Source organism: Struthio camelus, chromosome 23 (genome assembly GCF_040807025.1).
Source record: "Struthio camelus isolate bStrCam1 chromosome 23, bStrCam1.hap1, whole genome shotgun sequence".
Lineage (NCBI taxonomy): Eukaryota > Metazoa > Chordata > Aves > Struthioniformes > Struthionidae > Struthio > Struthio camelus.
Genome location: NC_090964.1, coordinates 4,587,656 through 4,717,127, shown reverse-complemented (window position 1 = coordinate 4,717,127; position 129,472 = coordinate 4,587,656). Strand labels below are relative to the sequence as shown.

Genomic DNA, 129,472 nt, shown 5'->3' with positions numbered 1-129,472 from the left:
GAGACCTCCCCAGATGTGATGCATGGTGGGGACAGCTGGAGCAAGGAGGGCAGTGGTCTCCGTAGCCTTTAAATGATTTGGCCTGCAAACTCTGCCCTTTTTGCTCTGCATCAGGAGCATGTAGGAGCCTGAGCGGTCTCAGGAAAGCAGCTCCACCACGTGAATGGAGAAGGCCTCCAGAGACATAGCTGAACTGCAGGAAGAGTGCGAGCACCATGTGCTGGGCACAGTCTCTTCCCTTCTGCTCCCAGCGCACGGAGCAAGAGACACCGGTGCCAGGAACAACACTGGAAATCCCATGGCAACAGGGCAGGGAGACAAGTACGGGGAATGGCGTAACGCGGCTGGCGTGGGCTCTGCTTTCGGGAACAAAATGGAGCCTTTCCTATCCTGCTAGCCACTTTCCCCCTCCACCCAGCCCAGGTCCCCTGTCGCCCATGCACTGACCAGGACAGCACCCTCTGCCCACCACGGTGCTGCTACGGGGCAGCGGGAGAGCCCGCCAAGGCGGCTGCAACCTTGGAGCAGCCCATTGTCCGTGGGGACGGCTGGGAAATGGGTCTCTTCCTAGAGATATGGAAACTGAGTCACGGAGCGAGGTGCTGCTAGTGGAGGTCCTGGTACCAAATCCTTTGCAAATTTGGTCCTCTTTGCTCCCACCTCGCTTTGGTTTTCCCCATGCGTTTTCGGCTACAGAGCTGACTGCCAGGCACGCTCCATCCCCACCTTGACCCCTTGCGGATACTGGCTCTGGAGCTAAGAAGCAGCTTAATCAGAGCTGGCTCTGTCTCAGGACCAGAGCACGACACTGCTCCGGGAGAGGCTTCCCAGCTGCTATCCCTGAGGGGTGATGGAGCTGTGGATCCATGTATGTATGTCCAGCAGCTTTCAGGAAAAGCCAGCTCCTGGTGCACGCTGCAGGGAAAGCGTCACGTGGCTTAGGGATGAGCCATGTGTTGTGCATCCGGAGCCAAAAATTATGCATATGCCCACAGCTGTGCAACAGCAAGCAGAGAAAGCCCCAGAGTTCCCGTCAAGGCAGGCATCGTTTTCGATCCGATCCGGACCGCCAGGCGGGGTGGACGCCCACCCACGGAGGAGCAAAGCCGCGTGTGCAGACCCCCATGGCACCCGGCTTGCTGGAGCTGTGCCGCTAGGTCCCCTCGGCCACACCGGGCTGGGTGACGCGGAGCCTGTGTCGTTTGGGGTGTCGTTTGGGGACCCTGCGGGGTGGCACCCCTTCTCCTGGCTGACAGATCCCACCAGAGAACCACCCAGCTCCATGGCAGAGAGGAACTCAAAGGGGAAAGAAAGTAACTGGGCTGTGTTTCTTTATCAATTGACCACCAAAAAAAAAAAAAAAAGCTGGGAGGAACACTTCCCTCCAGGCATAAAAACATCGTTGTTGCCATTCAATCACCTCCTGCTACCAGCCTCGCTCCTACTCCTCCTTTCCTTTCCTTGTAGCAACCTCCATTTAAAGCAGCGCACCTAGGGAAAGGCGGCCGGCTTTGTTCTCGTCCTGCATTTCCTATCTGCTGCCGTAAACAGATGTTTCCTTCTTCCCTTCTGCTCGGGTGTTGCTGAAGCCTCGTGCAGCCCTCAGCTGGAACGGCTTTTCCCCTCTCTAAAGAAGCCGAGGTTAAACGTTTAGCTGAGGAAGCGCGCGGAGACGCCGTAGATCTCCTCGCGCCCCTGAAAAGAGCCTCTATGCCTTTGTCCGATTTTGTGAAAGCGGCTTTTTTCACTCCTTAACATCTGTGACTCGCAGTGGTTCTGCGGCCGCGGGAGGGAAACGGCGTTTCTTGGCTGGGTAAATTAGTCCTTTGTTGCTGCTCATCCCTTTCTTTGCCCTGGCTGGAACTGAAGAAAATCGACTCACTCTTCGCCATGCCCTTCCTGTTTACGGCTCCACAGGATTTCTTCACGCCGGAGCTGCGAGACGCTTGGACTGTAATTACATCTGGGCAGCGGCGAGCGCGGGGCTGCGGGACGAGGCGAGCGCATCGCTTGCCGGCAGAGCAGCTCGGGCTGCGAAGCCAAGGGCAGTCCCGCAGGCAGAGCTGAGCGGGTTCCCACCGAGTCCTTCCTCCCCGTGGCACAAAGTGCGGTGGTTTCTTATAATAGGAAAAACGGAGGTGTCTACCCGCTGCCCCGATGGCTTGGGCGAGGACATCCAGCAGCAGGGGCTGAGCAGCACGGGCCAAGGAGCCGGGGTGGGACGGTAGAGCCGTGGCAGGGACCGAGCATGCCAGGACCTGCGGCTTGCCTGGCTGTCTCTGCAGAGGGAATGCGTGACTGTGGCTGATGCCAAAAAAGCTTAAAGTGCCATTAGTCTGGAAAAATGCACTTGTGGTTCGGAGCCCCGCGGGGAGGGTAAGGCCAAGGGGTTTGCACTGCCGTGCCCTTGGCCTCAGCCGGGAAAGTGCAGGCAGCGTGCTTGGAGGGGGCTTCAAAGGAGTGTGGACTCAGCCCACCACCGCGGCCTGGGGAGGGGTCGGCCGAGACCTTCCCGCTGCTTTGAAATCACATTTGCAAAACCGTAGAAAGGGGGAAATAAACCCTTCATCTGCTGGGATGTGGGGAAAATGCAACAAGTCCTGGGCGGAATCCCCATTCTGCAGCTGCAAAGAAATCAGAACCACAGAATCACAGAACGGTTGAGGTTGGCAGGGACCTCTGGAGATCATCTAGTCCAACCCCACTGCTCCAGCAGAGTCCTCTAGAGCAAATTTCCCAGGATCACATCCAGACAGCTTTTGAATATCTCCAGGGAAGGAGACTCCACAACCTCCCTGGGCCACCTGTGCCAGTGCTCAGTCACCCTCACAGTCAAGAAGTTTTTCCTCACATTCAGACGTAACTTCCTGTGTTTCAGTTTCTGCCCATTGCCTCTCATCCTATTACTGGGCACCAGTCAGAAGAGACTGGCCCCATCCTCTCGACACCCTCCCTTCAGATACTTCTACACATTGATCAGATTCCCCCTCAGTCTTCTCTTCTCCAGGCTGAACAGGCCCAGCTCCCTCAGCTTTTCCTCATAGGAGAGATGCTCCAGTCTCTTCATCATCTTAGTAGCCCTTTGCTGGACTCTCTCCAGTAGCTCCATGTCTCTCTTGCACTGGGGAGCCCAGAACTGGACACAGTACTCCAGGTGGGGCCTCACCAGGGCTGAGGAGAGGGCAAGGATCACCTCCCTCGACCTGCTGGCAACACTCTGCCTAATGCAGCCCAGGATGCCATTGGCCTTCTTGGCCACAAGGGCACATTGCTAGCTCAGGGTCAACTTGTTGTCCACCAGGACTCCCAGGTCCTTCTCCACAGAGCTGCTTTCCAGCAGGTCAGCCCCCAACCTGACCTGGTACCTGGGGTTATTCCTCCCCTAAAAGGACAGCCAGGGCTGGGTCTCTAAGGATGCCCCAGGTAGGACCTGGAGGAAGAAACAGTGTCACCCCACAGTCACCCAGCAGGTTGTTCAGAGGCAGAAACGGCACCCATGTCTCAGGAGCCCTCTGTCTACCCCCTGCTATTCGACGTGCACCCACACCACCACGGGGATCAGCGAAGGAGCCGGGCACGGGCACTGCAAAGCAAGAAACACCTACCGCGGCAGGACGCGTGTAGGGTTTCTTCCTCCGCAAGCCCTGTCTTTAGCAAAGGCAAACACAGAATCAGGCTTTTCCCAGGGAGGCAGAAACACAGTAGGTGTTTTAAAATAAATTTCACAAGCAAAGTAAGTTACTGGAAAGGGTAACACACCCAAATAATGGGTTAGATTTGACGATGTTCACATCAAAGGCGCTGTAATTCAGGCTCCCTAGCAAATACGCGGAATGAGTCATGCAGGAATTGTGACATGCAGCGAAGCCGGGCACCAGGAGAGGAATCACAGGCTGGATCAGCAGCCGGCTTCATCGCCACCGGCGGGTCCGTGCCAACGGAAGGGCCTTCCCTTGGTCCCCCACCGTGGGTCCCAGAGCCGATAGCGGCCGCGGGGGATTCGGGTGGGGGCTGGCGGCGGTAAACGCTCGGGAGAGAAAATGCAACGTGCTGAGCGGAGGTTGGACTTCCCAGGAGCGACACGGCAATGCTGCTACGCGGCTTGGGTGCCCGCCGCGCCGGCGGAGGGGAGGCTCTGCTTACGGATGCATGGAAGAAGAGAAACGTAGCTGTGAAAATGCCCCACAAAATCATTTGTACTTTGGGTTTTGGTCCTTGCGTGAAACCCGGATGCCCAGCTCCGATGAGCTTTTTTTGAGTCATCGTTTCCATTTTAAAATCATTGCGGCTGGTCAGCGTGGCCCTATACTCCTATATTTGCAAAAGACTTTTTGACGGAGACACCCCCCACACTGAAATGCAGCTGGGAGACTGGACGGAAAGGATATTTCTGCTGATATGAAAAGAAGGGAGCAGATAGAAATATTGGGGCAGTAGGGGTTGTTTTTACTAAATGACCAGAATTTCCAGCAATACTGAAGTGCTGCTGCAGCCTGGAAGCCCTTCTCCTGCCGCTCGGGGAGGCCGGTGGCCTGTGCTGCTCGGGCACCGTCATTCCCCGCTTCCACATCCCAAACGCAATTACAGGCTTGGCTAATCAGCTCAGGAGCATCACTGGCCTTATGGCAATGAGCATCACGTGCTGGGGGAGGTTTCTGCCAGGAAATGAGATGTTCAGAGCATCTCCGATGCCTACGTGGGGCACGCAGAGGTTTTCTGCATTGCTCCTTGGAAATCGGGGGGAATGCAGGCGAGTTTTTGGCCTGGAAGAACCGCTGGTCCGTGGGGAGAGCGGGGATGCTTCCTCGGGGCAGCCTTACTTTGCTCCCTGCCTTCATCTCCCTGACCGAAATCAGCTCCTGAGGTGGAGCCTTCCCCAAAACTTGGGCCTGCAAGAAGGGAGGTGGCTCAGAGGCTGCTGCTGGCGCAGGCTCGGGAGCTGCATGGATGTGGGCGCCCGGGTTTCGTTGCGTCCCTTTCCTCGGACCAGTGTGCACGGGCTGGCGAGGAGGGAGGATGCAGCACCCAGCGCCGCATTGGCCTCTTTTCCCCAACGCAAAACAGAGCGGTGTGAGCCGGAGGCATTTTTTCTGTCCAGTTTGCACTGGTGTAAATGCCCGTGGGAAAGAGCAGAAATCCAGCCAGGAGGACGGTGCCTGCTCCTGAGCTTGCCTGCGATTCCCCAGACGCATTTCAGATTGGAGGCACTGAAGAGCTTAGGTCTGGGACCGCCTTGGGCAGCAAAGCAGCTCCTGCAGCCTTGATGCTCACCCCTTTCAACGCCTGCAAGTCTCTGCTCCCTTCTCGGTGCTGAGCCAGGCCGGATGTATTTAGCTCTTCTAATCTCTCCTCATCAATACACTCCCTCCAGCATCCTGATCGCTCTTTTCCATGCTTTTTTTTTTTCTTCTTCTGAACTCCTTCCAGCTTGTCAATACCTTTCCAGGGCTGCAGTTCCCAGCTAGGGCTGCAAATCCCTCGAGAGCCTCACCGGGAGCCGCCGGCCGGAGCAGCCCTCTCCTGCCGGAGGGGTCGGGCATGCGTGGATGCACGGATACTCGGGTGGGCGCCCGGCTCCGGGGCTGCGCGTGAGCAGAGCGGTGCGCACGCACGACGCCCGGCCGCCCATGCCAGGGGCTGGTGGCATCGGTCCTCACCTGCACCCAGAGATGCACCCACCTCGGGACCGGTGCTGCGCTGTCCATCCGTGGTTTTCGCTCCCTGCAAGGCCCGTACGAGAGAGACGGCAGCACTGATTGAGGTGGCCGCCTCTGTCCCGAGATGATCAGGACATCAGATACGTGGCCTGAGCAAAGCCCTCTTCGCCGCTCATTTTCCTGGAGTCATGCTGTTTCCCTTTCCTGTGAAAATGTCCTCTGGGTGAGTTTTAAAGACTTTTTATATTTTTCTTGTGTTTCCAAGTATTCGGCAGTCAACCGTCCTGGACAAGCCCGGGGAGCCGGCGAAGGAGAGGCCATCCAGCCCGCCGAGCCGAGGAGGACGCAGTTGTTTTAACTGCGTGAAAGGTGAGCGGTGGGAACATGCTTTCCCCCCTATTTTGGGAGAAACCACCTGTTTTTTTCCCTTTTTGCATCCATTTCTATCATTTGCATCCGTGGAGCTGCTGCCCGAAACGCCCATTGCAGCAGGCTTCGGTGCAGCCCGTCTCTTCGCGACGCCGGCGCCCGCTGCCTCCCGCGGACTGCGGGAAGACGTTTCCTAAATGCCGCCGGCATTGACTGCAACTTTGCTGTCTCCGGCTCGGCACTGGTTCGCAGCGTAATGGACACGTTTGTCTGGTTCGAACGTGCCTCGTTGTCTGATTTATGACAGCAAGTCAATATGTGCCACGTTTGAAAATACCACGTCGGGAAAATGTGCTTTTAGCTGCCTGGGGGAAGAAAAAGGAAAAAAAAAAAAAGTACAAGCACATCTAATAACGTTCGTTGTTCCCAGCCGTGTGTTTTACCCTCTCCGTGGGCTGCCGGATGGGGAATTTGCTGGGACGCCGCTGCGCGAGCGGCCCCGTTCCCGCGCCGCCGGCCACCGCTCCCCGGCTCGGAGAGGGGGACCCGTCCCGCTCCCTGGGAGTCTTTCAGCTTCCAGAAAGCAGAGCCACCTTGAATTCAACAACCCGAATATGAGAGCGTGCTACGGATTTTGACATTGTTCTCCCTTACTGGCGTGGTTTCGGAGCGATATTCACTGAAATCTGGCTTCCGTGGCGGTCGCCGGATCGCCGCGGGCCGAGGCCGGGGTGGACGCCAGCAGCGCCCCGCGTCGAGGGGCTGCTGCACGGACCTGCCTCCGCATCCTCTACCCCAGGCAAATGCGACGTTACCAGCTGCAAAGCGAGTCTCTGTCCTTGCTTCCTCCTCGAAGGTCCTGCTGACAGAAAACACCGAGCATATGGCACAAAGCCGCTGACCAAACGCCCTTTCCCTAGCAGGCAGGTTGTGAGAAGGTTTTAACAGAGGCCTTTTTTTTTTCTTTTTTGCCAGGGCTTTTGTTTAAAAAGCCCTCTTTGTTGGCGGACATAAAAATCTGTCTCGTTATAATGCCTTAAAACCCCGATCCAGTTTTATGCTTTGTCTGCAGATGCCGTTTCCCGCTTTCTTTTTTATTACCTTATTTATTTTTTTTCCTTTCGGCGACAAAAAGGCCCCCGGAAACAAAGCCGAACCCGAGCAAGCAGGCAAATAAAACCCTGCCCGGGGCACAACGGCATTGCCAAGAGCTGCCGAAGGTGCCAGGAAAGCCAGCGCCTCGGCGCCGCCGGCGCAGCATCATCGCTCCCCCGGGCGCCGTCGGAGATGAGCCGCCGTGCTGTCTCCGCGAGCAGACGCACGGACGCGCAGGTCCAAAGGGAAAAAATCCACCAAAGGTTGTTAGATGCAAAGAAACCGGCTAGGGGAAAGCCGCCAGCTGAAACAGGCCGGAAGCTGGGAGAGGAATCGGGGGAAAACGCCGATGCTGCCCCTTTCCCAGGGCTGCCGAGGCGCATCCGACCTGCGGCGGGGGGGGGGGCGGAGGACATCCGGGATGGAGCTGCCCAAAATCCCTTGACATTTCCGTATCGGAGGAGAAAAGTCGAAAAAGCCACTCGGGCCTGTTCTTGGCTGTCTCCTTCTCGCCATTCCCGACGCACGGTTTTTGAACTACTGCCCAGTGGAAAGAACCCCATTTTTTTCCAGATTCATGCCAAAACGATGCCAATATCAATACAAAAAGTGCCAAGATGCCAACCTGCAATTTTTCTGCCTGCAACCAACCAACATGCTGGTCCCTCTCTATTTTCTCTCTGTTTTCCAGCAAGGGAGGGAAGGACGGCAGGGCAGCATCCCCCCACGAAGGCAATAGCTGCCTTGGATGCGTATTCCAGAGCCGCTTTGGATTTAATTCCCACCACAATAATTACCCGGCAAATACATGTCCGCGGTATGTTTTTATTTCTCCTGACCGACTAATTCTGCAGGGAGCGATAACGTCTCCCGGCCCCTTAATCGCGCTTCGCAGCAGGCAGCGTTCTCCAAAGGCCATCAAATATATATCAGATAAAGGACAGTGAGTTTTTATGACCGCAAATACCGGGTAATAAACTGGAAGACGCAACCGCCCCCCCTCCCTCCCATCCCGTCCTGCCAGACCTGATGAGTTTAATTGAAAAACGCTTTAGTAACTCAGGTGTTTCTCCGTATTAGGGCTCAGCCTGTAACTCACTTCCGATCCGCCGGGCCGGGGCTGAGCCGCGTGTGCTCCCGGCAAGGGCCCGTCCTCGCCCTCGGAAGCGGGTGTTAAGCCCTGCTGCTGAGCGCCTCCGGCCCCACGGACATTTGGGGGGGTGGGAATTGCCCCTTTTGGCCTCTGTTGCCAGAGGCCCGGCTGCCCTCCATCCCTGCCCATCATCCTGCCTTCCCAGGAGCCGGCGGAGGGCTGCAAGGTGGCGGAAATCCCATTTTTGGGGCGCAAGAAGCAGAAAGTGGAGCTCGGCCGGGCTAAAAGTGCGAAGCGGGAGCCGGCGCCGGAGGGTTCCCGCGCCCCGGGGGGGCTGCAACGAAACCCGCCGCCTTTTCACCGGATGCTGCTCAAAGCATGGACATGTTCCTGCAAAACCATTGCTCTCTCAGCGCGTCCGCTCTTGTCCTGAAAATCCTGCCAAGCCCTGGGCGCACGAGGCCGAGCTGGGCTATATTTTCCCCACTTTTTGCCTTTCGGGTGCCTGGTCTGTCGCTCGTCTCCGCGGGGAAAGGTCTTTTGTGTTGGAGCTCGGGGAAGCGCTGCCTTCGGTCCGAACGGAGACGGACAAAAATTTGACGTGGCCGTGACGGCGGAGTAAAGGCAAGGCAGGGAATTAGCTGGCGGGAGGGAGGCTTTGCTCCGGCAGGGCAGCGGGAGGCTGTGCTGCAAAGCATAAATCCATCGGCGCAGCCTAGCAAACGCGTTTCTTCTTCTTCCCAGGCAGGAGGCGCGCGACTGGGCACGGCCTGGGGGCTCTGCCCCCGGTCTCACGGGCCCCAGCGGCCCATCTGGCTCCGCCGCTGGCGCCGAGGGGCCGCCGGAGCCACCGAGCCGGGTGCTGGCAGATGCGGGAGCATGGGGCCGGGGATGCTGACCCACTTCTTGCCTGGTCCACGGGGCCTGATTGGCCTCGCCGTTGCCATAGGAACGGGCATCCATCTCTGCATCCCTCCTCCCCGCCAAAAAAAAAATCACCCCCCCTCCGTTTTTGGTATCAGATAGCTCTTGTTTAATCAGGCTTTGCCAAACTACCTGTGATTACCCTAATTACCCTCTGCACAGGGCTGTAGGAAGAAGGGAACATTTCCTCCCCTTTGTGGGCACTGCCAGAAACCTGCTTTTTTGGCATGGTGAAAATCACCCGCCGGCGCCTGTCCCCGTCAGCCTCCGCGGAGACGAGAGTGGGGGACGCCGGGCTTGGCCGCGCATCTCCGGTCCTGTGTGACCCCGGCATGAAAAAGCGGCGTGGCGGCGGCGTTTCGGGGCAGGGAGAGCCCTTTTGGGGGGGCCTGTTTTCCAGCAGCTGCTGGGAGATGCAATGAGTTGGTGAGGACTCAGCTTTAGCTAGGCTAGAGGGGACGCATCCCTCTCCGCGCAGGGAGGCTTCCAGGAGAGTTGGTGGCTGAGTACTTAGGGTACAAGTGGCACAAGATGCTCTTCACACCAGTAAAAAGCATTGCTGGAAAAAAAAAAAGGGGGAGGGCGTTGTTGTCACTTTGGATGGCAAAATCGGACTCCTTCAAGCTGAAAAACCTCCGTTGGCCACTAAATGTTCCCACTTTCTGCAAAGGATATCCAGCCGGTGCTTCAGCGACTCAGCAACTGCATTTCACCGGTCTTTGGCTGCAATTCAACCTTTCCCTGGAAAAATACCCATTTTGAGCCAACCTGCCACCAGCCCGGGCACAGTCACCTTCGTATAAAGGAGGAGGTTAAAAAAGAAACCAAGGATCAGAGAAAGCCCTTGCCAGGCCGAGCTGCTGGAGCAGCATTTAGTAGCCCAGGGATGGGGTCCCGCAGGTGACCCGAAATATCCCCCACTGGACCTCGATGCGCCGCTGAGGTCCCCACCAAAGCGGAGGTCCCAACCCCGCTCGGCCGCTGGAGAATCCCCACCCCAGGCCCTTCCCTGTCCGTGGTCTGCGGAGCGACTCGAATCCCCGGCGTCTTTTGAATGAAAAAAATCATAAACAAAAGGAAGAGCTGGATTTGCCGGTAAGGCTTGGTGAGATTTTTATATTTGGATTAAAAAAAGAAAGAAAGGGGAAAAAAGAAAAAAAAAAAAAAAGAACGAGGTAATTAGATGGCATCTCCCCCTTCCTTCTTCCCTCTCTCCCTCCTTGGGAAAGGGCAGCAAAGGGGAGAAAAATGAAAGCTGAGTTCTCTTCTGGGAGCAGAAAGCAATGCCGTTCACTAAAAAAAAAATAAAATAAAATACAACAGAACAGCTCATTTTAACCAAAATGGCTTTGAATCCTTTGAACGAAAACACACTCAAAGACGGCAGCCTACCAAAAGGAGACGGTCGGCGCCAGCTTTGGGATCCCGCCGTTGGCTTCAAACCTGGTGCGCGATCCAATTAAAACTGCTACTTTAGCGAAGGGAAAAAAGGGTAAATGTTCCAGCCAAGAGGGGAAAGAAAAAAACCCTTCTCCCGAGCCGTGGCCGCGCTGCAGACAGCAAGGCGCGCCGGGCCGAAAACCGGCGCTCCAGCAGGCGAACGCGCCTCCCTTAAAAAAAAAAGTCCTTATAAGGTACAGAAAGACGGACAAGCCCCGTCCGAGAGCCCTTTTAGTTCGGGCGTGAGAGGCGGCAGCGTTTTCTTATGGGGGAAGAAAAAGAAAAGAAAAGAAAAGAAAAGAAAAGAAAAGAAAAGAAAAGAAAAGAAAAGAAAAGAAAAGAAAAGAAAAGAAAAGAAAAGAAAAGAAAAGAAAAGAAAAGAAAAGGCAAAAACCCCACCAATTTTGAATCCGTTCCACCGCGCGAAGACCAGAAATGCACAAACCCAGAAGAGCCACCGGATGAAACTCCTTTGACTTTTATAATTACAGAATAGAAAAGAAATCCTCGGTTCACGTTACAAATACGGTCTTATAAAAAAACACAAGCCGAACTGGACCGAAAAAAAAGAAAGAGAAAACCAAAAAAGGTGGCAGAGCACCAGTGCCTATGTCCTGTCGAGCTGGAAAAAGAGGGCGGGAGGTCTTTCTACCTAATTTTAAGCAGTGACTGATGCTGCCTGTTGTTCCTCTGCTCTTTCGAGACCGCACGCGGCCGCATCGGGACAGGCCCAACTTTTACATTTAAGCCTGGCTTTTAGCTGGGGGGCGGCGTTTGCAGGAGCATGGGAACCCCTCTTCCCGCGCTGCCCCATCTCGCTCCAGCTCCAGCCAGCGGCTGCCCTGGGGCCAGGAGGCCCCCCCCCAAAAAAAAAATTCCCAATAATAATAAATATAGCAGAAGGGCAGCCAAAAAGCCAGCGGGGCTGCAGCGAGGCTCGGGCTGCCCCCTCGGCTCGTCGGCGTCGTGCAGGGTGCGGGACGGGAGCCCAGCACCTCGGGACAGGCAACTTAGACTTAGAGGCTGCTCTGTGTCCTGCAAAGGGGTTTTTCTTGTCTTTCTTTTTTTTTTTTTGCTTGGGGAAAAGGACTCAAAATTATTGCCTGTGACGTTTGCCCCTTGTCTCGAGGCGTCCCTGGGACAGCGAGGCGGTGGGCACGTGGCAGCTGTGGCCCGGCTCGCTCCCGTGCGGACCCCCGCCGGCCCCAGCCCCAGCCCTAAACCGTGGCCGTCCTCACGCCTGGGCGGCCGCACTGGTTTTCTGCCCCGTGTCCCCACCCGCGTTAGCTCGGAGGAGGCGGCAGTTTTGCTGCCGGGTTTTATAGCCTTTGCACCATGCTAGAGCAACCCTGGAGTCTGGAGCGGATTTGGGCTCAAGCAGCTTTTTCTTTCTAAACGTTGCCCCATGGCTGCTTGGCAGGAATTTAAAAAAAAAGAAAGAAAAAAAAAATCACTGCTGGGGGCAACAGGACCCCAGGCCTGAAGAGCCACTTGGTGCATACTGGAAGCAACCCCCCCACGGCCCCCTCAAGCCGGCAGCAGAGGCTGCGTTTGGGGGCAGACCCACAGGATTGGGGTGGGGGGGAAAAGGAGCGAGAAAAAGAAGCGTAGGAGAGCGACCTGGAGCCTTGGGTTACATTTTGTTTGCACGCTGTTCCACGGCTTTTCAGTCCCATCCCTGAAAATGCGGCCTGGGGCAGGCGAGCCCGAGCCCGGCAGACGAGCCCGCGTCGCCCCAGGCGTTGCCGACGGTGGGAAATCACTTCTTCCCGTTTTTTTTTTTTTTTCCTTCTTTTTCTTTTTGTTTAGCAGCCGAAATGAAGGGCCAGATTCGGGGGCGATTTCAGAGAGGAGGGAATTCGTCGCTGCAAAAGGCCTGGGCCTCCTCCAGCCGGGCGCTACGGCGGCGAGGAGCCAGGCGGGTTGGAGCCACCGGGGCCGTTAGTGGGAAAGCCGGGGATTTTAAGTGGAAAACTGGGGATTTTAGCCAGAAAGCTTCACAGTCCCCATCGGATCCCTCCCCACCTTCCCGGTTGCTATTTGCTTCGAAAAGACCCGCAGAGAGGAGGTGGCGGGGACGGCGGCCACCGGCGATGCTGGACGAGCTCCCGGCTCGCTGCCGGCGCAGAGGCCCGGAGGTGTCCGTCCGTCCGTCCATCCGTCGGCAGCTCCCGGACGAGTCTCGGCGGCTTTTCGGGAGAGCTGGGACCGCTCGCGGACGGCAGGAGCCGCATCCAGCCCCGCGGGAACCGGGCTCGGAGCAGCCGAGCCGCGAGGCTCAGCCCGGCGTCGCAGAGCATCGTCCCGCCGGCGCCGGCTCCCGGACAAACTGCTACTCAGGCACTTCAAATAGAAACATTCGTTATATTAATTAAAACAGCCTCCGAGGGCTGCGTAGAAAGCAGCGTCAGTATTGCCAAATTCACGCGTTCAACGGGCGGGCGTCAGGGCCCCCTCCCCTCCTGCAGCCCCCGACACCGGCAGGACGCGGCTCCTCGGCGCTCTTTCGTCCTGACGGAGATTTCGAAATTGCTTTTTTAGGAACAAAAAGCTCTGATTTTGTTGTTGTTGTTTTTTCCGGCTCGTCCTGCCTCCCGAACCGGGCGCTTTGCGAAACTCTTGCAAACGTCGCAAGACGCAGGGGAAAGCGCCGGGGGCCGTCGCCGCGTTTCACCGCCCCGCGGGGCCGCGCCGCCGCGCACAGGCTCTTTCCGCCCGGCGTCTCCGCCTGCCGCTCGGCGCCCCAGAGGGACGCGCAAAGCAAAACCACGGGGCTGACGAGCGGAGGGGAACAAGCCCCCGCCATCCGACCTCCCCTCCCCGGGCGAGAGGCGCCCTCGCCCGGCCCCGCGGCCCCGCCGCCCGTGGGAAGCCGGCCCGGGAGCGGGAGCCGTGGCGGTCCATCGGCCGAGAGGGGTTTTTCCCCCCCCCGCCGCCCGCCTTGTGCCCGTCCCATCCGAGGGGCATGTTTCGGGCTCGGAGATGTCTCGTCGGTCCGGGACTGGGAGCTGCCGGTGATGTCTGGGAGCCGGCCAGGCGGTGGAGCCCTCGGACTTCCTTAGCTCGCCGCTCGGCTCGGTTTTTGGCGGGGAGGGATGCTGGGGGTGGGGGTGGGTTGGAGGGTGCGGGTCTTTCGCCGGTGCCCACGCTGCGTGACGGCCCGGCAAAAGCAGGGCAGGACCCGAAGACGGCCCCGGGCGCTCGCTCCGGGCAGTCCTCGGGCCGGGCCGCGGCGGCGGGCGCGGGACACTTCGCTCCGGGGGTCCTGGGGCCTCTCGCTCCAGCGCCGGGCCGGGCCAGGCCGTTCAGGGCACGAGGAGCTTACCCGGATCTGGGGGAGCAAAGCAGAGACACGGCGTTAGGGTGACCCCCCTCCCGCAACCCGGCACCCGCAGCATCCACCCCCCCACCCATCGCCCAGCCCGGGGTGACCGCGTGGCAGCTGCCGGTGGCTCTTGGCACTGCCACTGCCCCCTCGTTTTGCCACCCCAAAGGTAAGAAAGCAACCGAGGTCAAGCTCGAAGCCGCAACGGGTTGACACACATCCCCCCATCTCTGTTCTTTAAATAAAATCCGTTAAACAAAAAAACCCCACCCTTACTCAAAAGGCTTTGAATAACTGCTGCTGGCAGCGGTGCCAGCGGGGACCAGGCTCTCCCGGGCATCCTGTTTCACGCAAGGCAGCGAGGGTTTTCAAAAGGCCTAAGAGGGCCCAGGGAGCAGCCGAGCTCCTCACCGAGCACAGCCTATGGTCGCGTTGCCCCCCCTCCTGCCCCTGTCATTCCTGCCATGAATTTCGGCTTCTCAGCCTCAATCCTGCCTCGCGTTCAGCAGTGGGAATTTGCTCCCTCCATCGTGCTCATCTGCACCTGAGGGAGACCTGAGACAGCCCAGAGCCGCTGCAGGACCACTGGGAGCGATGGGCTCCAGCAGGACCCGCTGCCGATGGGCTTAGGCTGCCTGAGACAGCGGCGGGTGGGAGCAGGGAGAAGGGCTTTGGCACCAGCTTGTCAAGAGGGAAAACCCCCCGGGCGCGGGCTGGGAGGGGGCAGAAAGCTCAGACACAGGTTGGGAGCGCGGCGAGCCGGGGCGGCTGGGAGCCGGACGCGGCTGCCCTGGCGGTGCCCACGCGAGACCTACCCCAGGGCTAGCAAACCTACACAAACACTCCCTCGCCCCAAAACAGGTGCCCAGGAGATGCCCGAGCCCCCAGAGACCTCTCGCAGCTGGTGCTGAAGGATTAGCCCTGCACCTGCAGCTCCCTTCCCCGGCCCGAGTCAAAAATCTCTGCGGTGCTCTCGGAAAAAGGGAAAAGCTCTTTCCCGAGCGCCTTCCCGTCCCACCGGGCATAACCCCAACGCGATCCCCCCGCAAACCCCACTGGGCTGGTGTTCCTCCTTCCCCGGCGTAGCTGCCCGACGGCCCCTGCCCTCTCCATCCTCCCCCTGCTCGCACCGCGATCCCTGCTCCGCTCCGTGCCCCGCGCGGGGGTTTCCACCTCCCAAGAGCCGCCAGCGGAGGGGAGTTTCTCTGACACCCGCGAGCTCGTCTCTGCCCCAGCGCCCAGCGAGAGCAAAGCGATCTTCCCGAACGCGGTTGCTTCGCTGCAACCTCCTCTTTGCATATGTAATTGCCTGCTGTGCCCTTGCGTTTACACCCCAGACTTAAAATACAATTAATTTTTTGGCAGCCGGCAAGGCCCAAACAAAGCTCGTCCCTTTAGATTCTGCCGCCTTATCACCTTCTAGCGCTTATCGAGTTCGGCACGACGGCTGGGGGAGAGGGGGAAAAAAGTCCGTTGTGCTGATTGGCGGCGCTGCTGCTGCTTGCGCCCCCAAACCCTGGGGGGACCCTCGGACCGGTGGCTTTGGGGAGCCCCCACGTCCCCGAGCGCCGCCCCGCCGGCCGCGGACTCACGTGTAGAGCGGCTGTAGCTGCAAGTGCGACGTCTTCTGCGGAGCCTGGTAGCCGTAGGAGTCAAAGCCTCCGATGAAGTCGACTGGGGAGAGGGGGGAGAGCAGGGAGGTGAGACGCTCGCCCCGACGCCCCCCGACCCACCTCCCCGCCGCGGCAGAAGGGGCAAGTGCCCGTGCCACCAGCAGATAAACGGGAAAAAAAGGAGCCAGGCTGACTGCTATCGCGGAGAGCTTTCCAAGGAAAGCCCTTTCTGATGGGAGTCCCGTTTTTGCACACCGCGTGCACCAAAGGCAGCGGAGCCGTGCCCGGGCCCCTGTCGCGCCGGCGCCCTCCAAGCACGAGACTGGGATTGCGACTTTTTGGATGAGGTATAAACCAATTCTTCGATTTCGAGAGCTGGGAAGAGGGATTGGGACCCCGCGACGCTGGATGGGAACGACGGTGGCAACAGACTCCACGTCCGGGCAGGAGCCACCCCGGGAATTTCCCACGTGGGCTGCTCAGTGGCGGGGAGCATGGGGCGGTAACTCCTTCCGGGGACACGACGGAAAAATCATCTCCAGTTGTTCAATCCTATAGTTGCTTTTGGCTTTGCCACTTCCATTTTTGTCCCCTGAAATACAGGGCAGGAATCGCCTCCGGGCTCTTGATGCAACCCTGAGGCCGGCGCTGTGCCGCGGCGGGGAACAGCGCCCTGCACAGCCGCATTTCCGAGGCCTTACGGGAGCTGTAGCCTGACCGATCTTCCAGAAATAAATATATTAATCACCAAGAAGTGGCAATTTGTGCAAATTAACACACGATTGCCTGGGAAATTGGAACAAACTCAAGGTGGGGGCAGGGGGGAGCCCCGTCCTCCGAGCTTATTTGTCTTTCCGGCTTAACACGCAGCCTGCTCTCAGTTTTCACGGCATCCTTCCATTTCCAAATCTAATAAGATATTCCATTAAAAAGATGCATTTGAATCTCAGCTACGGCAGCATTAATATTAAAAGTGTATTGAATGCATGAGTTTGTTTAAACGGTGGGCGCCGCCTGGAATGCAAACGTGCTTCAGAGACGGCGGCAGATAAGCCGGGATTCGGGACGGCGCGTCGTCCCGAGGATGCTCTCCGCTCTAAGCCACCCTTGGAGACCGTCGGGCACGGGAGAGGGAGCAGCTCGCCGGCGCTCGTCGCGGCTGTAGCATCCCGGTGCCGCGCCGGCCACCCAAGCGCTCCCGCTAGGGCAAAAGGCGGGGGGACCGGTCGGAGCCCGGCACTGAGCATCCCTTGCCGCTGCTAATACATTGCCTGGCTGCAGGACATCACTCCCACCATTCGGCCGGCGGAGGCTGCCAGCTGGCTCGAATTAATTATCGGCAGATGAGCATTTAATGCGGCTGGCTGGCTATAGCTGCAACGGCCTGTTTAATTGTCGGCGGGGCGCTCCGCGCTTTTGCACGGGCGTCTGCAGCGATTACCGTCAAACGGGAACGCCCGGTGTCGGTCGCATAAACATTAACCCCCAACTCGGCTTAGATTTGCCCTTCTCCCCCCGCCAAGCGGGAGCAGCCTGGATGGGGTCTCTCCACCGCTGCCGGCCCCGCTGGAGGTTGGACGTCGGCCAAGAGGACACAACGTTTCCCATCCGCGATCCCCAAACAACCCCTTCCGGCTGCACCCCCGGCAGGTCCCCTCCATCCTTTCCAAGTGGCACGGCGCTGGGGCGTCCTCGCTCCGCAGCGACCCGCCGCGGCTTCTCCTCGGCCCGGAGCAGAGGAGCCTTTGCAGGTCTCCGGGTCTGATATTTTTGCCTTGAGGTTAGCGGGGTCTGAAGGACCTTACGGCGCGGGGCGACCCTGCCGAGCGCTGCTCCGAGGGCTGCCCTGGCGATGCTCCGTCCCTTAAGAGATGCTCCCGTATCCGGAAGGAAAACGCTTAAGCGAGCCGGTGAACGCCGCCGCGGACGAAGGTGGGCCGCAGCCGCTCTCCGCCAGCATGCCCGTTTTTGAGGGGCAAAACGCCAAATAAAAGGATGCCGTCGCCCGATGGGAGACCAGAGCGCGCTCACCCGTCCCTGGTCCAGGGCCGTCCCACCCGGGGTCCCCCCCGCCACCACCGCCGCCTCGTCCCTCCCGGCCCTACCGTCCTGCAGGACCCGTCTCGCCGGGGCAGGACCGAGGACGGGGAAGCGGCCGGCGCCGTTTTGCTCTCCCGCCCCGAAGCACTTACAGCTGTCTTCTTCCTCCAGAAACACTTTGCTGACGTAGCAGGCGTAGACGAAGCCGAAGAGCTGCGAAGACACGAGCTCAGCGCGGGCGGTGGGACGGCGAACCGGCCGGCCTTCCCGTCCCCCCCGGCCCCAAGCCGAGCCGATGGGGCTGCGGGACGCGCACCGCGAGCAGGAGCAGGAGCAGGAGGGCGAGCGCATCCCACCTCGGGCTGCCGGCGAGAGGGCAGAGCATCCCTTCCTAGCTACGTTTTCGCCCAGGCCCTAACGTCGCCCGCGAAAGGCGAAGGCGCTGGGAAAAGGGGAAATACCCCGGGAAAAGAATTAAAAAATAAATAAGTAAGTAAATCGGGACATTTTTCTTTTGGAAAAGAAGCCGTCCAAGAAGCGAGCCCGGATCAGCAAACCTCGGCAGCTTGGCGGGACGTTCCCGGCCGCCAAGCGCCCGGCGGGCCGACGTCCAGCGCTCGGGGGTTTTTCCCGAATCCCAGGCGGCCGAGCGGCGCCGCCCCCGCGCCCCGGGGACGCCCTGGCCTGGCGGCCCTTACCGCGAGGAATATCTGCGTGGCGCTGCTCACCACCTCGATGTACTGGTAGTCGAGCAGGCAGCCCGTGACGGTGATGACGTGGTGGTCCTCGGGCGCCGGCTTGGAGTTCAGCACCGGCGTCACCAGGCAGCCCGGCCCGTTCTCCATCCACCACGAGCGGTGCAGGGAGGTATTGAAGGTCATGACGAAGTCTCGGTCCTGCGGGAAGGGAGCGGAGGGAGAAGCCCACATCTCGGCGCCGGCGCTGCCTCACCTCCCGCCCCACGAAGCCAGCTGAGATACGGGGATGAGCAAGCCACAGGTTGGGACGCCCCGAGGATGCTCCGGGAGCAAAGTCCCCTCCGCCAAGCCGCGTTTGCGTGACCTCCACCCGCGGCACCGCCATCTCATCTCCGCCTCGGAGAGCCCGGCCCCGGCCCCGGCCCGCCGCACAACCCCGCCGCCTGCCCCTTCCTCCAGCCCACCCGCCGCTCGCCCCTTGGTTTTAACGGCGTCAACGACCTAACGCTGCCCGCCGACCCAACGGGGGCGTTTTCGGCGGGGGCGAGGCGACCGCAGCCCCCCCCGCCGGCACCCCGGGTGCCGCCCGCACCGCTCAGCCCCTCCGGCTTTCGCCGGCAGCTCTCGACGCCCGAAATTCAGGAGGCGACGCGCAAAAAGCCCCGATAAGGCACGGTGCCCGGGGGCCGCGGCCCGGCCCCGACTCGCACCCTGGCCCGAAGCCGGTGGCGGTGGCCCCGGGCTCTTCCCGAGTGGGAGCCCCCCGGTCTGGGTGAGGGGGAGAGGGGAGGACGGGGAGAGAGGGAGGGAGGGGGGGGACGGGGAGAGAGGGAAGGAGAGGGGAGGGAGAGGGGAGGGAGAGGGGAGGGAGAGGGGAGGGAGAGGGGAGGGAGAGGGGAGGGAGAGGGGAGGGAGAGGGGAGGGAGAGGGGAGGGAGAGGGGAGGGAGAGGGGAGGGAGAGGGGAGGGAGAGGGGAGGGAGAGGGGAGGGAGAGGGGAGGGAGAGGGGAGGGAGAGGGGAGGGAGAGGGGAGGGAGAGGGGAGGGAGAGGGGAGGGAGAGGGGAGGGAGAGGGGAGGGAGAGGGGAGGGAGAGGGGAGGGAGAGGGGAGGGAGAGGGGAGGGAGAGGGGAGGGAGAGGGGAGGGGGAAGGAGGGGGAAGGAGGGGGAAGGAGGGGGAAGGAGGGGGAAGGAGGGGGAAGGAGGGGGAAGGAGGGGGAAGGAGGGGGAAGGAGGGGGAAGGAGGGGGAAGGAGGGGGAAGGAGGGGGAAGGAGGGGGAAGGAGGGGGAAGGAGGGGGAAGGAGGGGGAAGGAGGGGGGAGAGGGAGGGAGGATGGAGGAGGGCAAGGAGGGGAGGGAGGGAGGGAAGGAGAGGGAGGATGGAGAAGAGGGAAGGAGAGGGAAGGAGAGGGAGGGCAGAGGAGAGGGAAGGAGAGGGAGGGCAGAGGAGAGGGAGGGAGAGGGAAGGAGGACAAGGAGGGGAGGGAGGGAGGGAAGGAGAGGGAGGGAGAGGGAGGACGGAGGAGAGGGAGGGAGGGAGAGGGAGGACGGAGGAGAGGGAGGGAGGGAGAGGGAGGACGGAGGAGAGGGAGGGAGGGAGAGGGAGGACGGAGGAGAGGGAAGGAGGGAGAGGGAGGACGGAGGAGAGGGAGGGAGAGGGAAGGAGGACGGAGGAGAGGGAGGGAGAGGGAAGGAGGACGGAGGAGAGGGAGGGAGAGGGAAGGAGGACGGAGGAGAGGGAGGGAGAGGGAAGGAGGACAGAGGAGAGGGAGGGAGAGGGAAGGAGGACGAGGAGGGGAGGGTGGGAGGGAAGGAGAGGGAAGGAGAGGGAGGACAGAGGAGAGGGAAGGAGGGAGAGGGAGGATGGAGGAGAGGGGAGGAGAGGGAGGATGGAGGAGAGGGGAGGAGAGGGGAGGATGGGGAAGGAGGGGAGGGAGAGGGAAGGAGGACGAGGAGGGGAGGTAGGGAGGGAGGGCAGGAGGGGGCCGCCTGGGGCCGGCAGCCCTGCTGGGGGCCGGGGCGCCGGGCGTTACCTGCGACAAGCGCCCGACCTCCAGGTAGAAGCAGATGACGAAGGCGTTCCAGCCGACCCAGAGCACCAGCCAGGCGGCGTACTGCCGGGAGAGCGCGCCGCTCAGCCCCGGCGCCCCTTCGGCCCCGCTCGCCAGCGGGCGCCCGGCCGGCCGCATGCTGCCCCGCGGCGGGCGCCCCCCGCCGCTACCTACCATGATGAGGTATTTGGACCGGTACTGGATGGTGCCGAAGATGCCCAGGATGACAGCCATGATGTGTACAAAATTGGCCAGGATGGGCGCCCACTGATAGCCCAGGAAATCAAAGATCTGCCTCTCCAGCGCCGCTACCTGCGAAAGAACAGAGGAGGGGAGGGAGCGGGGAACGGACGGGTCACCGGCTCCCGGGACGGCCGCGGCGCTAACGAGCAATCCCACGGACAATTAGTTACGGCAGACCCAAGCGCCCGCGCGGTTCACCGTCGCCCGGCGGCGGGCACACACATCACGCCAGCGAGACTCGGCGCCTGGAGGCGGGGAAGGGGGGAAGCGGGCAGCCGCGTTCCCCGGCCCCCGGGCCGGGATGGCGCTTTCGGCGCTGCCCGCGAGGCCGGATTCATCCCCGAGGTCAGTCCGTCCCGGGAAAACTTCCCCGCTCAGCAAGAGCCTGGGAACGCTCACTATTTCGCAAGACCTTTCTCTCCCCCTCGCAGCCTCTGAACCTCCCAAGGGTTTTTTCCGCCCTCCAGCTCGAGCCGAGACGCCCCCGATCCCCCGAGAAGATGCGACCAGCCTCTTTCTTTAGCATCTTTTCTTTTTTAATCGCCGTTCTCGCTTGCAGCCCACAAGGAAGGGCGCCACGCAGCTCTCAGGGCGGCGTGCCCCTTGGCGCACGCAACGCAACGCTAAAGCCGGCGTCTCTCGTATCTGCCTCGTATCCCGCCGCTTATTTAGGGCTATATCTGTTACTGGCCCCAGGTCTGTTATTCTTAATTATAGGCTTAGCTTAAGGAAAGGCGGGAGGAAAGGCGGGCAGCGAGCGCTAGAGGCTTCTCCCGCTTTTTAAGTGAAGAAAAAAGCAGCCCATCGCTCGAGACCGCGGCGGCTGCCGAGCGGTACCCAGGGCCGGGTTCCCGCGCCCCCGACGCCGCCTCGCCCCGCGGGATGCCGAGCGCCGGGGCCCGCTGCCGGCCTTGCCCACTATCCCGGCAAAAAAGCGGCCGAATCCTGCCTTGGGAAATAAATGAGGCGGCCAAAGTCCTTCGCTAAGGGTTTCGGCTGCGGCTCTGCCCCTGCCCGGGCTTTTCCCACGGTCTGGGGGAGCAGGGCTGAGCCAAAGGCGCAGCGGAGGACCCAGGCGTCCTGGCTCCCCGAGCCCTGCGGGGACACGTACCCCCTCCTGGGCACGACGGAGATTTTAATTAAGCCGGCTGCAACGATGAAGGGGGTGGCCGGGCCGCTCTTGTCCATCCCACCGGCTCCGCACGGGCCGTTCGCACCGCGGCCCCGTTCGCTCCGGCGCTATTGAAGCTCCCCGAGGCGAGCGCCTTGCAAAGCGGGCCGTAAATCTTTTCAATCGAGGCATGTAAATAATAAATGATACAAGGAGCGCAGGGCCGGGGCTTTTATAGTCGCCCATCGATCTGGGGGGCTGTCGACAGAGCCGCTGGCCGCTCGCTCGGGCTCCCGGCGCGCCTCCGGGCCGGAGCGGGGGAAGCGGCTCGGAGGGGTTCCCGCCGGAGCGGCGAGGCCGCGGGGAACAAAACGGGAAGAGCCTGAAGCGGAGCGCAGGGCTGCTGGGACGAAGCCGGGACGGGTCGGCGTCCCCTCTTCCCGCAGGAGGGTCCCCCGGCAGCTCCGAATCCCGGCCGTCCCCGCGCCCGCCGCATCCTCCTCCCTCCCCAAAGCTGAGCCAAACCCAGGCTCCCCGAAGCGCCGGCGTCAGGCTCCCTCGCTGGCGGCGGCGAGCTGCGTCCTCGCTCCCATCCTGCTTTTCCCGCCGCTCCGACGGTCCCGGATGCGCCGAGCCGGGCAGTCACGCGCCAGCTCGTTGCTAATTAAGATAATCCCGCGCCTCATCGATGCAACGACTTTTAGGGTTCCCCTCTTCATTAAACGCTCCAGCATTTTATCGACCGGCCCCGAAGGTCCCGCCGGCTGCAGCAAACGGCAGCAATTAGCCGCGAGCAGCCGCCGGCCCCGCCGCCTGCTAATTGAAACGCAACGATTTCATTTGAATCCCCGCGGCCGGGGATGGGGGGAGCGGTGGGCTTTCAAGAAGGGCTGGCTGACGCTGCGGCTCTGCGGACGCCGCCTCGGCCCGACGCCGGGGTGACGGGCGCCCTTCGTGCCGCGGGCAGCCCCGGGGATGCTCTCGGCGAGAGCCGCTCGCCCGGCTGCCGAGCGCGGCTCCCCCGGGGCCGCCCCGACGCTCCGTCCTCTCGCCTCCGCGAGGGTGACGCGCTTGCCGCCACGGATGCACAAATTAATTAGCGCTGCCCCCCAAAGCCTCCCTAATTAAGTGGCCGAGAGCGCCGCGAGCTCTCGCTCCAGCGCTGGGAAAACACCCGACGCCAAGGCACACCGCCCCCGCCAAGCCGGGGCGCCCCAAACGCTGCACCCGGCGGGCTCGCGTCCCCCCAGGGAGGCAGCGCCGCGGGGCACCCCGTCCCCACCGCGCTCCAACAGTGCCGCATCGCAGCGTTTCGAGCCTGCCCGGCTGCGTTTCCTCCCGGTCCCGGCGAGCCGGCTGAGAAAAGGGTCGTGATTTTTTTTTAAGGCATGCCGCTAGGTATTTATGCACCTTTTTTCCCCAAAAGAGTGAGCAAACCATGGCAGCGCACCCGCAGTGCCCCGAAACGCGGCTCGCCCTCGGCCGCGCGGACCTAAAAATCATCCTAAACGCAACTCTGATCTGTGGGTTGACGCCGCGGCCAGAGATTGGGACGGACGTGGTGACACCGGCCGGCCAAGACGCATCCCGGCGAGTGGTCCCTCTCCCCGTCCTCGACCTCTACCAGGAGCGAACAGACCTCCGGGTGCCCAAACCAGCTGCGTACCAAAACCACGGCGCAAGATCCCGCCCGGCACCCGGCCGCTGAGCGGGTCCATTCGGAGACCAGCAGCATCTTCCCACCGCTTCCCGCTCCCTAAACATCCCCAGGGCTTTAGCGCCCGGCATTTCCTTACCCCTCCGCGGGGACCGGACCGTTTTGCAAGGACGGGGGAATTAAAGCGGATGGAGGACGCGGAGCTCGGTAAAGAGCGGAGGGCGACAAAGCGAGCGCTGAAGAGAGACGAGCGAGCGGCCGAGACGCTGGACGTCCCTTTGCCTTCGCCGGCAGCTCAGATAAAAGGATGTGCGGCCCCGGCGACTGGAGCTGGACGGGGCTGGGGGTGACGCTGGCATCCTGCTCCGGCACAGGGTGGCGAGGAGCCGGCTCCCCCCCTCCCGCTCATCGCCCTGGCGTTTGGAGGGTCCTGGCTCCAGATGGGTTTTTTTTTTTTTCCCCTACATCTCTTGCCTCGACCCCAGGGAAAAAATAACCCAGGACCAGACTGTTTAGGAGGGAGAAGGTCTGGATGAGGCCCACGGCCCCCATCACCGTTCCTGCAGCCTGGAGCCCCCACGGTAAAGAGCGGAGGAAGGAGGGGGGAAAAAAATCCAAACCGCGGTATTTTTAACTGCAATCCGGAGCCAAAGGGGTCAAAACCCCGGTGCAATTTTTGGAGAGGCGTCAATGCGCAGCTCAGCTTTTGGGATTCACGGCCCCCCGACGGGCTGTTATCCTTCAGCCGGGCTCTTTCCTCCCGAAGGCCATATGCCGCGGCCTCGCCGGGGATTCGCTTTCATTTAGCCGTGTTTGAATGGATTTTGATTTTTTTTTTTTCCTCCCTCCTTCCCCGCTGTGAATTCCCTTCTGGCGCGGACAGACAAGCTGCAAACGTCTTTCCCCAAAAGTCCCCCCATGTCACTGGCTCCCCGGTGACATCCAGCACGACCCCATCCCGGGTTTCGTGCCTGGGGCCGGCCCCGCGGGAAAGGCTTTTTGCCAAATCCGTCTGGGGGACGTTTCCCACGCCGCCTGGCACGGAGATCGGGTCCCCGACAGCGGTTTTGAAGGCGTTTTCCTCGCTCAAGGATGTCTCAGGTGCCGGATACCCCGGAGCATCCAGGAGAGCGATGCTTCCAAGGTGGAAGCAGCAGCCGGCATCCCCGTGCCGAGCCCCGCGTCTCCGCTTCGGGGACACCGGCTGCTGTTTAAATGAACAGCAAGCGAGCGAATCGACCCTTCACAAGGTGCCAAAACCACCGCGAACCAGGGGGGCTCTGTTCAACGGCGCGGAAACTGGTTCCCAACCTACTTCTGAGTGGCAAAACCCTCAGCAAAACGCACAGGAAGAAACGCGAGGAACCGGCGCCTGGGTCCCACGTGGTGAGGAAGCGGCACGGCACGGCACGGGCAGGATGAGGCCCCGGCCAAGGAGCCACACAGCCCATCGCCCTTCCAGCACCCACCACCTTTGGGATGGGGGGTCGCTTCCCCAGCCCCCCCCCTTTTTTTTTTTTTTTTGTTTCCTCCTCCCTTCTCTTTTTCCTCCGTATTCATTTAATTTTCCCCGGGCGCCGCATCCGCCTGCGTTGCCACGGCAACCGGCAGCCCCGGCGAGGCGCGCCGCCGTCTAGACGCGGCACCCCGGGAGCCCGCGGGCGCCTTCCCCAGGCCGACGCGGAGCATCCATCCTTGCAGCGAGGCGCTTCCCAACGGACAGACCCTCCTCCCAAAGAGCGCTTGGCCGGGTGCTGCCAGGAAAGGGGACCATGGGCAGCCCCGGGTGCATCCAGCCGGAGCCGACCGGACCCCGTTTCCTCCACCAGCCCCTTCCAGCCTGCATCCATCCGGGACCGCGCGGGCAGGAGATGCGGAGACCTGCCGGCGCCGAGATGGATGCTCCTGCCATCCCGCCGGCAGCAACGGGCTTATTCCCCATTTGCACCTTGCTACGAGTAACCGGGTAGACGCAAACCCAGCAGCGCGGCCCCTCCAGGACGGGCGATAAAAACAGTTTTCCCCACAGGAAGCGACAGCGAAAAATCCTCGATGGGAATTTATCTGGGGAAAGCAGTGGCGAAGCAGCCCTGACAAAGCCGCCTTCCCCCCTGCACCCAAACCGCCAGCACCTGCTTTTCCACTAAGCGGCCTCCTAAAGGACCGGCTGGACCCTTTAGTTCCCAAAATACCTGGAAAACGTGAGACCTAAACCTTATAGGGATGAGCACGGTGCAAACCACCAGCAGGCTGGGGACCACCTTCCCCAAGGTGGGCACCGCAACCAGCACCCCCAAATCTGCCTGGATTTGCCTCGTGCGCTGCTCAGCACCGATTTTCAGGCAGGGCAGCTGAGAAATGCCCGTCGGCCCCCCAAAAGGATGCTCTGGCCACCAGGTCTCGCACGGGTGCAAACAGGGCCGTGAGGCTCTGCCAGCTCCGGCCATGGGACGGTGGCACCTCGAAGGGTGACCGCAGCGCGGGGGGGAAACTCTGCCCCGGGATGAATTTCAGCATTTTTCTTCCGGAGACCGCCAGAATTTCCATTTTTCCCTGCGAACGATTTGTTTGAACGTGCTGCACCGCCGCGTCGTGCCTCAGTTTCCCCACGCGGCGGGGGCGGCATCGCTCATGGCTCTCCCGGGAGCCATCGACAACACTTGGGCGAGGCCCAATCCTGCTCCTCGGGCAGGCGCAGGGGGGGAGACGGGGCGCCAGGAAGCTTTCAGCTTGGGGTAACCCATCTCTAAATGAAGAAACTTTGGGGGAAGAGGGAGGTGAAGGCCAGGGCTGCCCGCGGCTTTGCTCGAAACCGCTTGGTTTCGCGGCGTTTTGGGGGGGACGCTGGCTCCCGACAGCGCTATCGCCCGCAGAGCCGCCGTCCCCGGGGCGGGAAGCGGCTGGCAAAGCCCCGGGAGGTATCTGCTCGGCGCTTCGGGCTCCTCGTAAAAGGAGCCCTTTGGACAAGGATTAAGCCACAGGCAATTTCGATGCTAATTCTCCCGGTTAAGTCCTTTAGCCCGACATCTGCGAGAAGCAAGAGGTAATTTCCCCCGGATCGCGCCGAAGCGGCTCAAAGGCGCCGTTAACATAATCCGATAGAGGGGAGGAAGGGGGAAGCAGAAGAAGAAGAAGAAGAAAAAAAATCCAATTTACTGACTTATTTAGTGACACCTTTCGTAATCAATTCTCCCAGGAAAGAAATACTGATTAAAAACCAACCTTATCTCTATGGCAACCGGCAGTCTCTCCTCCCACGACCTGCCGGCTGCAAAGAAAATCAGGCGAGGAATCTGCCTAGTAACAACCGCGCTAATGAGACGGCGAACAAAAAAAAAAAACCAAAAATAAAAAAAAATAATAAAAACCCCCTAAACCTTCCCGGGGCGCCCAGGGAGCAGCCGGCGGCGGGGCCGAGCCCGGCCGGCTCCGCCGAGGCGCGTTTGGGCCACCGAGGGGCGGCCGGCGCTCCCGCATCCCTCCGCCGCGGCCGGGAAGGGAGATGCCGCAGGGGCCACGGCGCCCGGGGACGATGCCTGCGCGAGCGGTCGCGTTTTTCTTGCGCTCGGCCCGTTTTATTTATTATTATTATTTTTTTTTAAAGCGTGACAATCCGGGCTCACACGACTCCGCAACGCCGGCTTCAGAGATCAACCTGCCCGGCAGCAGCCCGCGAGAAAGAGGCACAAAAGGAACTGGTACAATAAACCGCAGCAGGTTTCCTTCTAACGGGGGCCGTCCCCGACCAGAAGAGCAGCTCAGCTGCTCCAAAAAGAGGGTGCCGGATACCACCCCCTCCCCCCCCGCCTCCATCCTCCGGGAAGGGGTTTCCACCCCCTGAGGATTGCATGACGCCGTGATGTTTCAACCCAGGGCACCCGAGGGTGAGCTTGGCCTCCCTGGGCTTTTCTTCGCACAAGGGTTTCAGCTTCACCAGGGTCGGGGGGGGGGGGGGGGAAAGAGGGTGCGTTTTGCCCTCCTGCACAGCTGGGAAAAGTGGGAAGAGCAAGTCCGGGCGTCTCGGCCGCAGAGGTTACCCACCTCCGAGGGGTTCGCCTCCCCTTCCCCATTTCTCACCCTCGCGCTGCCAGCCTGGAGCACAGAAGCCCTCGGCGTCCCATCTCCTCCTCCTCCTCCATAGTCACATCTACTCTTACTCAGGCTGATCCCAGGGGAATGAGCCTGGTCTTTCCGATTTCCACCCGGGATAGGTTTTAACCGCGTTGGTTCACAACCGCTGTCTAAGCCGGCCACAGTCCCAGCCGCCTTTGGGAAGGGGGTGAGCAGACCCACGCGCAATCAGGACTCCAACACACACCCTAGTTGGGCCGCCTGGCCCCCAAAACAGCCGCAGAGGGACCCCAGCTGCCTTGGGGAAATAATTTGGGAAGAAGCCTGCACAGGCACAGGCAGCCCCCAGCCCAGACACGCGCTGCCAGATGCATCCCTCACCCCAGGACCTGCAGGGTCTGGCTTCACGGAGAAGGAACTCAGGACACCCATGGGTGCTGGCCAGGGAGGCGATAAGGAGCTGAGCATCACCAGGACCGAGTCCCACCGGCTGATAGATCCCCCACAACAACCCCACTGATAACACCCGCATCCCGGCGATTCCCCAGCCGCCTCGGGCCCGGCTGCTCTCCTTCGTTTCTCAAATCTCTAATTCCACCCACTCGATACGCGGCGCGGCACTCGTTACGGGTTTCAGGCGCACGCGTTAAACCCAAGTGAGCGCCAGCCGCCCAGACGGACGGGCCCGGCCAGTAGATGCTGCACTGGCGGGTCAATAAATCATCGTACAGGCAGAACACGAAAGCGCGAGGTGGCAGGAAGCCGTCGGCACCCGGCTCGCTCGGGGCCCGTCGCGCCAGCCGGCGAGCAGCTTCGCTGCCGGGACCCCTCGCCCACCAGCCCCAGCACGGCGGAGGAAGGACCGTCAGGCTTCCCACATCACCCCACGATGCTTTTCGGGGTGCTTTAAGGAGAAAAGGGCCACATAGGACAGCATTAGCGGTAATTATTACTATTTAGTAACTTGGTAACGATCCCAGCTGGGACTTTCCCTTAAATCAGCCTCAGCCTTCTGGCCAAACTCCAGTCCAGGTAATTGCTTCCCGTCTCCATAAATCACCTTGGGCACCCTACTTTATTTTTCCTTCTCCTTTTTTCCCCCCTTTTCCCCGCTCTGGACCTCGGATTGCGCTTGCACGGCACTGCACACCCCACCATGGAGTCTCCCGGCCCCGGCAGTGCTGCCTTCCTCCCCGGCGGTGGCCGTGTTTCGCCAGCCACAGAGGAAAGCCTGCATTTAGGAAACCCATTTTGGGGGAGGAATTTTCCCCTAGAGAAGCAAAAGGCATCATCTCGTCCCATCCTGCCTGGGGGTCTGCCCGTTTCCCCGAACGCAGCCACACTGTGGCCCTTCTCCAGGGCCCGCGAGCAATTTTGGGCTGGAAGGAAGGATGCTTCCTCCACGGCGATGGAGGCAGGGCAGCAAGAAGAGCAGGAAGAGATAATTTCCACTCTGCCTTGGTTATTTCCCTCTAGGTGTCATCGCTTATTGAAAATCCGAGCAGCCAGCATCGCATCTTCGGCTGAGCGAGTCGGCTCCCGCTGCACCTTCCCTTAGAGGGACCTGCAGGGCTCAGCGATGCCTCCTCAAATAACCTCCCTTCCCACGCCCGGCGGTAAAAAAATGGCTTATTAATGGGATTTGAAAGCCTCTTCACCGGCAATGAGGCTTCATCTCCAGCCTGGGCTGGGAAAGAGCCCTCCTCTATCCCACGGGGCTGGTGCACGCCAGGGCAAGGAGGCTTCAGCCTTCCCGCGCCCTCCAGGGCGACAGAGAAACAAAACCATTAGAGCTAGATATGCACTGAAAGTGGAAACGCAAAGGGACGCGGGAGCGCTGTTCCTGTAAAACTCGCGACCTTAGTGTTCGTAGCCGTCGTTCGCAAAGTCGCAACTGCCGTTAAACACAGCGCCGCCCTTGCCATTCATCACGGAGCCGATTTAATAAGGCGCATTAGCGGAGCGCGCCGTGACCACCGGCACGTTATTAAATGCCGCGATTAGCAGCTGCGGCGGATGGGAGCTCATTAGAGACTTCTTAAACATCCATAAAAATTGCTTTTATTAATCAGTTATTTCTCCTTTCATACCCACCGCGTTAGGCTGGCACAATACTTCGCGAGCGGGAATCGGCCCTGACCCCTCCCAGTGACATGGGCAACCAGCGAGATTGGGTTTTATTTTACTTTTTTTTGTTTCTCTGATTTTGATGCAGCTCTTTGCTCCGTGGCCCAGCAGGGTGGTGGATGCAGAGCTTGGAGGCCAGGAGCTGTGCAAACATCAGCCAGCCCCAAAGGGGAGATGCATTGTCACTGGAGGGGGACAGCATGGGACCCCCCCGAGCCCATAGGTCCCATCCCAAGCAGAGACGGGGGACACGACGGCAACAGCAGCAGCACCCCAGGTTGCCGGAGAGGCAGAGGCTGGACGCCGGCAGCTCCGCAGCATCCGCGTTGCGAGCAAAAAGGTCAAAGCTGCTGCAACGTGCGTTGGGGTTTGCACGCTGAAATTGGGGCCGGGGTTTGAGCCATCCCGGCGGCTGCACGAGGCTAAGGGAAGGGGTTGCTTTTGCTCCTCTCGCCCCGCCGCTGGGCTGACAGCCTGGCTGCACTGTCCCCCAATTTCTGACCCCGCAGCATGCTCATCCCCAATGCAACGACCCTTTTCAGCCCATCCAGAAGAAGATTTTTCAAATAAAAATCCAGAGCAGGGGGGAAAAAGCCTGAGCACCAGCTCATCTTGCAGCCCCAAACATGAGGCCAACGCTCCCAATGTCCAGAGGCGCCCGGGCGGATGGAGACCGGGGCTGCTCCCGCGCGCCGGCCTTGCCCCGCGTCCCTCTCCGCAGCCCGACGGACCGCCACGACAGCGGTGCTAATTGCGGCCGAGGCGACGAGCCATGTATAATTCACAGCGCTGGCGAGCCCCGGCCTTAGGGGCTTGTTTGGCTTTGTCTGCTCGAGCGCTGCCTCCCCGGGGAGGCGGGGGGATGCCCCCACCGACCTTCCCTTTTGTCCGGGTGCTCAAATTAAAAATAATTGGCGCCCGGAGCTGGCGCGGGCTGTCGCGAGGCAGGACGCGGCGCAGCAGAGCGCGAGGACCCTGAGCGGTGATGGGAACCGGGCGGTGGGGAAGAAAACGCCCCCGGGAACCTATCCAAAGACCCAGGCGCAGAGGAGACGGTCGGGGTGGGGGTTTCCCCCAAATGCAATCCCCTCTTTCGTCCCCCTCCTGGAGGCAGGCAGGAGGCGCTGCGGGTGCTCCCAGCACGGGAGCCTTTCTGGAGCCGCTCCAGCGCCAGCCCGCACCGGGGCACCCCAAAGCCGCCCGAGCCTCGGCGCTGTGCACCCCAACCCCACGGTTCGACGTTACCAGCACCAGCCTTTCCGATATCGCTACCGGCACCGTTGCCGTCACCAAACCGGCTCGGCCCCTATCCCGGCGCAGCAGCACCGCTCCAGCACCCGCCGTGCAGGAGATGGGGAGAAAAAGCCTCCAACAGCGCAGGGCTAAATCCAGCCTGGGTATAAGGAGCAGCAGCTCCGCTCTGCCCTCACTGGGGGGATTTGTCTCGAAATCCCGAGGGAAGGAGGCCTGGGAAGGCCAGCAAGCCCCAGGGATGCTGGTGATGAGGGCCACCGCGAGGGCCCTTCTCCATCGCTCTCCAACAGCCATCACCGCACAGCCTCAGAGAATAAATAAAGAGCTAAATAGCCCTTTAGCAACTCATTGGTATTTATTGAGCAGGTCGTAACAATAACGAGCCGCTGCAGCCAAATCAAATCCTTGCTTGCGGTCAAAGTGGGAGACGCACCGTGAATTACCAGGGGACAGCGCCGGTCCTGCGCGGGCTGAGCTGTCCCTCCGGACCCCCGTCCTCCTCCGACCGCCCCACACGACTTCTCCCCGCGCACCTCTGGGCGGAACAGGAACGAGGTCCTGCGAGACCCCCTAGGAGAAAGGCTCGAGGAAAAGGGACGTGACTGAGGCTGAGAGAAGCGGTGGCAGGAGCCCAAGCCCAGAGTGCTGCCCCCAGCACGGGCCGCCCGGCTCTGCGGCGGGAGGAAGACCCGAGGAAGAGGAAGGCTCTGCTGCACACTTGGGTTTGCAGCCAGTTCTCCTGGGCCAGCAGGGACTTCCCCAAACTTCAGCCGGCCGGGGCACCCGGCCACCCATCCCTCCGGTCTTGCCGCAGGGCAGGGGCAAAAGCGGCCCTGGACGTGGCACCCCGCTGCCGTGCAGGGGACGGGCTGCTGGGGCAGCTCCCTCGGGTGTCAGGTCCCCCGCAAAGAACCTGGCCGCTGTACGGGGCCGCCCAGCAAGAGGGGATATTGCCACAGGGTCACCAAACGGCACGTGCCGCGGTCCAGCGAGCACCAGGAGCCATCTGCAGCCCTTCTGCTGCAAGGGCCGCAGGCATGCAGCCCCGGAGAGCAAACAGGCACCCGCCCCCCGAGGCCTCACAAACTCAGTCCGCTCTGAACAGCCACCGAGCAGAACAGCGCAGACGGGGAACGCGTGCAAACCTGCCGCCCCGCCAGCGAGCGGATGCGAGGCAGCAGGGCACGCTCGAGCCCACCGGGCGGGTAAAGGGAACAGATCCATCTCCCCAGCCAAAAAGGCAGAACAAGAATCAGTCACAGCCTCGCGAAAGGGTTCGCAGCAAACCTGCCTGCCCTCGTGCCTGGCTCCGAGCCCAGCGGTCCTGCAGGATGGGGTGCTGGGTCCCTTCCCAGCCCCAGGGGATGTGGTCCGAGGTGCCAAGACTGGACCCCAGCTCTTCTCACGCTCCCCAGCCATTTATTGCCGTGAACAAGGAGGGGGAGGACGCGAGCGAGAGGCAAGGGATTAACAAGGACGGGGATGTCCCAGGGACAGGCTGGAAGCCCCCCATCTCCAGCTGCCGGGGAGAAGATATGCCCGGCTAGCAGCTCAGAGATGCCCAGCCCCTCCGTGACACTGAGCACCCACCACGCATGGGTGCAGCGGGAGCTCAGCACCTCCGGAGCCCAAAGCCAAGAGTAAGGCCCCAGCCACTCTGAGCAAACGTTTGGCCGGAGGAAGCCCCTGCCCTACGAGCCCTCAGGGACACAGCCAAAAGCACCCTCCGCTCCCACCCTGCGCTCCTCCAGGGTCGGCATTTCACCCCTGCCTGCCCTGGTGCCCGTGCCACCGGCTCCCCGCGACCCTCAGCCACGAGGCAGTTGCGTTTCCCACGCTCTGGGACAGCCTCAGGGCAGAGCCAAGCCACCAGCAGCCTTTCAGCTTCCCACATCACTGCAGCAAAGGGCTTTGGCTTCATCTTGTTTTGCTGGGGAGCAAAAAACACAACAAAAGAAGAAGGGAAAAAAAAAAAAACAAAGCAAGCAACAAGAGACTTCAGCCACCCAAGCCCCAGGCACAGAGGGACCCTTCCCAACATGCACACCTGCCTAACACTAGCAGAAACCCTCCAGGGCAAGAAATACCTGCAGCCAGCCAGCTTCTTTCCCCACCACTGCCACATGGAGCCAAGGAAGGAGCGACACGCACACATGCAAGGTTGCAGCTCCATCACACACCATCCTCAACAGCACAGCGGACACCCAGCAAAGATACCTCCGTGCCCTGCCATCACCTCTGACCACAGCACCACCAGCCCAGAGGAGCCTCCCCACCTGGCAAACACATCAGCCCCAGGTGACTGGGCTGCACTGATTTATATTGGTTTCCCCTGTGCAGCCCCCTCTGCTGCGATGCTCCCAGCAGGGAGGGTCTGGCCGGGTGCAGGCGTGAAGGGAGAAGGTTGTTCTATCAATCTGATTGTGGGAAGAGCCCAGAGTGGCTGAGAGCCTTAATTAGCCTTAATTAAGGCCATTATGGTGAGAGTCAGGCAGGAGGATGGTGCTCAGAGCTTGGCAAGATTGTGGGTATCCCTGTCCTGCCTCGGTTTGTGTCCCTGGGTGTGACAGCGTGGCTTGGACCCTGGCAGTGTGGCCGTATCCCCCTGCTCGGTTTGCTCTGGATGAGACCCCGGTGTGGGCAATCGGGGCGACAAGGGTGCTGGGACACCTGGCCAGGCCTTGGCCTGACACCAGTGTCCGGCTGTGGCTGTTTCCCGTAGGATCTCGCTCCTGGGAGCAGGCAGGGTTGCAGAGCTGAGCACCCTGCAGCACCTGCAGCCGTTGCCCAAACACGCAGCTCCCTGAAACACCGTGCTGCTGATTCGGGACCTGAAAAAGGGGCAAAGGTTTTGGGAAGAACCGGCCCAGAGGACTGTCCACCTCCAAAACCCCCAGGTCTCTCCGAAGGGGGAGCATCCTGGTGTGCAGGAATCGGGGTACCGGGCAGGGATGCTGTCCCACCTAAGGAGGCTTCTCCGTAAAAACGAGGCCGGCTTATCCTCCGTGCCAGCGTCAGGGCGCTGTACGCTCGTGCAGAGCTTAGCGGGGTGGCCCTGGGCGTCCTGCATGGGCTGAGCAGGGGCTCGGTGCTTGCAGCCCCCCTGCCCACGCTGGGGCTTTGGGGCCACCTCGCTGATGCTCTGCCGCTGTCCCCGGCTCCGGCAGAGAGACCCTCGCGCCCAGCGTATCTCATGTTGTATTTCACTCCCTTTCCCCGCTCGGGTCCAGTGTGCATCACGGACAGAGCCGGGGACGGAGGGTCCTCTGGGCTCCCGGTGCTGGGTGCTGTCTCGAGCTGAGCAGACTCCCCCTGGGGTGGATTTGCCCCAGGAAGGATTTAGACTCGCGTTTGGCCCGCAGCGCGACTTTTTTTTTTTTTTTGCACGTTCCCATGTCAATGCAGTAAATCACGGCGACGACAGCTCGCACCGTCTCCCGGCCGGCGTTTGGCAGGAAGCCCAAGGCTGCCAGGAGCCCCCGCGAAGCACTCCAGGACACGGCGTCGGTGCTCTGTATCGCTCGCGAGATCCATCGCCGGGCGATGTACGTGCCAGAGGCAGGTTGGCGCCGACCTCTCCCAGCATCCCTGGGTCGGGGGCTCAGCGCCCGGCTCTGACGCGGGCGATATCTGCAGGCACGGCGGAGAGTCCTGCCGCCCCGTACGGCCCTTCTGCCTGGTCCGCAGCGTGCCGGAGGTCTCCTTGCTCGGGACAGCCAGCAGCGTCCCGGGGCAGCTGCATCGATCTGCGCTGCGGCGGCCGAAGGCGACAAGGAGCAGCCGTCGCCCTGTCGAAGGGGCTGAGCGGGGACCGCCGCGTCCCAGCCGGAGAAGAGAGCTCCGAAGAGGAAGGAGCTGGACTCGTGGTCGGAGACAGCCTGGGACTTCGAGCCTCTGCTCTGCCGCAGCTCATGTCCCTTCGCCCCCGCAGGCCTGAGCTGCGCACCGGGAAGGGAGAGCAGCGCGACCCAGCCTCGGGCAGCTACCGTCCGGTCCCCGGCGGGGACCGGGGCTGATCCTGGTGACGACCCCCATGCAGCCACGGAGGGAGAGGCTGAAAGCAGAGAGGCAGCGGGCACGCCGTTTCCACTGCAAGGACCGCGACGGTCCTGCCCCGCGGTTAGCGCCCTGGGGCAGGACTGCCGGGACCTCACTAACTCCACCAGCGCCTTGAGTTTCCCCCGGTCTCAGCCCTCTCCGGAGACGATGCCGCTTTTAGCGCCCGGGCGAAGCGCCGCGAGCCCGAGGGACGCTCGTGGCTTGGGGCCGTATCGCTCTGCAAAGCAGCTCCGGCGGCCGAGTTCCCCCAAAGGGACGCGGTGACCGGTGCTACGCCGAAAGTCCTCTGCTTCGGTGCTTCCCGCCGGACCGGCGGTCCCGAGCGCGGAGCAGCTGCCTCTGAGCATCCCGGTGCCGAGACGCCAGCAGCCGCCAGCGCCCCTCGCCGCCGCCGCCGAGCGCTTGTGAGCGTTTTCTCACGCGTTGCTCAGGCTTCGGCGGGGCTCTGCGAAGCGCCCAGCTGAACCTGCCCCATCCTGCCTCCCCGCCGACGGGCGATTCCCGCCGCGGAAGGGAGACAAAACCCCCCCCCAGCGAGGCTGCCGCCGCCGGGTAAAGAGCGACGGGGTCAGGAAAATAACTCCTAAATAATCAGGCGGGCGCGTGTTGCCGCGTAATCCCGAGGGCCTGCTCTCGCCACGCTGCCGGCATCCTCCGGGCCGCGGACGGGGTCGCGGCGGCAGCAGCTATAAATCACTGCGAAGCCGGGGCAGCTTTTGGCACCGCCCCGGCGTTCCCGGCCACGGCCGCCGCCGGCAGCTCGCGCACAGCGCCTCTGGGGAAACCGGCGTTTTCCCCCCCAAATCTCCTCCTGCCGCAGCACGGAAACCAAAAAACGGGGCGAAATTTCCCAGCCAGCCGCACGGGAGTGGTTATTAATATTATTAATAAAACAGTCGGGGTTTAATGTCCTGTTTAAATACAGTCAGGCTGCTCGGTGCCAACTTTTCCTTTCCATTTTTCCAGGCCGTTGCATACGCGTTTGGAAAAGTGAAATGAATAGTCGCTCTGAAATGGGGGGGGGGAAGCCTTCAGCGGCCCCATCCTGAGCCGTCCTGCCCCCTCCAAGCCTCCCACGGGGTTCGGGCTGGCTTTTTCCTTCCCCCAATGCATCTCCCCCTCCTCCAGCTTCCCCGGACACCTTCAACTCCCAGCGCAGCAGCGCTTGCAGCCGCCCAAACCGCCCCCAGCTCCGCGCTGGGACGGGGACAAGGACATCGCCGGCCGACGCGAGAGCTGCCCCTCGCAAAAGCACCGTCCAGCCCTCCGAGCGCGCGGCCCGACGGCTGCCCGGCCGCCGGCCCAGCGCCGAGACGGCCCGCGGCGGGGATCGATGCGTAGCCACCGTCGTTTCTCCGGCCGGCGCTGGAGGAGCTATTACCGGTGCGGCCGGCAACGCCACGGTTTTGCGAGCCTTTAATCTCTCGCCGCGCGTTTCTGTTCTGCAGCGTTTGCTCCCCCTTTCTGCAAAAAAGAAAGGCTTCCTGCCCCGGCCCCTCTGCGATTTTAGGGGATTTCATAGGAAGGGCCGCTACGCGCCGCCTGGAGCAGACGGCAGCTCGGCCGCAGCGAGCAGAGGACGGGCAGCCCCCGCGGCGCGCGGCGGGCAGCCCCGCAGCAGCTCGGCCGGAGGAGCGACGCCCTGCAAGATCCGGCCCGCGGCGCGATTGCGGCTGCTTGAGCCGATGCCGGCAGGATGCAGCTCTTGCAAAGTTGCAAGGTTACGGCTCCTTTTTCCGTCCTCCCTTCCCCATCCTCAGCCCAAGGCCTGGAAGGACGCCCGGTACCCAGCGCTGGCCGCGTCCAGCACCCTCCCACGGGCAGCAGCCGGGGCTCGCTGCAGCCTCCGCACCATTTTCCATCTCCATCTCGCCCATCCCAGCTCAGTGCAACATCGTCTTGATTTCTTCATGGTTTGAGGCAACACATGACATGACCTAATCTTTCCTGACAGCATCTCCTGGGCCTTCCCACCGGGGACAGGGCCGCCGAGCCCAGGGGTGGCCCCAAGGACGGGACGTGGGTTCGCCGTCAGCCGTCCCCGAGTTCGCCGAGGTCCGGCCATCAGGAGGCGAGCCCCACAGCGGCAGGTCTTTGCCAGCAGCGTTTTGGAGCGCTGAGCTGGCCGAGGCTCTTCTCTGCCCCGGCCGAATGCGGCAGCGCGCCTCCGCGCGCCGACTCCTGCGCCGCCCGGGATGAGCCCAGGTCCGGCCGCCCCCTCCATCGCCGCCCCCCGAATCGCCCCTTCCCGCCAGGGCCAGCACCGCCAGCTCGGCCTCCCGGCCCCGGCTCTGACCCTTGGAGCCGCGCAGACGTTTTGCGCTCCCGAAACATCGCTCACGGAGGAAATATCCTCTTTGGTATCGGCTGGCGACAAGGTTTCTCAGCCCGAATTACGCCAATTAGGCCCGGCCTCAGGAGTTACTCCTCACGCGCTCGTACTCAGCGGTAATTATCTCCCTCCCAGGAGTTCGTCGAGAGGCAGAGTTCAGAGTCTGCGAATAAATAAAACATGGAGCCTCCAGGCCAAGACGTTTATTGATCCGCTGCCTTCGAGTTCCTGCCTCGCTCCGCAGCGAAGCAAACACGCGCGACCGCCGCCAGGCCGGGCCGACAAATAACCCAGCACCGGGTTATTTCCCGCGGCGCGGGAAAGCGCCGGCCAAAATCGGAGGCGAGCGACATCCGGAGCGAGCGGGGCAGAAAGCGTGGTGTCCGCAGGTGGATCGGGTCCCGCGGCGAATTCCCTCGGCCCCTAAACGTCGCCTCCCGACTTGTTCGGCTTCGGTTTCCGAGCGGCCCCGTCGCGATTTGTCGGGATTTTCCTGCCACCTCTTTCACGTGCCGGCTGCGGGCGCGTTGCCTCTCCGTCCTCCCTCGCACGAGCTAAGCGGCTCGAGCTCGGCGGCAGCCTCACGGCGACGCTGGTTTTCTTCGAACCGCCAACCTCTCTTGCCCCGCGCCCAGCCGAATCTCGGCCCGCGACGCCCTCCCGCACGCTAGCGCGTCACCGCTTCACGCCCGCCTCGTAGGGGCCGCCCTGATTTCTTTTTTTTTTCTCCCCCCCCAGCCCTTTCCTTCTAACCGAAGGACATCGGTCACGCTCGCCGTCTGCCGATCGCCTCGTGCCTCGGCCGCTCCTTCCGGGGCTTTCGCAGGCGTCGGCGTCGAGCCCGGCCGCCCACAGCTCTCTCGCTCCGACCCTGGTAGTTTTTCCTAAAACCTGGCCTTCCAAGGTGTTTTTCCAGCCCTCCGAACTGCTCCCAGCTTTGTCGCGAGCCCGCGTCAACGGTTCGGGGGGGGTCTCCAGCCGGCTCCTTGCAGGCGCTCGGGCGCGCGTCAGCGAGCCCTGCAAATTTAGAGACGCTGAGCCCGGAGAGCTGCTTTAATCGAGGACCGGCAACGCTCCCCCTGCCCAAACGCACGCCGCCGAAGCTCCATCGCAGCCAGCCGACGCTCTCTATCTGAATAATCCAAACACCAACACCCATATATCTCCACCAGACGACGCACGCGCGTGCCAACGGCTGTCCGCCCCGGCACGCTCCTCCGGACGCTCGCAAGGCGCCTCGGCGCTTTCGGCGCCCGCCCGGCAGCCCGGGTACCCGTAACACCCGCCGCCTTTCCCGCGCGCCCGACCCAGCGCGGCGATGCCGAAAAACCGCCCGCGGGGCTCCGCGCCCGCTCGGGCTACCCCGGAGCATCCCGCGTCCCGTCCTGGCCGCCGCGCTGGCCAGCACCCGTCGGGGCTCGGCGCGGGACCCTCGGCAGCCCCCGAAACCCGATTTCCATGGCAACCATGCAAATGTGAAAGCTTCCCGTAATCGTTAGGGAGCGGAGCGAGCGGTATAAACAGCGACTGCAGTAGATTACGTGCCTATTATGAGCAGTCGCGGCTTCTGAGCGCCGGTAATTATACCTAATTGTGCATTTAATTGTGTAATCGAAAACGCACAAGTCGAGTTCAGCCCGGGCTCCCGGCCCCGCTCCGGCGGAGCAGGGGAGCCGGCCGGGGGGCAGCCCCGACCCCGGCGGGCCACCAGCCGTGCCCCGGGCTCGGCGCGGCAGCAACCGCGCGGCCCCAGGAGATTCCCGCCGACGGCGGAGGCGGTCGGGTCGGGGCCGGAGCCGCTACGAGAGCGGCCGAAAGCTCCGCCGCCCTCTAGCCCCGGCGCGAGCCGGCGAGGGCCGCGGCTCCCCAAAAGCCACCTCCGGGTCTCTTGCCGGAGCAGCACGAACCTGCTGACGGGCTGGCGGTGCCGCCGCCGCCTCCCTTGCGGCTGCGCCCTCGAGCATCTCCCGTCTCCGCTCGGCTGCGGGGGCTGCGTCGCCGCGGAAAGGCTCCCTGGCTCCTTGTCCCACCCTGATGTAGGCCCGGGGGGGACTTCGGCGGGGAGGCCGGTGCTTGCGCAGCGCCTAGCACAACGGGGGATCCCAAATCGGCCGAGGTAGAGCGCAGGCTGGCAGAGGGGCGCGCGACCGAGCAGCCGGCCGGACCCCGCGGGTCCTCTGCTTCTGGCAAACCGCGTCCCGACGTCCCGTTGTGCTGCCTCCGATGGGATCCGGGTAGCTAGCAGGACTGTGCCTGTGCCCAGCAGCGAGGTGATCTGCAAGAGACACCACTAGTCTTCAGAGTGAACAAGAGGAGCCGCTCACAGCGCTCTCCAGCTCCCCACCTCTGGGCGCCTGTTGGCGCTGGCGGCAGCTACAGGTTCGTTTTTCATCCCCCTGGCTCAGCAGCTTTAATCTTCCCATAAAGAAAACATAAATTCTCCTGACAACAACAGGCTGCCCAGAGAAAGGCTAGTTTAATAAGCAATCATGAACCAGCAAAATCCACCTTCTCCCTCCCGTCCCCTGAGCCAGTGCCAGAGTCCGGCGGCCTCCAGAAGCAATTTCTCTTCTTCGCTCTGAACCGAGCTGCCACTAATTTCATTAAGCGACCTCTCGTTCTTGGATTATTTGAGGACAGCATAAAACGAGAGTTTTAATTTCATTTCTCCCCGTAATCATAAATATCTCCCGCCAACCCCTCTCGGGGCTGAACAGAGCTGTTGTGCGTCCGGCGAAGGACTCGCTGGCGTCTTATAGCCTTTTCCTTATAAAAGCACAGAGAGAGGCAAACTCGGGCTCGCGTTTCGTTTCCCGCTGGATGGGAACCCCCGTCCCGGGCAGACGGTTGGATTCCCTAAACCGGTTTTCAACAGCGGTTCAAAAGCGAACGCCAGTCTCGGGCGTCTCCGCTCCGGGCTGGGGGGGTCTCGCGGGGCGCTGAGCACTGGCAGCTCACCCAGACCGCGCAGCTCCCTTGTCCCGGTTCGTCGCCGGCACCCAGGCGGAGCGGGCAGCACCACGGCCAAAAACTCTCCCTGCAGGCTCAGGTTTTGGTCCAAAAGCAAGGGAAGCCGGTATCCGCCCCGCCGGGCTGTGCCCCGGTGGAGCGGGCGTTGCGGGGACGTCCCGGAGCTGACACCCGCTCGGCTTGAACCGGCGGGCACGCGCTCACGCCGCACGGCCCTAGCAGGACGCGGCGAAGCCAAGGTGACGCCCGCGACGTTAGGGGAGGGTCATCAAAGCCGGCAAAAATCAACACAGAGAAACTGGAAAAGTCCGAGGTTTAGGTATTTCAGAAGTGGCGCCGACAAGCTCCCAGGCACGACGGGGGGCAGGTCGGAGCCGCGCCGGCGCCGTCCGTCCTGCAAACCTCGGCGCGTCGCTCCCCGCCGACGTCCCCCGCGGCAGGGGCGACGCGCGCTGCCCCGGCACCTCGATCGGCCCGCGGCGCTGCCCGTGCCCGGGTGGGCAGGGCGCTCTGTGCCACCCGGAGCGCCCAGGTGCTCCTGCGCCTCCGAGACGGCATCTTTCATCTCCTCCGAGCCCGCCGGCCGGCAGCAACGCCGCGCCGTCGGGTTCCTCCGTCGCTGCGCCCGTTTCCGCGGCCGGGAGCGGGCCTCCTCCCGAAGCTCAGCAGGATGCAAGCTGCTACCTTCCGGCAGCACGGAGCCGGGAATGAGTCTCGCAGGGTGGCGCGGAGGCTGCCAGCCAACGTTGCCTCTGGACGCTCCAGCTGGTGCAACGCACGTGGCCCGGAGGCTGCCGAACCGCCCTCGGAGAGCGGGCAGCTTCGTCCCGGGGCGCGAAGCTATTTCTGCCCAGGTGCCGCCTGCGGTGGTGGGGGTCTGCACAGGCTGGGAGGGCGCTTTTGGGGGAGAAGGGCTAAGGGAGGTCGTCGGGAGCGGGTTGGGAGGCACCGATGGAGCTCAGGCCTCCTCTGCCCGCTCCCTGCCGCTCCGATGGCAGCGGGGACCGTGGAGACCCGCTGCCCTCGACTCACCTCTCATCCCTCCAGTCCTGAGCCGCCTCCCGGGGAGCAGGTTGTGCCGGGCGGCCGCGCCGGACGCCTGGCCGAGCCTGCGGTAAAGGAAGAGCCTCCCGGGGAGTCTCGTGGAAAAGCCTCTAAGGGAGGATTTTGGAGCCAAGCCTCCCGAGACGTCCGTCCTCACTGCAGCAGCAGTAGGACACACGCAGGAGGAGCTTTCGGGACAAAACCTGGCCTGAGTGCGTATCACAAAGTTTCTCTGCGGAGGAGAGCAGGAGCTGCCCTCCCGACCCTAGGAGTTCACACCAATGCATTTCTCCCTCTACAACAAATAGGCTGAAATCTTCTCTCTCTACCGACCTGGACCGTTTCCCTCCAGAACAAACGCCAGCAAGGCTGCTTGGGAGTTGGGCGGCCAAAAAAAGGTGACCGAAAGCCGGGAAACTCCTGCTACGCAAGGAAAACACCCGTCGTTTTTTTGAATAACGGGCAACGTAAGCAAATTGCAAAGCGAACCTTTACAGATGCAACCGTAGCAAGCGCGGGGGAAGTTTCCGGGCACGAGCGAGCAAAGGCGATTCCGGCTGGAAACGGCAGGACTTCAGCCGGGGCCACCACGAGCGAGGTCTGCTCCGACGAACAGCTCCACGCGCCAGCGCAGGGCGACGCGCGCAGCCCGGGACCGGCACCGCTTCTCCACTCCCCTGCTAGACGATTTGCTTCGAAGCTTCCCAAAACCCTCAGGAAAGACGTCCCCCCCACGTTTTAAAAAATACCAACGACCCTACGGCCACTGCCGGCTGGAAGAATAAGATCAACAGTATTAAAGCTGGGAAGAAACTGCCTGACAGCAGGACGCCACCATCGTCTCCAAACCTCTCTGCAAGGGCAGGTATCGAGCCGATATCAATCACACGCATCGCCGCTTTTATCAACGCCGCTCCGAGCGGAGCTGCCGGCGCCGCAGCGACTGCGGGAGCCCTGTCGACCCCCTGCTTTGTAATCCTCGGGGACATCGCAGCCAGCTTTTCGGCAATTCCCCCCGTTTTCCTCGCCTCGACCAGTGCCTGGTAGTCACCCAAGAGCCGTTGTGGCAAGCCAGGTTGTGAGGTGCCTCTTCACCGCTGGGTTCCTCTGTTAACAAACCACCCGCCTGGGGAAGCGCCTGGGTAATTAATTACAACCTCCTTGGCTCTGGTTTTATCAGAACCCCCCTGCGTACCCCACGCGCTCCCTTCGCCGGGCCCTCTGTCACCAGCCTGACGAAGACGGATTTGCGTGCGGCGAAAAGCATGACACGTAATTATTGCAAATATCAACGCGCCGGTCACGACGAAAGCTGTCCGTTTTCGCTTCCCCAGACGCGTGAGCGTCCCCAAACCGCGGGCAGACCGGGTCCCGTTAGAAGGCAGGAGAGTTTGCAAAGTGCTGGCTGCGGTTTTAAGTTTCGCTATTGTCATGTCTCGGGCGGCCCGTCTTAGAGGTACCCGCACCCCAAGAAAACATCTTTCGAGCCACCCAGCGCAGGAGCTGAGGCTCGCCCCCCGAGAGCTAACTCAGCGGGCACAGCCTGCAGTCGGAAACAAAGCTCACACCTGCTCGAGAAACATCCCCCAGCACCGCCAACACAGGGAACTGGTTTCAAATCCATCTCTCCTTCTGCAACTCCAGCGAGCGCTGGATTGAGGCAGGGGAGGAGGGTCACATTTCTCCTTGGCTTTTTTTTTGGGGGGGGGAGGGGGGGCGAGTGGGTCACGTTAAAGCATCCCCAGGCTGGTCCTCCAGCAAGGTCACCGCCGAGACGGAGCGGGTGGCAGTGACAGGGAACGTTTCGCACAAAGCGCAGCCCGGCATGCTGATGAGCGCGCGGCCCCTCGCCTTACCAGCTGCAGGCAGCAGAATCCAACCAGCGTACATCTCCCATTGCATCTCCCCATGGCTTCCCAGCCGGAGCTGCGGATTTCCCCCACCGTGCCTGCGCGTCGCCTTCCTCCAGCTTTCACCAGCCTCCCCTTGGCCAGCAGAACCAGCGCTCGGGGAGCATCAGGAGGGCACCAGCAACATGTCCCGCTCTCCAGCCGCCGGCCAGCCCGACTACTTTCTTCCCAGCGGCGCTGCTGTCTCCCGCATCCTGCCAGGTTAGCACAGAAGCAGGCTGCGCTCAGAAAGGGCCATCGCCCCCCCCACACCCTTCCCCGCCTTCCTACCACCCCCCTACCCGGAGCCCCGCTCCCCCCTCCCCGAGCCCGCTTACGGCCCCATCCCCCGGCGCAGGCACCGCGGGGCCGCTCACACCTCGCCATCCATGCCCGGGGCGCGCAGTTTTGCGCTCAGCCCGCCCGGCCCCTCTATTGTCTGCCTCCCGCACAGCCGCGCTGGGCGCCCCGGGGGCGGGCGGGGAGGCGGCGGCGGCGGGTGGGGTCGGGGCGCGCCGGGCAGGGCGGGCCGCCCCCCCCCGCCCCCCCCCCGGCCGCCGCCGCCGCCGGAACAAGGCGCGTCGCGCTCTGGCCGCGGCCCGGGCGGCGGCGGGGGGGGGGGGGGGGCCGGGCACAGCTGCCCCGCTCCGAGCCCTTCGCGGCTTCCGGGCGTCGCGGGGAGCCCCCCGCGCCGCAGCCGCCCGCCCGGGGGAAGGATGGTTGCGGGGAGGGAGCCGCCTCCGGCGCTGCAGACGCGGCTCCCGGTCGAGCTGCTTTTTAGCGTTGTCTTTTTTTTTTTTTTATTATTATTATTATTAATTGCAGGGTTCCCAGCCTGCCCCCCGCACCCGAAGGCAGGTTGGGCTGGGCAGGGTGGTGGTGATGCTGGTGGTGGTGGTGGTGGTGATGCTGGTGGTGGTGGTAGGGAACCTGCAGGGTTAAATCCCAGCGATTTTTCAAGTACAAAGGGCTGGTGAGCTGCTGCCTCCTCCCTCGCCCCCTCCCCGGCCCTGCAGCCCTTTGCAGACTGTGGATGGTGGCTGGACCCGAGGCACGGGGACCCGGTAGCCACCCTGGGGTGGCGGGGCCAGGGCAGGGAGCCAGGCGCCTGGGCATGCAGGAAGGACACGCTGGCTTAGTCCTGGGAGGAAAGCGCAGGCGATCCCTCTGCAGCGCTCGGGTCCTCAGCCCAGCGCACGTGGCTCCCCAGGACTGGGGGCGACTGCTGGCCAAAGAGCCAAGACAGGGCCCGGCTGTCCAGCTTTGGGTCTCTCCTCTCACAGGGCTCAGGCAGCCCAAATCCAGCAGATCTGGGCAAGGAGACAGTTGCAGACAGGGCTGGCAGGATACGGCCCCTACCCGCCACCCGTGCTGCTCGCCTTTGTCCTCGTTTCAAAGCAGAGCTGCTGGGGAATTGGAGAGTGCAAATCTGCCGAGGAATATCTGGGATGGTGCTTTTCCATCCACCCAGTGCTTTAGAAACCTCCTCCTTAACTGTCACCCAGCAGCAAAAGGACTCGGGAACAGTTCGCTGCTTTTCAGTTCTGTGTTTTCTTAAACCTCAGCCCGGATTTTTTCAACAAAGCGCCTACTAAACCAGCCCTGCACGCACTTAGGCGTTGGAGCAACCCTGCGCGGGGCCAGAGCCTTACAGAGGCATTTGCGTGCGAGTGTCGGTCTGGCCGTGGCCTTACCCAGCCCTCCAACTTTGCAAGGGCGCAGCCAGACCACCCATCCTCGCCCGCTGCTGGGACCAGCCTACCGCAGCTACCACCCCTGCAGCTTTTCCTTCATTTCTCGCGGAAGAAATTTCTCTCCCCGCCAATGCAGGGAGCTGGTGCTTACCCCCAGGCGTGTTTTGGAAGGCCTGCGCGCGGCCAGAGGGCGCGTTTTGCAGAAAGCACTGGGCTGCTGTGAACGCAAGAAGCACGCCACCAAAAATCAGGGGCATCACAGAGCAGAGCGCTCTTAAGCAGGGACCCGGGAGAGATGGCTGGATGCTAGCTGAGCTAGGGGATGTTTTAATCCCCTCCCAGGGGTCAAAAACCATCAGACCCTTCAACGTGTCTTCGGCAACTGCTAGACAAGTCCGTGCCGCCCAAGGCCTCCCTGTCAGCGTAAGGCTGCCGGAGCTTCCAGTAAATAACAAAGACCGGCAAAGCATGCCGATGTAAAATAACGACGGATAAAACGGAGACAATGGCGCTGAGACTCTGCCTCGCTCTCAACCAGGTGGAGTTTTGCAGGGAATCAATTTTAGATGAAAAAGGTCAATACACCATGTCAAGCCGCTTCACTGGAAGGCAAGCAGATAACTTTATTTGCGAGCGGGTGGGAAAGGGCTGAACATTGTGTCGCTTGCTCCGCGCGTACCCTGCCACCCTCCTCCCAGACCCCGCAACCCTCGGTGTTTCGTTTGAAAAGGACGAAAACAGATGACACGCAAATTACGGAGGAAATATTAGGAGGAAATTAAATCAGGGTCGCATTATTCATTCATGGAGATGGGAGGAAGCTGTGAAGATAAGTGCTTTGATGTACACAAGACGCATTGTTCGCGGAAGAGCCATTCTGTTTTAATATCGCCTTCTTTTTTCAAATGGTAATGGCTCGCGCGGGAGATGACAGCCTGCGCTCAGCTGCCCGCTCCTTAGGGAGGCAGGCTGGTCCCCGCGCCCGCGGACCGCGGCGCTCTCCGCGGGGAGGAGGCGGCGGGCAGACCCTGGTAGCCACCGAGGCTGCTTTGTTCGCAGCATCCGGCTCGCAAGGCTGAAAGAAAATAAATAAGTAAATAAATAAAGTAATGCAGAGGCGCTAGGATAAACTTTTACGGGCACGTTTCTAGCGGGGAGCTCCTCCTCCCTAGGCGACGCCTTGGAGAGCCGCGGGGCCGGGTGAGAGCTCGCGCCCCGGCCCGGAGGATGCTGGCGCGCTGCTCCGGTGCCCGCCGTGGCGGAGGCAAAGGCGCTCGCTGCGCTGGAGCTCGCTGCCGGTTTAGGAGCGGGCGCAGGCGAGCCCGTCTCGGCCGAGCGGCGAGGAGAGGCGGTCGGCCCGCCGCCGCGAGGCATCCCCGGCACGCACCCGTGCCTTCCCATGGGTACCGCAGCGCCGGGCGCGGGATGCTCGGCCGGCCGGAGGCTTCGGGGTGGCTTTGCTCGCCGAGGAGCTGGCGGCAGGGCCCCGGGATGGATCCCGCGGGCGCGGGATTTGCCCGCAGGCCGGGCAGCACGGCGCGATGCTGCGCAGCTCGGTTACTGACCTCTGCTGATTGAAAAGGAGAAGTTTCCCCACGGGGTTGAGCCTCTGTCTCACTGATGCTCAGACGCATCGGGCGCAGGAGGAAAGGTCCAACCGCGGCTCCCGCCGCCGGCCAGGGCCCAAGGGGAATTGCCAGCTCCGGAAGGGTCTCTCCGGAGGCGGTTTTTCGGGCGGGGGGAGGTCCGCGGCCGTAGGAGCTGCATCCCTGCTGCTGGCACCGAGGAGGGATGTAGGGGATGCACCACGCGATATTTTTAGGAGCTGAGAACGGGCCGGCTTTGCAAACCACCCACGAGCGCTGCAGGACCGGAGCTGTTGGCGCTCGCTGCCGGCAGCCCCGCGGGCTCCCCGCTCCCGCCCGCGGCTCCGCGGCCACCGGGACCCCTTCCCCAGGCTGCTCCCCGGCATATGAAGCCCTGCTCAACCGTGGGCTCTGGGACCAGCAGCAGGATGGCCCTGAGGTCCCTCCACACCCCGGGTGCGGCAGCGCCGGCTGTGAACCGTCCTCGATTCCCAGGACGCTCGCGGGGTGCAACGAGTCGAGGCTGATTGCTTTCGGGATTGCCCAAAGTTGTCTTCTTCAACCTGACGTGGATGTTTTCAGCCAAAACATGATGCATCCTGCCCAGCCCTTATGCTAGAGGGATGTTTTATCTGCTAGCGATCTAAACAGAATGCAAAAAAAGTTGGATTTTTCACTACATTGGTATTTTTACCAAAGAATGTCTATTCTTAGTTCAAGACAACCAACACAGGTTTTCTTTTTTTTTTTTTTTAACCCAAAAAATCCAGAGCGGAGAGAAATCAAAGAAAAACGCTGGCACATTTTGCTTTATTTATTTATTTTCAGGAAAGACCCTTCGCCCGAGGGCCCCAGGACGTGCGGCCGGCGTGCGAGTTGTTCGTCGTTTCCAAACCGGGTCGGAAGACACGGCCCAGGAAGAGCCGCAGCGTCACCCACAATCCAGATGGCCATAAATCAGAGCAAACCTTTGCCATTTTTAACGGGGGAAAAAAACCGCTTTGAGGCAAGCCAATTTGGATTTGCGGTTCGCTGTCTTGTGAAAGCCAAAACGAGGAAAAACAGCAGGTTTAGGCTAAACAAAAAAAAAAAAAAACCAAGGGGTAAGAGCCATATGTTTTTTTTCCGGAGATCCTGCCCTTTTCATCATGGGGGTTAAGTTCCCTTTGAAATGAGTCATTTTGGGAAGGAGCATCACGTTTCGCAGCTGTTGCACCCGAGCAGGCCGCCCTTTCCTCGTCACTTTGTTTTTTTCCTTTTTTCCTTCCTTTCAGCTGAAACTGTCCTCCGGGTTTGGCAATGATTTGGAGCCTGACACGGCATTTTGGGGGCAAACTTAGAGGCCGGCAACGAGTCCGTGCCGGGGGCCAGGGCAGCTCCTGCCCACCTGCTCCCAGCTGCCAGCCGGGGCTCGGTGACGTCCTGCCATCCCCGGGGAGAGGCTGGCTCCGACGTGACAGCCCGCGAGGAGCCTTTCTGCAGACACAAAAGCCCAGCGGTGCTCACCAGCTGCAACGGGGCATTTTAGCAACCCGGGGCGGTAATTTATGGCGTTCGAGGGCCTCTCAGAATGAGACGAAACGATCGTTTCGGCGTCTTTATCGGCAAACAAATCTTGGAAGGGGAACCATCTATCTGGGTTAGGGCGACAGCGAAAAGATATGACTTCTAATCCATTATGTAAAGCGGCGCGGAGCGAACACACGCAAATCATCCTGCCACATCCACGCGAGCCCAAGTTGAAAGCAATTAAACCGGTCGGGTAATTGGGTAACCCTTTCGGGGCCTGCAGCTCCTGGGGAGGAGCGCATACGTTGCGAGAGCCAGCCTGCGCTTAAGGGATGGGGGCCCTAATGCAGCGGGATGCCCGAGTGGCCAAGCAGCCCTGCAAGGCCAAGGCGGGGGAATGGGTCACGGGTGCAGCTTGCGCTCTGGGATTTTGGCACATGCTCAGTGAGAGCGAGCCCAAATCTCGGGCTAGAGGTGCCAGATGCCAGCCTGGCCCAGGCTCCCCCACTGTGGGCACGGGGAGAGTGGCCAGCCCAGATCCCGGCGCAATCCCTCCTCATGAGACCTGGGAGCAGCCCTAAACCCCGCAGGCCGGGCACCCAAGGGACGCTGGCTTTGCATCAGCTCAAAGAGGTTGCCCAGGGAGCAATCCTTGGAGACGTTCAACAGCCGTCTGGAGAGGGTCCTGGGGAACGTGCTCTAGGTGACCCCGCTGGAGCAGGGGGGTTGGACTAGATGATCTCCAGAGGTCCCTTCCAACCTCAGCCGTTCTGTGATTCTGGAAAGAGTAATGGATGTTCAGGCACGGCGCACAGTTTCTCTCACCTCCTCCAGGAATAACATGCATCTACTTAAACAATGTTTCCCTGGTTTTTAATACAATTAGCCACCGGCCTGCCAGTCAACGTCAGTTCCTGCCGATCACCGTTAATGGATCGTTATGCAGCCGGCTGTTATCAAATCGATATAGAAATTAAAATGCACTCGCTCCATTCTTGCTCAGTTGTCATCTTATCGCAGCGGATAGCTAAAAGCGCTGCAGATTACAGAATCCATCATCGTTTAGCCTTTGTAGCTTGCAAATTCATAATTAACAAAAAAAGATTCTATTCGGTTTCTCATGTAATTTAATTAGTTTGCCATTAAATAGAGCCTAAATATCGTCTAATCCCCCAATAGAGCAAATAATTGTTTTCCATTCTTTTAGAAATTATCGCTTGCTTATTGTTAACTATCAAAATTCATTATAAGCTGCCAAGCAGCAGTCAGAAAAGGTGCAAAAAGCTCTTGCGGAAGGACAGGGGCACTAATCACTGAAGAAGCTGTGGGGGGTGGGAGAGGTGGGACGGGGGTGTAAAACACATTCACAGGCTTTCTTCCTCCTATGCAACCGTTGCTTCTCTGTCCCAAGAGGCGCCGACTCTCTATCCCTGTCCCCAGCCCTATGGGGTGGCCTCGGGGTCCCCCGACACCGGCCCAGGTGGCGACAGGCCCAAAGCGACCCCTCTTCCGGCAGACACTGCCGTGGGCTGATGGCAACCCGAGGGATGGGACACGCGCGGGCTTTGGGGGTGCGACTGGGATTTAAGGGCTGCTAACACCAAGGAGAAAACCGTCCCCATCAATGTGAGGGATTTAGGTGCTGTTTTGCTGCTCTTTCACTGCCTGGTGAATTATGGGGTTGCAGGTACCTCGCGGTGGGAAAAGCCTTTGCAGAGTGGGAAAATCCCCCTTGTTAATCCCAACTTGTCCTGCCCCACGCACACTTCCAGCACAGCACAGCTCCTGGACAAACCTGGGGGACTTGGACCCCAGGGTGGCTCTGTGCTGGGGCAGAGCTGTCCGGGAGCATCCCGCCGGGATTGCAGCATCTGCCGGGGACCCGCCTCTGCGACTGGCTTGTCATCGCTGGGCATTGCCAAACCCTCTGGTCTGAGAGGGGCAGGGGGATTCGCCCTGAGCAGCCCCGTCCAAAAAATCAGGAAGCAGCCAGCAGCCCCCAGGGACAGCAGCTCTGTTTCACAAAGGCCGTTTCTCTAGGTCCCGGGCCAGATTTAATCTCTAGTAGAAAATCTCTCGAGCAACTACCTCCCTTGGAGGAAGGAACCTGTGTAAGAAAACAATTTGCTCTGCACCCGGATTATGCATCGAACACTTTGCTGCTGTCCTGTCCTGGAGCTCGCCCTGCTCTTGCATGGGACGGGCTCCGAGAGGTGGCCGTGCTCACCAAGGGCAAGGGCGGCACTGCGCGTCGGCCTGAGAAGGAGACAGTGAGCCGGCAGCGGGCACCGTCGTTTTAGGGATTTCGGTGGCCGGCTGCCGCACGTTGGCTCTGCGGAGCGTTAAAAAGGCTCAGCTCTGACTGCCCTCCTGGGGGCTGTTAGCAGGGAGAGAAAGAACAGCGTTAACTCAGTCACCCTTCAAACCCCCCTAGCAAATTAGATTAAATCCACAAATTGTTAGCTTGGGACACAGTTACGATTCACTGCACACGTGTCCCATTAAGAGCAGGTAGGCACCTCTCTTAAATCAATATTTGACTCTCTCCAGGGAACGGATCGCGGGGAACCAGTCCGATTTATCTCCCACCTTGCTGAGCTGAGCAGACGGGCGGCGAGCCGGCCCTAATTGCAAACGGTAATTGGCAGCAGCAGTTCAGAGCGTCGAGGGCCTGCGTCTCCACCTTCATCGGCATCTAAGGTGCGTTGGATCGACTGGTTCCCTAAGGCGGGCAAAAGGAGCGAGATTTATCTGTGCAGCCCCCGCAGCATGGCCCCAGCTCCCGCGCCTAGAGACAAGTGACGGGCAGGAGCGGAGAAGCCGGGGTGGACACTCACTGCTGCGGCGAGTTTGTTGGGGCTTGGCTGGCACTGCTGTGCTTTTGCAGTTTAAGGGGCAGAAGCCCTCCATGCAAAGAGGATGCCTGCTCATCGCGGAGGGTGGGTTTCCTGCCCCACTTGCCCCTTCCTCAGGTGGCCTCGGGGGATTAGTCTTAATCTGAATCAATTCCCCCACCTAGGTCACTGCTTGGCAAAGACCCATGCCAAAGCAACAGAGGGGGTGTCCTGGGATTGGGGGCCCCCAGCTCCCCTTCGCTGGGAGCCATCAGCCTCACGGGTCCCTCGGAGGGGATGCCGGACCGCATGTCCAGCCCAGAGCACATGGGGGAATTGGGAGTCACAGAGCGCTGGGTCCCGCTCCCACGCTCAAGGTATCGCAGCCCTTCGCCCGCTGTGCCGCTGCCGAGCCGTCCCAGCCACACGTGCAGTGCCCGGCCAGGATGCTGGACCCCAGGGTGCTGAGCTCCCAGCGTGGGAACCATGCCAGGAGCTGCTGCCAAGTTAATTATTCTGCAGCCCTTGTCAGAGAGACTTTAATTAATAAGGCGCATTCACCTCATGTTGATTGGCTGGCTGATATGGTCTCTTTATCGGCAATCAGCACCGAGGCAGCCCTCTTGCAAGGGCATCCTGGCAAGGGGAGGCCTTCGGGCTCAAGGGTGCCCGCTCTCCGTGGGGCCGTGACATCTGGCGAGCTGCACCCATGTGCACGTTGGCTGGACCACCGCGCACCCCAGAGGCGAACCACAGGACTGCTGCACGTTAACTTCAGAAACAACCTCTTTTTTTTCCTATTTCCTCTTCTCTTTTGCAAAACAAAGCTGAAGTCGCTGGTGCCTCAGCAGGATCCTTCATCCTGGAGGTAGAGGTGGGTTTAGGCAGCTGGCCACATCCGGGCGCTCCAGTATGAGGTTGGATACCAAACGACGGGATGAACCTGGCCTTTGAGCACATCACAGCAGATGCTGGCAGCTCTCTGGCTCCCCAGTCTGTTCCCAACCCGACACCCTGTGCTGCTCGCCAGCCTCCAGGTCCGAAGCCCTCTTTGGTGTCCATCTCATTCCTCCCTGTCTTCATCATCCCAGCTTTTTTTTGTTTTAAACAAACCTGATTCAGAAAATGGCAGGGTTATTATCTTGTAACTGCCAGCTAGGCCTGGAGACGATGCAGCTCAGCTCCGAATCTCTCTTGCCTTTGACGCTTGGGCATATATTTAAATAAAACAGTCCCCTTGAAGCTTATAATAGGGGTTATTAAATATTAAACCATCCTTCTTGCTGGGCAGCTCCGCTGAGAGAGGATCCAGGCGCAGCAGTGCTCCGTGGGCGAAGAGCCATGCGCTACGGTGCAGCCGCGGCTCCAGGGAGGTCTGGCCCAAATCGCAGCGCTCCCGGCTGGATTCACAGCTCTAATTTACATGCATTTCAGGGCATGTTATTTAATGCGCTGCAGAGTTAAAAATAAATCTTCCCCCTGCCTCCAGCTCTCTCCGCCTGCCTTTCCTGCTGAAGGGTGACTCGTTTGTGTTTAGATACATTTGCTCACCATGAAGCATCTGGTGATGTGTCTTCCCTTGTCTTCATCATCATCCTGCCCACCCCTTGTATCACCACTGCCTTCAGCCACAGGGTGGTTTCCACCACGAGGAGAAACTGCTGCGGTTGAGGACAGCAGAAGATGAGGAAGGGCAGCAGCAGCAGCTTTGCAGCGATCAGAGAGGTTAGTGCAGAACCCCAGGTTGCAGCAGCACTCTGGGTCCAGGCTCCACCAGCCAGAAAGAATCTTGGTTTTCAAGGTCGGTTTGAATGGGCTCACCTGTACCCGCGGTTCCTGCGGGGAGTCAGGGGAACAATGGCAATGGAGCAGAATGGGACCTGGTTCAGTATCTTGGGAGGAGATGTGAAGCTGATCCTTCCTGGGTTTGAACCTGGAGCTCTGCAGAGTCCAGATCTATGAACCTAATGCTTGAACACGTCAACGCAGCTAATTAGGAGGGTCAGCAAATGAGGCACGGTTCGAGTTTTCAGAGTGTTAAACCCAGCCACGCTCTCTAGTGCACCCCTACCTCATCCCAAAGCCACTTTGCAATGATCTACGATCCAGGAGCTGAGACCAGCTCTGCTCCAACCCCAAGGGCTTTAAGAGAAACACAAGAGCAAGCGAGGCTCTGCATCCTAAGAGCTGCAGGTGCTCTGCAGCCCTGGCTGAAGCCAGCTGCTGACGTAAGGACACAGCGCTGGAACAGCAATGGTTCCAAAGACAGGGGCCACATGTCACATACCTCAGTGCATGTGTTGCCCCAGGCCTGGGGAGATGCTCACCTCTCCTCCTGGGGAACATGCAGCTGCATTTCCCTTCCTCCTTAAAGGCTGGTCAGTCTCTTTTGTCCCCAAGAGCGCTGGCTCATCTCCCCCTGCAAGGAAAGGAGGGAGAAGAAACACTCTCAAAAAGAAAACAGCTTTGTGCTTCTTCCCTTTCCACTGTACAAACAGCAACGATTTTCCAGCTCTTAAATACCTGGTGGCTGGAGCAGATTCCTCCCGGTCAAATGCTTGCCAACTGTCCAGGACAGCCCTACAGCACGGCAATGTTGGGGTGGGAGCATTGTATGTCCACACCTCATCATCCCACCTGAATTGCAGCCTTCAGACAACCTCTTCTGGAGCAGGGCAGGAAGCCAGCAAGAAGTGAGAAAAAGCTGGTACAACCTGAGCCAAGGCAGTGAACTGAAAAACGGCAGGGAAAAAGGATGAAAAACCTAATGGCTGGAAGCTGAGGCTGGACACATTCAGAATAGAAATACAGCATGTACTCTTCACAGCAAGTTAATTAACAACAGACACAATTACCTGCAGCACAGGGGCACCTCCCTCCGCTGCATGTTCTCACAAAGACCAGCCGTCGCTCAGCCAGAAGCTAAGGCCTTAATGCCGGCTTCAACCTCGGCCATACAGGTCAGAGCAAACAGTTCCCTCTGGCTTAAACCCTTTGAATATGTAACAAGCACAGCACATTGCAAGGGGTTTGGGTACTGGGATGCAGCAAGTCAAGTTAACCAGGCAGGGAGTCAGTGATGGTAGGGCAAGGTCTGGCAGACACATCCCCCAGAAACCCCTCCAACAGAGGCTGAGACAGTTCACAAGTATCCTGTAATCTTGCGTCCTCCCAGCACAGTCACCCCCGAGCACTGAGGTCAGTGAGACTTGTGTTGCCACAGGCCATGGAGGTCCCTACTCAAGTCAGAAGGCCAAGCACAGATTTGGACGCGTACAGGACTACGTGGGACACAGATCTGGCTCGGGAAGGGTGGCAACAAGCCAGCTGGGAAGGAACTTAAATGGCTGGAAAGTTAATTACTTCCTACAATAGCAAGTATTGACGCCCACCACGCTGATATATATCTGCTTGAAGGCCTGCTACCATCTAGCACCACTGCCTATGACCCAGCCACTATCCCTGCCAAGACAGCCTGATTTGAGGAAGAGGACGTGCAACCAGTTTGGTTTCTCCAGCGCTGAACACCATATATACTGTGCTTATCATAGAAAATTCACCCCTTTTACATTTATTTATAACAGAAGACTGGATTTTACTCCAAATAAGAAAACAGGATTCAGCAGTAGCCAAATAATTATTTCCAGCGTGGTCATTTTTATCGCCATGAATAAAAAATAAAGCTGCTCTTCTGAAGTTAAAGCGTATGGCTTCCCTTGGATTATGTATGAGTGAGGGCCTTGATTTAATATTGTATAATAGGAAAGTAAGACAGAACAATAAATCCCATCCACACAGTTCTTGTAAAAAGCTGTCTATTTCATTTTTGACCGTATAAAAACAATCAAGAGAAACTGGGCAGGGAATATACAAGCCACATACTGAATTTAAACTAATTTTACAAATTCCAAGCTATCTGGGTAAGGGTTCAACAGTCTCTTGTACAGCCAAAACCAAAATTTCTTCAATTCCAATTTTTCTTCTTTCTTCCCCAAAGGAGGAGACAAAAAAACAACAAAAAAAAGCAAGCTGTACAGCAAGACCATGCAGATGTTACAGCCTGCAAAGGACGCTGCTTGTTTAATCAAGCTGCTTCAACGTTTTCCCATTACCACAAGAGTGAGAAGGGGCTGGCATCGGTTAGAAGCAAGTTAATCCTACTTCTGTAAACCACAGATCTCAAGGGCATAAATCAAGCCATCTTCTTTTCAGCTTCACTGGATCTCCCCCATATATAGCCTTTTGTCGCTGGATGCAGAGAGTACTGTGGGAAAGAAAGAGGAAGGGAGAAATAAGAAAATTAAACAGAATAGTTTGAGATCTCCAGTAATGATACACCATTTGGATTTAACGACGCATTTCACTTGTTGTAAGTTATCTATAAAGCCAAATTTGATTTGCTCCCCACAAAACACTTCATGTAATTACTAGTTTGACACCTAATCACACGCTGCACGTTCTGGCTGCCATTCCCCTATCCCAAGACAGACATAAAGGTGTACCTACTGTAATGTCTAAGCATTAAAATGGTAAAGAGAGGCATATAAACATGCTGATAACGCACTCAAATATCCCAAAGCGTTATTTGCTTTGCAAGGAGTGTTCAGATTGCAAATTGGGCACTACCATCAGGACTGCAGGCCGCTAGAGGGCACAGGCTCTCTAAGAAAGCTGCTATGGGCTGTTAGTCTTTATCATAATAGAGGGAAATTGCCGCTGGCAGTCAGACCTAACAAGACACTGAACCACCTCAATTCAGAAAAGGCTGTTCAGTGTATTCTACATGCAAGCGTCAAAGCAATGACAATCCCAACACAGAAGCACTGTTCTTGACGCTGACAACTATTTTATTCAAGTCCATGAGAGATCTGGGGGCATTTCTGCATAAAGCATATAGGCTGATGTCTGCAATTTCGCCACATTTTAGCCTTCTGTGTACCATTCCATGCAGATGAGTATTTTGGAGTGGGTGGAGCAATCTGCAATATTAGCATTCTTGGATGTTAATAGAACTTTTTAATTTTTATTTTAAGATGAGCGATTGATTCACAAAGAGGAGCGCAGTAGAACACAGTTACAAACAATCCGTTCCACATCAGAGACGAAAGATTGCTCTGCTCCTTCAGTATAGCCTCTGATCTGAAGACAGAGCAATGAATAACCAAGGAACAAACCCATAACTCACTGCCCTGAACTCCCACCCCCAGATTACTGCAGAGACTCTCACACCCAGCATAGCTGAACTCGGCCTCTCCTCAGGGTTGACTTGTGTCAATTTTTTGGCCAAAGCAATGTGGTGACCTGGCTGATGGTGTGACCGTTTGTCACCCTACTGTCCTGCGTGTGCTACAAACCGTGTTAAGAAACCAATCTGAAGCCCGGTCTCTGCTAATGCATTGTGCTTAAAATGGCTCTGAAAAAGCCACCAAGAGTGGCTTCTCGCCTACCAATACCTGGAGTACCTACCTGGAGTAGGACAGCTCTAGAACGGGGACAAAAAGACTGAATTCCAACAGCCATGTTTGCCGCCTACAGCTTCTTGGCTAAGTTAGATACCCTGCGTTAGAGACATGCTCCTAGACTTCTATAACTGTCATCACATGGTCACTGAACAAACGCTTATACTGCTGATGTCCAACCTAGGTACCCAAAACCGTTTCTCCATGGCCCTTGGGAAGTCTCTCCACAAGTTCTGACAACAGCAGCCAAGCAACAGCTTATGGCCACCTGTAGTTCACAAACAGTCCAGATCACCACAGGACCAGCAGCTGTACAGATGGTGTTACCCACATCTCCATCTGGCTAGAAGTAGAGCTCCCTTGCTCAGCCCAGGGCCCCAGGGCACACCTGGCCCAACCCCAGCCTCCAGTGGATTCCCTTCCCCACAAATCTCCCTCTAATATCCAAGGCTCTGGGCCACAGGCAGATTTTGGGCTGCTGTCAGGAGGAATGAGCAGTTATGCCAGCCCTGAAACTATTTCCCCAGCTGACTTGAGTTGGGCAGGACTTACTAATGGGTTCCTCCGGATGGAAAGCCAGTTCATTCACGGAGCCGGCGTGGCCTGGCAGCTTGTACAAAATCCTCCTGGATGTGGTGTCCCACACATAGACAAACCTGTAAGACAGTTGTTATGAGAGCAGGCACTTTTAAAATGGAAAGCATCTGCCTCCCAAACCTATGGCTTCTTTCTGCAGCAGTTCACCACCCAGAGTGTAGTAACTGCAGCTATTAGCATGGGTAAACAAAGAGAAAATGCAGCACTGCTGAATTCAAAAGAATAAAGGTCTGAGCAGGTATCGGCTGACATGCCAATTCCCTGTTTAAAACCTTGCCACTGTCATGGCAGGACAGCCCCGTTTCATCCATCACGGCATGAAGACATTCGAAAATACGAGGCCATAGAGAGACCCTCAACGTAGCAGCAATAACGTGAGTAAGGGACAAAAGTAGCATCAGGAATGGAAAGGACTGTCCTTGTCCTCACAAACACGTGCCTGCGAGCCCAGCAGTTGTTGTCAGTGCAGGCTGGCAGGCAAGTGGTGAGGTGGCAGCTGGGTGCTCTCCTCTCCCCAACCCCTGCTACAGTGTAATTCCTCACAGTCAGCAACCGTTATATATGGGCGTCTTCCTGCTACGCCACTAAAGTCATGATTCACATCTCGGCATTTATTAGGGGCTGATCAAATTGCATCAAGCCCTTTGATTAATCTCTTTCAGGTCTTTCTCCTCACTGTGGGCTCACACCACGCTTGGGTGCTGCCTTACCTTGGCTGAAGGACAGCACAAAAACCGCCAGATTTCTTCAGCTAATAGGTCAGAACTACACTGCAGGCGCCATGCACAGTGCAGCTTTTAAGCAGATTATTTTTATAAACAGTCTCAGAGAGGGGGAAAAAACCACCTTTCTGCAACTCACACAGTGCCCAAGAACTCAGACTATCTCCCCGCGTAAAATACCATCTGCTGTGGGTGTTGACTGCTGTCCGTACGGTGCAGCAGCCACCTGTTCGGATAATACACAAGTTCCACGAGAAAACAAAGTGGTGCTTTGACCCTAGTTATAAGGAACTTTCGTAGGAGTGGTTTTTCATAAATCAGAACCTATAGAGCTCTGAGCAACATGTTACAAACCAGGATGGACAACACTGTATCCCACCCGCACAACTTCCCTTCCAAACATAAGGGCTTCACCACATGAAATGTCATTTGCTACAAGGTTCACATCTCTTCAAAAAAAATCAGTGGCTCAGGAAAGCTGCCAATTTTGGATTTCACTCATTCTGCCTTCATGCTTTGCTCTTTAGGTAGGTGACTGGCATCTAAAACTAAATCTGTCAGTGGGCAGAAAAAAAGAAACTGGCAGTGCAGAAGCTGTCCAGGCTCAGCGTGAAGAGCAACTCCGTTGCCCTCAAGCTCAAGAGGCACCACTAAGGCTATGTAAAAGAGGACACTGCAAAAGGGGTAAGGGCATGGTGGACAACCAAGCAAGAATAGAACACGCGTAAAAGCCACCTACGTTACGGTCCTCCAAAGCAAGGACTCTATTATAAACGCCACTCTGCAGCACCACATCTAGTCCTCACAAACTCAAAAGGGCTTGAGGTAAACACACCTTTCATCAGTCCCGCAAACAGTCCAAGCTCTGAATACCAAGGCATTTCAGGCTTATGCAATGCTATCGACAAGTTCCTCAGTTTCACCTGTCCATTTCCATTTGACAGGGCTTTGCAAACCCGACAGAGAACATGATTCGCTTCTGCAGTTACACTTTTCTCTTAGTTGGACTAGAATTCGGTTTCTTTTCCCCAAAACAACACCAAGACTTACTGCTAACATTTGTTGGCCAGTCAGAAAAGACTCTGGATATGAAGACAGGGCAGATCTGCTTTGTTAAGCACATTCCTTTTCAGGTTAGCACCATTCTTTGAATTATTTTCTTGAAACATATAAAGCACGCAGCCCAAGTTGTGAATGCTATTTACAGCAGCATTTCTTCAACCACAGCTATTTCACCTTAGTAGGCAAGAACTGTATCAAATCCTTTCTCACAGGATCTGCTGCTGTTTTTTCCCTTTGGTACTGCAAAGCAGGAAAGCACTTTCAGTAGTTCTTTTAACTAAAACCACCTCTGAAGGGATCAAAAGCAAAAAAATGACTCAGATAATTGTTCCGACAACATAGAGACAGACACGCGCCCATACACACAAACGTTCCACATAATGCAGAAGAGAGTTCTCACTGGGCACCTATTTTTTACTCAGAGAAGGGGAACATTTAATCTTGCTTTGCTTTCCCATCAGAGATTCCTTCTCAAAAAACGTTTAAAAGCCCAGAGATAGCAACAGAAATATTTCCGCGTGGCCTTATCTAATCCACCCCGGGACCTGGCTGTATGCACTTCACGACGCATTTCACAACAAAGATGCTGTCAGACTGCACAGCTACACCAGCACCTGCAGAACTAACCTAATGGCCTAATATTTCATGCAACGCTTCACCATATCAGGTTGCTTGCTCTGGAATCTGCCACGGCATTCGTACGTTAACAAATAACAGATATTCTGTCACCCGCGTGCAATGCCGTTATTACCCAGCAGGACTGGAAAAGGAGTCGGGTCTCAGCCACTTCGTGTGACAGCTGGCCCCACTGTAACTGGGCTGTAAGAGCTAACGTTCTCCCTATCCACTATCAGAAACTCATTAATTTGCTGATTACTACTGCTCCATGCCCTGGACTCTGGCCTGCAGGAATTCCTGTCTCGATGTCACTGAGAGTGCATCGGAATTCGTTCCAGCAGGGTTGCTATCCTTCACAGTGACCTTCAGTGCCTGGCACAGACCCTCCACAGGCTTCCTCCTGCTACTTGTTTTACTCCTTTGTTGCCTTAGCTTATATGATTTCTCATTTAAAAGCTCCATAAATGCTAGTTTAGTCAGATCTTTACTTCTTCACGCTCACTAATGAAAATAAAATCAAGAACGATCCTTGGAATACCACTGGCTCTTCCTGCTAGCCACCACTCTGCAATTTTGCTGATATGCATGGTCCTTATCGGTATAATCACAACACTATGCACCAGTTCAGCAGACTCTCTGCTTCCAAAAGAGTTTCACAGGAGCCTGCTGCTAACACTGTAAGAGACCTAGTCAACCCACAGGGACGCTCCTGTCATCTGCTTCTCCTCTTACTGGATCCAGTTTGAACATTAGCAGTAGTGCAGACCTCTTGTCAGCCTTCGATAATAAGACAGTTTTTTAACTGTGTAGTGCTTCCCCTTTGACAGAAAACCAACATAAACACATCACTGTTGTAACTACTGCAGACAACGGTCACAGCACACCAAGGGGGTCGGTCAGGTCTTCACGCCTCTATGCACAACTCTGACTCTTCATACTCAAATATTTAAGAGGTGATCCAGCCTCATTGGATTCATGGGTCTGGACTAAGGAACACTGGCAAAACGGTTTGGGATTGACGGCAACAGAGAAACACAGCGATAACTCACCTGTCTGCTGATCCCCCTGCTATTTTACTCCCATCTGGGGACCAAGAACATCTCAGAAGATTCTAAAATAAAAGAAGGTGCACAGTTCTATTTCCAAAATAAGACTGAGTTTCCCCTTCTACTCAAAATAAAATCACCCCGAGACTTCAAATATCATGAGCACCACTTTAATGATCTCTCCCTTTGAAAGATGAGATGGTAAGTACAGATTTACTTCATCACTGGAAACATCCAGTGTCCTGCTATTTCACACAAAGTAGACGGTAAATGTAGAAAATACTTAATTTACAGCTAATTATAGCTGAACTGAGCACAGAAATCTTGTTACTGCAGCTTTAATTGGAATCCCACTTTGTGCATTAATCTTTGAGTCCTTATTAAAGCCTTTCTGGTTTATACTTGAATTTAAAAAACAATTTACAGGTAAGTTAATAGATGGCAGCAGTGTTAAAATATATATATGTATATATATATACACACTGTAGTACACTCACCTTTTCAAAATTATGCACGTTCCCCTGGAATATCTTTACACATCTCTCTTTAGGTGCAAACGGTCGTACATCCCAGATACGAACTGCAACAGAGCAGAGCTAACAGTAATTAGCTGAAGATCGCTGAGTCACGGATGCAAGGAAACATGGGTGCAGGGTTTCTGGAAACGTTACTTTTGCCAAGACATACTACTGATGATCAGACTTGATCATGTTCTTTGCTCTGCTCACAACTAGGTTTCCCCAGAAGCAAAAGGAAAGCAGCAGCTCACATTCCCTTTGCAAAAAGCTTTGATATGAAAGCTCAAATGCAAGAATTAATAGTTATACCAAGACACTGTTCCTGCCAACAGGAAGGGGAAAACAAAATACAACTATTACACAAATGAGCCACTCTCTCCTTATATGAGCATTTGTTTTATTCTAATACGCTTCGTGATCACACTTCTAATCAGATCCGCTTCACTGAGCACCCACACACAGAAGACGAGCAGTTTGGAAACAGTAGTGTCATTCCCTGCTGAGGGGAAACAGCTGAACCACCCTGACAAAAGCCAAGCCAAGATCACATTCAACTGTCTGCGCAAATAACTTGTACTATGGCATGTGTCCTCGTTGCCCTTTGGGAGACGTGACAAACCCTCCTGATACAGCTGCTCCCTCTCTGCAAAGAACCCAATTGTCACCGTCATAATGACAAAAATTCCAGCTTTATCTCTGGAGCCAAACTCCCTTCAGCCCATCCCATGTCTGACTCTCTCGTTCTTCTACGTGGAACAATTTGAGCTGCTCCTTCCAAAATGCCACCTGAAGCCGTCCAACGGCTAGCCTAAGAAAGTAGCGCCAGAAAGCTGCCTGTACAGCTGCACTTTCAGTTTGCATAGGATGTACCTGTGTTGTCCATTGCATTAGAGAGCAGGTAAGAGCCTTCTGAACTCAGACTGAGGCCTGTCACAGAGTCCGCGTGTCCTCTCATCGTGTAAGTGAGCTTGTTCTGGCGAAGGTCCCATACCTTTCAGACAGCAGACATGAAATTGTGGCGTAACAGGAGGACAGAGAAGACCATCGGAACTGCTGATTCCAAATAATTTCAAGCAGGCGCTGACCAGCCATTTGATGGAATCAGCTTTCTATTTCAGCAGGGTGGGATTTGAATGGATAAACTCTTAAGTCTAGAGTTTTAGATGCATGATAGGAAAAACAGGATTTACCCTTTAAAAGACTTCTTACCTAACATGTCAAACCACAGTAGCAGCAAGGAGCTAAATGCCAGCAGCCTCGTGCATGTAGGAGCCGCTTTCTATCTGGCTATAGCTCCCCCAGCTCTCAAATTCCACTGCCCAATGCAACGGCACAGACAAGGGGCAGTCAAACCCCCAAAATGTCATGCTGTTCTTTCCCAGTTACTTCCAAGGGGCAGTCAGAAAAGATGCCATTTCAGTGCAACACCTAGTGATGGCTCTCTGACAAGGACGCATTCCCCATGCCTAGGTAAGCCTGGAGCCTGAGCCTGAAAACATAAAAAGACCTACTGAACTGTAAAGCTATCCAGAGAATCTCAGTTGGGAAGGAATGAAACACTGAGCTTGCTCTTAAACAAGGGCTTTCCACAGTAGCAAGAGACAAAATAAATTGCAAGAGCAAACTGCAGAAGAGGGCAAAGAGTGCGAATGCGTCACTAAGCTTTTTTAGTCCACTTCACACACAGCCCTACCTGCCTCTGGGACAGACGATCTGCCAGAAGAGCTAGCATACCACATCACTTCTCAGAGGATGGCATTCACCTCCACTGTGTGACAGAAGTGCTGGCATGCATGCCCAGGGACATCATCAGTCACATGGCAAACAGCCTTGGAACGACTCCTTAATAGTTTACAAGGCCTGTGCCAACAGAGAGGTTGCGCATAGTGGGTCCTCGCAGTTATTGTGACTGTAAAGTTAACCAACAGGCTTCCACGTTTTCCCTCGACCATTGCTATATCTTGCATTTCGCTACAATCAAAATCTGATGGGACGGAAAAGGTGTGTAAAGTCAGAACAGATGCACAAGATAGAAATCATCATACCTTAATATCATTGTCAATGCCCCCCGATATGATTTGATCACTGGTGTCATTGAAAGTCACAGCCAAGACTTGGTAAGTGTTCTGAAATGTTTGGACAGCAGCTTTTTTCCTGATATCCCACAGCTGAAAAGATATGGCAATTTTAAAAGTTACAGAGAGGCATTTAACAATAAAATCATAGAAAGTTGCAGACACGTTGCCGGGTCTCTGACTGCTCTACTGAAACTCACTTTTTTAGATCTCAAGAGTTAGCTACAAAAATAATAGCAGAGACATGCTATGGTCAGGAACACAGGACTTTTCGATTTCTGAAAATAGGGGACGGGGCAAGAAGGAGCTGGAGTAAAAGATTTCAGTACCTGTTTGCCTTCCTCATGTTTTGTTTATGCTGTTCTACACTGCAGTAAAACTTGATTTATTTTGCATTAAATCTATATCGATTACAATGCATCACAAACAAGCACACTGTTACACAGAAAGAAGACAGTCCTCCTTTAATGAGACAATGGTTTGTTTAGGCTGCTCCAATATGGTATCCCAACTGCATCTCCTGAACCCATACTCAAAGAATCGTGGAAGGAAAAGAAGTATCAAGTTTTATTGAAGTTGTTAGATAATGAAATTATGAGACAGTAAAGAAAGGCTGAATTTAACTCACTGAACCAGTAAAAACAAAAAAGGACTATCTCCTTATACAACGCACTGACCTTCACTGTCCCATCATCACTACCCGTACAGACAAGTTGGGGTCCACGCCTTGCTGGGTAACAGGAGTTAACGAATGACGTATGGCCCTTCAGTCTCTTTACTCTCTCTCCCGTCTCACTATCCCACACCGCCACTGTTTTGTCTGTGGATGCTGAGAAGAGCATGCTGCGGAGAAGAACAGCTGTGAAGTTCTCCATTTCAGAGGCATTTCTCCCATTCTACTTTTGTTACTCCCAAGTACCGAGAGCAAAGCTCGAAACGTTAAACACAAACATGTCATTGAGAAGAACTACGCCCAATATGCAAAGGCTGGTGCAAAGACAATTCTGGTCAGCGCAGACTGAATGACCGTGGAACAAGTACAGTGGAGATGCTCCCATCTAAACCCATTTTTTGATCAGTACGTATTGGTTTTCCACCTGCTCAAACACTATCTAGGATGAGAACACAGGAGAAAGAATTCTTTGTAGCACTCCTGGTTAAGATGTAACAGCGGAACAATCTTCCAAATTAAGAAATATCTCACTTGTTTTCTTTCACTCCCCAACCAACCAGCATCTCGCTCAAGACCAGCTCAGACTTTCACGTGTTCCTCAAGATTGAAATCAAGGGCACTCCTAGGTCACAAGTAGCTCCATATCTTTTGCTTAATCTCAAGCAGGCACACTCCCTTCCTGGGAAAGCCACAGTACAAGTGCTCCTCTTCAGTACCATTAATGAAGGTCAACTAAGCAGCTGCAATGAACAGGAGGAGCTCTAAAGGAGTCTGGCTGGCCAGCAGCAAATACGTTGCCCTGAAAACTGCCAAGCGCCCCTCACGAGCCACCTAAATGAGTGTGGCTGAGGTGCATGACAGATGCTGCCACTCTCCCAAAACTGTCTGTAGACTTTGTTCAGAAAGAGCAAGAAGTGAGGCAGAAAACCGACCTCACGACATTTACCTGCCATCTGTGTTATAGTGCAACTCCATAACCGCTCCACTGTGTCCCTTCAGGGTGGCATAATTATCACAGTCCCCATAGACGTTCCACAGCACTAAAGGACAGAAAGAGAGAGATTAGTAAATGAACGATGTAAACACGCACTCGCTGTGGATAGCTTGATTCTCCCGAAATTCATTAAAACGAACCACCTACAGTAGCCAACATCTCTTCACATCTAGGACATATAGCAATAAAAGAGTACCAAGTGGGCTAGGTGAGCCCCAGAAAGCACACAGCTCTTTTAAGGTGATTTACGATTTCAGATACAGGTGAATTTATTATGAAAAACAGGTAGCCACTCCAACCCATTCTAGCAAGCCAAAAGCCTTAAAAAATGTATTTCCAAAGATTGGTGCAGACACAAATGCATAGTAACCTACGCAAGGGATGAGCGAATACAGAATTAGGACAAGCAAGGCACATTACTGACCCTAGCCAAGGAAAAAGCCACACTACTTGGACAGCAACCTGTCCGAGGAGCCTGACGTTTCCTGTTCACCGCCTGGCAAAGCGCCGACGCGCTTTACATGGACTCAGCAAGCAGATTTTTGAAATGAAACTAACGGTAGTCTAAGGGAAGAGGCACGGGGCGGCTGCCCGAAGCCAGGCGAGCCCCGGCCCGGCTCCGCGCTCGCTGGGGCAGCGGAGCCCGGCGCCGCCAGCACCGCTGGTACTCACGGATGAGCCTGTCGAAGCCGGCAGAGGCGAGCGTGTTGCCGTTGGGGTGGAACTTGCAACAGTACACCTCGCCTTCGTGCCCCGACAGCAGCATGATGGGGGCCTGCAGGGAGGAGGATCGCGGCGGGCCCTGCGGGGAGGCAACGAGTGAGTCGGCTGAGGGGCGAAGCACCGCGGCCCCGTGGCGGCGGGACGGGGCACCCCCCCGGGGCACGGCCAGCGCCTTCCCCCTCCGCCATTTCCCCTCCGGGCCCCGGCCCCTCCACCATTTCCCCTCAGCCCGCCCGTACCGCCTGCAGCAGGGCCCCCGGCGGCGGCTGCTGCTGCCCCCCGCCGCCGCCGCCGCCGCCCGGCGCTCCCGGGAGGTCGTGGCGGGGCCGCTTGGCCGCCGTGGGCACGAGCGGGAGGTCGGGGCCGGGGGCGGCGCCCGGAGCCGGGCCGGGGCCGGGGCCCGGGCCGGGGCCGCCGCCCGGGACCTTCCGCTTGTGCTGCTCGATCATCGCCGCCGCCGCGCGCCCGCCCGTCCCGCCCCCTCGCCCCCATTGGGCGGCCCCGCCAAGTCTTCCCGCGCTGATTGGCGGAGAGCTCCCGGCTCGGCTCGCTTCGTACCTCACTTCCGGCGCGCGGGTGGCGAAAGGAGAGCAGAGGCGGCCTGGCCGGGCGCTCTGCGCGCGGATTGGCCGCTGGCGCCGGAGGAGGCGGGATGGAGGGAGAGAGGCAATATAGGTAAAGACGATTGGCTCACCGGCTGTCACCTGCGATCACCGCGCGCGACGGTTGGTGGAGCGCCGCTTTGCCTCAGAGCGAGGGGGGAAGCGGGAGGGGGCAAAATGGCGGTGGCGCCTGGTGGGGGTAAGTAACGGTGGCGGCGACGGGTCGGGCGCTCGCTCGGTCTCAGCCTCGGCGGGGCTGGTGTCGCGCTGGCAGGGGAAGTCTCGGAGCATTGCGGCGAGGTTGGGCTTCCCCACCCTCCGTCCGGATCAGGCCCGGCTGGGCCCGGTGCCGCCTGGGAGAGCGGCCCGAAGGCGGCCGCAGCTGGTGTCACCCAGCTCGAGGAGCTAGTGTCGCATCATAGCCTAAATCAAAATGAACCAAAGAATTTGTCATATTAGTCGAATGTCACTGAGCTGGTTGCAGGAGGTGTTCTCAAGTGCTGATTAAATATATTTTTCCAAGGCATCTCTCTGAACTCCGGTTACGAGCGTGGTTCCTCCGCAGCGCAGTGACGTGCAATGAGTTCAACTGGAGTCGCCCAGAAGGTTTTGGAGGAACGTTGTCGGTTGCTCCCAGAGACGCTCCCGAGCACGTCCTGTGAGGTCTGAGATGATGGAGGCGCTGCCTGAGCTCTACGCTATCTTCCAAGGAGAGGTGTGCAGTGGGGCTGCGGCCACGATACTGCGAGGTGTCGTGAAGTGCGGGTTGTTTGCTTTAGTTTAAATGACTGGTTAGTTCAGCGGTGGTTTGGGTAACTGTCAGCTACGTTGCTCGTTTATGTAAGTATACGTATATGTGTGTGTTCACACACACACACACACACACACACACATATATGCATATGTATTATTAACAGAGGAGTAGTTGGCTGGCCACGCTTGTTCTAGAGTTATCGAGGAGTGTTGTCTCTCCCCAGCCTTGAAGTCTAAAACTGAACTAAGATATGAGAACCATTTAGCCTTTTTTGTGCATGTTTTAACTGGTGGTTTCAAAACAGGATTTTTACCAAGTCTCTTTTGTTTAGATATTGTATTGATTTTCTTCACAGGTTGCTACTGTAACAGAATATGGGGCATTTATAAAAATCCCAGGCTGCAGGAAACAAGGTTTGTTTCTCTTATTTGTTTAGGCTTATTTTCATGTTGACTTGTTAGGCTCTGCAATCATCCCCAGAATAAAAGATTTGGCAATTTTTAGGAGAATACTAGAATTTCTCCTTCTTTTTCTCTATCTGATTTATCTGCTAGCTCAGAAAAAGTGTTGAACTTAAAAAAAAGAAAAAACAGGTTCTCACAAATTACTTAAGGTAGTGCTACATATGCAGTTATACAGAAAAGGCTCAGAGGATTTCAGAGGAAGTGGGTTTTTTTTTTTTTGGTAACTTCACCGCATCTTAGAGAATCGTTTTCAGGTGGTGGACAAACTATAGAAAATTCCACAAGAAATTTAGCTTGACAACTTATTTCTTTCATGACCAGTTTGCAAGTCAAATAAAGATGACTGAAGTGGACTTCAAATAAAAAATAGACCGGAAAAGCTGACTTAGTTTTGTTTACAGTTGTGGGAAAACTGCAGAGTAAAATAAACTAGTCACACAAAAGAAGCAATTTAAGCTGGATGTTCTGTCAATTGTTTGTATGCATACGAATAACCACTTCTTCACTCTCATCTTGAATTGCACACTTACTTTAGCGCCAGCTCTAATAAAAATTTTTGCATGGAAGTGTGACTAGTGGAAGGATGTCTCTTTGAGATGCAAACATGTCCTGAAATATAAGCCTAGACATGAAGGTGTGTTTCCATACTTATCCTTCCATGTATAATCCTGTAGCCCACATTTATTATTTGTGTAAGTTTTAAAAAAAAAAAAAAATCTGGCTGTATGACCTTGCAAGCACAACAGAAAATCAGGTCAGCCTGGGTATTTAATGGTTTTGACATTGCCAGCAAAGTATTGTGCTGCTGATGCATGAAATGTTCTTTGTTCTCTAGTGCTTACGTTGGTTTCAGAGGACGGACAGGAATAGAGAGGCGTTAATGCCTGCTTAAAATAAAAAGTTTTTTTTTTCTTTTTTTCCATGTGGACGCCTGGTATTTTGAGTACAAAGACGCTGCTTTGGGGCCTGCTTCTCTGACAAGCTGTAAATTAAGATCTTAAATACGGAAGGTCCGTTTTCTTTTTCTGGAGTTAGTGTCTCAGTTATCGGTAATGTCTCAGTTATCAATGAGGCGCCAGCTCATTGCACATAGTGCTAAATCATCCAGCCCCGGAGGTGTCTGGACACACATGAAAACTTGGACTGATGAATCCAGCCTGGAGGCTATGAGAATACTGTCTCCCTGTTGGTTGATCAGATCCCTTAGTTTTGATTGCATTTGTTTCATACAAAAACTTGAGGATTGTTTCTGTGGTGATGGTGGTCAGAAGGGGGCATATGCAGCTCTACACCTTTGGGGAGAGCAGTGCTTTTCTCATCGCTTCCTCTATCTCTTTTGACGCCTATTGTCTTGCTGTGTGTCACTCATGCTTCCTAACAGCATGGAGTAAATTTGGAGCAAATATTGATGAGCTTTTATATGTTTGCAAACAAACTTGATTGATTAAACTAACTGATTCTCATCTGCGTAATGTGTTTGGGAAACTAGATGCTTAGTTTTGCGTAGGGAAACCTCTTAATAGGTGCCCTCTGACTCCTAGAGGACAAAACTAACAGTCAGTAGAGACTTTTTTTTTTTTTCCTCCCTTTTTTTTTTTTTACAAAAATATGACCAGGCCTTGTTCATAAGACTCACATGTCATCCTGCCGTGTGGATAAGCCCTCAGAGATAGTAGATGTTGGAGACAAAGTGTGGGTGAAACTTATTGGAAAAGAGGTAATGTTAATTCTTGTTTCTTTAACACTGTATAAATAAATTATATTACAAAAAGAGTAAACTAAGAACTTTTTGATATGCAGAAGCAGGGTGTTCTGGTCGCTTTGTTAAACAAAACATGATATATCTGATAAACAGTTGATTTCTGCTCACTGTCAGGTGAGACATTGGAAGCTGACCTTCTGTGACTTGCTGCAATGCAATCAAAACTTAAAAGCAGCAAAGCGCTTTCCTTTCTTTTCCTCTCTACCTGTTTGCAGCTTGCACCCCCATAACTGTGTGATTGGTGGCCAAATGAGCAATTTGAGAGGATTCCAAGATGAGAGCCAATATAAGCACAGTCTTTTAACAGTTGTGAGAGACAGGTCTGTTATTAGAAGAAGCTGAGTGTTTTTTGTTTTCAAGGAAAGATAGTTGACAGTGAATTTTGCCCAAGGGAAAACACAGATTTTTTTTTTTTTTTTTGGAGGGGTGTGTCTTATTTTCTACCCTTTATTATATTGCTTTTTTGGTGCACAAAAGAAGTGATGCTAGGCCTATCTTCTATATTTAAAGATTCCTTGGAACAAAGACTCTTACTTTGGTGAGCCATTGAAACAGTGAAAGTGGACTATATTTTTTAGGAAAGAAAGGTGGGAAGGTGTTTTTTTGTGTGTGTGGTTTTTTATAATTCTTTTGGCAAATACATGTATTTTGAAACTTGCTGCCTTCTAGAGATGAGAGGTTTTTGTCATAATTGGTTTACATCTTTCAGATTTTTTGAACGATAACAATAGGGTTGACATACAAAGCAATGCCTTCCATTTGTGGAAGATAAACAGATTTAGAACCTTTTGGTGTGTACTTATAGAAGGTTGTAAAAAGACTTTTAAAAGTTACGACCTTTGCTCTTGCTTCTAAAGGGATAATGTGGCAATCAAGGGCTTATTAGGATTCAGAAAAGAATAAGCCCCTAATACAGATACTTAGAAAGTTTTTAACCTCATAAGAAGATAGAAATGTGAGAGCAGGTATAGAGTCTTATTTTTCAGGGTGCAAATCTGCTGAAGGTCCAGCAGAAACTCCCTTGTGGGTGGATTACTGATTAATTATTGAGAATTATAGCAAAGTTCCTAAACATACCCTTTCTTCTACAGCGCTTTGGTTCGCTCATGTTAAATGCAGAATGTTAATCTGAATGGATCTGTAGTTTGATCTTGTTTTATTTCTGAGGTAGCTGCTTAACATACTCATGTTAACTAGAATAACTGCATTTTGGCTGTATTTACATTTTAATAGAACAAAATCATTTTCACGTAGTAGCCTTGCTTTAGTAGTTCCTTTCTGTGCTGACAATTTCATTCCTTCTCTATCGGCAGCCTGTTAGATTTGTATTAGTTAACATCGCTGTTGCTTCCTCTTCTTGCTCTATGCCTTTCTCTTTCAGATGAAAGATGACAAACTGAAACTTTCCCTCTCCATGAAGGTCGTTAACCAAGGAACAGGAAAAGACCTGGATCCAAACAATGTTTCCCTTGAGTAGGTAAATCTACTGAGCTGGGCATAACAGATCAGACAGGTTGTTACTGCCTTTCATTCTTGGCCTTCCTACCGTAGTAGTTCTTCAGGTCCTCCCCCCTTTGGAGGGTGAGGAGTGCTCCCTGCTGAGCCCCACAGACATGGACTGGTTATATGAAGGTGTGACTGAAGGTCCTCTCTTGGATGCTGATTAAAGGCTCGCAGGAGCTGGTGGAGGGAGGGCTGCAGGAAATTCCAGCCCTTTGCGCCCTGGCAGGACCTTAGTTCTTGCATTTTTTTGATGGCTGCGTGCATTGTGATGGAAGAACTGTTCATTCCTGCTGTGGATTCATCTCACTTTTATAAACAGTGAAAACAAGTAATCTCCTTAACCGCTAAGGTCCGTCAGAACTTTCTTGTGCGTCTTTTCTTGTGACGTGTCTTGCAGGTCAAGTAACTTTTGTTTTTTATCTTGGGCAAGTAGGAATGTGTGTGTGTATGTATAAGTGTATATATAGAAAATATATATTCACCTACATAATACAGACGTTAGCATAAAGGAAGTAACTGCGTCGTCTTATGTTTGCCTGCTTTGTTGGGAGAGTGTTCAGAAATAGAAGAAGCCATATATAAATGTATTGTTAACAATGTTAACACTATTCTAATGAGTAGTTGATGAGCTTCTTTCTTTGGTTTAGCTGATTAAGGGCTGCTTTTAGGGCAACCCTTAAACTTGTATTTAAACTGTCCCCGTGTAACTATATGGGGTTAGTGATGAAGGTATATTGAAAATTGAACTTTTCTTCTCTTTTTCAGTCAGGATGAGAGGAAAAAACGTACATTCAGAGACTATACTAGTCAGAAGATCACTCTTGAAGCTGTCTTGAACACTGTATGCAAGAAATGTGGTTGCAAAGGTATATTTATGTAGGGCTGTTTTGTTCTTTCAATGTAACCTTTGTTCTAGCTAGATTGTGACCTGTAGATATGTGTAGTGATGTCTGCCTTGTGATTGTGCCTCGCTGTATAGGGATTGGATTTTGCTTCCAAATGTCTTTTAAAGGACAACCACATTTTCCAGCACTTTCGTTTTGTAAAGGAAAGACTTAATTGAGCTCCTTCTGTTAAGATTTGTTTCTTAAAATCACATCCGTTTGAACTTTCTCTAAGGAACCATTCTACTGAGCACAGTTCTTCTCTTTGTGTGTCTGTTTGGATGCGTCTTACAGCTGAGCTCTTATTCCAGTTTTCCATTTTAAGACGTAACCATCAGCCTCAAGTAAATCTGTTAATTATGGCAAGAGAGGTCAATGGAAATAACTGGTTAGCAGTTAGGAACGCTGTTAGTGTGCGAGCAGCTTCCTTAGAGTTGAAAACAAGCGTTTCTACCTGGTGAGATACTTATTTTGCCTAGCATAGGAATGGAAAGTTGGCTTAACTGATGCCTTTTTTAGTAGCTTTTGCTGACTAGCTGCAAGTTGTTCAGGTGTAAGTCAGTAAAGTTTTTTGGATGTGGAATTTTTACTGCATATTACTTATTGTCCTATGTTATTTGGCCACAGAGTAGTGGTTTTGCTGGAGTTTATACTATTCTGGAGAAGGTTAACGACAGTTTTAAAAGCAGCTGTTCTAATCACTGATAAGGTTCTCTGTAGTGGTGGATAACTACCTTTTAAAATGCTATTTTAAAGAAACCCCAGAACTTTGAAACCCCAGAACTTTAAACTAGATTCTAGGTATTTGCAGTCTGCTTTTTAATGATAATGTCTACTCATAATAGCCAGGCAGATGCTATCAACGTGCAATTTCCACTACAACTGTTAATAGATCAACTTTGATGTCTGCAGCGTAGAACCAGATTGAGCTGGTTTTCCCATGTGTTTGTGGCTTTGGTCTCATTTACCAGATGTCTACCACACCAATTGACCGACTTTCTCATACGCTTTTTTACGCCGCTTAAGTTGTTGCCTAGACATGTCTCTACTAATGTCTCTGTTCAGACAAGAGTGTCTTAGTTTTGCCTGATTAATCTTTCCGGAATGACTTGTGTTGCACTTGCTCCCCTGGCTTGTTTAATCTGAGCATGTAAAACTAGTTGGAATGCTGAGTGGCGGGGGGAAGCGCAGTGTAGATTCTCATAGTGTGACTAATAATAAAAAGGTTGTCATCAGCATTTTAGGTAGCTGAAATGCAGTTTTCAAAAAAGGTCTGGGTTACTACTTCAAAAACTGTTTTGCAGGTCATTTTGCCAAGGAGTGTTTCATGCAGCCTGGAGGTACCAAATATAGCCTGATTCCAGAGGAGGAGGAAGAAGAGGCAGCAACAGCAACATATGAAAAAGATAAAAAGACCAGTCTGGCTGATGATTCTTCAAAAAAAAGAAAAAAGGTACAAGGTGCACTTCTGCTGGCTCGAATAGTGGGCCACACAATTTATTCTGTAGATTTACATCTGTGTTTTTCTACAACAAGGTTGGTATAAGTGGCTGTATTCTGAGAAAGAAAGTGGCTCTGTTTGTGCAGGTTCTGTAGCAAAAGAAAAATCTCTTCTGCAGACTTTTTAGCAGTTCCTACTTACCACTTTTAGGTGCAGTGTGGTGCTGTTTGTTTGTTTTTTAAACTATCTCTAGGGTGGTTTTGTACCATAATACACAGCCCTTCCAGGCCCTACAGTGCAAAAAAGGGATTTTTTTTTTTTCCTGGCCTTTGTGAGGCTCTAGTTAAATTACTTAGATTTTCTGCCTTTCTGTGACCTTTGCCAATAGCTGTGTCCCCTCTTATTTCACTGCTGTTGTCCAGTCACGTTTCTTTAATCTGAACTAAATGCCCGCTGCTACCTTGATGTAGCAGGTATCCCAGCCCAGCCTATGTACTGTGAACTAGGCTTGTCTGCAAATGCCAGGGTAAAATCATAGGTTGTGTTTGCATAAGGAGCTTATAGCATGTCTAGGCTCTGAAGTAGTTTTGTCCACCTAAAAGGTCTCTTATCTCTTGACATTTTTGTGTCCAGTGTTTGAACTCTGGCTTCAGAGCATGCTGGGACAACACAATGGGTATAAAAAATAGGTGGGACTTGAATCCAAAACAGGAGTGTGTAGTGGTCAAGTCTATTCATGCAGAAATGAGTCTTCCAATTCCAGAGTTAAGTAAATAAAGTGTTCCATCAACTCCTTCACTGCTTGCGTCCAATTTGCTATTACACTTCCAAAGCGCCCTTCCCCCCCCCCCCCCCCCCCAACCTCGCCCTTTGGCCTGTCTGTGTCCCTGGAGAGTGGCAACAGTCTGGGAACATGGTGGGATTTCCAACGTCTAGAAGCACGGCAGGCTGAAGAGAGGGAAAACTCTGGCAGAGGTAGTGAGGAGTGGTCTGGCCATAGTTTTGTTTCCTTGTTGCAGGAGAGGCACAGCAACAAGCATTACCATTTGCATGGTGAGAAGTGACTTCTGAGGGCTTAGTTCTCACTGGATCGGTGGGGGGCTGTGTGAGTGCTAGCACTAGTAGAAGAGAGTGCAAATACTGGCTACAGGGAAAGGACAAATCTATCTGTTTCAATGGCAACCTGCACTTAAATCAACCCAGAGTGACACTGGGAACCAAAGTCTCACTTCCAGTTGTGTTTTTCATTAGTCAGGTGGTTTTTGGAGCTTTGGTACGCTCTTATCTGAAGAGGTGCTTTTTGGGTAGGTGTAGGTGGTGGCTGCACCAGAGCAGAAAAGTCAAGTCTGTGGTGACTTTCCTTGTATTTGCCTCTGCCCTGTGGCATACCTGTTTCTGCCCGAGAGTTGGTACGAAATTACGGTAGCTTTAATTTGATTCCTACCCTGCAGTTTTCATTTGTCCAGTAGAGCTCAGGATAGTAGTAGTGGGAACTTGATCTGTCTGACTGTAGGTTCTGGTGCCTGGTTCCACCCTGAGAGGTGTGTTCTGGTTCTCTGATGTACAGGCTCTTATCCGAGGAATGTCTTGCACTTGTATGGCAACATAAGAGCAATGTTCTGCAGACAAAATACACATACTCTTCTTTTTATTCTGATCTCAGAAGCACGCAACTGAACCAAGTCATCCCTTGGGTCCCAGGCTAACTGCGACTCGTGTCTTTCTGGACTTAAAACATCAAGCTTCTGTCATATTGTGGAATAGTGTGAGACCAGGCTGTTGGTAATACCTCAGCAGACTTGAGTTCTCTTGCCTTTGGTTGTCTTCCCTCTAGGAGTGATGATGGCTTGTCTGGTAAAGGTTCACTTTGCTTTACAGTGGAAGTAACTGTTACTTAAATGCTATTGGGAAGAATTCTGTTAAGAGCTGTGCAAGTACTCCTTTATCTTACCAATGCCTGTCCAGTGAGGCTGGGGATTCCCTGTGGAGCCTTGCCCTGCTGAAACTACAGGATATATGTGGGTCACTGTCCTGAATTTGTTACTATTTTTTTCATCTGTGGATTAACAGCCTTCCTTTAAATGTTGCTTGTTCCTTTGATCTCCTCCCTTCTCAGGAGGAGATCAAAGGTTTTCAGATGTTTTGCAGTGCTGGAAAATAAAACTTTGAGATTTTTGGAGACAGGATGTGGGATCCTCGAAGTGAATAGCTTCCTTGTTGTCTCGGGTGCCTGCTGTGATCTTGTCTGGGAGCCACCATGTGCTTGCCTGCCTGCCTGCCTGGAGCCCCGGGGAGATTTGCACAAAATCGAAATAGCTCAGTCTACCTAGTATCAATTGCTTTGCTGACCAAGTCCTATGCGGTGTTTGCAGTGTAAAAGTAGAGCTTGCAGTTTTTAAATGAAAACATGGCAGTTTCCTATCTACCAAGCATCCATTTAATGACATAGCAGTAGTACCAGCCTTCCTGGCTGTTCGTTATCAATGTTTTCTTTCCTTGATCTGGTGCTTTGTTGCAGTCCTTTGGTACTCTCCCCAGAGGCTCCTCTCCTTACAGAGATACTCTGGGGTCCTCACCCCCTATCTTCTCTGCTCACCTTTCCCATGGTCACCATGATCAGTAGTTTATGCCCAGAGTCTCTATAAGGCTGGCAGTGAGCTTCCTAGAGCTCCTTCCTGGTTTGCTGCTCTTATCGCAAGTTGTAATACTCGTAGAAATGTGGTCCTGTTATTGACTTCAGATCTGCAGATGGTTTTTAGACCACTTGAATGTTGTCCATGCCATGACCGAGACAGAACTGAGAATCTCGGTGTTTTCACTTTTCTCCGGCCTGAGCCCTGCAGCATCTACTGGAGAAAAGACGGCTGAAGACTTCAGCTCTCTGTACTTGCCTGGTCTTCTGGTGTGACCTTGGGCGCACGTTTTCCTGGTTACAGATCACCATCTTAGTATTCTGCACGTGAGAGCACTGCCCTGTCTCCTGTAGGCCCTGAGAAAATAAATAACTTGGAGACGCTCAGATGCTGCTGTCAGAGTTATGCGGAAGTACCAGAGAGCATCTAAAGAGTCTCTGACAGCTGCTCAAGCATGTTACTGCATCCCTTTCACTTTTATTCTTTTTGGGTCACAGGGTGAAGGAACTCCTATGGGAACACTGCAGTGTGTCTGTACTGAGCTTGTGTAGGAGGGAGGCATGCTGAGAAAAAATAAACCCTACTGATTCTTCTCCCCGTCTGTCTTTCAAGAAAAGGTCTGCTGTTCTCAACACCAGGAGTAACCCCCTTTCGTTTGCATTCTACACAGCTGTCCTGTCTTCTGCTCAGATGCATTGATTAATTTATCCCTGGTGTAATTTTGTGAAGGTCGTTGGAGCTACATGATAAATGTGACCTGCAGTTGCTTTTCTACTGACTTTGCCACTGTTTCCCTCGCCGTGTGAAAGACTTCCTTGAAGTCCTTCTGCAGATGTCTCCTCACTTAAAACCACACCTTCTTAAATCGTTGTCTGTTCAGTGACCTGTACTTCATCAAGCCTTAATCCATTCTAGTTCCTAGCCTAGTACTTGTTTTACTAGTTGTTAAATAGCATTAGCTTAAGGCATAGCTTAGTTAGGTTCACTCTCTTCACGCGTCTGCTGTTCTCTTATTGTCCTTTTCTCTGCTTTTCTAAACTTTGCTGTATTTGCATTACTGGCCATGTGCTGGATTCTTCTCATCAGATTAATTCTGACTAGATCTTAAAGAAGGGATGGAATCATATCCTTGGCTTTACATGATGAATCTTGTTTGGAATTAGGCTGGCATGGTGAAAGTTCCCTTTATTTTAAGAATAATAACCTAGAAGGAATACTGACACGTTTTTGGGAAGAAGTCCTGGAAATCCATTGTAATTATTCATAAGGGCAGGCAAATTCTCAGAATGAGAACCCACAGAGGGTTTGGTGAAAGAATATTTAAACTTTCTGGAGAGTTGGGGACACTCCCCTTTTGTCTCAAAATCAAATACCTTTAGAAGGAACGAACGGTCGTAACATTCTTAAACATAGCCCCAAGCAACTCCTCTTATGAAGAGCAAGAAACAAAACCTGGTGTGCTAGTATGGCTGACTCTTAGTACGAGCCTTTTCAAAATAGCTACAATAATATGAAAGCCAGCTCTTTCAGGCTCTAGCTCAGACTGTTGCTCTTCTGCATGCTACTTCCCAACGCAAGTCTTGTATAGTAGATTTCAAGGCAAGTTGGTTCGATTTTCTAGAATTGTTGCATAAGTTGGACAAGAGGTACAAAGAACCGTAACATCCAAGCCTCCGTACGTGCTGGCTCTCTCTGAGCACCTTTACATTTGGAGTCTGTTTGGACAAAAATCGTAATATGGACACAAGCGCAGTGTTTACGATACTGAGCAAATGCCTGGGTGCGGCAGCGAACAGAGCTGAGCTTCATCCATCATCAGGGATCAATTCTGGAGACCAATTTGTGGCTAGGGTGCGGCAAGGCTTTGCTGCTGTAGCTGAGGGCAAAAATTGGGCCTTTACTTTGGCACGGTTGTCTCTAGTGCGTAAACCAGAGGAACACTCCCCTCTTGCACAATGATGGTAGCTCTCGGATCAGTTCAGTGTGGTTAGTAATCAGTAGGGCACAGGAAGGCAGTTTAGTTCTTATCATTCAGTACCAGGATGCTGGATTTTAAAGGAATTGACGGTCTAATAGGAAGATATTACTTGTACAGAAGGGTTTCAGAGCACCACTGTCTCATGCTACAGAAAATGCAGAAATCTTCTGCAACTGCTTTACTCCCTGCAGTGTTTGCAGTCTAGACTGTTCTCTAATGTCCAGTGTTGCCCAGTTGTGTGCTTCTGCTGTGGTGTTTGCATAAACAGTCTGGGAGTACTTGCTCTGTGTTGGTCTGAATGGCTTGGCTGTTAAAATAGGACTGTCCTAAAAAGGAGACTGTGATTTTTAGCCAGCACAAAGTCCACATGTGTACTTTTATTTCCCCTGTCACGCAGAAGGGACTGATGTGACATCCTGTCTTGTCCTTAGCCTTCACACGCTGAGAAGTTTCCCAAGCTCTGGAATGAAACTCTGTTACAAGGGCTTGTCAAACTTTCTCACCATGTGCACAGATCAGAAAAGCTTGAGAAAATTCTCCTTGCCGCATCCCTTTAGATAAAAGGTTTAACTCTTTACCATCATCATCTTCTGAAAACTATTGTAACTTGGTTCTACCCTTAATATGTGGATAAGGGATTTTGTGATGACTTTAGTGTTGTCTCACAGAAAAATCTAGACTTTGGCAAATTTTCAATGACGTCGGTTATCATAGCGCCGTTATGGAGCTGCAACAAACGATACCTGCCGAAGATCTGCTAGGTATATAGTAAGCTAAATCCTCCCCGCTCTCCCCTGAAGTCCTGGAGGATTCTTTGCTAGACGTGCAGCTCCAAGTCTTCCTTTTTATTTTTGCTATTCCATCTCCCTAAAACAGTTGCTCTGTTTCACATTAAATAAGCTCCTGCTTCCCTTTCTTCTGTGCCCCTAATTGATAGCATGTATCTGGTGCAATGACACACAATCCATACTAAATTGATGTCTTTAGCTGGGCCTCTTGTGTCCTTACTGTGACAGGAGAGTGTGTCTTTTTAATTGAAATTCTATGGACTCGGCTTGTCTTCCCATAAGCCAGTATATTAATCTTCATATAGAAGCTGAACTTGTCCTGACAGTAGCTGAAGCTAATGGAAGAAATGTCTCATGGGGAAGAGCTAGGAGAACCCAGCCTTCTCTTTGTGAATGTCTATATCCTTGCTGTAGCTTTGCTCACAATAACCCCAGCTAATTCTAGCTTAGCTCAAGAGTCTCGCAAAGCCATATCTGAATTCCTGTGCCCTCATGCTCTGTTTTTCTCCATGCGTATGCAGAAGTTATTTTGTTCTCTCAGCACTGAAGCACTCCTTTTTCCAAAGCAATTTTGTGAGAATTTGCCTTTCAGGGGAAGCTTAAGGGAGGCATTGGAGGGTTATCAGCAGCTTAGTGAAATACCCTGTGCCCTCCCTAAATTAGAGCATGGATTTTACTTTAATGTTCTCGCCTGTCTTGGTGAGCTACTTGAGCTTGGTGAGCTAAAAGCACCTTCAGGCTTAGAGCAAACAAGGCAGAGTCAGGGTGTAAAGTGGATTATTGCAGGGGATGTTTCCCTCTTTGCCTTATTTTTCATACTGTGTTCAGTAACTACTTCTGACTTTCCTTGCTTACAGAAGAGTGCTAGTTTCTTAGCTTGCCGTCCAGTGGGTGAATACGCGTGTGTTGCCTTTCTTGTGCTTGCTTGTGTGAAGTGAGTTTTCTTTATGTGGATGTTTTCCAACCACTTACTAGCCAGGGTTGTGTTTTTCTCTTTTTTTTTTTTTTTAAATTTTTTTTCTTTTTTTTTTTCTTTACCCTGGGTAGGATGGGTGTGGAGCAAGCCTAGGGCAGCACCTGCAGGCATCCGAGGGAGGCGGAGTGACTCAGCGTGGCCCTCAAAATTGTCACTGCTGGATTCACACCTTGCAGCTCCCGTGCACAGCCCCATGCTGTGCTTGGCTGTGTTGGAATAGGTGGAAATACTTTCCCAAATGAGTCGCTCTCATTTTTGTAGAGGTATCTCTTGTACATCTACTGCTGGTCACTGTTGTTCCCCTTGTCTAATCACGCGTTTATTTCCTCTCCTTGGCTTAGCTGTTCTTCTAGGTTGGCTGTGGACGTGCAGCAGCTGACCAAGGAGGGAGGCCTCCCTGAGGACTCATTTTGTCTGAAGTGCTGTGACTTACACAACTGAGCCTTTGGGCTTCCTTCTGTTTCCTCACAAAATGAGTGCATGGCACTAGGAGACCTGCCGAGACAGGGGTGATTTACAGCAAGGCTGTTCTAGTAAAACTCTGCGAGTCCAAGGATGGCCCTGAGATTGCTGGGGACCCTCTTGGCAAAGATAGTAAGCTGAGCTGTTGGCTTGGGGACTCCAGACTTCTCCCATTACACAGGAGAACATCAATGGTGTTTTATATGACAAACACTGGAAGTGTTAGGTTTGGGAGAGTCATTAGACTGCTTTTCATCTCTGACTGTGATGCTCCCCAAAGCTTTTCCACAGCTGTGCTCTGAGCAAGCCATCTTTCAGCCTGTTCATTGGTGGGAGGAAGTGGGGGGACATGGCTGTTTATTTGGCTCACCAAGGTTCCTTTGCCTGGGCCAGTGACACACTGAAGTGAATGTTCTGGGCTTCTCCTACTCCCTCCCTGCACAGGCTCAGCAAACTCTTTACTGTTGTTGAATGGAGAGCTTACCCCTCCGGAGGTGGTGAACATGGGGGGAGTGCCCAGCTATGCCAGTGGTCATGGTTTCTTGTTTGCACTCTACTTTGAACCTGTTTTCATGAGTTAGCTTTCATTCCCAGTTATGATACTAGCTGTGCCATCCCAACTGCTGAACTGGGAGGGGGGGGAAGGTTTTTAGAAACCCATGCTTTAGTTCCTCATGTATGAGGAAGGGATTCCTGGGCCCAGGCAGTGCACGAAGAATGCAGCATCTGTTACTGTAGCAGAGTGACATGAGTCTAAATGAAATGCATCCAGTAGAAGATAGTCTGTGAGGAGGGGGAAAGGAGCTGGGCTACAACTGGGGAACAAACCTAATGTAGTACAGTTAACATTACTACATGTATCATTACAACTTAGCTGCGTAGTTAAATTACGGAAGAGAATAGGAGGCTGTTTTGCAGCAAGTTTGAGAAGGATTGTGCCCAGTCTTACAAGTGCACCAATTCTAGAGCAGTTAACATATATATCCTTCAGGAAAGTGTAGCTCGCTTTAAGTAAAAATGCCAATATATGGTTTAGTCAAAGCAGCAAGATTTGCTTGCTGGGTTACATTCCTTGCTGGTAGTGTCTAAGCCTATCGCAGGCGATTGCACTGGCTGGGCTTGTCTTATTGGCCCATCTCCACTTCAGGGGACCGTGTTTTGCTTCTTTCTTATGTCCTCTTTATGTCCTTGAGCTATAATGAAAATTTATGATATCTACTTGCACAGGAAGGTCTGTTTTTAATGTTGATGCAGCTATGGAAGAAATCTTAAATGTGCTCTACAAAATATTACAATCACTTAGTGTTACTAATCACTTAGCCTACTCATCGGAACGCTGTTTTCACTTACTTTCCAGGATCTTGTGGGTGTTGGAGAACAGCATCTCTCTTTTTTTTTTTTTTTTTTTTTCCCAAGAAGTTTTTTTTCCCCCCAAAGTATTTTTAAAATACACCCCCCAAAACCTTATGTCTTGTTCCAAAAGTTGGTTAGTTTGATAATTTTGTGGGTATTTGGGGAACTAGAAAGGTGAGCTGAATGGGCATCAGTCTCATGCTTGCTTATTCTCCACAAAAGCAGGCCAAGCCAGCTGGTGCCTTCTGATCCACTTGTTTTCCTGTTTAATTTAAAATCCTGGGGCTGGATATCCATCATTCCACTGCTTTTGTGGGTGGAAGTGAGCATGCTTCCAGCACAGGCAAATCAGATCCTCTCCCTTAGTACTGCTGTCTAATTAAATATATACAAATTGCTGTGCTGTGTCATAAGATAGTCTGTCTGCTTTGGGATCGTCTGCCTGACACAGTTTCAGGGGAAGTTGTCATGCAGTACTGATTTTAGGGTAATCCGTACTTTGCAGTTATTGTGAAATGCCTCAGAACTGAGGGTTCAGATCCCTTTTCAAAGCCCCCCCCCCCCCAAATATTTATTCCAACACCAGCTATTCTTTTCCTGCATGTAAATGTCAGGTCCCTCTTGATTCAACTCTGTTTCTTTTGCCTCAGGGCTTCACAGAAATAAAGTACAGAGAGCTGATTAATGCTCATCACTTTTACCTGCGTGTGGTGCAGAAATGGTGGGAAGCTGCAAGAGCAGGAGGACATAGGATTTGTTTGGAGGCTGTGCAGAGAGAGCATAGTTACTGCTTGCTAAAGGGCACTTCCCCATCCCAGCTCCCCTCCAGGGAAGATCAAGAGAAGCTTTGGCTTTGAAGGAATAGGTTTAGGCCTTTGTGGTTGGAGGGCTGGTGTCAGATACAGCCCATCACAGCTGTGCTGGGGGCTGTGGTGTAGTAAGAACCCATCGCGTTTCCATGCTGGAAGGTGAGTGGGGCCTAGCAGAGCAGAGTCAACTTGCCTCTCGATAGACTTAAGGTACATAACCGTGATGTTTTTGACTTCTAGACTGTTCCCCTGACTGGCATTTCAGCAGGCGATTCTGGGATTTTGGCTGGACTTGGGCTTTCCTGCAAGGAGAACGGTGCCTTGTCAGCAGTGCTCCATTGCTTTAGCATTACTTTCCAGGGACTCTGTGCACTGACCTTCTGGCGAAGGGGTGGGGTGGGGGTGATACTGACTTCCGACTGGCTATTTTAGAAACCCATTTTATTGGCAAAAGGCCTCATCCTGTCAACGTCTATTAAAAAGAATAGCCTTAAATAACTGAGAAAGCTCTGACTCTGGAGGGATTGCAAGGACTTTCTTATGGTGATGTGAGAAACAGTTTTGAGGCTTGGATTTACATTCTGTTACAGCACCTCCACTCTGATAGCTGTTACGTTGTGTCTGATGCGGTTGTGGTCTACCGTAGCTAGTTAAGTCCTAAGGAGCTGGGACAGAAGCTGTGTGTATCGTGTGTGTTAGAGGACAGGTTCAGCTCTGTGTCGCAGCTTTGAAGGCACCTGTTACAGAAAGTGGCTTGCTGCCCTGGTGAGCACAAGTGATGGTTTTCCCACGTGCAAGGCTTTGTTTATTTCTTTTTCGTTCAATAGGAGAAGAAGAAGAAAAAGAAACACAAGAGTAAGCAGTCTTCCGAGTCCGACTCTGACAGCTCTGACTCTGACAGTGATGGGGCTCAGCCAGCCAGCAAGAAGGCCAAACATTCAGAGAAAGCCAGCAAGGCTCAGAAGAAGAAGAAAAAGAAGCATAAGAAAAAGCACAAGGAGTGAGCGGGCACTCACAAAGGGGTACTGACATTGTGAATCCCTGGAAAATGCTGCTGGGAGAGCAAAACTGAATCGGTGCGTTCCTTGCTTCAAGTACAAGGAGTTTCCTTCTAAAACTAACGCTCAGTCTGTGGTGTTTGAGATGTTGACTTTGATGCTAGTTATCCACTATCACCTTAGACATGGGCTGCCATTTTCTCCCACCAAGGCCAGTGGGCATGCCTGACAAAATGGGCTAATTAAACCTGTTCATCAGTACCTCTCCCATCCCGTAGCCTCGTGTTTTGCTGGGTAAATTGCCAGTGCTGCGCGTGGCTGCTTTGGACAGTGTCAGCCTGCCATAAGGAGCATGCATGACATCAGCCCCTGGATTCAGTTGCCTGTAAAAGGTGGAGCTCTGCTGCCTGGCCATGCTTGCCCCTACCAATCCCTGCAGAGAGCTCGAGGGGGAGTTGTTGCTGGACCCTGCAGCGAGGCTATGTCTTCCTTACAGCTCTGCATTCACCAGTCATGGCTCTGCAGCTCAGGCTTGCTCCACACGTGGTTTGTTGGATCAGTGTAACTATGCGGTAACTGAATCGCAGCCCAATACTGTCATCTCGGAACAGCTCTGAGAAAGGACAGCTGATATCTGTGCCGTTGCCTGTCTCCTTTCCCAGCATAAGGCAGTATTATAACTACCTTCATGCTGGAGAGACTTCATTCATGGTAACAGCACGGAGCCGATTGGCTTTGGTATAGAAACCCTCCCTCTGTTTCATTCATTTTATCTGAAAACATTTCGAGTGGGAGACTCAAAAGCAACTCAGTGAGTGGAGATATTTTAAATAAACATTGTGTGGTGTATTTGCTGGCTTTGTAAATGATGGAAAATAAATTTCCCAGATCTCCTGTTGAACTTTGTACTGCGTTTTTTCTTCTGTGTGCTCTGCACTTCATCTTGGGTAGTAAAACAAAGGCGTACCTGCATGAGAGGGTATGTGACTTGCATTAGAGATTTTTGAAAGTCTGCTTAGGACAGGGAGGAGAAAACCCTTGTGTCAGAGCCCTGGCTGCTTTCCAGAGGTTTCCAGTGGTGCAGAGTTGGTGAGGTGACCCCTAGAAGAACCCTGCTGGAGCAGAAGGCAAGGCTTATGGTGTGTTTTGGTAACAAGGTGAAGTAGTGACCGAAGTATAAATCTTTTATTTAGACTCAAAGGTCTTTGAGGAAGGAATCACAGAGGGTCAAGCAGTTCTGTGCTGCAGTTCATATCTAGACTAGTCACTCTAGACCTTGGTGACCACAGAGGAAGTCTGAAGGGAGCAATTCATCCTGCCTTGGAGTAGATGTTTAAAAATGGGCTGGCTGAGTCACTTATGTTGCCTCTGTCTCCACTGACTCTAAAAGGAAGCGAGAGTGAGAGTGTTTGCATGCTGGTCACAGCAGTGATCGGCCATTGCTGTAGAAGCAGGCTGGCCCATGTCCTCATACTTCAGTAAAACCAGGCAATTTTCAGTGCTGCTTACCCTAGTATGAGCCTATCATGGCAGGATCAGGGAAATATGCTCTAGAGGACCCTGCTTGAGCAGGGAGGTTGGACTAGATGATCGCCAGAGGTCCCTTCCAACCTAAACGATTCTGTGATTCTGTGATCAGGCTTCTCCTGGGCTGGTCAGGGCAGATTCGAACCCTAAACTCTACAAGTTCCCCACGGCAGAGTCTTCCTTCGGGCAGGCTCCTTTCCCAACCTGGATGTGATGTGCTCTTGACCTTGGTTTCTTGGCTTCTTTGCTGTCAGGCATAACATCAGATGATGTTTTGGCAGAGCGCGCCTGTCTGGATTTGTGGTGGAAAAATTACTTTTGCTGGAATGGTGTGTGCTTGTATCCTGAGTGATTTATAGCAGAGCTGCCACTATAGTAAGCTTATATCCCCCCTGAAAAAAAGCAAGCTGAGTGTCCGTCTGTCATTGCTGTGGCTGTGTCCTGCTGAGGTTGATAGGTGGACTAGCAGAAACCCTGACTACACGGAGCTATAGTGGCCCAAATGCCATTTCGTTGATACAATTTGTGGGCTAGAAAACCTGTAGTGACCCAGACTGCTCTTCCAGTAGTGGCACATGTGTGGTTTCGGTCTCTACCTGTTGCTGAGAGGTCTAGTCCTGCCTTTTTCCTGCACCTTGCTGTGCGCTGGCAGGAGCGTTTGTGCAGTCCGTGCGCTTGGCTTGCTGTGCCTGCTTCCAGGCTTGGTCTTTGGTGAATCAGGCCCTGGATCATTTGTCAGGTGGGTCAGCCTTTCTGCTATCTCTGTCAACAGAGGTGTGGCAAAGGAAAGGGTACCTGGTTAACCTTGCCTCTCCTTGTACTCTTCTATGACTTGTTGTATTTCCAGAGAACCAGCTGAGACAGGCTGCTGGGTTCACTGGTGTTTTAACCCTCTTGCTGCCTGGGGGCTGCTCTGAGCAGGTCCTGGGTGTGTGCTGCAGCATGTGCAATGGCCCGGGGAGGGCTGGCGTCGATCACCACCTCCTCACCTAAATGTTTGCAAGGCCCTAGTGGGGGCCCTGCGAGAAGGGCCTGTGTGCTGTGATGGAGAAAGGGAGTAGCTTGGGTGGGGGGGGGCCTCCTGGAGAGAGACACCCGTGAAGCGAGAGCATTAGGTGTGCTAAGCCGGCGGGCAGGGTCGCAGCCTCCCTGGAGCCCCTGTCCTCAGCAGCAGGAGAGCTGTCGGATGGATCCCATCTAGCACCGAGCCAGAAAAGCAGAGACCACCTCCAATCTGTTCAGGAGGGACATGGGAGCGATGTGATGAACTAGCCCAACTCCCACAGCGTTTTCCAGGCTGAAATTTCCCTTCCTCGCTCCTCCTAAAGCCCTGGCTGGGACAGGATCCTCCTCTCCACTGTGCCAAAGAGCCTTTTTTCCAAGTGAGCCAGTCACAGAGCTGTAACAACATTGGTTTTATTTTTTTTTTTTCCCACATGGGCTCTTCTGTTATTAAAAAACAACAACCACAACCACAACCACAACCCAAACCCCAACAAGACAACAGGGATCAGGGCAGCAGACGGCTCCAACGGGTTCGGAGGGCTCTGCCATCAACGTGAGGCGCGTACAAACTGCCGCCGAGGAGAGGACAGAGGCAAGTCGGTGATGAGCTCGGCACCGGGTGACAGGCAGGGAGCTGGGGGAACGGCCTCTATGTCGCCTTCTCGTAGGTACGGGTGGAGACGACGCTGCCCAGGGTGAGAGTCTAGAGGCAAAAATCAAAGGCGGGCGGTTGTGCGGGGAGGGAGGAAGCAGCCCTACGGCAGGACGGTCCCAGCACCCTCCTGCGTGCCCCTGCTAGCCGCTGCGCCCCGGGAGGGCTAGCGGTCGCGTGCTTGGGGCTCTAACGCAGCCTTGGAGGACAGCCCTTGAGCTGGCTTAGGCGGAAGCAAGGTCCGCTCTGCCCTTAAAAGCTGGCTCGATGCGAGCGGCAATTTGGAAGGGGTTCAGCCAGCGTCGGCCGGGCGGCCCCGTGGGGTACGGCACCGTTATCCCGGTGCCGGCCCCTCGCTGCGCCTGCCGAGCTACGAAGGTTTCTAGCCGCTCACCAGAATTAACTTCCCATCCTTCAGCTCTCGCACTAGCGATGTCTCCTTTCCTTCCCACTTCTGCACGTGGACGAGTTTGCCTCCATCCAGTGTGACCACAGACTGCGGGGAGAGATCAAAACTCGCCGTTAACGCTCGTTTCGGGAGGAGGAAAAGGCTCCAGCCTCAGTTCCTCTGCTTCCAGCTCCCCGGCAGGAGCTCCCCTGGAAATCAGCCCGCCGGTTCGGAGACCTGCTGCGACCGCTCTGGGTGCCCCTGGAGCCCAAGTGCCCGCCCCCGGCAGCGACCCCCTCAGCCTCGCCTGCCCCACGCGCCGGACCCCTCTCTGGCTGCCGGCCGGATCAGGACCAAACCCCAAAACGTCGCCAAAGCCAATCGCGTGGGGAGCCGCGGGCTGAGCCAGGCGGCGGTGCCCTGGCAGCAGCGGACGGCCCCGATAACCCGGCCGGGGGCACAGCCGCGGTGACCCTGCCCTCCCCTGGCCCCGCGCCGGCGCAGCGAGCCCTGCCCAGGGCCTCATCCTGCTCCGGGACGCCGCAGCCCGCTCCCTGGCCCGTGACGGAGGGGATCAAAGAAGCAGTGGAGGTATCGGAGCCCGTTGGATCGCAGCCCGCTGGCCCTGCCTCTGCCCGCCCCGTGCCGGAGGACCTTGCAAGGGCTTTTGGAGGGGCTCAGCAGACAAACGAGCCTCGCGCGGCCGGCCCGCTGTTTGTCCAGCCTTGCTGTTGACTCAGGCTTGCCAAGGTTAGCGCGACACCTGGCTTGGACCGACAGTGGAGCCAGGGGTTGCGCGAGGACAGGCAGCGTGGCACCGGCTACGCTCCTGCTGCGCTGCTCCTGTCCTCCGCGGTCCTTCCTCACGGGCCGGATGCCACGGCAGGTTCCCAGCCCCAAGGATGCTATTTCCCCTGGTTGGCCCCAAAGGATTTTGGTCCTCAGCTGCCTCCAGCCCCTGCAGCATCTTTCCCTGCCCTGAACCCTCCCAAGCTCCCAAGGCTGGAGCAAAGCTAGCCCCTACGTGCCCAGGTCCATCTATGGGACGGGGCTTCCTACATCTTGGGTCTCGCTGCACCTCGGGTGCCCCCAGGGCTCTGGTCTCTCCATGGCTTAGGTGCCCCCATGCCTCAGATAACCCCCACAGTTTGGATCTTCCTAAGTCTGATTTCCCCCCGCCCCCATTTCAGATGCCTCCATGGCACAGGTCTCTCCATAACATGGGTTTCCCCATGGCTTGGGTGACCCCTTGGCTTGGTGCCCCCACAGCTCAGGTCACCAGGTAGCTGGGGTGTCCCCCCAGCTTGGGTCTCTCACAGCTCAGATACTCCCACGGTTTGAATCTTCCTAAGGCTCATTTCCCTCTGTCTCAGATGCCTCCATGGCACATGTCTCCCCATAGCTTGGGTTTCCCTGTGGCTTGGGTCTCCCCACAGCTTGGGTGCCCCCTTGGCTTGGGTCTCTGCATGGCTTGGTGCCCCCATGCCTCAGGTATCCTCACAGCTTAGGTGCTCCCATGGCTCAGGTCCCACCATGGCCAGGGACCTCACATGGCTCAGATGCCCTCACAGCTCGAGCCTCCCATGGCTCAGATGCCCCCAAGGTTTGGGTCTTCCTAAGGCTCTTCTGCCCCCTGGCTCCATTGCCTCCACAGCACAGGTCTCCCCCTAACTTGGGTTTACCTATGGCTTAGGTGACCCCACAGCTTAGGTGCCCCCATGGCCGGGCACCCCACATTGCTCAGGTGTCCCCCCAGCTCATATACCCCTGTGGTTTGGGTCTTCCTAAGGCTTGTTCCCCCTCAGCAGCTCAGATGCCCCCTCCCAGCACAGCTCTTCCCCTAATTTGAGCTGCCCCATGGCTCAGGTGCCTCCCACAGCACAACAGACCCTGCTGCCCTGTCCCATGCTGCTCCACAGCCTCCCTGTTCGCCCTGGCCTCCATCCACTCTCCTTCCTCTCCTCTGCCCTCTGGCTGCCTGCCGAGGGGCATCTGAAGGGCATGTCCCTGGCCGGCGAGGAGCCGCTCGCAGCCCTTCACCCGTCCCCACTGCACACGGGATGCCAAGGTGGTTTTAACATATTTTCCACCAGCCCGAGCCGTCTGGTTGTGCTCAAGCCCCGTCACGGGATGGGGCAGCCCCCAGCGTGAGTGTGCTGCTGGCCCGCAGCCATGCGCGGAGCTTGCCCTGCACACTGTGGCCATAGCCTATAGCCAGCCACAGTCATGTATGGAAATAGTTCCCCCTTCGAGAGGGGTAGCAGCAGGGGCCACTCCAGCCAAGCAGGACAGAGGACAGGGAACAGGCTGCCATGTGTCTGCTCAGCACTGCCACCTTGCTCGCACTCACTGCCTGCTTCAGCCCAGCTGCTCTTTGGCCACTGCAGCCGCTCTGATCCTGGCTCTGCTGAAGGCTGGGTGCTCCCACCCGGTGAAAGCACCCAGCCCTTGGGCCATGCCTCCCTGTGAAGCCCCAGGCCAGGTGGGGACAGCCACCCCCTCTTGCCTCCATCTCAGCAGGTCCCTGCACCCTACAACCCTTCTACAGCCAACAGTGTTTTATACTGCCAGCCCAGGCTGTAGGGAGACCTGCTCCACCACAGATCTGACCAGCCCCGAGGTGGCCAGTGAGTTCATTTTGCAACACAACAACCTTGTCTGCATCGGGCTGGGGGGACGGCGCCTGCTTCACGCAGAGCATGTTTAATGGAGCGTGGCACCCTGCGGCCACGCGGGGCCAGGAGGGGAAAGTTCTCTGCAAAAAATGTCTTTGCTAGGAAAAGGCCGGCGGGGGGAGGATCGGTCTTGGGAGGGGAAGTGTCTCTGCAGAGGGAAGAGGCCAAAAAAAAAAAAAAAGGAGGTTTAATGCCTTTCTTGATCTTTCATCCTGCAAACTCATTTCCCCTCCCATGAGCTCAAACTGCCCTCTCAAGCTTTCTTCCCTTGCTTTTATGGGAGGGATAGCCCAACTTGGCTCTTTGCCACCAGCAAATAACCAAGGAAGAGGAGGACTTGGAGAGCCACCGCACAGAAGCTCAAGTCTTTCCTGAAGAGGTTTTCTCCCCCCGAACCTCTTCCCTGAATTAAAGGGGAATTGGCCAAGTGATGTGTCCAAGCCGTTCCATCCCTCTTCGCTCACCATGTACAGAGAGGACAGCTCTGCCCAGCCAAAGGGGCCCAAAATGTGTTTCTAGGACAAGCACCAGGCTCAAAAGCAATTCTTGCATCCCTGCAAGGATGCCTTGGAAACCATTAAAAATGGCACAAAGTTCACCTTCGCTCCACCACATCCCCTGTTTCTCTTGAGCAAGTCCGTCGTGGGCCAGGCAGTGGGCGGTTGCATGTTTTCGCTCTTGCACAACCTACCCAGCAGCTCTGTGCCCGGGCGGCCCAACTTCCCGGGCTGGTAGAGCCCCGGGGCTGTTACAGTAACTCCAATGCCTCGTAACAGCTTTTCTGCAAAGCCTGGCTGCAAATCGGCATGGGGGAAGGGGTGATTTGCCAAGAGAGGCTAGGGCAGAGCAGCAGGCCCTGAGGGCAAGGAGATTTTTAACAGAAGAGGATGGAGAGAAGGAGACAGACCCAGAACTCAAGGATTCAAGCCTTGAACTGCAGGAATGTGGCCATGGCCTGATAAAAGGGTTTGGCAGAGGGCAGATGCTCTCTGAGGGACCCCAGAGAGCTTCTCCAAGCACCAATGTTCAGCACCCCAGCTGCCCCCTGGGTCTCTGCTGGGCTCCTGGCCCCATGGCTGGGCTCACCTTGACGTGCCTGTCATCAGCAGTGGTCTCATCAAACTCCTCGCCCAGCTTGAAGCTGATCTCTGTGTTTTTGAAGGTGCTCTGGGTCTTCAGGGTGATCTTGTCGCCGCTCACTTCGATGATGGTGGTGGGTTTGGTGAGGCCCGCCACCTGCCTCGTGGCAAAGCCCACACCTGCAGGGTGCAAGGGAGCGGTGAGGCCACGCGGAGGGGCTAGAGAGGGTGCATCCCCATCATCGTCCCTGCCCTTCAGCAGCCCCCAGACCTTCCTTCCTCCCTGCAGCCTCCCCGTGTCTTGCTGGCTGCCGTGGGGGCTGGAGGGCAGCTGGATGTGCAGCTGGGATCACTCAGGGCCAGATCCTGCACCCAGAAACACCATTCTCCAGCCACAGACCAGCTTTTGGGGCTGAGCAGGATCCAAGACAGGTAGTGTCCCCTGGCCTCTGTAGTACCCTGGGGCCACTCAGAAGGAGCCACAGCCGGTGCCAGGGACCAGGCTGGATGATGTGGGGTGAGAAGGAGGGATGAAGGATGGAGGAGAGCAGAGGCACTGCATTCACTCACTCTGCAGTGAGCAGCTCTGCAGTCCTCTCCCTCCACCCTATCATCCTTGGCCCTGAAATGGGGGGGGGGGGGGGAAGGCTGTCCCCACCCACTGGCTTCTGGGAAGAGCTGGAGATGCATGTCCCTCCCGAGGGCAGGGAGCCAGGCAGTGGGCACACTCCTTCCCGGGCAAGGCAGCCATCTCCTGCCCCTCGCCTGCTTTCCCAGGACCAGGGACCTCACCCGGCTTCAAACAAGTGCCCGGCAGCGAGGATCATCCTCATCACCAGAGATGGCCGAGATTCCCTCCCACCCTGTCCCCACCCGTGTTGCCCCCTGGCAAAAGCCGAGCCCCGTTTCCCGGCCGCAGCACCGCGGGGCGCCGGGCGGGGCCGCGGGGACACCGCACACCCATGCGGAGCGCCAGCGCCCGGCTCGCCGCAAGCCCCGGCTCCCCCGCATCGCCCCTGCCCGCCGCAAACCCAGCCCTGTCAAAACAGCATTCCCCCCCCCCTTCTTTACACCCATTAAAAAGGCAGACAGCCATCCTCCTCCTCACTTGCAGGCGCCGCAGCGCTAAAAGCCCTTTGTGCGGTCCTGGCTACTCGGGAGGTGAAATACAAAGGGGGGGGAAATGAAGAAAGAAAGAGAAAGAGAGCGGAGCGATCTCACGGCTTCAGCGCGCCCGGCGCAGGGGCGGCCGCCGCCCCCGGCTCCCCCCGCCGCCGCCGCCGCCCGCGCTCACCCAGCGCCTTCATGTACTCATCGAAATTAGCCGAGTCCACCAGCTTCCAGGTGCCGACGAAGGCTTCGACCATGGTGAAGGCGAGCGGGCTTGCGAGGCGGGGACGGCGCCGCCGAGCCACAGGGCTGCTGCCGGCTCCGCAGCCGCCTTAAATAGCGGCGCCGTCACATGATTGCGGCGGGCGGCTCCGGCGGGCGCTGCCGGCCCCGGCCCCGGCCCCGGCCCCGGCCCCGGCCCCGGCCCCGGCCCCGGCCCCGCTGGCTGCCGCGCCCTGCCCCGCGGGCCGGTGCCACCCGCGCCGGCGCCCGCGCGACTCTCCGCTCTGCTCCGCGCGCGCGCGTGCGTGTGCAAGGACACGCGCGATCCCACCCTGCGGGGGACACGCGCGTGGCGACGGCGGGGCACGCAGCGCTGGGGCCGCTTGGTGCGACGGTCGGTCGGGGCGCGAGGGGCTGCCGTGGCGCCGGCCCGTACGGCCCTGCCCTGGGAGGTGCGCGTCCGCCAGCGCCCGTAACCCCTTCCTCCGCCTCTGCCTTTCCCAGCGCCTCTGCCCCGCTTGCCTTCGCGCCCGCGGGATGCGCCAGGCGGCCCGCGCCCGCGGCGGAGCGGCGGCGTGAGCGTGGCTTTGCTGAGCGCAGCCCAAACGTGCACTCAGCGTGTGCTGCCTCCTTCTGCCCCTGGTACCCTGGAGCCCACGCGGCTCCTCAGCATCTCTCGCCAACGCCGATTTGGACGACAAAAATCCCTGGTATGCACCAGGGGAAGTGGCAGAGCAGAGGGGTGGCAGGGCCAGGAGGCCCTTTGGCACAGGGGACCTCCAACGTGCCTCCCTGTGAGCTTGGCTCGTGGGGACCCTGGGGCTCAGGGGACAAGAGCTTTTGGGGGGGTCAGTCCCAGCCTCCTCGCACCTCCCCGCACTTTGGGGTCGGGGAGGAGATGGCGGCAGTGAGGACGGCGATGCCCCTTCTCGGCTGTTACTCTTTAACACCTTTAGGACGAGAAGAAGCTGATTAGGCAGAACGGCTGCTCCACCGGCAACCGAAGCCTCTCCGCCTGGACTTAGCCCCGTGGCAGCACCCCGGGCACGGTGGGACGCCGGCAGGCAGGGTGCCCCGGCTGCGCGGCCCCGTCATTCCCTGCCAGGCCCCAGTGCCTGTCCCTGAGCTCGCCCAGCCCAACCGCCCGCCGGGGGCCAGCACCCATCCTGCCGGGCTGCGGGAGCACGTGCCCGCGAGGGCTGAGCACTGGCCGGGGGGTGGAGGGGGGAGGACTGGATAAAATAGCAGCTGGTGCGCGCCGTCAGCTGCCCGCCCGCCCCTAACCTTTCCTCTGCTTCGGGCTCTTGTTGCAGCGGGGCCGTTCCCGGCGGGCTCGGCGCCCGCGGGAAACAGCTGAGGCAGTGGGATATAACGGCCCCTGGTCCACTGGGCACCCGGCTCTGGCCCGGCCCCCGCGTCGCGCCCACCGTCAGCCTCCTCCTGCCGCCCCGGGATTGCGATGCAGGCGGGGCGGAAAGGGCACGGGGCAGAGCCACGCTGATGGGGGCGGCCGGTCCCGTCGCGGGTTGCTGCTGCCTTTGGGCCAAGGGGCTGGGGCACATCTACAGACGGGGGTCAGGCGCCTCTTGCCCTATTTCAGTTAATGGGAGTTTGGCCCTTGAGCAGCCGGTTCTCCTTGCGCACGGCTGTCGTGCTCAGGAGCCCTTGCCCAGGACCTCAGGGCCTTTCTCTTGTGAGCATCCAGCTCAAGGTGAAATAGGTGCAGGAGAGACCCAAGGGACACCCTCTCCCTGGCCCCGAGCTGTCATTGCAGACACCCAAAAATAGCTGGCGGCTCAAGTTCAGCCTCCTCCGGAAGGCACGGCCTCGGCCCTGCCAGGGTGGCTGTGAGCGGGGCCGGCGCGGACGTGCCCTCCCACATGCCGCAGTCCCCGTGAGCGCCCCAGACCCCCGCAGTGGGGCGCGCGCCCGGCACCCCCCTGCTTCGGCTCACTGCTGTGGCCATTTCCCAACTGCCGGGGCCTCCCCGGGCAGTGGGGGTCTCCCTGCGGGAAGCAGCCATCCGGCTGGCCCAAGCCCGCTGCTCCCATCGGTGCTGGGTCCTTTGCAGAGGGTGCACAGCCATTCCCAGGGCAGTCGGTGTCTGCACCACCCTGGCAGGGAAACTGAGGCAGCTGATCAGCAGATGGGGACCCCAGGTGTCCTGCGGAGGTCCTGCGAGGGGGCGTTTCATGGCACACGTGCTGCCAAATGCCCACTGCGGGAACCGAAGCGATGGGTGCTGGCCGCCCTCCAGCCCGGCATGCCAGGGCAGCACCCCTGGGTGCTGGGAGGTGGCAGCAAACACCCAGGGACAAAGCAGGGGTGGTTGTGCCTATGCAAGCAAGGCGTGCAACACCCGGTCCAAGGTTCGGGGACAGCTGGGAAGTTGAGGCTCTGAGCCAGCTTCTTGGTCCCAAAGCAGGGCCCTGGCCTTCCTGCTGCCCTGTGCCCTGCTCCCTTGGCACCCCAGCATGGGCCCTGCCCGGGCTCAGCCTGGCACCCTGGGGCCCAGGAGCCCAGGGCCAGGGGGCTGAGGTGGCTGAGATGGGGCTGGTGGGACAGGACCACCCTGCGAGAGGTGCCCTCGAGGCACTAGGACACGGCCCCAGCACCCTTCCCCGACCCCAGGAGAGACCTGGCGCAGAGCGGGGTTCACGGGAAAATACTCACAATTTATTACCCGAACAAGTCCCTAGGGTGCCAGAAGAGACACCCCCCTCCTCCCCCCCGTCCCCCCACCCAAGATACTTAGTGTTCTTTTAACACCACATGCTCACACCCTCCCGGTGCCACGGGACAGGGACAGGGCACGGCTGGGAGGGGACTCCTGCCAGCGCCGTCCCCAGACACCAGGATCCCCAACCGCTACGCTGCCCTGGCCGCCGCACTCGCTCCCAGCCTCCCCCCAGAGCCAGCAGGATGACATAAGACATGGATGCCAACGCACACGTGTGTCTGCGCACACGGACACCCTGCACACGGGCATCCTCACACCCAGCCGCCCACGCATGCAAACACCCATGCACACGAACGCCCAGGCACAGGGCAAGCACCGACACCCACGTACACGAGTGCCTGCCCGTGCACACCAGCACCCATGGACACAGACACCCTCAAACATGGGTGTCCATGCATACGGGTGCCCATGCACACAGGTGCACATGTACACGGGTGCCCACGCACATGAACAACCACACACGTACACACAGGCACTCCTGTGCCCCCCACGAACACCCAGACACACGAGCACCCACGCGCATGGGTGCCCACGCACACCGGTGCCCATGCACGTGGATGTGCATGCCCCTGGCCGCTCATGCACACGGATGCCCGTGTGCATGGACGCACATACACACTCACACAGACGTGCACACACTGCACAACGCTACACCCCGGACGGGGCTGGTTTCCACATTAAGGGATGGGCAAGCCGGTATCCTTGGCCAAGGGTTCAGGAGGGCCAGAGCCAGCCTTGGGCATGCTGGGGAAGCAAAGCTATTCCCAGGGGAATTTAATCCAGATTTAGGCTCCGAAGGAGATGCGGGGTCCCAAGACACCTTGGATGCAAGTGCCCACTCCAGCGTGCTGGACGCACCTGGTGGGTCTGAGCGTGGCCCCTCGTGGCTTGCCCAGACCCAGGCACTGCCCTGGAGGTGGCCAAGGCCGGAGCAGCGTGGGGCTGTCCCAGAGCTGCTGGTGATGATGCTGCAGAGCAGCGGGGCAGGGTTTGGGGTTTGTTGGTCCCACAGCGACAGCTATAGGTTGACTGCCCTGTTACAGCCTTGGTGAGCGGGAGCAGCAGGGCCGGCAGATACCTCGGCAAACAGCGACCTGGGACGCCAAGCCGTGGCCAGCAGCGCGTCTCAGGGCCCTGCTGCTTTGTTTGCTGCCGGTTTCCTCTCTCCGGGTTTTCCCTGGGGAGGTGGGTCCAGGGGGTCTCAGGGCTGCTGCGGTGGGACTGGCTGTGGGTGGCCCTGGCAGAGGGCACTTTTGGCCAGGGAGACACACCAGGGTGTCCAAAGTAGCATCGCCCTGGTTGCGTCCTCCAGCATCACCCCTGTGGTTGAAACAGCTCCTTACCGAGGGGTGCCCAGGCTGGCAAGGTGGCTTTGCGGGGGCTCCTGCTGCCCGGGACCCCAGCCCTGGTGGGGAGGGTGCCTTAGCCCTGCTCCCCCCTGGGCAGGCAGCACCCTGGGGTGCTCTGCTCCTTGCTGTGGCGTGAGCCTTCGGCATGGGGCTGGCGGCTGCAGGGCTTGGCCCCGTCCCTCGTCATGCTGGCAAAGCGGGGATGGGGCTCGGCGAAGGCTGGTTTCCCTCTTGGACCCCAAGAGTCGCACGATCCCATGACTATGGGGCAGGACATGGACTTGTTTTCTGGGTCAAGGGTTTGGTGGGATGGTTCACACCCAGCATGGAGAATGTTCGTGCTGCCCCTAGGCCTGATAAGGATACTGGATCACCCACTGGAAAAAGGACAGGACACAACACAGTACCCGAAACATCACGGTGACCAACACGCTGAGATAAAAATACCCGTGGGCTGCTCTTCCTGCTCCTCACGGTAGTGCCGGGTGCTTCTACTCCACTTGGCGCCACTGCTGCTAAGCCAAGAAAGTCCCCCCGCCCAGCATGAAATCCTGCCATTTGGTTTTGGTGATGCCACAGAAGAAAATGTTTCCTCCCGCTGGGCAAAGCTCCCCGTCTTTGCCCACTGCGGGGTTGGGAAGTCCCGCTTCGTTACTGCAGGTCCCTCCTTGCTCCGCTCCTCCAGGGGACGGGAGATGTCCGTGCTGCGCAGCACCAAGGAAAACCCAGCCAACTCCAGGCTGCACCCGAAAAGCTCGTCCGGTGCTCCACAGTCTCCCCTTTCCCTGCTGGCCAGAAGTGCATCGTGCTGGGGAGGAGGGTTAGGACGTGTCCTTCAGCTCTGGGCTTTGGGGCTGTGGAGGGGGCACCTCTGCGGACGGCGACTGCATTTCCTGGGACCTGTCTGCGGAGAGACAAGGGGAGTGAGCCGGCCCCGAGCCCTTTCCGCCACCCGGGCCAGGGCAACCCAGCACCTCCCCAAACACCGCGGCCACCCCGTCCCCGGGACACTCGCAACCCTGCTGCTATGAAGACCCAGTCCGTAGCCTTGGTCCCCACGGTGAGATGGGCAGAGCCCCCCGTTCCCACCCCGTGGTGCCCTGGAGCAGGGCCGGCCCCACTGCCCGGCACCTACCTGCGTTGAGGGACATCTCGGCAAGCTTGAGGGGCAGGTCGGAGGGGCTGACGCCGGCCGGCGAGCCCAGGATGTCGGGCAGGGCGTTGCGGCGGCCGGTTCTCCCAGAGGATGCGAAGTCCAGCACAGGCTCCACCTCTGTCATGCTAACCCTGGAGCGACATGGTCACCTCCCTGTCAGCTCCTGTGGTCCCCAGCACCCTGACAAGGGGCTGGGCTCTGCCCCGGAGAGGGGGCAAAGGGATGCTCTGCTTAGGGGCAGGCAGCAAACCCTGGCTCCGGGTGCCCTGGGAATTGGGGCAGAGGGCTCTGAAGCCAAGGAGGGTGGAAAAAGCCCTTTGCCCACCCCAGCAGTGCAGCATCTCCGGCCGGTCCTGGGTGCAAACGTGGTGCTGGAGGCGGAGACGCCCTGCTGCAGGGATGCAGCCCTGCACCCGGCTGTTACAGGGTGCCCCCAGCATGGCTGCCAGCTCCGGAGGTGCTGGGTGCGGGAAGAGCCCCAGGGCCACAGCATCCCGGAGGATGGAAGGCCTCTCTCCTGGGGGCCACCCTCCATCTCGAGCGTGGGCCGAGGAGCAGCCTTACCGGGTGCCCTCCAGCCTGGCCAGGCGCTGTGTCTCCGCGCTGCTCGGGGCCCGGCGTTGCCGCCTGGCGTCGCGTCCCTGCTCCGGGTGTCTCCCAGCTGCCGAGGCGCTGCGGGAGAGCTGGGGCTCTGGGCTGCGTCCCCTTTGGGTCACCCTTCAGCTGTGACCTGGCGGAGGGCAGAGCAGAGGGTCAGGACCGTGCTGGGGACACCCGGGCACAGCAGTGACCGCTCCTAGGTCTGGTGCTGACGGGATGTTAAGGAGGGGAATGGGGAGCGCTCCCCAGCGCGTAGGGTGCATGTAAGGCATGGATGGAGGACAGGGATGGAGATGTGGCACCTGGATGGGGAGCCACCGAGGATGCTCGGGTCCACCGGGGCATCGGAGCATGCGGAGGGCTGTCCCAGGGCGCATGCGACGTCCCTGCAGCCTCAGTGCCACCGGGGCCGGGTGCAGGCTTGGCAGCCTGGCAGGGCCTGCACGTCTCTGGGTTCGTTCCCCATCTCTTCCGGGGAAGCTGGGGTGAATCACGCGTTTGCTCCTTGCTGGGGCGATAACGGCTCCCGGGAGTCTCACCTCTTGGGGCTGGCCGTGGCGCATGTCACTGCAGGGACTCTGCCCGAATGCGGCTTTCGGGATGTATTTGTTCAGCACTTGATAAAATATTTTGGCTTTCCCTATGGGTTTCCCTGGGCTGGAGCTGGAGCAGGGACGTGTCAGCCTGGTCACGGGCTGGCAGGAGCGGCAGCAACGGGCTGGCTGCGCCTTGCAGGCACAGGCAGGTCCTCCCGTCCCAAAGCCCCATGGACAGTCGTCCCCAGCGGTGTCCCCAAGGTGCTGCCCTCTGCCCATATCCGTTGCAAGCCACATTTCAGCCTCTTTACTCAGCAGGTGACAGCATCATAGCATCCACGCGGTGGCCTTTCCCAGGCTGGGGGACAGCAGGGACCACCCCGGGGCTCAGGGCTGCTCGGGTGAGCGTGGGCAGGGAGCGGTGCTGGTGCAGCTCATCTGGATCCCATCCAGCCCAGGCACACGGTGGGGCTGAGCCGATCTTGCTCCCTGCTTGCCTCCCTCCTTCCCTCGCCGAGCCGGCAGGCGCAGGGACACCGAGCAGGGAGGCGACATCCCCCGGCTGGAGCAGGGAGGGGAACCCAGGAGTCCCGACTGGCTCACTGCTTTACCTAGAGAGCCTCGTGTTGCTCCTAAACCTGATTAAATTAATCAAAGCTAGTCACTAATGAATGCATAATAACATGTAACGAAAGAGCAGCGAGCTTTCCCAGCGAGGAAGCAGGGGAGACTCCTGGGCTGGGAGCTGCAGGGTCGGAGCGGGATCGCACCTTGCCGGAACGGATCCACGCACGGGATGGAAAGCCGCAGTATACGCTCAGCCTCCTGCAAACCTGTAACCCAAGAGCCCCTCTGGGCCGGATGCCAGCGGCGATGCCCAGAAAGGACCACCCGTGTGTCCCCGAGCCCGGGCGGCCCTAAGGCAGCAGATGGAGCCTTCTCTGCCACGGAGCGGGATAAACTCACCGGCGTTTCCCTTGGGGATGCCCCGGTGCCTTGCTTTCCTGGAGACGGGGCGAGCCAAGGTCCCCAAGTCCTTGATGGTTGCACGTCCCAGCAGGGTGGCAGCAATGGGCCGCCAGGAGCTGCTGAGCCTCAGGCCTGGCGGGAGGAAAAGTGACCCTGGCTCAGGCAGGTACATGAGAAGGAGAAATGAATGATTAACCCAGGACGTGAGTCATGGGGTGACTGCCCTGCATGCAGCGGGACCAGCCACTGCCGAGGCCTCGCGGGGCACTTTGATGCGGAGGCGAGCGATAAGCCAGCCGGTAGGTTGCTGGAAAATCCCACGGGCCCTTTTGATGTGGGAAAACTGAGGCACGGGAGGGTGTGCAAGGAGCGCAAGCTCAAGGCGCTGCGAGTGGCGGCGGTGCAAGCTGCAAAGACACTGCCCACCACGTGTGCCTGTGCATGCACACGCATGCATGCTCTGCAGCTCTCCATTCACGGGCGTCTTCACCCACGTGCGCGTTTGTGTTGTCTCAAGCTGGGCTGTGTTGTTATGTGTTTAGGTGTGCGCGCAGAGGTGTGTTGAGCCCCAGCCTGTGCATGCCTGGGTGCCCTCCGGCACACGTGTGCAAGTGTCATGTGCCCCTGTATGCGTGCAGGACACGTGTGCACCCCGTGTTAGCATGAAGGACGCTGTCAGCTCCTGTTTGCATGCCAGGCCTGCCGTGTTCTGGGCACTGCGCTTCTCGGCACACAACATGCTTTTGACTTTATGTCTTTTATCTTGCATTAAACAACCCCGTGGCTCGGCATGCTCTGCCAGCGAGAACTGTCTGAGCACGGCAGCCCTGCTGCTCCAGCCTAGGATGAAGCTAGTGCTCACACATTAAGCCTTGCAGGGTGATGTGAGCACGTGAGCGTGCACATACACCCATGCACGCTCTCACATGCACACACACACATAAACATACATGTGTATGCATATAAGCATGTGACTGTGCACATACATGCACGCATATGCATATAAATGCTACACATGCATGTGCACACATGCACACACTCATAAACCCACATGCCGCGCTCACGCACACACATAACATGCAAGCAGACATGCCTGTCCACGTACACATGTGAATGTACTCATGCACTCTCATGCTGCTCACATGCATGCACACGCACACACACACACACACACACACACACACACAAATCTCTCCCTCACTCTCTTTCTCTGTGCAGCCTCAAGACAGTGAGACAGGAGCCCTGCAGGGCTGGATCAAAGCCTGCCTCCGCTGGCAGTCCCGGCAGCTCCCGCTGGCTCACACGCTGGAGAAACATGCAATAAAAACCGGTCAAGAGCAAGCTGGACTCTGCCCGTGTCCTTCCTGGTGCTAAACGTGCCCAGGGATGCTGGAAACGGGTTGCCTAGGACGTGAGCAGGGGTGACGTTGGCTCTGCCCCACACGCTCACCTGACGCGGGTGCCTTGCAGCACCGGCTGCAGCACCCAGAGATGCTGCCAAGCCGTGCAGGGCACGGACATGGGCTGCAGAAGGGTTGTGACCTCTCCTCCTGCCTTTGGGCCAGCTCCTGTCTCCAATGCTATGTCCAGTAGCTGCCAGGGTGTCACAACAGCAGGTCCCTGGGCGCTCCTGGGTCCCCAGGACAGTAGCTGGTTCACTGCCACCAAGGCATCTCCCTGTGCCCAGGGGCCACAGCCCCGTTGGGAGCAGGACCCTCTTTGTGCGGGATGCGGTGTTGATGAAATGCCCACTTTGTTCCACGTCATCCTGCAGCCCGTGTCCCCAGGCTGCATTTTCTCTGGGGAGGAAGATTCAAGGTGCAATCCCCTGCCCCTGCAGAGCAGCTCAGCTTCCTCTTGGCCCTGTAGGCAGCAAATTCAACCAAGCACTGGGCAAATAACATTGCATAAACCCCAGGCCCGGAGCAAAGGCTGCCACCTCCACCCAGCGAGTGGTGATTTCCGGGCTCTCTAAGCAGAGACCCTTTCTGGCACGTTTAGCCTGGTCTCTATTTAACCAGGCTTTGGGAGTCATGCAGAAGGTCCTGGGGCCCTTGGCTCACAGTTTAACACTGCTAATGGGGATATAGGAGGGTAGGGCAGAAATAGGCCTTAATCCCACTGTGAGATGGGCTGCAGCGGAAGATGTTCAGCAGGGGATGGAGGAGGTCGACGCAGGACGCCGGACTGGCCGCCGGGGACCTGGTGGCCGACACCACCTCCTTCCGCAAGGCGTTTCTCCCATGCTGCATGAAACATGGCTCTCTGCCCTGCCGCTGACGTGTTGCATGACCTCCATCAAGTCCCTTGAAAAATGAATCATCATCGGCCATGGAAATCACCACAGCTGCTGTTGCAAAGGTTTGGGGCAGTATCCCATGTCTCCTGAACCCCTTCGCTGCCATCCCCGGCTCAGACCTGGTTTGCAAGCCCTTTTGCCCCTGGAGAGGAACCAGCCTCGTTTGCCCTAGCGCGATGCAGCTGTCTCAGATTAGGTCACACTGGTTTTTATCAGTACACAACGGCCACCAGCCCGCCCAACACCATAAATAGCTATCAGCCATCCGTGCCACCACAGGCAGCAGCCGTTAAATCTAGTAATGATCTTGTAGCAACACACCCTATGGCAACCTTTGTAACTCAGGGCCTGGCTTCCTCCAGCTTGGCTTAGGGAAGGTGTATTTACAAACAAACGACGCATTGCTGGTGTATGCTTGGGGCTGGAGGCTCTCTGCTGAGCGATTCCCGCAGGCCTCATGGGAAACGTATTTGGGAGGGATGTTCACCCAAGCCCAGTGCCAATGCAGACTCTCCTTGGAGGATCCCTCCAGGCTTCAACTCCTGCTCTCCAGCACCCAGCCACCATGGGTGATTAAGGGCTGTGCACAGCATTGGTCGGTATTTTTGAGCAGGCGTAAGGCTGCTGCCACTCCAGGGTGCCCCCAGACTGCCCGGGGCACAGCCAGCTCCCATGCAGGGAGAGGGCTTGCAGGGCTGCTGGGATGTCAGGAGACACCTGCAGGTTCCCACTGCAGGTTCCCACTGACGGATCTCAGCCTCTCCTTTTTGCAGAAGGACTCATGGCTCCTGCATGGCTCCAGGCAGCTCCTCAGGGAGAAGCCAGAGCCACCGGCATGGGACAGCAGCCACTACTATCACCCAGCAGCCGTCTCGACACTGAGATGCTATTCCCACATGGCTCTGACCAGTGACCTCTAGCCAATGCAAGCATCCCACGAGGCCACGTCCAGGGCTCCAGCTGTCCCCCTGTTATGCCTGAGCCTCACACATCTTCAGTACAACACAATCCTCTGCCTTTCGGATGAGTGCAAGGGCTCCCTAGAACCCTGCCTCGGTGTCAAACCTGGCTGCTGTCCCTGTTGCTGTCCCTGCTGCTGATTTGGCTCATTGCATGAGGGCAGCTAGGGTGCAAAAGTCCAGCAGGCACAGGGGGCAAATATGCCCCAGGGAATGCTGCAAGACGGAGATCTGGAGGTGATAGCGGCAGCCCCATGCCGGTCCCGTGTGTGGACAGCTCCGTTGTGCTGCTGAGCCCTGAGGCTCTTTCACCACAGAGATGAGAATCACGGGCATATGCTGAGGCTGCTTTGCTCAGGGCTGGGAGAGGGCCAGTGTGGTGTGAGTGCAGGGAAAGCTCCGAGTTTCACGCCAAGACGCTTTGAGTCAGCGCTTCCAGACTCTCCGAGGGAATCCAATGCCCAGAGCTGGCTGCGATCTGTCCCATTTTCCTGCTGAATCTGGCTGAGAGCAGGGAGCCCCTCGAGGAGGACTGGGCACAGCTCCTCTGATCCTTCCCTGCATGACACGCACACAATGATGGAGCTGGATGTCTAATTTCTCTTCGCTTTATCTGCTCTGTAATGCCAGGAGACAATCTGGAAGCAGCGACTAACAATTAAAGCCCTTTCTGCATAAGAGATGAAGGTGAAAGTCTAGCTGAAGGACGGCAAGCAAGATGCAAAGTGATCACCAGACAAAACTAACAGAAAAGAGACTTTCTCCTCCCAGCCCCAGGACCAGAGGGTTTGTCAAAGAGGATGACGTCAGATATGCTGGTCCCCATCACGACCCCAGATCCGGCATGTCCAGATGCCTGGGCTGCCTGGGCACTTGGTTTGGGATTAGACATCACCAGGGCCAGGGAGAGGCAATGCTCACCATTAACATGTGGGTCCAGTTTAATCCAGGCTACTGGATTAAGAGGAGAGAGGAGATGTTAAAACAACCTCTGTGCAAATGCTTCGTAGTGAATGTGCAGGTGCTTTGCAATGATGAGCCCTTTCCCAGTCCCACCATAATCACTGCTTTGCCATTAATGGGAGGCGAATGGCCAAAGGCTTCGAGAGGGCTTTGGGCCAGGGACAGCTGTCCCTTCTTGTGGGGATGGGCCATTGGGGAGGACAGATGGCACATGCACGGTTTGGTGCTTTAGGTCTTCTCTCTAGCATGGTGTTACCAAGGTTTAGCATTACTTTGATCTGGTCTCACAGATCTAAAAGTTTTAGAGGAAAGAAGGAAGGTGCTAAATTGGCCATACAGCCCCAGGCACAGCCCCAGCCAAGGCAAGGCGACTGCATGGATGAGACCTGACTGCCAGGAGCAAGGTGGGACAGGCCAGATCACGAGGTGCTCCTGGCTCTGGGATCCAGCCTGCTTCTCCGCTGAAGCCCCCACGCCATCTGTGCAACAAAAAGGTATTTTGCTATTTAAATGTTACTCTGAAAATTCATGATGTCCCTATTCTGCTTTGTTTTCCTCATCTCAGAAACAATCATCCCCGCACCCTCAAAAGCTGGCTGTGAACAAATCACATCACCAAAAAAGCAGGATTTTGGAGCTCTGTCTCTTTGCCTGCTGGGTAGGTAATGATTTGTCGTCTGGACTGTGGTTTGAAGGACACAGCTATAGAGAGAGGTAACTGCAATCATCCAGGGGATGGAGCGGCCTCCTCCGAAAGAGAGTAAAAAGGCTGAGGTATCACTTTGGAGAGGAGATGGCTGAAGGGGACACACTTGAGGTTTACAAAATCACGACGGCGGTGGATGAGGCGAAGGCAGAGCAGTTAGTCACCAAATCCCGCAGCATCAGGGCAGGAGGGGCCTGCCAGAGCAGGCAGATCAAGCTAAGACAGCAGAAAGCACTTCTCGACCCAGCAGGGACCGGAGTGCGGGGGCTGGCTATCACACGAGGCTGCAGAGGCAGACCGCGTCAGCAGGTTCAGAAAGCGATTAGACTCATTCATGGACAGCAGGTCCATAAACACATCCTAAGGCAAGGATGTCCCCTGTATCTCTAACACAGCCGGGCTGGCTGGAGGAGGCAGGGGGAGCAGAAAGCAGCCATGCTCATGCACTCTCCCGAAATAGCATCTCCCACTGCTGTGGCCAGAGATGGCACCCTGGGCTGGACGGAGCATCGTGCTGACCCTGCAGGATGTTTCTTACATTCTTAACCCATGGATGTCACATCTTCTAACTTTGCTCTGAAGCCACCAAGGAGGCAGTGCTATTATTTTCTAGATGAACGCAGAGATTCTCTCGTAATTGCGCCAGTCGGGGAGCTGGCGTTTTGCGAGACGCTCCAAGGTTCATAAAGCTCAGAGTAAAATAATGAGAACGGGCAAACCTGAGCCCAACTTCTGCACATGCACTTCCTATTGCTGTTTAACAGGATTTCTCCTGCAGGGCAAATAAAACTGAAATGCCCCAGTGTGTTTATGACAGGGGAGACATTACAGAGATGGCTGTACACGCTTAACTGTAAAGTTCTACCCTTAAGAAGGATTCATTTAATCATAGGCACATGGATTTTCTTTTTTAACTTCTAAGTGGATAGTGTGTCATTAACTAATCTGGAAATTTGGGTTTGGGTTGTTGAACGTTCTTGGATTTTTGTTAGGGTGCTTCTTCACGCTCATTTAAGTCAAATGACAGAGAAAAGCTTTGGAAAAGGGCTTTCTGCTAAATCTGTGCCGTGTCCCTGTGATGACAGACTGGGAAATGCTGCAGCCCATTGTGAGCCCTCCGAAACTCTATGGACAACACTAGTCTGGAAAAACGTTGATGTTATTATGAGATAATGAATAAAATTAAAAATGGAAGGGCTTTAGCAAGGCATAACCGTGAAGTTGAATGCAAAGGAGTATTGCAAGCAAGGAAGAGAACAGCCATCCCCTACCAAAGGGGATGAGAGCATCGAGGAGGCCAGGAAGATAAGCAGGGAGTCCACACTCGAGGGAAAACTGATGGGGCTGATTTAACCAGAGACCAATAGCCACCAAATAGACCAAGCAGCCTCTGGAGAATGGAATAGCAGATGGCAATAATTAAACACAGGATAAAATCTGGAGAGCTGAGAGATCTCCCATGGAGACAGCAGATTTGGTCCTGGCATTCTGGGGAGGTATTCTGGTGTGTTTTCCTGTGGCACCCTAGAATGACTCCAAAGCAAAGAGCCGCAGTCTGAATCCCAGTGCTGGATCCATCCCTCCACTCTCTCCCTGACTGGGCTGCATACCCGTGGGGACGTGTCGCGGATCTACAAAACGCTGCCTTCTCCAGGGAGCCCGTGATGCAGGCAGTGCTCCCAGCCCATTGCAGAAGCAGTGCTACCAATGACTGTGAGCAAATCTGTGCCCAGGAGCAGCTCCAGAGACACTAACCCAGGCACCTGCTGTCGTGGAAAAGTAGGATTTATCAGCCCCCATTTTCACCAGCCCATAAACGGCTCCCAGAAACAAGGCAGGGAAAAAGGATGTGAATTAATAGTGTCACAGCGTGACATTCTCCAGCTCTTAGGGGAAAAGAACAAGAAGTGAAAAGGCCCCAGGACTATTTGTTGGTACAGAAATATCCAATAGGGAAAAATAAAGCAAAACAGATCCAGGAACTTATCGCAGGGTACCGACAGGTTCGTGCTTCATGTCCAGAGTGCAGAAAAATCCCATCCCAGTCATCTCAGGATAAAAATCACTCTTGGAAGCAATGCTGGGTTGGAAACCAGCTGCCAGTGCCTGACCAAAGGGAGATCATGAGATGCAGTGCCAGAGCCGGAGAGATGGACAACATCACCGACAACACCGCAGACAACACCGCTGCCGCCAGCAAGGAGCAGGCATGCAAGGGAGTTCATCTGCTCAAGGGAGTTTCTCGAGGGGCTGGGGAAGGTCAGAGGCGTTTACTGGAGATGGGGCACCAGGCTGAGGATGTCTTCAGCAGCCTGGGTTGCAGAGACAGCTGCAGGCAGGGGGGTCCCCAGCGCAGGAGCCCTGCAGCACCTGGGGCTTGGCCTGAGCAGCTGGAGGGGCAGCCTGGCACAGCCCTACTTTGGACTTGCTGTAGTTTGCTGAATGCAAGATGCTTAAGTGGGAGCTTTCCAGCCTGTGAACTGGCATATTTTTTTCCTGTAACATCAGGTTTCCAAACTTTGCCCTGTTAAATAACACTGGGTTTTGACAGCAGGATAGTCAGGCAGGATATGGGGTTTTAATGGGACAGACTAGCTCAGTGGGGGAGTCTCCTCTGCCCCTTGGTCCCAATTCCTCCAGCCCTGCTGCAGACACTTGATGTGAACCTGCTCTTGTTCAATGAAACCCACTCTGGCGTCTCCTGGGACTTGATTCATCATCTCAGAGAATAGTTGTGTTTCCTCCTCAGACTGAGTTTGGGGCTAGGGAAGGTGCTGGCTGCTAGCTCACATTCTGGCTGCTACTTTTTTGAGTAACAGTGTCATGGCCGGGAGCAAAGAAGCTCCACTTTGCCAGGTTGCTAGGGTCCCAAGAAAGACCTGCACCCAGATGCTTTGGTGAGGTTATCAAAGTCTCAAAATCCTTTTTTTTTTTTTTTTTTTTCCCCTTTTTGTACTGGCAGATCCACACTGCTGTTCCTCATCGCCACACGTTCTTCCCTGCTCCTCATCAAAGATATGAGTAATTGTTCTAGTAGGTTTTCGGAAATTAAGGTTACACTGGCAGGTCCCCAAATCGCTGGCATGTCTTCTCCCTGCTTTTTAAAGATGGAGCCTACCTTTGCTAGTCTTGTGGCATCTCACCTGCTTGCTATAAATATTTTGCTCTAACCACAACTGCCCTGACAGTATTGGCCCAGTTTGAAAAGGTCCAGCTTGTCCAAGCACCCCGAACTGGCTTCCTCCCCAGTTTCTAGTTCACCATTTTATCCATGATGTTGGCCACCTGAATGCAATATACTTTTCAGCAAACACCATTGCACAAAAGGCACCAAATACGTGGGCCTCCATCACCTGTCCCAGCTTCCCCTTGCTGCTGAGCAGCGGATCTTCTTTATGCTAAGGCACTTACATCAGTAATTCTTCTTACCCTCTAAGCCCCTTCTAGTTGTGTCCTGCTTTGTGCTTTAACCTCTCATCGTGCCCCTGCTATCTTTTACTCATCCTAATAGTGTGACCTAGTTTCCATTTTCTCTACTTTTCCTTCTTGTGCTTCAAGGTGGGGAGAACTTGTGACTCAGCCAAGCTGGTCACTCCCAGCTTTTCTTGTTCCTCCTCCAGGTTGGAGGGCTTGTGCCTGGTCAGGGCACCATGCACTGAAACATCTTTTTCACCCCTTCTTAGAATTATTTCCCAAGAGGTCTCCTCCATCAGTTCATTGAAGTCTCTTTTCCTCACCTCCATCATCTTTAAAGCCCTGTTGCCTTCCTTTATTTGTCATCTACTTCCTTTTTGCATGGTTTAGGAGGTTACATTTTTACAATTTTCTCTCCAACTGCAAGAATTAGAAATTTATTTTTCACATTATAATCTGAGATGTCTCCTAGTCAATGCCAGCCTGGACTAAATGTAAAAAGCTTCCCTTCATTGGGACTGCAACTGGCCATGCATCTTATCACAGGGAGGTACATAACCCAACTTCCAGCTGAAGGGTTGTTAAATATTTGTGACCAAGTACCAGTTCAAGGCAAACAGTGCAAATGAAGGACTCTAAAGTGGGAGATTAATTATGTTAATCATCATGAGTCTTGGTACCAACAAGGAGACAAGTACAAGAGGTGACTTTTTGCTAAAATCTGCAGGCCACATGATGAAGTTACTCAGATAAATGAACGATGTGTTATTGCTCCATGAATCCCAATCTTGGGAGTTTTGCTATCAGAGATGACAGCAAAGTTCAGCTATGCTTAATACCCTCATTAAAGCCAGGAAAAATCCAACCTGAGTCTCTCCAGACAGGATTTCAGGCTATTTGTATAAACTGTCACTTTTGCTTATAATGCTAAAAACACAAATCAGAGCAAGTTCTGCTCTAGGGTAACAGTGAGACCCGCTCATGCACTCACTGACATCCAAATTCAAAGCTTCTCCAAGCATCTGAAGAGCAAACCTAAAGGCTGCCAACACGAATTTGGATGCCTTTGTGAGACAGAGATGTTCCACCTACCTCCAGACGTCGGCCACACTCACCACCCTGCCCCAAATTACTGGGGGCAACGCAGGGATACTGGCACAACCACCTGGTACTGCAGGAATGGTGAAGTAACTGCACCCCTGAAAGCTCATTAACAAAATCCCTCAGTGCTGCCACGGCAAGCCCTGAAAAGTTTGGAAACAAGAGGAAGGTTGCCAGGGCAATGTGGATTTAGCCCTGCTGTACCAACACATTAGCATGACTGTGGAGTGTGTTCTGCAGGATTGTGCCTCATCCGAGGGCAGCTGCCATCCTGTTCCTCAGCTACATATCACCCCATTTACCAGAGAGCTGAAACATGGGGTTATAGAGATATTCCATGCTGTGAGGTGTCCATTAGCGATTTCTGACTGCACCAGAGTGTGGATAGCCACAGTGCCCACAGTAGCTGCATCCAAGGATGCTGGAGGGAGACGTCACCCCCAGGTGCTGGCCCCCTTTGAGGATCATGCTTTAATGGCCATCAAAGGCCAGACCTTCTCCTCCAGTCTGGACCTCCTGAGACATCTTCCCCTCTCCATGCCAGGCACCTCTGAGCTCCCAAACACAACTCTTCCCCCAGTTCTCACCCCGGGTTGTCCATCCTCTCCACCTCTTCTTCCTCTGAAATATTTGGGCTCTCCTTGCTGGCACTGCCTGGGTACCAGAAGGGAGCATGTAGAGTGGAGGAGAAATGGTCTTGCAACTGTTCTTGGTGTGGCTTCCCCAAAGGGCACCGACTGCACAGAAAGTCCCCCTTGGGCCCTGCAGACGGAGGCTGAGCCATGCTGATGCAGACAGATGCTCTGGAGGTGCCTAATCAGCCTAATCCTAACACATTCCTGCTGAGCATGGGCAAACCAAGATTTCCTAGAAGTTCATAAACTGATAAAATGGAGGTGTCTTTTCCCATCTCCCTTGGAAGCTGTCAATCATTGCCTGAGAGAATGAGGGTGCTAGCACTGTCCTGAAAGAACCGGGAAAAAATGAATGAGAGAAACCATTTAGATTGTCCTAATTTCACTCTCAGAAACGCCTGAATTGCTCTTACTAAAACTTTAAAAAGCACTAAAAGCTCAGCGGGTTGAGGCAGGTGCCAGCATGAGGACGTGAGCTAAGCAGCAAAGCTCTGAGCCGGGGGTCTGACAGGGAACTGCAGACGGCTCTGCCTGTCGACAGCCTGCAGCACCCCCAGCATGTCCCACGCTCTCACCAGAGGACCACAGTCAGCCAGCATCCCCTGTGCACCCTCTCTTGCTGCAGAAAGCTCCCAAAATCCAAGGACGTGAAAGAAGTTTCGTAACCTCGGGCTGCATCAATCGTGTCGGCACAGCAGGGCTGCCGTGCAGTGGGATGGGAATCCCAGCACGCATCAGGCTTGCAGCGCACCCGGAGAGAAAGTCTATGCAGAGCCTCCTCTTGGGACTAACCACATCCCAGGCTCTTTCCTCAGCCCTCCTGGAGCTGGGGGCTCCCAGCTTAGCACATGTCATTGCTTTCAGTCCTGGCTTATCTATCTCCATTATATTCCCAATCGCCCTCCAGGAAACCGAGAGAGGAAAATTTGCTTCCCTTTCTGCTAATAACTCTCAGCTCAAGCACCTCTGGCTTTTACTGCTATGTAGAGCAGGGCCCGTGTTTGCAGCCAGCATGATTGCCAGGAGATTTGCGATCCCTCTACAGACACAGGCAGGACTTCAGGAGAGCCACTCCTAGCAAGGGCAGAGCTAGGTTTGCAACATGGCATCCTCGAGAAGAGAGTCAGCTGTTCCACCTCTTGGGACCTTAAAATACAGGTTGGACAAAGCAATGCTCGAGCAGGAACAGCCCTCCAACGGCAAACTGCTCCTCTCTCTCCGCTGCAGCCAGAGCACAGCCTGCCAGCCTGCATGCTAATTAGAGCTACGAGGCATTACACAAACTGAAAGTACCCAAAAAGTCACCAGCAATATTCTGGTAATTGCTATTTATTGTGGGAAAATGACAGATCATTAGGCCTGGCAAAGTAAAGCAGCGTTGCCAGCTCCTGCGCAGAGCTCACACTTTGTGGAGATGGGAAGGGAGAGGCCGCAGCTACGGCTGCGTGTGCCCAGGCCTGCTGCCAACCTCGCTGCTCTCGGCAACGCTGAATGAATGAAAGCATCGAGAGGAAGAGCAAGGAACACAACCACTCACACGACATGCACACACCCCACCATGCAGGAGCACATGTCCCACATGAGATCAGGAGCGAGAGATCCCCACTAATGAACTTAGTGCCATCTGCACAACAGCTTAGGCACAGAAATGCCCAAAGCAAATGATGCAAGGTGTAGCCCTTGTGCAAAACCAGTGCCCGCATCCCTGTGTGCAGAGAAAGGGTGCAAAGAAACACCCAGAGTAGGTGCTACGGGAGCACCATCTCCTACCAACCCGCCTCTCCAGGGAGCTGGAGACTGGGGACTTTGAAGGGCTTTGAGACGGGGCTCAGGGAAAGCTGCAGCATCCCCCTGGCCTTGCACTAATGTGCAAAGTGCTTGGGGGAGTTTTGCCAACGTGAATCATGCCCCAGCTTTCGTCATGGACCACCATGCTCCCACCGGGGCAGGGCTGAGAAAATCCTCATTTCACTGGGGTGGAAGATCAGCTTGGATCCAGGGAGAGACGTCCTCCTGCCTGCATCTTCTGAGGACTCGGCTCTGAAAACAGCTTGTGCAAAAGCAAGAGCTGGATATGTCCTCACAGCACCCTAGGGAGAGAGAGAGAGGCTGCTCTAGCCTTTTGTGAGACAGCCTGGTGTTTGCCAGTCTGTGGGTTGTGACTTCTTTCAGGGCTTGAAAGCAGCCCTGCCTCTAAACCCATCAGCTAATTCCCTTTAATTGCTGGCATCAATCTGCTTTCTCCTGAGGAGGAGGGACTCTGGGGGTTGTTCCCAGCTCCTGGAGCATAGCCCCCGTGCGAGGGCCAAGCCCAGCACCCTGGCAGCCCTCACCCCACACGCCAGCCGGGCTAGAGAATCCTGCAGCACCCAGCTCCCCTCGTCCCTCAGACAACCTGTTTCTCTGGAGACCTTCTCTTGGACAGATGAGAACGACTCAGTCCTGGCCTAGAAAACTGTTGGTTCTTCCCAAGTGGTGCATGGAGCCACCATAAACCACCTCTCCCGGCTCTGCTGCACAGCCAGCCCTGGCATGGGACATGCAGCCCTCACCAGCACCAGCATCCTCTCACTGCTCAGCTCTCCATCATGGAGGAAACGCTGGACTTGGTGCTGGGGTCTGTTCCTGCGCAGCTGTACTTTGCAGGCTCTTGCCATATCTTCTTCCCCTCGTTGACCTCCCTTTGGTCCTGGAGGACAGGCCAGGCATGGCAGCGGGGACCCAAGACCAAGCGCAGCTCTACCTGCCACTCTTCCCACTCCTGCCAGCCCTGATGCAGGTGACTTTGGCCCTGCTCTGCCCCTAGCCAAGGGCATTCTTCCTACAGGTACAGCTCTGTTTCATGCCCCGAATACTTTAGATGATTGCAGTCAACTTTCATAACTGCATTCTGGTTCTTTGCCTTGATAAAGGTGGGAAAAACACATGGTGAGACAGGTGCACGAACACAACATCCTCTTTCCCATGAAGATGCATCGGTCACAGACAGACACGCTCCCACAGCCCCCATGGTCACACAGAAAGAGGGATCCCGCACACTGGGTAAATCTGTGTTTGCTCCAGTAGCAAATGGAAGTAAATAGTAGCTTCCCTTACGACATGTCTCAGTTGCAAAGAAGGTGAGCTAATGGGAGGTAATTATGATGATTGAGCCCTCAGTAATACAGCTCCCACTGTAACCTTTAGTTAGCTGCTCTGACGACTGCACAAACTATAATTTTACATAATAAACGTGTCACCCACATCTAAATCGGTTTCATTCTTTAGCATTTTCAGGCTCCCTCCTCGCCAAATGGCTCCTCAGCAGCTACTCCAGGCTGAGCACTCCTGGGCCAGAGCCAAGGGCCCCGATCCGCAGTGGAGATGGCCTCGTTCCTCCCTGCTGAACCAGGGGCTCAAAGCCCTTGGGCGAGCACAGCGGTGCAGGGGTTTGCACAAGAGGAAACCCGAGAGCTGGTGAGGACGCTGCAACACGAGCCGTGGGTTGGTTCAGTGCAGAGGCTTGGGGTGTGGCTCCTGGAAATCTGCGGGGGCACACGGTGCCAGCTGGATGCCATGAAGCAAATGCCAGGCCGTGCTGTGCTGGGAGCATCGTGGGCTGGGTGACACTGAGGCTCCAGGCATTTTTGAAATGCTTCCAGATGCCCCCGGACTCTGCCGTGCACAACGGGAGCCTCTTACCCAGCTTCTCCCAGCGCGAAGACTGCTTTCTCCATCTTCTGCTCCAGCACCTGGGCCAGCCTGCTCTTGCTTTCATACACAGCCTCTTCCCTTTGGTTCTCATGCTCATTTTAGTGCAGGTTACTTTGCAGCCTGGTGTTATCCCTACTAGGCCCTGCTCCCTTGAGCACCCATTGGGCTCGCAGCTGCTCCATCCTCCCTGCAGAGCAGTGCTGCACTGCACATCCAGGGCCTGCTGCAATCTCTGGCCACCTGCTGCGTCTCCAGCCAGTTCCCACCAGGAGAGGATTGTGGTCCAGCTTGGAGAACCTAGGGAAGAAGGAGGAAGCTCCCCGGTCCTGGCCTGGCTCCTCCATTCCAGCTTTGCCCTTGCTCTTCTAGACAGCACCATTTCCAGGCTGGGAGAGCCAGCAAGGGAAAGAGCTTCTACACAGCAACTGGTTGACCTGCTACAGGCTGCCCTGCACTGCTGGGAGGTTTTGCTGCACTCGAAATCTCCTTTCCCTGGTGCTGATGGTTGTTCTCCTGCTCCCTGCACATCCCTCTTCTGTCCTGCTCATTTTCCACAGGATCTTCTTCCTCCACACCCCATCCTCGCCAGGGAAATCTCACAGACAGCTGAAGCCAGTACAAATCAAGAGACTGGAGTCAGGGGATGCTGCTTTCCCCGCAGAGGAACTCGGACTCCTGGCCAGACCCTTCCTCCCTGCCCGGGGCCCTGGCTGGGACTGGTCATGCCCAGGAGAGCCAGCTCAGCCCATAGGGTAACAGGAGCAATGAGATGCTCCATCTGGCCAGTACGTCAGAGAAGGCAATGGAGTGGCCTGGGACAGAGATTAGGAGCAGCCATCAGTCTTGCAGGGAAGGGAGGCTCAGCTCTACTCGACCATGAAATCCCTGCAGGACCTGGGGCAAGTCCCTCCACTTCTGACTCTATGTTCCAGCAACCTCACCCCTCTCCAGCACCTGAATTGACTTTACCCCTTTTTCTCCAGCTACACCTCCCCACACCTGGCAGGAGCCTACCTCCAACACCTCCTCTCGCACCCTGAGACCTCACTGCAGGCGCAGCTTCCTGCCCCACTAGCCTCGTTGAAGCCCCATCCAGAGGCAGGCATCTACTCTGCCAAAGCATCAGAGCATGTGCAGATGCCTGGCAAATTCATTTTGGGAAGCAGAGCCAGCTGATGGCTTCCCAGGCCACGTGCCTGCAGCTGGTATCTCTGGCTCCCCGGGGAGCCCCTCACGAGCACGGCATGCTGACGCCGTGAATTGCGCTTCCCACCCAGGCCCTTGGCAGCTGGCAAATTTTCTCCTTCCTGATGCAACTGTTCCTCATCTAGGCAGGGAGATGGAAATTTTCCAGGGTATCCTGTGTGTGCCAAGCTCCCCAGACAGCGTGCCCCATGAGAGGGACTGATCTGCCTTCCCGTGCGGCCGTGAGTGGGGAACAGACAGTGAGGCATTGCATGGAGGCGGTCTAAGCCTCCAGATGTTTCCTCCCGCATGGATGCTGTAAGCATCTCTGGGATTCCCTGACATATGAGACAGTTCTGCAGGCAGCCGTCACACAGCATTCCCCACCACCCAGCATAGCTTGCCTGGCCCTTGAAGAGCTGGCAGGGACAGGAAAGAAAGCCAAGGAGGGGAGAAATCTATGCAGCCGCACCAGGATCAAAGGCAGCTCTGGCATGATTTGAAATCCACAGCCCTGAGCTGACGGCAGGGACAGCGCAGAGCCTCATCTGTCGTGCCTTGGCTGAGCAAGGAGCTCAAACCACCTGCCAGAAGGACACACACATCAAGGTGCCAAGGTTAGAGTAACACACCTGTCCTTGACCTAACTACACCAGGGACCATCCTTCTCGGCGTCTGTGTCCCCATAGCATGCAGGGACTCTCAGGTGCCCAGGCACCATGGGAGCCCAAGGCTCCACTCCCCTTCCCTCCTGGCAGCAGAACATTGCTCAGGGGAAATCCTGGATGGGTTTCGATGCTGTCCCTAGCCATTGCTTTGCTCTTTCCACCCTGGATTTGATGGCAAGACCGTACAGGCAAACCCTGTCCATTCAGTGCTTCTGCCTGGGACATCGCTGGCTCTTCTCCAGGGCCGGGGCCCTGTCACTGTCTGCAGATGTGAGGTCTCCACTGAGGATCTTCTCCTGTGACAACCCACAAGCACCTTCCCTTGGGCAGCTCCAGACCTCTCTGTCCTGCAGATCTGTGCACATCACCGGAAGCTTACTGGGCCAAACCCATCACATCTTCTGCAAGAGGGTGTGGGGCCTGTTCAGAGTTTTTCTGGCTTAACCTGCAGCTGAATTCAAGAGCCAGACTCTGCTCTATGTCACCGGTGTGGAGCTGGGCCCACTTGGAGGACAGATGTGACCGCAGACTCAGAGCCACTGGTTCCTTTGGCTCTCGAAGCTGGGCATGCACATCTGGGCAGGTGGCTTACCCCACCTGGACCACTGCCACAGGGAGCGATTTTGCAGTGCCCAGCCCATAGGACCCCCTTTCACCTTCTCCAGGCCTGAGGAGCCCAGCTCACGGAGCTGGAGATGCACAATGTAAAGCCTTTGAGAGGAGAGCTGTGGCTGCGGCTGCCTCCCACCGCTCCACTGACTATCCCCCTCAGCCCAGTGCTCTCTTGGCAAGTCCTAGACACCTCCTCCACCTCCCCCTCTTCCCTCCAGCGCGCTGTTCACCATCTACCTTCAGGGACACTGGCACAGCCCCATTGGCAACCACCAGGCCCTACGATGGGGTTAGCATGAATCTGCATGGGCCACTTGTGTCTATGTCTCAGTAGCCCCCAGCACAACTGTCAGGAGCAGGGGAAGGGCATGGAAAGGCAGTGCTTGCAGAGCTGCAAAAACCCCATTGTCCAGTTTAGACCCTTCAGAGATCCCCTGCTCCAGCACGTCTTAGCAAGCCTCTTCCCAGCTCTGCATCATACCCCTCATGTACAGCAGCGACTGTGGGCCCTATACTCCCCTCCTGGGCAGAAGTGCTGTTAAACAGCTACCGCTCCATCCCTGGAGGCAGTTGCATTTCAGTGCACAGGAGAAACTGCTTGTAGATAGTCCTGATGCTGCACAGACCCCAGTTGAGGGGCTGGAGCACAACCTCTGAGTAATCCAGCAGAAGGAGAAAAATTCCTGCTCCCCATATTTAAAAAGGGGAGCAGAGCCTGACTCTGCCAGAGCCTTTCCCTTCCAAAAACTCCTGCTTGTAGGAGCAAGATGTGGCTGGGCAGATAAAGGGTGAAGCTGATGGGAGGGACATTTCCCATCGGTTTTAACTCCCATCCCTCCTACCCAGCCCTGCGAGGGGACCTATCCCAGGAGCAAGGGGCAGGCATGTCCCCAAATGTGAGCAAGGGCTCTAGGTGTCTCTTGGCAGATGGTGCCAAGGTCACAAGCTGTTGCCGCTCCGTGTGAGCATGGGACAGCCAAAGCCATCATCCTGCACATCTCTCCTGCCTTTGCTACCTTGGTGGCCCTGCCACAGAGCCAGAGGACAAGAACCAGCTTTGGGGACCAAAGATATCCGATTCAAAGCATCTGCAGAGGGAACCTGCCAAAATAATGCCCTGCAGGCAGCAAGGAGGGGTTTATCCCTGGGGAGATCTTCCCAAGAGAGTGCCTCAGTGCCTGTGGGGGAAGATGTGAGAAGAGCCCGTATCCTGCACGGGGAGCAGTGCTGGCTCTCCAAGCTGGCTCTCTCACAGCTCTTGCTGCACAGGGTCTCTGGGATCTCCCAGCTCTCTCGTCCTGAAATACCCCCAGCAATGAGCTGCTAAGCTGAGAGGATCTGCTCTCGCCTGGGAAACAGAGGGCTAGGTTGGAGCCAGGGGGAGCGGGGAGGATTGGAGGGGTTTAGGGGTAGCTGAGATGTAGATGATCCCGGTCAAGGATGAAAGGGGCAGGGAGTCCCCAGGACCTGCCAGGGATGAGGGAGGCTAGGATGTGATCGATCAGGATGGAACGGGACAGAGTCTGAGGGCCCCGGGGTGCTGCCGGGGGGGTTGATCCGAAGCGGCTGCTCCACGCCCAAGGCATTTACAGCCATTCCTGGGAGCAGCGAGGGCTGTGTTGGAAGACTCTCACACAGCTCGCTGACCACAGCTCACTCCTGAGATGCCCACCTGCAGCCACCTGCCTCCCAGGTGGAACAGGCACAAACTAAGTCAAGCCTGGGGCCACCACCCTGCACTGGCCCAGCCTCTGGGGGCTCAGCCAGAACTGGCCCCTGCCCTCAAGCCCTCCACAGTCCTGTCATTGCCCATCCTGGGGCCGGAGCAGCACCTGGGCACCATGACCACCCTGCTCACCATCAGAGCCATAGCCTGCTGCAAAGTTTCCTTCCCCCAAAAACCCAGGCTGCCCCCCACCTCCCTCAGGAGACAATCACATCCTGAGTTTCTCACCTCTTCACCCCCTTTTGCTCGGGGTCTGCCAGCAGGGGAAGTGCCCTGGGTGGGCACCAGCCCTTCTGTGCCCATGAGCATACAGGATCCACCACGGTGGCTCAGGGCCTCCCTGCAGTCGTGCCCCCCGCACCCAAGACCCAGTATCCAGGCAGCCACTTACCCAGGCTCTGCCGGAGCTGGTGCCAGTGCCAATGCTGGCTGCGGAGGATCGGAGGAAGGAGGTGCTGGGGACAGGCAGTGCCAGGAGCCCAGGTGAAGCCTCCGGCTTGGAGCCAGACGTTAGGGCATCTCCAAGCGAGCTGTGCGGAGCTGCCTGCACAAAGCCTTGGGTACCACGGACTGCAAGCTGCCTCCCTCCCGCACGGACCACGCGCGGCGCAGGGGGAGCGCCCTGCGCACCAGCCTCCTCCTCCGGCTGCGTGTCCCAGCCCACCGCCGCTCCTCCCCACGCTGGGCCTGCCAGGGGTCTCACTGTCCCGGAGCCACATCCCAGCTTGGTTTCTCCTGCAGATGCGCCGCCCCAGCCCAAGGATGCCCCACAGCCACCCCTGGCTGGCTCAGGACTTGGTTGCTGCCCACTCCAGCCGTGCTGCTCAAGGATGCCAGCACCGAGGATTAGTGGCAGGGTGGTGTGTCCCTCCTCCAGCTCCTGGCTGCCGTTGTGCACTGGGTTTGTGTCCCCGCCACCTCGTCCTCCCCCACCACTGAGGAATTCGGTGTCTGATATTCCCTGTCTGGGTGGCCGATCTCCCCTGTGCCCATGCTCAGCTGCTCTAGCAGCTCCCAGATGATGTGTGATTTCTGGGAGCAGCCAGCTACGTGCTGGGATGAGCCGTCAGCCCATGGGCAGCAGGTCTTAGAGTCTGATATGGAGAGCAGCCCGGCTGGAAGGCAGGAGCCCAGGTTTCCTGTTTGGTAGAAAGTGTAAAAGATGGATTTTTTTTTATCTGAAGTGAGTCCTTAGCTACAGCTTTGAGGAATCTGCTCAGCAGCCCAGAGGGGCCAAAGGAGGGCTCTGATCTCCTGCCAGGAGTGCTTGGACCTCGACCATGCACCTCCCCACACATTTGCTTTAGCCAAAACTTATCAGAGGGCTCAAAACCTTTGGGGGAAAAAAAAAAACAAACAGTGGCTGCACCTCGGCTGCCCAGGAGAGCCAGCTAGGTGGCTAGAAAGATCATGGATCAGGCTGCTAAATCCACTTGGGTGCAGGGACTGCCCTTGCCGCAGAGCGATGCTGGGGCCCAGCAGAGCCTTGGCACAGCTCAGTGCACAGGCAGGGATCTGTGTAGCCTGCTCGTGGCATGGCACGGCACACCCCGAGGAGCACCTGGCCAGCACCTAGCCTGTCCGGTTTTGCCTCCACATCCAAACATCTGAGCTGGATTGAAAGTGTGAGGGAGGAGAGAGAGAAATATGAACAGAGCAGCCTCGAGTGTGAATCTAAAGGAAACCTGAATTCGCTTGTGGGAATAATAAAAGACCCGATCCGTGACCCATCCTTGCAGCTCGGTGTTGCTGGGAGGCACCGGCAGCATGCATCCGCACGTGCTCAGCGCCTGTGGATAAGAGCAAGCGAGCAAGTTAGAGACTCCTCTGTGTCCCAAACTGGCTGTCCGAGTGCGGAGAGGGAGTCTCCAGGGCCAGCGAAGTGAGGCACTCATTTGGCATTTGGCAAAGCAAGGGTGACGGAGGAAAGGGGTGATGTGGCATGGAAAATGCCAATGAAGAAAAACGGCCAAGCCCTGACCCTTGGGAACGGCTGATCTGCCAAAGTCTCTTAATGTCACCAAAGTGTAGAAACTGTCCCTGGCACAGCACAGGACCACAGGGCTGAGTGCTGCCTTGGGCAGTGTCATCTGGGGGATTGCGGGAGCCACTCCTGCACATGCAGTTGGGGTGCTCAGCACCCAGGGCCAAGCGGGGTTCACGAGGGATGGGGAAAGTGACAGCAGGTCAGGAGGGCCCAGCCGTGGGAGCGAAGCTTACTCATTGGAGGCTGGTGGAGAGCGATGTTTTCCTGAGCTCTGCAACGACCAGAAAGGCAAATTCATACCTGCCCTGGCACCCTGCAGCCCTAATGGTGCTGGGGACCATACAGAGATGTCTCTGCCCTGCTGAGTTGCAAAAAAGGTGCATGGAAATATGGGACGGGTCCTACCACAGAGAGCGAAATGAAATGATTCATCCAGAGCCACCAGAGCAGCTAGGAATTCATTGCTCCTTAATCCCCGTCCGGTCTCAGCCAAGCATTTGTCTGCCTTATCTCAGCCGGAGGCAGCAGAGGGAAATCAAAGGCGCGGGGAGGGGTGGGAGCCGCTCAGACCTGCTGGTCAGCGGGAGGGATATTTATCCTGGCTCCTTGCTCACGCGTGGTGACGGGAGACTCGCGGCGCCCGCGCAGTGTACGACAGGGAGGGGGAGGTTCTGCCAGTCGCTATTTTTAGCTCCTCACACTCCACTTTCTCCTTGACTGTCTCCCCTCTCCGGAGCAGTCTCAGGCCCATGGGTCGTCGGGAGGCTGGCCAGCACTGGCGATATTTATCTCGCCTGGCACCTGATCAGATATGACATGCACTGTCGCCAGCAAGGGGGACGGCTCCCACCCCCCCAGCCTAGGAGACAAGAGGGAGACGAGGAAGCAGAGAGGAGGCACTGAGACGGTGCAGTGGAGGGGGACGGGGATGGAGGAGGGTCACGAAGGAGATGGTAGATAGTAGTGACCGTGAGCGCGGGCAGGCAGGATGCTGCAGGAGGAAAGGTGGCACGGCGGTGCATGAGCAGCAGGACAAGTTGTCCCCCCAGGCACATGCTCTTGGCATGCCCAAGCACCACAGCGTGCAGCAGGTGAGGGGAGGATGCATCTTACCGAGGTGTTTGCAAGCTCTTGGTCTCATGGTGCGGCCATGCTGGAGCACCCTGGGGGGTTCTCCCTTCCTCTAGGTGCCCCCAAGGCGTGCTCTCCCCATGGGAGAGCTCACAGCACAGTTCCCATTTCCACCCAGGTGCAGCCATTACCCCACTGGTGTCATCCTTTGGAGATGTGTGGGCAAGGGAAGCTGGGTAAGCTGAGGCACGTTGGCAGTATGTGAGCCCTGCAACGTTCAGCCAGTGCATTGGCAGCACTGAATGACCTCTCTTTCCCTGTGTACTTCCCTCCCTTAAGACGTGCAGGAGTCCAGAAGTGACTCCTGCAGTTTATCTGCACGGACAGTAACACCGGGGCAAGCCAAACACTCTCCTTTCTGGTGCAGCCCCAGCACCTGGAAGCTGCCGAGTCCAAGATCTGGTGGATATTGAGTTAAGACTGCTTGCTGCCCATCTTAAATCATGTTTTCTCCTGACGAGAAAGACCCAGAATAGGGAGGAAATGGGCTCAAGAGAGGCTAATCTCTGCCTGAAACCTCACCACTCTCCTTCACTAATGCTGCCGACTGTTTTATCATGCTTATGCAGGAAGTTCATTAAAACCCACAGCTTGATTCTCCAGGGCTCAGGTTGGCCGGAGCTGCCCTGCCCTGCCTTTCCGCCCACCATAGCACTGATCCCAGCCTCCCCGACATGTGTGAGCTGACTTAGGGCTGTGTTAGACCCTAAGGGCTGGATGCAACAAAGCAAAATGCTGCATTCATCTCTGCAGGGGCATGGGAAGGGAAGAAGCAAGTTCGTTCTCTGCTCGCCTGCCTGGTGCTGCGGGGGCGAGAGTGGCCATCCGTGTCTGTCCGTCCACCCATGACTGTCCCTCCATCCGTTTGTAGGTGCCATGAGCTTCGGTCAGTTGCACGGTCCTGGACTTTTGAAGGTTTTCTGGCTGTTTAGGGGTCTCTCTCAGGCTTTAGGGAGAGAGGCTGCCAACCAGACTAGGCTCCTTCCCAAAACCATCCAGCTTAGGGCACTGGAGAGGGCACCTGAGATGGTGCCTGCTGCGGTGCCAGGCCTGCTCCTCCATGGACTGTTGGCCCACAGCCACCACATCCTGTGCCCTGGGGCTCCTCTTCCTGCCTCGCATGGAGAGAAGGGACAAAATAAGGTAAGTTAAGGAAAAAGAGAGGAAAAGGAGACCTAGAAGACAGGGCTGGTGGAGTCTGGAAAGGCTGGGACCAGGCTAGCTCCTGTGTCTGACCTGGGGAAAAGCTCTCTTATGAGGCAGATCAGTACTTTGCTATCCCACTTTTAGGCATATCTTCCTGTTTTCCAGTATCTTCCTGATTTCCTGCTAGGCACCTAGCTGACACGGAGGGAAGGTTATTCCTGAGCTCTCTCCTGGGCTGTGTCGATCCTGGTGCTAGTTCAGGATGGGGGAACAGGGTTTGGGATCCGCAGGTCCTGCCCTGCCTCTGGCTGGAGACTTTCCATGAGACTGGGCAGACATGACCTTGGGACTCTCCCTGCGTGTGGGTCCCAGGCCCACGCTGCCCCGGGGACGGAGGTGGCTCCTGGGGTGGCTCTGCAGGTGTTTCAGCAACAGGTAGATGACTTGTTCACCACCGGGAAAATCAGCCTCACTGGTGAGACCTCTGAGGCCAAGGAATCAGTGAGCATCTCATCACTTGGTGCATTTAAAATGAAAGCAAACACCTCCAGGGAGACAATTTGTCACTAGGCAGGGTGTAAGGCCACGGCGAGCCACGACTCTGGAGACCTTTGCATGTCCTTGAGAGGAGACTTTAAGGTCAAATGAGATAGCGATATCCTGGATGTCCTCTTTGCTTGGCTGTGTACTCAGCCATTTGGATCTAAGCTTTCTGCTTTGTCCTTCCCTCGGACAAGTCAGGACACATCAATTATGCAGTATCTTCTCCCCCCGAGGCTCCCTGGGCACAAAGTGACCAAGGTCGCAGAGATATTTCTGCCCCATGCTGCGCAATTGAGCAGCCCCCCGGGAACACGCACAGCCCAGCGCGTCCTTTCCAAATTGCTGGAAGTGAGTGAGCTGCACACGATCTGCTTTTCGTAGTTCCTGCATTTTACTGAGGCTGAAATTTCAGTGATGAGTTGCCCCGTTCTTTGCATCAGTTGGGAATTTCCCAGCAGAAGAGGAAAACCAAACCAAGACAATAACAATTATTGCAACAGAAGCACTTTCCCACACTAAAGGTGTGGTGGATCACACAGCCAGATGCAGAAACAGCTTGGAGTCATCTTGCTGCCCATTCCACACAGCAAATGTGGTAAATGAGGTACTCATTAAAAAAGTCTCTGGGAGTGCTTTTCTGAAGGCCCAGCCATCGAAACCTGACCTGACTCATGTAGGTGTTTATCACTTGGCATATTTATGCCCAAATGGACAAGAAAAACATGCCAATTATTTCTTGGTACAAAAAAAGCTAGAATTCTGGAATTCATCTTCCCCCAGGTAATGACTCCCGTTTTGCCTTAAATCTGGTTGTTTCTGGGCAGCAGACTGGTTTGCACTGGCAGGAGGTGAGCACAAGAAATGCCGGGGCACTGAACAAGACTTCAAAGCAACACAGGAAAGCTCAGGAATAGCTGAGTTGTGGTGGGATTTTGCTGTAAGATGAGGGCAAAAGACACGTCTTCAAAAAAAAAAAAAAAAAGATGTGTTTGAGTTAACTGAGCTTAAATAAAGCATCTGAAAGGTAGCCTTAATGTGCAAAAATCCTGAAGTCTGTTCTTCATGCTCCAATAACTGCAAGATGCCTGAATGGGATGCAGGGAGCTTCACAAACACCTCCCGGCCGGGGCTGAGCCCAGCGCAGGGAGTTTTTAATAAGCCCAGGGAGCAAACTGCTGCAAAGAGCAGTCAGGTGATGCAGTGGCATGGCCCTGAGAGAGGACTCAGCCCCGAGGGCAGGGCAGGGCAGGGGCTGGCATCCCCATTGGGCAACCCCAAGGCACATGCTGAGTCCAACAGGAGGGAAATGTGCAGGGGAGCACATATGACAGCTAATGCATCCCTCCTGCCTGCCACCGTCCCCTGCTGCAGAGGGGGACAGCTGCCCCGACAGCCCTGAGTGCACCAGGCAAGGGCCTGGTGGCCCTTGGTGGTCCTGGTCCCCTTGGGAAGAGGCCACCGAGAGTGGCCGTGGTGATCAGTGAGTCCTTCCTTCTGCAAGAGCAGCCCATGCCTACACCTCTTTTTCTTCCCAGCCTCTGGGAGGACCTGGGAACAACCTTTCCCCTTCTGGACCTTGTTTCTTTTCCATTTCTGGTGCTTTTAGCCCAGGAAGGCAATGGGACAGACAGGCTGAGCCATACCTTCTTCCCAGGAGGTTAGTACAGGACTCTCTCACTCTCAAGGTGGACACTGGATTTGAACCCTACAGCAGGGATTTAACTAAAATCCTGCTCCAGGTTGCAGGAGCAGGTTCACCCCATGCTCCCTTGGCCAATCCTCACAGCCTGGATGAAAGCTGGGTAGGATGAGGCAGCCGCTCTATCCCTGCATCCACTGCTAAGGATGGAAACCCAGTGTTAGGGCAAAGAAGACTTTCACCAAAGGAAAAACACCAGTCGTTCTGCCAGCACTATGAGGACTGCGGCAGACATCTCCCAGCACATCCCTAATGAAGAGCCTTCTTTGCACCATGATACAGGCCTACCCTGGATGCTGGCCCTGCAGCCAGCGCTCTCTGCTCCCTCCACCTCGAGCAGCGAGAGGGATTTGTGTAAAGCTCCCAGTGCCTGGGCTGGGCTTTTTTTATCCCTGGCTGCTCTTACATTGACATTCTTAGCTGTGCCACTGGCTTCAGTGCTGCTCACTAACCCCTTTTACAAGGAGCTAAATATAGCCCACGCAGCTAGGCAAAATCTGCTCAGCGGGGCCACGTGGGGCTCACCAGGATTGCTGCAGCCTCTGCTGGGGGCTGGGGGCCTCCCGATGCCAGGAGGGGATGGCCTGGCTTGGGTCCTAGGGTGGTGACAGCTTTCACTCTGCAGCATTTTGTCCTTCGTCCTCTTCAGCCTGAAACTCTTGCTTGCCATCACCATCCCATCTTGCTGTCCCCATCCACTGCGACACCAGCACGCCGCCTGCTCTGACGCGCCCTGCAGTGCCCCTTCCCTTCTCCCAGCATCCCTGCTCCCCTCCTACCTTGGGGAGGTTTCTTTGGTGCCTTTCAACCCAAGCTGGTGCATTTTGTGCTGGAAAGTGTCTGGAGACCGGACTTCTTTAGCAGCACTGATCCTACAGAAACACAGTATAAGCAACTAGCTCGCTGCTGTGCCTAATAAAAAAAGCCATGTGGCTAAGGGAGTCCACGTGGGTGTTGTGCGAAAAACAGTGTGCGGGGAACAAACCAAAATGAGTCCCGCCTGGCAAGACACACAGCCGTCACTCCATCGATGGCACCCTCTGGACTTGCTCGTGTCGTTTGGTATGGAAAGGAGATGCTGGGAGTTAGCGGTAGTCTGCAGAGGTGGCAACGGCAGCTTCCTTGCAGGGTGCAGGCAGGCTCCAGGGCACTCTTTCACACCAGGGCAGCTTCATTTCTCAGTGCTCTGCTCCTCTCCTATCAAAGACAGATATTTCCACCGGAGCTATGAACTTATTAAGGAGACACTGATCTAATTGTCTCTATGTTGGTGCTTGTGTTTTTTGTTTCAAACAGAAATGAATGTTGCAAAATGCTGACTGGAGAAAGCTAATTGGTTCCCTATGGCTCGTTAGCCATTTCTCCCAAAGGAATAATCATTAAGGCTCCAAAAAACCAGGCTACTAAAACAGCTTGTGCCAAAAATATCTTCCCAAAGGCCTCCTTCCTTTGCACATCCCTTGCAATTCCCTGGCTGGGCCACACTTGTTGGGACTCTCTATGTGGTGGGAGCAGGGACACTACTTTGTCGTGGTACGGGGCTGTCAGGGCACACGGTGTCAGACTGAGCATGGGGAGACGCCTGAGCCAGGCTCCCTGGGTGCTCTTCTCCCCTCATTGGCCAGCTGGGCTAGGAAAGAGCTCCTCTGCTAACGGCTCCCTTTCTCTCCACGGAGGGGTCCAGGGTGGCCGGTTTGGCTGCACTGGTGACACATTCAAAGCTGGTGGCAGGAGTGTTACTCTACAATAGGTGCTCTGTGCTGTGCAGTCGTTCTCTCCACGTACTGAGGGATGGGAAGGGTTGCAGGTAGGATCTCTGAACAGATGCAAACATCCACACACAGTTGTAGTCAGGCCATGGGCTGGGAGTCTTTGCCCCACTCTGTTTGCTCTGTGAGCAATCCCAGGATACAAGAAAATGAGAGAAAATCACCCATTTCTCGATGACAATGTGTCAGCACAGCGAGAGGCGACGTGAAGGAGTGCAATATCTGTTCAGCTCTGCAACCGCCAGAGCTGTGTCACCCTGTGTCGCCAGGGCTGCGAGGAGGGAGCCCAGCTGACGTCTCTCCTCTCCGATGTTCCCGCTCTAGCATGGCAGGAGCTAAAAACTCAGACAGATGCTTCGATTATTCATGGCTGTAAAAGAAGAACCATGTCCTTCTGCCGGATGGATCAAGGACACCTTTAGATCATGGTGTCAGAGTGCTACTTCCTCCCCCAACCTCCCTACCCCACCGCCTTGCTTGACTTGCAGTCTGTACCTTGGGGAGCAAATGTAGCCCTCTGTGGAGTCCAACCCCCCAACATAACCGTGCATGTGCGCACACACACGCGCACACACACACACACACACACACACACATATTTTCCATCCTGTAAGAGATGCGGCAGCTGTTGTGACAGTGCAGAAACTCTTTCATGGCACTCCAATCCATCACCAGTGCTGTATCTCGCCATGGTGATGAGGAAGATAAATAGTATCTGCCCTAAACTGGCAGGGAAATACAAAAGCAGCTGCAAGCCACCATATCCAGCCTTGCTGCCAGCAAGTCGGGCTGACTGCAAGCCCATGCTAAATCAAGCTACAAGGGCAGAAGGTGGTCAGTGTTTCTTGGATGCACATCTCACAGCCCTTCGCTACTCTGGCTGGGGGAGGCTTTGGGGAGGAGATCCCAGCCCATTTGATGACAAGTAAAATGTTTGGTGATGGCCCATGGCATTTCTTACGGAAACCAGCAGCCCTGTCAGCTCAGGACTCCGTCATTGGCCTTCAAAGCATCCCAAACTGGCAAAAGATCCAAGAAGAGGCAAAGCACTCTGTCCACAGCATTTCACAGAAACAATGCTGGCCCACAGGATGTCCATCCCTGGATTCAAAGGGTTTTCGTGGTCTCTATTAGGCCATGGCTCCTCTGTTGGGCTTGTCTCAAGGAGGGAGCGCTGATGCATGTGCCATGGTGCTCTTTGAGATCGCATGGAAGAAAATACATGATAGTTATGGGGACCTGAAGGTACATTTAGTTGCAGTTCATAATTAGCTTCTAAGTGTTGGGAGCTGTACAGTGTTGCAGAATGGGAGGGTCATGGTAAACAAAAGTGATGAAGTGGGAACTCAAGAAGTGCGGAAGGTAATCGCATGTGCCTGCAACGGCTCCTTTAAAAATCATTCCCTGATGGTGGAGATCTGGGATTCGTCTATCAGCAAACAGCCCAGCTGCTGAACCCATTCTTTTATTTCTACTCAATTTGAATCCTGGCTTCTGTAACCCAGCACACGCAACCTCTGTCTGTAATTAAAGGCCATACATTGCTAGTCTTCCTGTGTCTCTGTTTATTACAGGAGAGCTTAGTGTGCAAAACTAATTCCCTGACTTGAAGGCATCCTTAGACAAGGAGGCAGGGAGCTGCTTCAATCTCGGGACGTTTGCATTTTTCCTTCCCATCCCAGCCTGGCTTTGCACCCGTCTCCCTTCTCATCTTCTTCTTGCAGGCTGGAGATCACCAAGAGGCAGAGCAAACAAGAAAATGAACTGTTGGTGGGAAACGGGGGTTACTTCATTCTTCTTCTCCTTGCCCGCCCTCTCCCTCCCATCCCCAGGAAAGGCAGGGGGAGCCCACACTCCTGGGCAGCACAGAGGAGTAGCACCTTGAGAGCCGAGACCAGTGCCAAAGCACCAAAAGACACAAGGCTGCAACTTGCTTGCTGAGGGCTAGTGCCCTGCAGCCTAGGTGTAGACCCCAGCCATGGGGCAAGTTCCTGGGGTGCCCCTGGACAGACACAAAAGCCGCATGTTCACAGGGGCCAGGAGCAGGACCCCTTCGTGAGAGCTGGAGGTAAGAAAATCCCATGCATCAGGAGTTTCTCATGCACTCATGTCCCCCAAAATGTACCTGCTTGTATTGTGTCTGCGTTTGCCTGCACTAGTCAAAGCTCTGTAGAAAAGGTGTTTAAGGGGTTTAGAGCTGATTTGCCAGATACGGACTTGATTATTAATTATTATTAATTACTTTAATGTAGGTTTATCCATGAATAGAGGTGCTCAGACTCAGCAGGAAGCTGCCTGGCTGCGTCCACAGCTAAGCTGGTATTGTCCCAGATACAGCCACATGAGATCATTTGTTTTCTACCCCATGTCCCCCAGCAGGAGGGCATCTCTGGCAAGCTAAGCTTGGCACTGCTCACTGCCAATGCGGTGCCACCCCCAACTGCACTGGCCCTACAATCCCCCTAATGCAGGTATAAAATTATACTGTCTGATCCCTAATGTATCAGGCATTGGGGAGGAAGGAAATCACGTCAGCCCTCTTTCCTCTGGGCCTCCTGGGGATGCTGCCTGTGTGCTGCCAGAGTGAGACTCAGTGCATGGCTTAGGACATGGGGCCATGACTCGCATGGGGCCAGTATCACTTCCCATGGTGCAAAGTCCCAGTGGCTCCAGTCCCTTCCTGGGCTGCCCAGCAAGGTCTCTGCAGCCTTGCTGAGCACAGCCAATACCTCTGCAGAGTCCCGGAAACTCGGAGGAGGAATGAAGCAGGAATGCAGAAGTAGGAAGCCATTCATTAGCAGCATCTTACCCAAGGGTGCTCTGAGCCCTGCTGAGCAAAAAGCAACCCACAGCCTTGGGCCTTCTGCCATGGAGAGAACTTGAGGTAGACCTTGATGACATGCGTACTTGGGCTCTGGCAGCATCCCTCATCTCCTGCTCTTCCCCTTGCGCTGGGTATAATGTGAAATAAAATCAGGAAACGCTTTTGACCCTGCTTTCATTTGCTGTGTTTATTTTGTGCCTGGAAACCTAGCAATTTAGTCACAATGGTGATGTTACTACCTGCCTCACCTGGTCCAGGTCTGGGCTACGCCAGCTCTCGCTGCAGGCTGGCAAGAGGCAGGCAGCAAGGGGCAGACACCGTGGGTGTGCTGCAGTGGCCTGGCCTCTGCTCACCAGCCAGAGCCAGGCTTGGAGAGACCCCTTATACTGCTGAGACACATGTGGGGACTCCTCTCCTTGCAAACCATGGGTCTGCCTTCTCCTGGCCTGGGCAGAAAAAGGGGGTGACATGGGCATATCACCTCCACGGTGTCAGACCCGAGGTTCAGGAGGATAGACTCTTCCAGGCCTCTGCAAAGCATCACCATGAGCTCTTGCTGCTTGCAGCACCCCAGCAGAGACCCACTCTGGGAATGCCTCTAGCACAGGCTGGTTGCAAGCAGTGTTCACTCAGGCTGTCCATCACCACTCAGTGGCATCTGTTATACGGAGCAATGGGTGAGGAGGACTGGGAGGTTTCCAGGAGGCAGCAGTGCACACGGGTACAAATGTGCTTTCAGAGCAGGGAGCTCTTAGGGACATGGAGTCAAGGGAGAACGTGAGGTGAGGCCCACGTGGATCCCAAGACAGGATCGGGTCCTTCCTGGCACTGTGGAAGGGCTTTGTTGTGTGGAGGCCATCAGTGAGCAGTTCAGTCAGGAACAGTTGGGGGTCAGGAAGCCTGTGTGACCTGGCAGAGGACAGAGTGCTCACCCTGGCAGACCAGCTCTCCAGACATCTGCAATGGGCTACATTACAGTAACAAACAGTTATTCTCTCCCACAAGCTCTGACACGAGCTACCTCCCTGAGCTCGAGCCCAGCTTCCATCTGAGACTCTCTCCCTAGGGGTGTCCCTAGGGCAGCCGGTCCCACCAGCCCTGTTGGGGAGGTCAAGAACTGGCTAGCAGCGAGGAGCTGGGTGATGCTCAAGGAGCTGGGGCTGCTCTCTTTTGGAAAAGACAACTAGGTTCTGCAGTCACTACAGCAGGGAAAGCCAACAAAGGCTGCAGGAAGAGCTGGTTGCCTGATCTGAGCAGAATCACTAGTGCTTCCACTGAGGCCAGGGTTTCCTCAGCTCAAGATGTGAGGGAAGGTGAGATGGGCGGTGGCCAAACTGCAAGAGCCATGTGCTGGCTGGGAACATGTCTGCACTGCAGCGACCATTAAAACACATGGGCTCTTGCCTGCCCACAGGCCAGTGTCCGGGGCAAAGGTAGCGGAAGGGGCAGGTGGGAGACCTCCTCAAAAGTGAAAAACCACACTGGGGTCGGGAGCAGAGCCCCAGGCTCTGTCAGCTGGAGTGGTCCCGCAGAAGCGCCTCATCCCACGCCTTCTGACTTCAGCACGTGTCACCGGGCGCATCTGCATGTGGGAGCCCATTGGCTGGCTCCAGAGTTTCCCAGTAGCCTTTGCTCCCTGGCGCATCAGTGCTGGCCCTTGCGAGTCACAATGGCCTTGGCTCTCTTGCCAGGAGCTCCCGGCGGTGTCCCTCACTCCTTGGGCGACCGAGGAGGTGGGAGGTGGCGAGAGGGGCTGCTCCACGTTTTCATTTGGTGAACTGGTGCAGCGCTTCCACACTTTCCATTCTTCTTGTGGCATTGACAGCTC

General features: G+C 56.0%; 5 protein-coding genes and 1 long non-coding RNA gene across 11 annotated transcripts; 2 read left to right on the top strand and 4 right to left on the bottom strand.

The window, feature by feature from the left end:
• Positions 1–10,994: 10,994 nt before the first annotated feature.
• Positions 10,995–43,105, bottom strand: NKAIN1 (sodium/potassium transporting ATPase interacting 1). Of its 4 annotated transcripts, none has more exons than XM_068917065.1 (7): positions 43,027–43,105; positions 20,477–20,614; positions 20,285–20,365; positions 18,255–18,452; positions 17,709–17,769; positions 15,496–15,577; positions 10,995–13,909 (listed from the first exon to the last, which is right to left on the bottom strand). In XM_068917065.1, the coding sequence occupies exons 1-7, from the start codon at positions 43,078–43,080 to the stop codon at positions 13,900–13,902; spliced, it is 624 nt and encodes a 207-aa protein (XP_068773166.1). In that variant the 5' UTR covers positions 43,081–43,105; the 3' UTR covers positions 10,995–13,899. The 4 variants fall into 4 exon arrangements, with proteins under 4 accessions (XP_068773166.1, XP_068773165.1, XP_068773168.1 ...); XM_068917064.1 differs by lacking the exon at positions 43,027–43,105 and adding an exon at positions 27,766–28,073; XM_068917067.1 differs by lacking the exon at positions 43,027–43,105 and adding an exon at positions 27,391–27,611.
• A 104-nt stretch (positions 43,106–43,209) lies between these two features.
• On the top strand, positions 43,210–54,731 carry LOC138061998 (uncharacterized). The gene is made up of 2 exons (XR_011135946.1): positions 43,210–43,281; positions 50,399–54,731. It is a non-coding gene; the product is annotated as an uncharacterized lncRNA (long non-coding RNA).
• SNRNP40 (small nuclear ribonucleoprotein U5 subunit 40) lies at positions 54,481–65,627 on the bottom strand. Its single transcript, XM_068917068.1, has 10 exons — positions 65,409–65,627; positions 65,119–65,248; positions 64,399–64,492; positions 63,457–63,622; positions 62,750–62,872; positions 61,575–61,695; positions 60,684–60,766; positions 60,190–60,251; positions 56,694–56,797; positions 54,481–54,946 (listed from the first exon to the last, which is right to left on the bottom strand). Exons 1-10 carry the CDS (start codon positions 65,616–65,618, stop codon positions 54,897–54,899), a joined length of 1,143 nt encoding a protein of 380 aa, XP_068773169.1. The 5' UTR covers positions 65,619–65,627; the 3' UTR covers positions 54,481–54,896.
• Positions 65,628–65,864: 237 nt separating this feature from the next.
• Positions 65,865–83,477, top strand: ZCCHC17 (zinc finger CCHC-type containing 17). Of its 3 annotated transcripts, XM_068917063.1 has the most exons (9): positions 65,920–65,970; positions 66,295–66,486; positions 66,881–66,938; positions 67,934–67,999; positions 68,606–68,706; positions 70,133–70,224; positions 71,020–71,120; positions 72,443–72,591; positions 82,406–83,477. In XM_068917063.1, the coding sequence occupies exons 5-9, from the start codon at positions 68,626–68,628 to the stop codon at positions 82,580–82,582; spliced, it is 600 nt and encodes a 199-aa protein (XP_068773164.1). In that variant the 5' UTR covers positions 65,920–65,970; positions 66,295–66,486; positions 66,881–66,938; positions 67,934–67,999; positions 68,606–68,625; the 3' UTR covers positions 82,583–83,477. The 3 variants fall into 3 exon arrangements, with proteins under 3 accessions (XP_068773163.1, XP_068773164.1, XP_009668175.2); XM_068917062.1 differs by lacking the exon at positions 67,934–67,999 and having other exon boundaries at positions 65,865–65,970; XM_009669880.2 differs by lacking the exons at positions 65,920–65,970; positions 66,295–66,486; positions 66,881–66,938 and having other exon boundaries at positions 67,916–67,999.
• A 2,026-nt stretch (positions 83,478–85,503) lies between these two features.
• FABP3 (fatty acid binding protein 3) lies at positions 85,504–91,405 on the bottom strand. Its single transcript, XM_068917365.1, has 4 exons — positions 91,197–91,405; positions 89,910–90,082; positions 86,155–86,256; positions 85,504–85,811 (listed from the first exon to the last, which is right to left on the bottom strand). The coding sequence occupies exons 1-4, from the start codon at positions 91,267–91,269 to the stop codon at positions 85,758–85,760; spliced, it is 402 nt and encodes a 133-aa protein (XP_068773466.1). The 5' UTR covers positions 91,270–91,405; the 3' UTR covers positions 85,504–85,757.
• Positions 91,406–93,890: 2,485 nt separating this feature from the next.
• LOC104140888 (cAMP-dependent protein kinase inhibitor beta-like) lies at positions 93,891–117,167 on the bottom strand. The gene is made up of 5 exons (XM_068917508.1): positions 116,937–117,167; positions 98,582–98,716; positions 97,044–97,209; positions 96,459–96,610; positions 93,891–96,227 (listed from the first exon to the last, which is right to left on the bottom strand). The coding sequence occupies exons 4-5, from the start codon at positions 96,601–96,603 to the stop codon at positions 96,145–96,147; spliced, it is 228 nt and encodes a 75-aa protein (XP_068773609.1). The 5' UTR covers positions 96,604–96,610; positions 97,044–97,209; positions 98,582–98,716; positions 116,937–117,167; the 3' UTR covers positions 93,891–96,144.
• Positions 117,168–129,472: the final 12,305 nt, after the last annotated feature.

What these genes read in the sequence shown, in the direction of transcription:
- SNRNP40 (XM_068917068.1), bottom strand. Translation starts at nt 65,618, where the DNA reads ATGATCGAGCAGCACAAGCGGAAGGTCCCGGGCGGCGGCCCCGGCCCG. An exon ending in CGGGGGCCCTGCTGCAGGCG is followed by an intron (nt 65,249 to 65,408) that starts GTACGGGCGGGC and finishes GCCTCCCCGCAG; the next exon opens with GGCCCGCCGCGATCCTCCTC. An exon ending in GCATTGACAATGATATTAAG is followed by an intron (nt 61,696 to 62,749) that starts GTATGATGATTT and finishes GCTGTCTGAAAG; the next exon opens with GTATGGGACCTTCGCCAGAA.
- LOC104140888 (XM_068917508.1), bottom strand. Translation starts at nt 96,603, where the DNA reads ATGACAGAGGTGGAGCCTGTGCTGGACTTCGCATCCTCTGGGAGAACC. An exon ending in CGAGATGTCCCTCAACGCAG is followed by an intron (nt 96,228 to 96,458) that starts GTAGGTGCCGGG and finishes GTCTCTCCGCAG; the next exon opens with ACAGGTCCCAGGAAATGCAG.
- ZCCHC17 (XM_068917062.1), top strand. Translation starts at nt 66,442, where the DNA reads ATGATGGAGGCGCTGCCTGAGCTCTACGCTATCTTCCAAGGAGAG. An exon ending in ACGCTATCTTCCAAGGAGAG is followed by an intron (nt 66,487 to 66,880) that starts GTGTGCAGTGGG and finishes TTTTCTTCACAG; the next exon opens with GTTGCTACTGTAACAGAATA. An exon ending in TGAAACTTATTGGAAAAGAG is followed by an intron (nt 68,707 to 70,132) that starts GTAATGTTAATT and finishes TTTCTCTTTCAG; the next exon opens with ATGAAAGATGACAAACTGAA.
- FABP3 (XM_068917365.1), bottom strand. Translation starts at nt 91,269, where the DNA reads ATGGTCGAAGCCTTCGTCGGCACCTGGAAGCTGGTGGACTCGGCTAAT. An exon ending in TGAGTACATGAAGGCGCTGG is followed by an intron (nt 90,083 to 91,196) that starts GTGAGCGCGGGC and finishes TGCACCCTGCAG; the next exon opens with GTGTGGGCTTTGCCACGAGG. An exon ending in CTGATGACAGGCACGTCAAG is followed by an intron (nt 86,257 to 89,909) that starts GTGAGCCCAGCC and finishes CTCTCCCCGCAG; the next exon opens with TCTGTGGTCACACTGGATGG.
- NKAIN1 (XM_068917064.1), bottom strand. Translation starts at nt 27,852, where the DNA reads ATGCTCAGCTCCTTATCGCCTCCCTGGCCAGCACCCATGGGTGTCCTG. An exon ending in CAGACCCTGCAGGTCCTGGG is followed by an intron (nt 20,615 to 27,765) that starts GTGAGGGATGCA and finishes GTTCTTTCGCAG; the next exon opens with GTAGCGGCGCTGGAGAGGCA. An exon ending in CCACGCAGATATTCCTCGCG is followed by an intron (nt 17,770 to 18,254) that starts GTAAGGGCCGCC and finishes GTGTCTTCGCAG; the next exon opens with CTCTTCGGCTTCGTCTACGC.